At 45.2% G+C, this 144,179-nt stretch overlaps 1 protein-coding gene across 1 annotated transcript; it reads right to left on the minus strand.

The window, feature by feature from the left end:
• Positions 1 to 10,716: 10,716 nt before the first annotated feature.
• CDYL2 (chromodomain Y like 2) lies at positions 10,717 to 81,920 on the minus strand. The gene is made up of 7 exons (XM_044270674.1): positions 81,714 to 81,920; positions 28,397 to 28,967; positions 24,777 to 24,994; positions 15,480 to 15,652; positions 15,103 to 15,313; positions 13,299 to 13,442; positions 10,717 to 11,943 (listed from the first exon to the last, which is right to left on the minus strand). Exons 1-7 carry the CDS (start codon positions 81,735 to 81,737, stop codon positions 11,785 to 11,787), a joined length of 1,500 nt encoding a protein of 499 aa, XP_044126609.1. The 5' UTR covers positions 81,738 to 81,920; the 3' UTR covers positions 10,717 to 11,784.
• Between the last annotated feature and the right edge of the window lie 62,259 nt (positions 81,921 to 144,179).

Genomic DNA, 144,179 nt, shown 5'->3' on the forward strand with positions numbered 1-144,179 from the left:
CCTTGTATTAACTTTCTCTAAATGCCATTTGCTGAAGTGACAAAACTCCTTTTAAGTTATATCTATGCGTCCGTTCTTGCTGCTATCACTTTTTTATAGACAAAAGTCTGCTGCTCTACAGAAGCAACAAGCAAGCAGGACTGCTGCCATTTACGGATCTTATGTTCAGTATTTTTCCATTCCGTTTATGGAATGCACAATGGTTTAGTAATCAGTCACTCGGTCTTACCAGCTCATTAACACACAAAACCTTCTGCAAATCAGTCTAATTAACAGGAATATCTTGACATAAGGTATTCAAAAATCTTCAATCAACAGATGGCCTGCTTGTTGATGGTTTTCACAAGTTTTGTCATACACTACATCAGGGAACAGCAACCTCCAGCTGCTTTGAAACTACAACTCCCAGAATGCTCCATTTTTTTTTTTCTTTAAGAGCTGTGAGAGCAGCAGAGCCGGTGTGTATGCTGGGACTTGTAGTTTCACTTACTAACCCCTGCACTACACACTATCCGCTCGTTTTACTCTGATAGATTACTAAAAAGTTATTTTATTCTTGTTTTTCTTGAATAATTGTAGGTTTGATGCTCTCTGTAGGAATATAAAATAAAATAATTTCAATAGTTTTTTTCCCACCATGTGAAAAGCTGCTTGATGAAATGTCCGATTAATGATTTCTCCATAATCTTTACAGATTTCCTGAGTCTTTTGTGTTTTTTTTTTTAAGATTGAAGATATTAAATAGACGGATGGGGCTGGATGGGTTGGGAGGAATTATGATAAGGACGGTGCTGCATAAACCGGTCTTGTTCTCAAGATGACGTCTTTATGAGGAAATTGATGGATTTGCTACCTAAAATCTTTCTAATTAAGTTTTTTTTTTTTATAAAATGTAATAAGCGCAATATGAATGATCTCCCTGCTCTGAATCTGCAATTATACCGTTATACATGATACACTACCATAATGTGTTATATTGTACGTCTCAAGTGTCTTGTGTCTTCCCACTGCCCCTAGCGCCTTTGTTTTTTCTCAGGATTAAATTAAAAATGATGAAAAATTTATAATAAGCAGGCAAACCACTGGCCGAACCCGCAGGATTAGCGGACGTCTAATGTGGTGGCCTCCGGATGGCTGATGTTGGGGGGGTTGGATTCTGCCTGATCCTTGCTCTCTTCCCAATTCACAACATATTCATACTCGGCATACACACGGAAGGATCGGGAGAGGCAGCGGTCAGCCGGCAGTTACCTCCTGTGTATGGCCACTTAAAGGGGTTGTCCAGGTTCAGAGCTGAACCTGGACATACCTTCATTTTCACCCCGGCAGCCCCCCTGACATGAGCATCGGAGCAGTTCATGCTCCGATGCTCTCCTTTGCCCTGCGCTAAATCGCGCAGGGCAAAGGCATTTTTCTGAGTTCCGGTGACATACCGGGCTCTCTATGGGGCTGACAGGAACCCCGGTGACGTCACCGGCACTGATGGGCGGGATTTGGCTCTGCCCTAGCCAGTAAAACGGCTAGGGCAGAGCTAAAGCCCGCCCCTCAGAGCCGGTGACGTCACCGAACACACTGCTGGGCGGAAGTTACCGCCCGGCAGTGTGTTATTGTAAACACAAGAGCCTGTGCCCTGCGCGATCTAGCGCAGGGCACGGGAGCGCATCGGAGCATGAGATGCTCCGATGCCAGGCTCAGGAGGGCTGCCGGGGTGAAAATAAGGGTATGTCCGGGTTCAGCTCTGAACCCGGACAACCCCTTTAAAGGGCATCTGTCAGCAGTTTTCCCCCTTTGACACTGGCTGACCTGTTACATGTGCACTTGGCAGCTGAAGGCATCTGTGTTGGTCCCATGTTCATATGTGCCCGCAATGCTGAGAAAAATGATGCTTTAAAAAGCAAATGAGCCTCTAGGAGCACCTAAAGGCTCTGCTCTCTCTGCAACTGCTGCGCCCTCTGCACTTTGACAGGGAAAACATGATCACACCAGGCCCTGTCAATCACAGTTCAGAGGGATTTTTAGTTGCAGAGAGAGCAGAGCCTCTAGGTGTAATGGTAACGCCCCCGTTGCTCCTAGAGGCTCATTTGCATATATTAAAACATAATTTTTCTCTGCAATGCGGACACATAGGAACATGGGACCAACACAGATGCCTTCAGCTGCCAAGCGCACATGTAACTGGTCAGCCAGTGTCATAGGTGCAAAACTGCTGACAGATGCCCGTGGGCCAATGAATGATATGCAAGTATTTGTTTAAAGTGCCTTTTGCTTGGCCCGATGCAAACGATGATTATTACAATTGTTTGCCCCCCCCCCTCCCCCGTTCACTTTGCATATTGTCGGCTGGTTATACAGGGCGATGTGCTGCTGACAAACGACTTTTAAAGGGGTTGATCAGGATTAGAAAAACACGCACCGCACCTATCTGCAGGTTGCGTCTGGCATTGCAGCCCGGTGCCAATGAAGCGAATGGGGCTGTGTGCGGGCATGCAGCCTTGTTATTCTAATCCTGGAGAAGCCCTTTAGGCTGGACTTTTCCCTCTGATTGAAGGCATACAGACGGCAATAAAACACAACACTCCATGGACATTGATTGGAAAATATTAATACATTCTGCTTTCAAAATCGTACTCCAAATAAATATATTTTTAACATTGAAACAATGACAGTTGCACAAAACACAACTAATCGGCCGTTTTTGAAAAATATTCTTTTCCCCCCTATTGGTACAACTGAAATGACCAAAGGCCTCTAAAAAGCCTCAAATATCTAATCTAGTTATACACATGGAGCAGACAGACAGGTCGGTCACACGCGATCCGCACCATCTGCAAACCTACCGAAAGTAACAAGATTTCTGAGGTTAAGAGTTTACAATTCTGAAATCAGGAAAAAGAAATTCTGCCACCATGGAGGGCACTACTTTTCCTTCGAAACCCTCCTGGGGTTGTTACTAGACTTTTTGATCTGGAACATGAGCCTCATGTTCGAAAGTTTTTTTTTTTAGCAGTGATTTTTTTTTAAATCACAGCAAAAGCCCCCCAGAAATACGACTGCAATGTGAGAACACAGAGCGTTGTCCTGTTCTATATTAGCCAATCAGAGGCCAGCTTCCATATTCTGAACTGCACTGGGAAGATGAAAGGTGCCCTATGATTGGTTGCTATGAGGCCTTTTATGAATTTAATATACATGGTCCTCATTCATCAAAACAGGACGACTGGCCAATCCCAGTGGAGCTTCCATCTCTTAAACCGCTGTGGAAAAATGAAAGCTGCGCTGTGATTGGTCAACGGTGTTCCTGTCTCCATGCCACAGTATGCAATGTAAAAGATTTGGAGATTTATCAAAACTGGTGTAAAGTAGAACTGGGTTAGTTGCCCATAGCAACCAGAGTCAACCTTTCATTTTTTAAGAGCTCCTTTGGAAAATGAAAGGCAGAATCTGATGGGTTGCTATGGGCAACTAAGCCAGTTCTATTTTACACCAGTTTTGATAAATCTACCCCCTTGATCTGTTTCATAGATTCATTTTAAAGGGGTTGTCCAGAGTAGAAAAGCATGGCTGCATGGTCCATGGGCTGTGTCTGGTATAACAGCTCATTTCTATTGAAGTGAATGGGGCAGAGCCGTAATACCACACACAACCTGTGAACAGGTGTGGTGCTGTTTTTGAAAGAAGGCAGCCATCTTTTTCTAGTCTTGGACAAACCCTTTAATTCCACAGGTACCAAAAAACGACAAGGCTATGATCACACTGTCAGACAAATTGGCCGTTCCTTGTGGGATCTAATGGCGGTCATATTGGTTGTCTTTCAGCTTTTCCACAAACTCTCACATGTAAGGTAAATTGAAGTAGTAAGGTAGGCCAAGCTAAGTACATATTTGGCCATACCTTTCGGCAGATGGGAGATGTAGTCAGGAAAATGCGTAGTTGTCGGGGTAGTCGCCTAGGTAATTGTTCAACACTGGTCTTCTCTCATGCAAAGTAGTTATAGCTGAAAGCATAGGGAAGACTACCCTTACATGGGTTGTCCAAGAGTTTAGTATTGATGTCCTGTCCTCAGGATAGATCACCAATATCTGATCGGTGGGGCTCCGATTCTGGCACTCCCGTCAATTAGCTGTTTGAAGAGGTCACGGAGCTACAGTGAGTGCTATGGGCTATTCCTAGGCCAGTGGCGTCACGTCCATCGGTAAAGTGGCCTAGTAGCAGCTCAGGCCCATTCAAGTGAATGGATCTGATTTGCAATACCAGTCACAGCCACTAAACAATGTACAGCGCTGTGCTTGGTAAGCTGTGAGGAGGCAGCAGCGCTCTCCTCAGCACCATGGCCGCTTCAAACAGCTGATCGGCAGTGATGCGGAGAGTTGGCCCCACAGATCAGATATTGATGATGACCTGTTCTGAGGATAGGTCTTCAATATCAAAATCCTGGACAAACCCTTTAAGCCACTTGACCGAAAAAGAGAAGTCACAAATTTATATTGATAGATCTTCTCATTTGAGAGGAATCGGGAGCCATCCTCTCTGGGCTTCATTCATTCCGTTACTTGTGAAATAACAGCGAGATTAGATAAAACGGCACATGGCACGATGCATATATAGGAAATTAGATCTCCTACCAGGGTCTCCTGAAATAAGGTGACTGTCAGAATAAATAGAATCGGATCAACTACTTCAAAGTGCTTTACTTCAGATTTTGGGAAAAAGTCTGTCCCTGGAACTACCTCATGGTGCCCATGGGGGTAAGCAAGGATTATACAGGTTGGATTTTAAAGGGGTTTTCCGGGAGTAGAATATTCAAACAGCTGATGAGACCCCTGACAATCGGATATGGATGATGTATACTCCTGAGGATAGGCCATCAATATTAAATTTCTGGATAACCCCTATAATTTTCTTGTACATTTCCTTAAAACAACCAAGTAACAAAGATGAATGTGTGCATATAAGCTGCTATACAGATGAATGTATATGAATACACACCACGTCCCATACACCGGTGCTACAGGAGACCCACATGGAGGATGGTGGCAAATTTCGGTGTCCAGTTATAGGAGATTGGATTATGGAAGGAGAACATAGAACTTTGGAAACTGAGTTTCTAAAGAGAATAGATCATGTTATGTATCTTACTATATGGAAAACCTCTAAGAACTGCAGAGATGGTTACTTCAAGACCCCACTTGGTCTGTACCCCCCAAACCTACTGTAGACTGGGAGGAATGTCATCTCATATCTGGAACTGATTAAAGCAGTTTATTGCATAGGAAAGACAAGTGACAACCATTGTAAAACGTTGCTGGGAACCAAAAACACCTACTTGCGTGGTGAAGGCCCTCAGAAAAGGACCTCAACAATGGTCATTCATGGACCTAAAAAAGGATGTAGTCCACTGACCAGCTTCTTCTTAACTACAGTGCAAATTCCCCAGACCAAAAGGTACAGCAACAGGTACGTAAATGGAGTAAAGTTCCTGGCATGTCCACCTTTGTGTTCCTTTCTAATTGAAGACCCATTTTTCTGAAGCAGAGCTCCAAACCTCCTGCATACACAGAATTTGAAGGGGTGGACAGCCATCTGAAATTTTCATAAAAACTGCTCAGACTGCTATAAAATAATAAATGAATTAACACCTTATTGACTCTATAGCTACCGTTCCAACACTTCCCGAGTACCCCACTGGTCCCTGTTCTGCAGTGGTGACATTTTGACACAGACTTGTGACCACTGCAGTCGATCACTGGCCACAGTGGTGACCTTTGTGATGCCGACACGTCACTGCTACAAATAGTGATTGGCAGCAGTGGTCGTGTCCGTGACAACACGCCATCACTGTAGTGGGAAGAACAGAGACTGGATGCGGAAAAAAGAAGCCTCAGAACGGGAGCAGCAATGGATCGGTAAAGTATTACTTGTTTAATAATTCCATAGCATTCTAATAGTTTTTATTTCATTTTAGGATGTTGGACGACCTCTTTAAATAGGGAAAATAATTCTAGCTGCCTGCATACAGTTATACACTGAGCTCAGTAGCTCCCACTAGTGGAAGCTAAAGGAAGTCAGAATTTTGTCATTCATTTAAAGAGATTTTCTAAGTGTTTTTTTTTTATTTTTTTTACCGATTACCTAGCCTCTGGATAGGTCATCAGTATCTGATCTGTCGGGGTCCGACACCCGGGACCCCCACCGATCAGCTGTTAAAAAAGGCAGTGATGCTCGCTGTCTTCTCAGGCTTTTCCTAGGCCATGTGACATCACGTTCATTGGCCACATGGCCTAGGTCAGGGGTAGGCAACCTCCGGCTCCCCAGCTGTTGTGAAACTACAACTCCCAGTATGCATACTTGCTCTGCTCTGCTAAGAACTCTCATAGAAATGAATGGAGCATGCTGTGAATTGTAGTTTCACAACAGCTGAAGAGCCGCAGGTTGCTGATCACTGGCCTAGGTGCAGCTCAGCCCCACTGAAGTGAAAGAGACTGAGCTGCAATACCAAGCACAACCACTATACAATGGATGGCGCTGTGTTAGTAAGCAGAGAGGCTGCTGCGCTACTGCGAGTGCTGCTGCCTTCTCAAACAGCTGATCAGTGGGGGCCCTGGGAATCATACCCCCACCGATCAGACCAGAGGAGAGGTCATTAGTTAAAAACACGTGGAAAACTCCTTTATCTCTGTAGGAGATTTCAAGTTGTCTTTATCGTCGAAGAAGGATGGATCTAAAAAAACCTGCATTGTGTTAAAAAGTTGGAGATCCACTTTAAGGTGGAATTCCCATTTAACCCGGAAGAACTGACAAGAGAACTACTTAAACATGTATTTGTAAAGTGAAAAGGACTCGTCACATCTATTTCAAAGGCAGCTGAATATACATTCCTGACATCACTAGTGCATAGTAGCACAACAGAGCAGAATAAACCTAAGGAATAGGTGTATTTTTCACTTTATTTTTTTTCCTTGTAGGCAAGACACTACAAAAATACAGTACTACAAAATTATACCGTGAGGTCTATTTCTAAATAAATTCTAGCTTGATTGCTTTCTCACAAAAAACTAGAGAATTTCTTCATTGCATCACCATGGTCTATATATCGAAGACAAGACATCAGCTTGTATCACGAGGCCTCTCAATGTAAAACTCTGCCCAGATTGGAGCTCTAGGGTTTAGTCTACATTTTAAAGAGGCAGTAAGGGTATTTTCTCAGGACCACACTTTAATATTACACTCTATCAGTGTATTTATTGATAACCAATAGAAGGGAGGCAGCCATTTTGCATTCTCAAGAAATAAGAGACTTGTGGGTAAAGTTCTGCTCAACTAAATGCCCTCCCAAAGTGCCAGTTAGGGAGTAATAAGAACTGCGCCCTGCCCTCCTGACTCCTCAGAAAAGGAGTCATCATATTTTTAATACTCTGAGCAGGAAAATAGGTCATGCGGTTCCCTCGAATGATGAACGGCCAAGATATCTCACAAGGCTCGAAGAGAGAAGAAGCGCATGAAAGGCAGGACCATCGAAGGACAAGAAGAAACTATGGCAAGAGCTGCTCACTTCCAGTGGTTGTGCTCAGGGCATCGCTGCATATGGGGGTCCGCTGGCTGCTGTGTGCTGCCCTGCCGGATCCAAGGATAGGTTCGGATCGTGAACAATTGGAGTAAGTAGAAAAAGGACTAGAAAGCGGTACTGCTTAGGAGCAAAACTCTGAGTGGAGATGGATGATGAACTCTTTATGAGATGACAATGTTTTTCAGGACCCCAGCAGTCCCTTCATCAGGTCAGTTGCAACTAACCTGATGAAGGGACAGATGCGTCCCAAAAAGTATTATCATACAGCAAAAAAATAAATAAATTGAGGGTTTGCTCCTAAGCAACGCCTATCAAGTCCTTTGTTTACTTACCTCCCTATTTTACAGCCCCTGAATGGCACTTTGGAAATCCTTTTTGATCTAATCAGGCTTTGCAACTCAACATAATTAGGGCATTTTAACATATTAACTTAAAGGCATTTTCCAGAAAAATATTTCTCATTAATAAAGGGGTGTAATGGGTTAAAAAAATAAAATAAAAATCATTCCGATACTGCTCCAGTCCCCGCTACTCTCCACTTCCTGGTCCCGCACTAAAATGGCTTGGACTGCCCACTGCAGCTGGTCATTGACTGAACAGGCGGTCCAAGACATTTTTTACAATATGTGTGGAGTCCGGGACCAGGAAGTGGATAACAGCAGGGATCGGGGCAGCATCAACGGCAGCGGATAGGTAAGGTGAAAAATGACATGTCATTTTAACCCATATGATTATATTAATATTACCCCTTAAAGGACTAATTTTTCAAGTATGCTCTAAAAAAAAGAAAAATAATTTAAAGGCTATGTACACCAACAGGAACACTTTTTTTTTTACAATTGAATTGTACTCATTTTAGGCTAAAAATCATTTATTAAAAATGTTCAGCCATTTCAGAGATACAAGGGTTAACAATCAGTCTGTTTGCAAGCTGTCACAGTCTGTTTTCTTCAAATTTCCTCATCTGAAGGCTCAAGTGCACCTCAAACAATTTAGCCACATTCTTATCATTTGGATAAGAATTGAGCGATAATGAGCGTTTATGAGGTCAAGATATAAGAGCTACACATGGACCTTCAGCTGATGGGATTCAAAGAAAACAGACTGACGGCTTGCAAAAAAAAGATTTTTAACCCTTGTATGTCAGAAACGGCTGAACATTTTTCATAAAGACCAACTGAAAAAATTATTCTTTCCCCAAAATGAGTAAAATGTCCCAAAGGTGTCCATAGGGTTAACCCTTTAAACTCTTGCATTATTAATATTCTGCATCACAAATCTTTAGGAAGTTCTTGCATCTGCCGAAGGGTTTATATAACCCCCAAGTACAAGTTAAATGGCTCAACAGGACAAACAAAGACCACTGCGACAGAGCAAAAAACAGCAAAAATAAACACTTCAAGGATTTTCAAATCCGATCGGCTGCATTCAAAAACTTTGTAAAAAATAAATAAAAATGCTAATGATTTAATAACTAAAAAAATGCTTTTTCTCCAATAATAAAAAAAAATTGATCTCAAACCACATTCCTTCTAGAAAAGTAGAGCAGAGTTGTTGAATTCGAAATTTACTACCATGGGGTTTAAGGGTATGTTCACACACGTTAGATTTGCCTATGGTAAATCCAACATATATTTACAAAGGGATCCAAGGCTGGCACTCTGATATCTGCCGTGGAAGTGCAGTGGCTGTTCTGGCAGATCTGTACAGGGTTTAGTCCCTTTCCATGGGGCAAGTCTGTGGCTTTTCCATGAGAAGAACGTTCTTTTCTCAGTGTTGCAGAATGTTTTCCTTGAGAATGGGGTGGATTGTGATTATTTAGGTGCAGAAACCACACCAAAATCCTCATTAATCCTGAGCATGTGAGCAGATCCTAAGGACGGCTGGTAAGAGGCAGCTTAGATGGCGCCAGCACACTGCGAAGAGCTGAGATGCTGGCAAGATTCCATGGCTACCTGTTCAGATGACAGGAGGGCTGCCACCAAGTTTAAGGTCCACTTTGACAGGACCACCACCTAAAATATTTTACATTGTCTGGAGTTCAGTGTTTTTACAATTCTTCAGATCTGGCGATATGCAGAACACATCTTAAAGTGTAGCTGACATTTTTCTTTTTGTTAAATGTGTAGGTCAAGTGATAATGAACATTTTTTCATGAGCGAGGGACATCAGCTCACTGCCAAATTTCAAACTCAGGGTCCGTTTTTTTCCTAAAAAATGCAAAACCAATAAAGAAAGTATATTGAAAAATTACTACTTGCCCCACCCATTTAAAAAAAAAATATGACAGGAGACCAGGTTGCTTACTTCAGCGGTGTACGCCATTCTGAACCTTGATTGGCCAGACATCTCCTTTCACAATTTGCTCTCTTCACTAGGATGCTGCGCCTTGCTTCCTTCAAGTAGGGGGTGGTGATGTGGTTAAGGGTCCCAATTAATGACAAGTGACAACACAGATGGTTGCACATACAAGCAAGAGAGGGGAGGGCAGTGAGACAGCTAAATTTTTGGGAAAATCATCGGTGAAACATCTAACCTGGTCCATCTCTATTTTACACAAAGGTAAGGGCTGAGACTATCTTATGGCACCAGAGGAGAAGTGGACTGTGGTTGAACTGGTTGGATCACAGAACCATCAAATATGAAACTGGTACTGGACCAAAATTCTTCACAAAATAAACTTACCAGTAGACATGATCATCACATTTAAAGCGGTATTCCCATCTCGGACATTGATGTCATATCTCTAGGATTCCAGATAGGTGTGGGTCCCATCTCTGAGACCCAAATCTATCCCCAGAATTGGACCCCCTCCAAAAATGAGCAGTTGTGCATGTGCACCCACTCTCCATGCACTACTGTGGGACTCCCGAAAATAGCCGAGCAGCTCATCCAGCTATTTTTTGGAACTCCGATAGCCATGAATGGAGAGCACTTTATGGATGTTCGGTGTGCTCTCCCTCACTTTGGGGGGTCCTGTTCTTTAGATAGAAACGGGTCCCTTTCCGACATTGCAATATGCCATCAATGTCCCAGATGGGCCATCCCATTTAATTTTATGTATTGTCATGTGTTTTGGCCAATAAAGCAATTGTAACCTTAAATAAAATCTACAACTTCTTATACAGGGTGTCTTCTTTTTCGTCCAGTACCAGCCTCCCGTTGTATTACCAGATACCACCTGGGAAGGTGATACCATGGAAGGAGATTTAACAGTTTTCTTCTGCTTATCTGCACAACCTTATGTGAAAATTTCTGGCCATAACTTTTCCTCTTCGTGGGACCACCTCCAGCTTGTAGCTCTCCAGCTACAACTTCCAGCATGGAATTTAGAAGCAGCTGGAGAACCACGGGTTGTAGGCTGGTCTGTGGGTACCTTCCGAAGAACAGAAGAGGGCAAAATGTGACTTCACATGCTGGGAAAACAACCTGCCATACTTTCAAAAAAACAACACAGATCCACCAGTAACGTATTCCCTTATTATAACCTAAACATACATCCTTAAGCTTTGGGTGGTGTTCTCCTTTAATAAACACAAAAAAAACACCATTTTGTTTTTCCTCACTACTCAAGTAAAAGGTGACCATGCCACTTCATGTAACATGACTCCCTTTCAGTCCTGTTTTTGGTGGCACAACATAGGTCAATGCGTCTTGCATTATTATCTGTAATATTATTACTTATCAGATGGGCAGAAGTGGCAAAAAAAACTTCCATCTCTACCCGTTCCAAACATAAATTCAATAAATTATCAGGCTACACGACCAAACAGGAAAACAAAGAGAAAACCCAACTATACACACAAATCATCCAATATGTAAGTACAAGGAAGGAATAATTAAAAAACAACCAAAATAGATACAAAGTGCAATTCTCACATTATTACTTCAACTAAGTTTTCGAATGTTTGCGTCATCATCACAGTAAGAAATTCTGCTGAAAAGAAGGTGCTTTGTGGCAGATGGAATGTTACATTTTTTTTTTGCAGGGATGGAAGTTTTTATCATCGAGTACATTGTGTATGGTTTCAACAGCCGATACCACTTAATGTAACGAGAAAAATTAAAGAATCAGGTGGAAGCAGTAGGACAGATTCCGTGGAATACCTCATTGCATAATTCTGGGAACTTTCACAACAGTGTCCCAGACATCATTCAAGGTTACGGCAGGCGCGAAGACGGAAGAAAAAGCTTTTCTCCAGTCCGACTTGCTGCTGGAATCAGACTTCATAGATTTTGTCCTGTAAGTAGCTGAACAAAGAGTCCAGGCCTTTGGGGGAGCTCCAGAGCTGTTTCAACATCTGACACTCTCGCTCGTTCACATCCTCCAGCACGGATTTGAGGAAGCTCCTCACTAGACATTTGGATTCCTCTAATACCTGTAAAATAAAGGGGGGCTCCATTTTTATATAACGTAATGATGTCACTTTTATACTTGAGTAACCTGAGTTTGAGCTTCCTACGAGAGGCCAAGAATTCAGAAGTCCACCTCATTCATGACACAGGCAACCCCTTAGCAGCCCAAAAGCCTATAGTCCAGTCAATGGTGCTTGATGAAACATGTCACTTATATAAGGTGTAGTCTGCTCAGACGGGAACATTTCAAATTGTCACACTCACCTGTCATACTGCCGGCTGCTATTGGAAACAGTCAAGAAGTCTGTTGACGGAGATGTCCCTGTTGATTACTATAGAGCAGGCATGCTCAACCTGCGGCCCTCCAGATGCCCTGCTTTAGGCTGTTCAGGCATGCTGGGAGTTGTATTTTTGCAACAGCTGGAGGGCCGCAGGTTGAGCATGCCTGCTATAGAGTGTATGGTGTAAAGAGAACACTTTCCACAATGCACAATGGCTGAACTAGCTGTACACAGACATTAAGGCCTCTTGCACACAAACGTATTGCTTCCGTTCCGTGCATTGAGGACCGCAATTTGGGGTCCCCAATGCACGGGCAATGTCCGTGCGGCGGCTGGGACGGATCCAGACCCATTCAACTTGAATGGGTCCGTGATCCGTCCGTTCCGCAAAAAGAAAGAACAAGTTCTATTTTTTTGCGGAACGGAAGCACGGAACAGAACCCCACGGGAGCACTCCGTAGTGCTTCAATGGGGTTCTCTTCTGCACCGCATCTCTGGATTTCCGGACCCATTCTCTTGAAGAATGCACATGGCTGGTGACCCGTGTATTGCGGAACCGTAATACAGCCACGGAACAAATACGTTCGTGTCCAAGAGGCCTAAAAAGCACCTTAAAGTCCGTTACAGAGACAGCAGAGCCTCTGGGAGTAATGGTAACTCCCCCGTTGCTCCTAGAGGCTCATTTGCATATATTAACACATAATTTTTCTCAGCAATTCGGAGACATATGAACATGGGATGATACAATCTACAAGGTATGGGGGAAGGACACAGTAGGTGAGGGTAAGTCCTTCTCCCATTCGATCTCACGGGGTGCACACTGAGGCAACACACAGTCAGCTCGGCATACTCCCCGTCTCTCTCCATGTTCAGATTGGGTGGAAGAAGGGACACTTTGATCATCAAGACACACGTGTCTGCAGTGAGGAGAGGGGAATAAGCCGCTACCAGGCCTCTCTGGTAGTGACTTGTTCCCCGAGAGAGCAAAAGACTGGGCATGTTGAACTTCTCCAGCCCCAGCAGTTGGGGAGATGCAAGACGATCCCACAGAAAGATGACTGCTTGGTCCTGCCTGACTTCCGCCGTAACCATCTTACCACAGCACTGCAGGCAGCCATTTCTTTCACTCGGAGCATGACCTCCTGACTGAATGTTGTGGGCCAGAACACCTGGGACACCAGCCCTCTGCTACACGCCTCTTGTGCGGTCAGCTTCCTTCCACAGAACAGCATCTCATTTGCCTGAAGAACAAAACTTTCATGATTAGTCTCTGACGACATGCGTATAACATATGCAAACAAGAGATTACATTCCTCGCTTCCATTAAGATATGGCTGTATCTACATTTCTAATAAACGCCACCAAATTCAAAATCCAGCCAAGTACTGGGATGTGGAGGAGGGGAGGTGACAACTTCTCAGAGCACAAAATATTGTAGGTCAGGTCTAGTGTCAGATTTTTAGCCTTCTCCATGCCTTAACCATTCCCTTTAATAGGGACCCTAAACTTTACCCCCCCCCCCATACTGAACAATATTAACTATGGCTGAGATATTAAATAAAATAAAAAACAGGCTAAAACAAGGAATGCAACAAAACTGTTGTAACATTGTGGGTCTCCAGAGCAATTTTTGGTGATATTTTTAATTTTCCTTGACACTATCTATACTTAAAAGGGTTTTCCAGGATTTTTTAATAGATGATCTTTCCTCTAGATAGGTCATCAGTATCTGATTGGTGGGAGTCCAACACCCAGGACTCCCCCACCCCGCCGATCAGCTGTTTGAGAAGGCACCAGCGCTCCTGTAAGCTCACCAAGCACAGAGCTGTACATGGAATAGCGCTCAGCCCCATTCTCTTCTATGGGGCCGAGCTGCTCCTAGGCCACGTGACAGAGAGAGCAGAGAGAAGGCTGCAGTGCTGACAGGACCGCTGATGCCTTCTCAAACAGCTGATCGGCGGAGGTCCCTGGTGTTGGACCCCCACCAATCAGATACTGATGACCTATCCAGAAGATAGGTCATCAGTTAAAAAATCCTGGAAAACCGTTTTAAGTATAGATGGTGTAAAGGAAAATTAAAAATATCACCAAAAATTGCTCTGGAGACCCACAATGTTAGGTACCAGGCATCATAGGCACCACTTCCTGTTCTGTACAGATCACCTCTCAGCAGTCATCTCATTATCATCACACGCAGGATTAAAATGACAGATGTCACCAATATATTGATAACACAGTATAGACCATTTACAATAATGGATGGAAACAGCGTATCTACTCCCCCTCCTTGTACAATGAGCTCTGCACAGGTCACAGAGCATGTCTAGAAAACTCTAGCAAAAACCGTCCATAGAAGTTAGAAAGTCCTATCCAGACTATTGTGTCTATGGCTCATGTCTATGTTATTAATGGGATATTCCATGATTTTCATATTGATGGACTATTCCACCAATATCTGATCAGTGGGGGTTTGACGCCCAGCACCCCATCGATCAGTTGTTCGTGGAGGCTGCAGCGCTCCGGTGGGCACTGTGGCCTCCTCACAGCTTACCAAGCACAGTGCCGTCCATTGGATAGTGGCTGTGCTTGGTATCCCAGCTCAGCCCCATTTACCTGAGCTGCGCCTAGACCATGTGACCAATGAACGCCTCTATAATCACGTTCAGGAAATAGAATTAAAAAAATCTCCAATCAGAAAAAATAATAATTATGGATTAGAAAAAGGTGTGTGCCACTATCTCATTTTAAAGGTCCGAAAAAATTATAGGCGACATATATAGTTCCCTTTAAGGCTGGGGTTTATTTTTATATATTTTTTGCTAATTGTGAATAACTTTATTATTTTTTTAGTTTCCTCAACTTGTGGTGAAAGCAATTCAGTCTGAGTTATGAGGAACTCACCAGAGCTACGCCAAGTATCTGAGGAAAAGTGTACGAGGAACACCCAGCAGGAGTCAGGCGGATAGTAGCATATGGAGTCTGAAACCAGGCCTTTTCACTCGCCCACACTATATCACATAGAGGTAAGATGGACGCCCCCAGGCCAAGGGCTGGGCCATTGATGGCCACCACTATTGGTTTCTTGAACTGGATGAATGCCTTTACAAAATCCCTGAGAAAACATAAGAAGCGGTAATTAGTTTAAGTAAGACAAGTTAAAACAACAACTCCGTGTATAGCTCATTTTTTGGGGCGTGCCCTCTTTTGGAATCCCTCACAGTTGATGTTCTGGATGGACAGAGGACTAACGGTGAGGGGTCTTGGGACAGAGAAGATACCTTATAGCTTCTGCGATTCTTGAGCTTTCTTTTCTTCTGTCTGTAGATAACTTTCCGATAAGGTAGGAATAATCCAGACCGCTGCAGAAAACACTGCCAACAGCGCTGAGCAGCAGGAGCTTACTGTCGTCAGTTGAAGCATTGCACAAAGCCCGTCGGACCTCTTTCATAATCTGGAGGACACAAACAGAAGGTTACTGCACGCACCTCCAGACTGCAGCCCCCCAAAATAAAGACCAACTAGAAGAACTGACTTCCTAAAGGGGTTTTCTGGTCCCACTGTCACGTTGTAAGGACCATCGCTCCCACTCATTAACACCCTACATACGTACAAAAGGCCACCTCGCCCTACATGGTTGGCAAATATGAGGTGCCGTTCTTGCCAATGTGTTCAGCGCACGTTTTTGAACATGGAAGCAACGCAGTATTGGCGAGTAAGCCCGTGAGTCCTAAGGACTGGTTGTCAGGAAGGCTGAAAAACTCATTTGAAGGGGTTGTCTCATGGCGCATATTCTACAGTTTTCAAACCAGCACCTGTATCTGAACACTACTGTAATTGCATGTAATATGGGCCATGTACTATATGATGTCTGAAACCCCTTTAAGTAATGTCATATACATAGAATGGTCAACTGTGAAGCCAACCCATGTCAACCGCTGGACCATCAAGCGATTTACTGGCAATCTGGTATTGGGATATTTTTTGCTCAAGCCCAAATAACCAAACAACTCGGTACCAGGATAACAAAAACGTTACCGCACATACAGAGTACAAGAAGCCCCATAGTGGAGGGGGTGGGGTATTGTGGTCTCATTTTTGGAGACCACAACCCCCCACAAATTCCCAACATCTACTAAAATGGGATCTAGACCAGCCTGGAATTAACCCTTTAGGGAGAGGGAGAGATTGATCAAAAGTGGCGTAAAGCAGAACTGGCTTAGTTGCCCACAGCAACCAATCAGATTCCACCATTAATTTTTCAGACCTCCTTTGGAAAATGAAAGCTGGAATGTAATTGGTTGCTATGGGCAGCTATGCCAGTTTTCCTTGACACCAGTTTTGATAAATCAGGGCCCTTCACCTCCAATGGTCACCTGTCACCCTCATGGGCAGCCTCTACGGCACACAGGCCCTTGTGTTCATTTCCTCTTCAAAGGAGTCTCTACATGAAGATGTTGATAATCCAGAAACGAAATAATAAAGTAAGGGAAGGACGAGGCTGCTGTACTGTAAACTGCCATGTTGGTGACACCGTAATTACATTAGCAGAGTGATACGAGAGAGAGAGAGGCCGCTGACAGAGCGCTTTACAAACACCACGTTCCTGATCACAAACTCAAAAGATATTCTCATATTATATGGGTGCGAAGGGTCCTTCCTGCAGTGATGCTACACTCCCCATGGCACTTTTATAGCTTAATAGCACAACTTCTTTAACCACTTCAGCCCCGCTAGCTGAAACCCCCTTCATGACCAGAGCACTTTTTACACTTCTGCACTACACTACTTTCACCGTTTATCGCTCGGTCATGCAACTTACCACCCAAATGAATTTTACCTCCTTTTCTTCTCACTAATAGAGCTTTCATTTGGTGGTATTTCATTGCTGCTGACATTTTTACATTTTTTGTTATTAATCGAAATGTAACGATTTTTTTTGCAAAAAAATGACATTTTTCACTTTCAGCTGTAAAATTTTGCAAAAAAACGACATCCATATATAAATTTTTCGCTAAATTTATAGTTCTACATGTCTTTGATAAAAAAAAATGTTTGGGCAAAAAAAAAATGGTTTGGGTAAAAGTTATAGCGTTTACAAACTATGGTACAAAAATGTGAATTTCCGCTTTTTGAAGCAGCTCTGACTTTCTGAGCACCTGTCATGTTTCCTGAGGTTCTACAATGCCCAGACAGTAGAAAAACCCCACAAATGACCCCATTTCGGAAAGTAGACACCCTAAGGTATTCGCTGATGGGCATAGTGAGTTCATAGAACTTTTTATTTTTTGTCACAAGTTAGCGGAAAATGATGATGATTTTTTCTTTTTATTTTTTTCTTACAAAGTCTCATATTCCACTAACTTGCGACAAAAAATAAAAAATTCTAGGAACTCGCCATGCCCCTCACGGAATACCTTGGGGTGTCTTCTTTCCAAAATGGGGTCACTTGTGGGGTAGTTATACTGCCCTGGCAATTTAGGGGCCCAAATGTGTGAGAAAAACTTTGCAATCAAAATGTGTAAAAAATGACCGGTGAAATCCGAAAGGTGCACTTTGGAATATGTGCCCCTTTGCCCACCTAGGCTGCAAAAAAGTGTGACACATCTGGTATCACCGTACTCAGGAGAAGTTGGGGAATGTGTTTTGGGGTGTCATTTTACATATACCCATGCTGGGTGAGAGAAATATCTTGGCAAAAGACAACTTTTCCAATTTTTTTATACAAAGTTGGCATTTGACCAAGATATTTTTCTCACCCAGCATGGGTATATGTAAAATGACACCCCAAAACACATTCCCCAACTTCTCCTGAGTACGGCGATACCAGATGTGTGACACTTTTTTGCAGCCAAGGTGGGCAAAGGGGCACACATTCCAAAGTGCACCTTTCGGATTTCGCAGGCCATTTTTTACACATTTTGATTGCAAAGTTCTTCTCACGCATATGGGCCCCTAAATTGCCAGGGCAGTATAACTACGCCACAAGTGACCCCATTTTGGAAAGAAGACACCCCAAGGTATTCCGTGAGGGGCATGGCGAGTTCCTAGAATTTTTTTTTTTTTGTCGCAAGTTAGTGGAATATGAGACTTTGTAAGGAAAAAAGAAAAAAAAAGAAAAATCATCATTTTCCGCTAACTTGTGACAAAAAATAAAAACTTCTAGGAACTCGCCGTGCCCCTCACGGAATACCTTGGGGTGTCTTCTTTCCAAAATGGGGTCACTTGTGGCGTAGTTATACTGCCCTGGCAATTTAGGGGCCCATATGTGTGAGAAGTACCTTGCAATCAAAATCTGTAAAAAATGGCCTGCGAAATCTGAAAGGTGCACTTTGGAATATGCGCCCCTTTACCCACCTTGGCTGCAAAAAAGTGTCACACATCTGGTATCGCCGTACTCAGGAGAAGTTGGGGAATGTGTTTTGGGGTGTCATTTTACATATACCCATGCTGGGTGAGAGAAATATCTTGGCAAAAGACAACTTTTCAAATTTTTTTATACAAAGTTGGCATTTGACCAAGATATTTTTCTCACCCAGCATGGGTATATGTAAAATGACACCCCAAAACACATTCCCCAACTTCTCCTGAGTACGGCGATACCAGATGTGTGACACTTTTTTGCAGCCTAGATGCGCAAAGGTGCCCAAATTCCTTTTAGGAGGGCATTTTTAGACATTTGGATCCCAGACTTCTTCTCACACTTTCGGGCCCCTAAAAAGCCAGGGCAGTATAAATACCCCACATGTGACCTCACTTTGGAAAGAAGACACCCCAAGGTATTCAATGAGGGGCCTGGCGAGTTCATAGAATTTTTTTTTTTTTTGCATAAGTTAGCGGAAATTGATTTTTTTTTTGTTTTTTTCTCACAAAGTCTCACTTTCCGCTAACTTAGGACAAAAATTTCAATCTTTCATGGACTCAATATGCCCCTCATGGAATACCTTGGGGTGTCTTCTTTCCGAAATGGGGTCACATGTGGGGTATTTATACTGCCCTGGCTTTTTAGGGGCCCTAAAGCGTGAGAAGAAGTCTGGAATATAAATGTCTAAAAATGTTTACGCATTTGGATTCCGTGAGGGGTATGGTGAGTTCATGTGAGATTTTATTTTTTGACACAAGTTAGTGGAATATGAGACTTAGTAAGAAAAAACTAAAACAAAAACACAAAAAATTTCCGCTAACTTGGGCCCAAAAAATGTCTGAATGGAGCCTCACAGGGGGGTGATCAATGACAGGGGGGTGATCACCCATATAGACTCCCTGATCACCCCCCTGTCATTGATCACCCCCCTGGTAAGGCTCCATTCAGACGTCCGTATGATTTTTACGGATCCATGGATCGGATCCGCAAAACACATGCGGACGTCTGAATGGAGCCTTACAGGGGGGTGATCAATGACAGGGGGTGATCAGGGAGTGTATATGGGTGATCACCCCTCTGTCATTGATCACCCCCTGTAAGGCTCCATTCAGACGTCCGCATGATTTTTACGGATACATGGATCGGATCCGCAAAACACATGCGGATGTCTGAATGGAGCCTTACAGGGGGGTGATCAATGACAGGGGGTGATCAGGGAGTGTATATGGGTGATCACCCCTCTGTCATTGATCACCCCCTGTAAGGCTCCATTCAGACGTCCGCATGATTTTTACGGATCCATGGATACATGGATCGGATCCGCAAAACACATGTGGATGTCTGAATGGAGCCCTACAGGGGGGTGATCAATGACAGGGGGTGATCAGGGAGTGTATATGGGTGATCACCCGCCTGTCATTGATCACCCCCCTGTAAGGCTCCATTCAGACGTCCACATGTGTTTTGCGGATCCGATCCATGTATCCATGGATCCGTAAAAATCATACGGACGTCTGAATGGAGCCTTACAGGGGGGTGATCAATGACAGGGGGGTGATCAATGACAGGGGGTGATCAGGGAATCTATATGGGTGATCACCCGCCTGTCATTGATCACCCCCCTGTAAGGCTCCATTCAGACGTCCGCATGTGTTTTGCGGATCCGATCCATGTATCCGTGGATCCGTAAAAATCATACGGACGTCTGAACGGAGCCTGACAGGGGGGTGATCAATGACAGGGGGGTGATCAATGACAGGGGGGTGATCAGGGAGTTTATATGGGGTGATCATGGGTGATAAGGGGTTAATAAGTGACGGGGGGGGTGTAGTGGGGGGGGGGGGGGTGTAGTGTAGTGTGGTGTTTGGTGCGACTTTACAGATCTGCCTGTGTCCTCTGGTGGTCGATCCAAACAAAAGGGACCACCAGAGGACCAGGTAGCAGGTATATTAGACGCTGTTATCAAAACAGCGTCTAATATACCTGTTAGGGGTTAAAAAAATCACATCTCCAGCCTGCCAGCGAACGATCGCCGCTGGCAGGCTGGAGATCCACTCGCTTACCCTCCGTTCCTGTGCGCGCGTTCACAGGAAATCTCGCGTCTCGCGAGATGACGCGCCGATGCGTCCAGGAGGAATAAATCAACCACCTCCCGGACGCATCGGTGCGTTAGGCGGTCGGGAGGTGGTTAAAGGGGTTGTCCCACTAATAATATTCTACATTTTTCAAACCAGCGCCTGGATCTGAATACTTCTGTAATTGCATGTACCGTATTTTTCGCCGTATAAGACGCACCGGCCTATAAGACGCACCTAGGTTTTTGAGGAGGAAAATAAGAAAAAAAATATTTTGAACCAAAAGGTGCACTTTTGGTGGGTTTTGAACTAATTGTGGTCTGTGGGTGACGCACTGTTATGGGGGATCTGTGGGTGACGCACTGTTATGGGGGATCTGTGGGTGACACTTATGGGGGATCTGTGGGTGACGCACTGTTATGGGGGATCTGTGGGTGACACTTATGGGGGATCTGTGGGTGACGCACTGTTATGGGGGATCTGTGGGTGACACTTATGGGGGATCTGTGGGTGACGCACTGTTATGGGGGATCTGTGGGTGACACTTATGGGGGATCTGTGGGTGACGCACTGTTATGGGGGATCTGTGGGTGACACTTATGGGGGATCTGTGGGTGACGCACTGTTATGGGGGATCTGTGGGTGACACTTATGGGGGATCTGTGGGTGACGCACTGTATGGGGGATCTGTGGGTGACACTTATGGGGGATCTGTGGGTGACACTTATGGGGGATCTGTGGGTGACACTTATGGGGGATCTGTGGGTGACACTTATGGGGGATCTGTGGGTGACACTTATGGGGGATCTGTGGGTGACACTTATGGGGGATCTGTGGGTGACACTTATGGGGGATCTGTGGGTGACACTTATGGGGGATCTGTGGGTGACACTTATGGGGATCTGTGGGTGACACTTATGGGGGATCTGTGGGTGACACTTATGGGGGATCTGTGGGTGACACTTATGGGGGATCTGTGGGTGACACTTATGGGGGATCTGTGGGTGACACTTATGGGGGATCTGTGGGTGACACTTATGGGGGATCTGTGGGTGACACTTATGGGGGATCTGTGGGTGACACTTATGGGGGATCTGTGGGTGACACTTATGGGGGATCTGTGGGTGACACTTATGGGGGATCTGTGGGTGACACTTATGGGGGATCTGTGGGTGACACTTATGGGGGATCTGTGGGTGACACTTATGGGGGATCTGTGGGTGACACTTATGGGGGATCTGTGGGTGACACTTATGGGGGATCTGTGGGTGACACTTATGGGGGATCTGTGGGTGACACTTATGGGGGATCTGTGGGTGACACTTATGGGGGATCTGTGGGTGACACTTATGGGGGATCTGTGGGTGACACTTATGGGGGATCTGTGGGTGACACTTATGGGGATCTGTGGGTGACACTTATGGGGGATCTGTGGGTGACACTTATGGGGGATCTGTGGGTGACACTTATGGGGGATCTGTGGGTGACACTTATGGGGGATCTGTGGGTGACACTTATGGGGGATCTGTGGGTGACACTTATGGGGGATCCTCTCTGGATGGCACTGTTATGAGGATGAGGATCTGTGAATGACAGTTATGGGGGGGATCTGTGGATGACACATATATAGCATCTTATGCTGTCATCCACAGATCCCCTCCATAAGTGTCCCTGTAGTGAATGACCCTCAATACAGGGGGTGGGGGTCGCATCTGCTTTAATAATGACAGCGGGGCCCGTGCAGTGACTATTCTACTACACGGGCCCCGCTCACTGTATAATCATATCTCTCTAATAGTTAATTGTTGTATGCATGTAATCGCATAATGAGCGCTAATGAGCGCTGTGTATTACCGTACTTAAAACTAGCAGCGCTCGCCGTTCGGAGCAGAGAGGAGGCAGGAGGCAGGCCAGGAGGACGGGCGCTTGCAACGTGAGTCATACGTCACGCGCCTGCGCCGCCTGCTTCATTCATAAGTGGGCGGTGCAGGCGCGTGACGTATGACTCACGCTGCAAGTGCCCGTCCTCCCGGCCTGCCTCCTGCCTCCTCTCTGCTCCGAACGGCGAGCGCTGCTAGTTTTAAGTACGGTAATACACAGCGCTCATTATGCGATTACATGCATACAACAATTAACTATTAGAGAGATATGATTATACAGTGAGCGGGGCCCGTGTAGTAGAATAGTCACTGCACGGGCCCCGCTGTCATTATTAATGCAGATGCCGCCCCCAGCCCCTCCTCCCTCACAGCTGATACACCCACCGCGCGGCATCGCGGCGGTTGTATCATTGAAAACTGGGCAAAATCTGCTACATTCGCCGTATAAGACGCACTGCTATTTTCCCCCCACTTTTGGGGGGAAAAAAGTGCGTCTTATACGGCGAAAAATACGGTAATTAAACATTTTGTATAGCTACTGAGTTATTCAATGAAATCTCTCTCTATAGCGCCACCTGCTGTTTGCTTTTTTACTAATTTCTGTGTCCTGCTCACTGAGACGGAAGCACATGCTCAGTTCCATCCTTCAACCGCCACTAGCTGAAGCAGACGGGACACGCCCTCCGAGAAAGGACAGAAATATATCTAGCAGAACAATTGGAGCAATGAATGGGGAGATCTCTGGATCCGTGTGAGGTACAGGGCTGGTTCTGGCTTTGTTAGAAAGATGTTTTCATGTACTATATGATGTCTGATTTTCATTTTTTACATTAATCATGGGATAACCCTTTTTAACATTTATATTCCCCAATTAAAGTCTCGAACAGAATCATAATTTAACTTGTCACCATAATGAAAAAGCCAATAATAAACACACATCAAGATCTGCACAGAACATTCAGTCCCACTGGATATAAAAAGATTTTGTTCTATTAGATATAAGCAATCACGAGATAAAATAAGAGGCAAAAAAAAAAAAAAAAAAAACTCAATAAAAGTCAAAATGTTCTAATATAAGAAATATGTTACTGGAGGATTGAACAAGACACTCGGCAGTATGTAAGTCGTAAGAGTGGTCCCATTGTCAGAGCTATGAGGTCAGATATAAAGGGTCAATGGTACAAAGAGGCTGCCCCCGAAGCTACGACAGGTTCCTTAGTAAGCGGGTGTCCATGTCATGGGGAATGGGGGTATACAGGCATATGAACCAGGATCGGGGAAAAGCGAGTAGGGTAGGTTAGTTGGCAGTTTAAATGTCTTATTAAACTCCCTATACGTATCAACTTTACATTAAAGAGCAGACACCACCACATACTGCATTCCTATCATCAAAGGGAGTGTATCTCCTATACTTTATTTTAGTAATTAAAATCTGTTTTTATTTTAGGATTGTAAAATTTTATTTATTTTATCTACATGATTACGGGGGTGGCTATCTTGCCTGAGCTGCTGTTAACAGAATATAGAGATATACAAGTGAAACTAGAAAAATTTGAATATTGTGCAAAAGTCCATTTATTTCTGCATTAATTCAGCTTAAAATTCGAATTTTGTCAAAAGGTTCAATATTCTAGGCTCAAAGTGTCGCACTCTAGTCAGCTAATAAATCCATACCCCCTGAGCAAAGGGAGGGGACCTGAGATTGTGACTTTGGGGTTTTCATAAGCTGTAAGCCATAATCATCCAAATTATAACAAATAACGGCTTGAAATATCTCGCTTTGCCTGTAATGAGTCTCATGTGTTAGTTTCACCTTTTAAGTTGCATTACTGAAATAAATGAACTTTGCACGATATTCACCTGTACTTTACAGCAGCCATACGGACCATAGAAACCTGTAGTCTGGATATGACACACTGGTTCTAAGGGAGCATGCTCTGGGACCTGTGCAGAGGTCATTCTGCAGGGAGGGGGAGTAGATAACCTGTGGCTGCCACGGATTGTGACTGGTGGATTCTGTGTTATCTATACAGAGATGTTATCGGTCATTGTAGCTACCAATGTGTGAGGTGACGCAACGCAACCCAATAGGATACCCTAGTGATATCCCTCTAAAGTTGAAAAATACAAAACTCCTGCATCTAGTTGAACCCCAACTTTCAGTTTCCCAAAATGGACTGTGTCTAATGTGAACGAACCCCATAAAAATCCGAACAACATGTAAATCACACACATAATAAAAATGAATGCGTTTCTTACGTCAGGTGTCAGGGAGTTGTTGTCAGACGTCTGACTGGACAGAAGGATGTGAGTGAAGCCCTCTTCCTTCCTGACGACTATGTCGCGGAATCGGCAGCTACTTTCATTCTGACGGACGCTGTACCTCAGTCTCTTATCAAACATGCAGTCCTTCTCCAAGTCTAGTTTCCTCTTGACCGGGCTGTGCGGGGTCAGTCCTCCATTTGTCAATGTTTCATCTGTAAGTATATTAAAAAATATATTTTGTGAAGATGTAAAAAGATGCCCAATGATTGCTGGCCCCACACAGGGGGGAGCTCTGCGGCTGGCACCGCACAGGGGGGAGCTCTGCGGCTGGCACCGCACAGGGGGGAGCTCTGCGGCTGGCACCGCACAGGGGGGAGCTCTGCGGCTGGCACCGCACAGGGGGGAGCTCTGCGGCTGGCACCGCACAGGGGGGAGCTCTGCGGCTGGCACCGCACAGGGGGGAGCTCTGCGGCTGGCACCGCACAGGGGGGAGCTCTGCGGCTGGCACCTTACATGGGGGGAGCTCTGCGGCTGGCACCTTACATGGGGGGAGCTCTGCGGCTGGCACCTTACATGGGGGGAGCTCTGCGGCTGGCACCTTACATGGGGGGAGCTCTGCGGCTGGCACCTTACATGGGGGGAGCTCTGCGGCTGGCACCTTACATGGGGGGGAGCTCTGCGGCTGGCACCTTACATGGGGGGGAGCTCTGCGGCTGGCACCGCACAGGGGGGAGCTCTGCGGCTGGCACCTTACATGGGGGGAGCTCTGCGGCTGGCACCTTACATGGGGGGAGCTCTGCGGCTGGCACCTTACATGGGGGGAGCTCTGCGGCTGGCACCTTACATGGGGGGAGCTCTGCGGCTGGCACCTTACATGGGGGGAGCTCTGCGGCTGGCACCTTACATGGGGGGAGCTCTGCGGCTGGCACCTTACATGGGGGGAGCTCTGCGGCTGGCAACGCACAGGGGGGAGCTCTGCGGCTGGCAACGCACAGGGGGGAGCTCTGCGGCTGGCACCGCACAGGGGGGAGCTCTGCGGCTGGCACCGCACAGGGGGGAGCTCTGCGGCTGGCAACGCACAGGGGGGAGCTCTGCGGCTGGCAACGCACAGGGGGGAGCTCTGCGGCTGGCACCGCACAGGGGGGAGCTCTGCGGCTGGCACCGCACAGGGGGGAGCTCTGCGGCTGGCACCGCACAGGGGGGAGCTCTGCGGCTGGCACCGCACAGGGGGGAGCTCTGCGGCTGGCACCGCACAGGGGGGAGCTCTGCGGCTGGCACCGCACAGGGGGGAGCTCTGCGGCTGGCACCGTACATGGGGGAGCTCTGCGGCTGGCACCGTACATGGGGGCTCTGCTGCACTGGCTGGTACCTCTTACAGGGATTTTACGGCTGGCACTTTTATGTGGTCTGTGATAAGGGCACTGACCATGGCTGGCAGGTCAGCATGGCTGTGTGCTCGCCAAAGAACCTCACAATATTCTGTGCACCCTACATATCAGGGTCATATATTTACAGGTATTATTTAGTCTTCAGTACTATATGTACCCAGAAAGCATTGCTGGGAATACTGTCTACAAGCTGGATCTCCAAATGCCCCTTCCAGGAGGCACGGAAGCAGTAAGGAATTAAAGCTCTGACACGAGGGCGACATACTGGAAATCAAGATGGAGGAAGCAAACTGATGTTATTTTACAAATTCCCTACACAACCAAACAAGACATCTGCCGTCATTTACCGCCTCATTTCCACATTACTTTACGTCGCCTGGTGTTTTGGCTGTTTGTCCAAATGAATGGCTTGTGAAGTACAAATAAGTAGTGATTATCTCCGAAGCTCCTGAAGCCGCGGCCGCCAGCAGCCTCAGTCATTTTGCATTGATTTTCAGGTATTTTCCGCAGGCAGAAGCAGATTCTCTCGATGGATTCGTTTGCTCTCCTGCTTCAACGGCATAATTAAATCAAAAATGTAATTGTGACCGGGGAAGTCTTTTCTCTCCTTGTGTTTGGTCTGTAAACACCAACGCACAGTCACGTGGCAAGGAATTCCCCCAGCACTTCAATGGATTCTGCAAATGGTAACTGGTTCCTTAAAACCAGATATTTGGCTTTGTAATTGAAAAATAAATGCATTTCCTGGTAAGTAGTGACTAGAGCCGACAGCCGTCATACAGGGCTAGAGAAGCATGTGGGGCGTCTTCAGCTTCTACTGTCCTTTGGCCATAGATGGTGGACAGGTTGGAAACAATATGAATGGTAGGCTTCAGCCAACAAATTATATAGTGCATTACCCAAGCTTTAACTCTTCCAGCCCTGGGCAATTTTCATTTTTTGTGTTTTTATTTTCTCTGAGCCATAACTTTTTTATTTTTCCATTCGCATAGCCAAATTAAGGCTTGTTTTTTTGCTGGACAAGTTGTACTTTCTAATGGAAGCATTCAATATTACATAATACTGTGGAGAGAGAAGTTGCAAAAAGAGATCCAAATGGAACTTGATAAAAAAAAAAAAAAACTGCTATTCTGCCACGGTTTTATGGGTTTTGTTTTTACACAGTTCCCTATGCAGTCAAACTGACCTGTCAGCTTCATTCTGCAAGTGAGTATGATAGCAACGATAGCACAGTAATCACATTTCTCTTTGTGTTTTTATTTCTGAAAATAAATGAAAACTTTGAAAAAAAAATATTTTTTTTGTTTGCATTGCCATATTCTTCTGACCATAACTTTTTATAATCTATGGAACTGTATGAGGGCGCATTTTTGCAGGGTGATCTGTAAGTTTTATTGATATCATTTTTGAGTGTGTTTCAATTTTGTTATCACTTTTTATGTAATTTTTTTGGGGGCAGGTGAAGCAATGAAATTTTTTTTGAAACTGGCCATTTAGAATTTTTTTTCTGTTATGGGGTTCACTATATGGGATGGATACATATATGTGTATTTTATTGATATTTGAAATTAAAAATACAACCATCACCCGAGAACCGGGAACAAAATACATTTATATTTTAATAGTATGGCATTTTCAGAAGTGGCTGTGCAAAAGATACATTTTTTATTTTTATTATGGAAAAGGGGGATGATTTGAATTATTGATTTTTTTAAAGCTTTTTTTCACTTTTTCCTTTTTCAATTTTCCTTCAAAGAGACCAAAGCTATTACAGAAAACGAACGGCTTCCCCAGTCTTGGCGCGGGGGAAGCCGTTCGGGACCCAGAAGTGCAACGCTCCCGGTAAAAGCTGCCGTGGTCGCATTTGACCATGGCATCTGAGGGGTTAAATTTCTGCAATTGGCGTAGGGAATAACTTAGATTCCCACTACATCAGTACAGGGAGCACCTAAGCGGTTACGGAAGCCAGCTGAGGATTCTTATCCCCCACTGTGTAACATAGTAACGATATAAAAGGTAAACAGATGCTAATTTAACATAGAACCAAAATACAGTAAAATGCTTATAATTCAATTATCTAACTATATGCATCCTACAACTACACTGCAACAAAGGGGTTAATATGACATACTGAGCGCAGTTTCTCAATACTTGTGACTGTCCCTATTATTGCAGACACAATTCGGACTATTGCATAGAACATATCATCGCTATAACAATACATACCGATTCCGTTGACTATGGGCGAGTCACAGACCTCCAGGCAGCTTGGCAAAACTTGTTTCCCTTTGTCATCTTCAAGGTAATTTTTTTCTTGCTCAGTGCCATTCTCAAAGTGCTTGCCCTCTGTGTGATTAGTGGGGTTCCCATTCTCCAAGGGGTTGGTCAGTGGCATAATCTGCAGCCCACTAGGAGTAGTTCTGTATGTTAATGTCTTTGTAGACCTGTCCCCGGGAGAATACTTGGGAGAACACACCTTCTTCTGTTTCTGAAATGAATGTATCCTCCTCCTTTTCTGTGATGCCCCCCTGGATCTTCCTGAATCTGTTGATCTGTGTGGCATTTTGTCCACAGTAGTCCCTCGCAAGAGCTTTGATGCCACCGCCTGTTTATTACCCGTTTTGGCTCGTCTGTCTCTGGTTAGGTGGAGTCCATTAAATTCATCAATAAACTCTTCGCAGTGCAGAAGGTGATGCTCCGGCTCCCAGGTGTCTTCACTACTGCCATATCCTTTCCATCGTATCAGGTATTCCCATTTGCCTTTCTTGTTCTTCCTCTTGTCCACAATCCTCTCAACCTGGTAAAGAAAATGACAATTAATATGACATCACGTTAGAAATCTAACAGTCATACTGACTGACATAACCTGTAGGTCACTTGTCACCTTTGCTGTACAGACTGGGAGAGAATGAGCAGAGTAATCACATTATCATTAGAGGGTGGACAGGTTTAAAGGGGTTGTCTCATCTCAGACATTGGTGGCATATGACTAGGATATACCACCAATGTCAGATAGGGGTCCCACCTTTGGAATCCATTACCATCTCCAGAACGGGCCACCCAAAGTGAAGAAAAGTGCACGGCGCAAGCACGGCCATCCTCCATTCAATTCTATGGGAGTTCCGAAAATAGCTGAGCTATTTCCCGCAGTCCGATAGAGGTAGAGAGGTGGCCATGCATGCATGGTGTGCTATCCATTTGCTTGTATAGGAGTTCCTAAAGAGAGATAAGCGAACTCCCTCTATTTCATAGAAACATGGTGGGGGTCTTGACCCTGAGCCAGAATAAAGGGAATGGGCTCAAAAGATAAAATACAGTGACAAATAAACCCAATCCTAACCCAATCCTAAATAAACAAAAAGAAAAACTAAAAAACAAAACCAAAAAACAGAAAGGACAAACTAACACGCAATCTGCAACAAAATTGCAGTCCTGAATCAATGTTCACTAATTGCGCTGCGGTCTTTGCTGTGAGGTGTGCACCTTTCACAATTAACTGAAATCCAAACAAAAAGAGAGACAACCGCTCTGCTCAGAATAGGTATAAGTTGATTATCACAAAAGTCGATGCTATAATCTCCTAGAGAACAGAGGAAATAGCCCGACATAGTGAAGTACTGCCAACTGCGTTTAAATACAAGGATTTATTCTACTTACTAGATCTATAAAACAACAATCATAGAAAACGTGCACGTCCTCTCATCAAACACCCTGCCCGGGTTTCGCCTCCGCTTCGTCAGGGGCACCTGTGGACTCCTCTAGATTGCTCCTTTTTCAAGGTAATGTGGGCGTTACCACAACCTCGATTCTCATGATTATAACATAGCAAAATTCCCCATTCCCCTTATCGGTTATAAAATTCCAATACAAACATATTCACATACATGAAAACACATACTGCATTTAAAAACCATTTTTCTGACATAACTTTAAAATCCATGAAAATACCTGTCTCTTCTTTTAGCCATATGGTTGATTACACCAATTCATCTTCTACTCCATTATTCTCTCCTACACCACAAAAACTTTACCCCCCCCCCCAACCATCATCTCAGCTCCACTTATCCTTCACCAGCGTCAATATGGACCTTAGTTTTTACATTTTGCTACACTTATCCCCTTCTAATAGATATCCAAACATACATAACCCCACATATAATATATAATATACATAACCCCTCAATAAAACAAGATACAAAGAAAGTCATGTAGAAACTACTGCAGGATGAAACCACGTAGATTGAGGAAGGATCCTACCCTGGAATGTAAAAAAACTAATGGATATATTATTGATGAGTATTCTGAATGTAAAAGTTTAAATTTCTTCAGATTAAATACCCAGTTATGCCAGTGATCTACTATCTGCCTAAAGTTTATAAAAATGTTATGGATCCCCCCCCCTAGGCCTATTGTATCTGGGATCAATTCCCCGACTAGCCGGCTAACTGAATAGGTTGATTTTTTTCCTGCAAAACTATGTGAGCAAAACAAATCCCTTCTTATCTTAAAGATACAGGAGAGGTGTTAAAACGTATAAAGGGTTTGGTCCAATATACAGAAGATATGATACTGGCCACTGTGGATGTTGCATCTCTCTATACTGCTATCCCCAAAGACAAGGGTATGAATGCTATTAAAGACTGTCTTGATAAAGATCAAGAAATGACAATTGAACAGGGGACATTTAACATTAGAATGTTTAGAATTTAGTTTATGTCATCATTTTTGGGGGTTTGATGGGGGTTGCTGGTACTTGCAGTGCACCGGGACAGCGATGGGGGCGAAATTCGCCCCCCCAGTTCCGCCAACCTATTTATGGGCTCATGGGAAGAGGAAATTATAAAACCAAGGTTGGGTAAGAAAGATAGAAAAGGAGAATTGGTTATGTGGAAAAGATATATTGATGATTGCCTGCTGATTTGGAAAGGAGATTGTGAAGGACTAGAAGAATTTGTGTGTTATATCAATACGAACGAATGGAACTTGCGGTTTACAGGAAATGTGAGCGGCGAGTGCGCAGATTTTTTGGACCTTACCTTTTTTTGTTGATGAAGGGAGATTAAAAACAAAAACATATTTTAAACCTTCAGACACAAATGCATATATTTCTACGACCAGTTGTCATTACAAACCCTGGATTAAGAATATCCCTAAGGGACAGTTTAAGACAGTATATAGAAAACTGCACTAATCTGCATGACTATGAGGAGCGGAGTAAACTAGCATGATAAAAAAAACAACTGTTTTTTGGAAAAAGGCCATAAGAAGGAAGAACTAGAGAGAATTTCACAGAAGGTGGTTGGGGAAAGGATGCAGCAAATGAATAGAAGGAAGAAGGAAGAAAAAGACTTTCGCTTGAGTTTTATTACACAATTCAACAATAACGCGTGGCAAATAAAGGAAGCAGTGAGAAAGAATTGGTCTGTCCTTAAAAATGACCCCATATTAGGAGATGTTATACCCAAAAAAGCACCTTATCTAAAGAATAGACGTGTACATAGTTTTATAGTCACACAATCTGGTAAAACTAATAAACATCGCTTCACAAGGTGCGGTTTTTGAAAGAAAATAAACCGTGGTTTCTAGGAGCATCGGCACCACTCCTAAAATAATGGGAGAACTTTCATGTGAACATCTGGGCGTTGTCTACATGCTGGAGTGTCCATGTGGCCTCCAGTATGTAGGACGGACTACTAGGAAACAAAGTCAGAATTCAAAATTCGAAATATTCAAAAAAAAGGATTAGATGCACACAGTGTCGCTGCACATTTAAAAAAAATACATAACAAAAACCCAGAAGGTTTGAGGTTTATTGGACTTGAACAGGTCCATAAGAACTGGAGAAGGGGGGGGGGGATACATTGAATAGAATAAATAGAAAAGAAGTAGAATAGATCTATAAATGGGGGACTTTGTGCCCTGATTGTTTGAATGTTGAATTTGATATAAAGGACTGTATAATAGATAGATAAAATATGGGTTTGCCATTGATCTGCAGCACATTGAAGAATTGTAAATCTGTGACTGTAAATATAAACCTTTGGCAACAATACGGGCAAGTTGGTGTGAAATTTTCTCACTTGCAAGATAGATATCATAATGTGCGTTATTTTATGCAATGAAAAAAGAAAATGGGGTTATGTATATTATATGTGGGGTTATGTATATTATATGTGGGGTTATGTATATTATATGTGGGGTTATGTATATTTGAATATCTATTAGAAGGGGATAAATGTAGCAAAATGTAAGAACTAAAGTCCATATTGACGCTGGTGTGGTGAACGATAAGTGGAGCTGAGATGACGGTGGGGGGGGGGGGTGTAGGTTAAATGTTTGTGGTGTAGGAGAGAATAATGGAGTAGAAGATGAATGGGTGTCAACCATATGGCTAAAAGGAGGAGAAGACTGTCACTGCCTGCCCTGTGAGAAATCTGAGAAGATCGGATAGACTTGCAGCACGTGAGTCTATCTGACAGGTCTTTCTGTGTTTCCCTTCTGTTTGTTGTTGTGGGCAGAATACCACCCTCTCCACAGGTTCTGCTCGTTATCTGTCTAAGAGGCTCTATTCAAGTCCTCCTCTTACTGCTGACTTTGCGGTTGATATTTTCCTTCTGGAGTTCTATACTGGTTGTTTGTGGCTCCTCTACTTCCCGGTCGTCTCAAGCCGAGTCCTCCTGTTCTTCCCTTTGTGCGTGTGTTTCTTCTAGGTCTCAGGGAGACAGAGATTGGCTCACTTCAGGTGGATGATGGCTGCATACTGGTCACTCTTGATGTGTACGCCTCTGTGGTCAATAGCAAGAACGCGCGTATGACGTGCGTTACTAAATACAAAAACGCCCCAAAATACGCCCGATAAAAACGCCTGTAAACAGCGCTTATTGGATACGCTCAGGTGTTAACCCAGCCTTATACATCGTTCATACATGAGAAGGGTATTAGAGCAGTCGCGGGTCTCTTAGACACTAGCGTTTATTAAAAAAAAAACGGAGAAAGATTTTTTTCTGAAACTTTTGAGAATTGTACTTGAGCAAAATCATTTTTTGTTTCAGGACTCCTTTTATCAGCAGTGTCGTGGGACCGCGATGGGATCGAACGTCGCACCGCCATACGCAAATACATATATGGTGCAATTTGAGAGCCAGTTCATCTATTCTAATTTACTGTATCAGCAACACTATATTCTGGCGTTGTTTTATCGATGATATTTTTTGCGTGTGGCGAGGTTCGATCCCTCGCGGAGTTCACTACGTATTTGAATTCCATCTGGGAGGAGCTGAAATTTACAGTACACCATGACATGGATACGATTTCATTTTTGGATACCTGGGTGATAAAGGGGACAGATGGTAAGGTGCAGACAGATTTATTCACTAAAACATAACATCAGAGATAAAATAGTTTGGGCTGATGTAAGTAGTAGCAGAACAGAAATAAGACAAAGTACATTGTCTTCTCCTAGACCAGGTACATTTCCCTGCCTCAATTGTGTAAATTGCACTAGTGTCATCAAGGGCTCATGTTTTTCTCACCCACATTCAGGTGAAAAGATTCCGATAAGGGGCACATTTACATGTGATAGAAGATTTGTGATTTACATTCTCAAGTGTCCCAGTGGATTGTTATATTTGGGGGAAACCTCAATGAGAATGAAGGACAGACTGAGTAAACACAAGTCTACTATCAGAAAAGGTAATTTACTACTCCCAGTACCCCCTCCATTTTCACCAACAAAAACACAATATCGCACAACTGTGTTATCAAATTATTGAGGGTGTTTCGTTACCCCGTCGTGGGGGTGACGGAAATAAATTGTTACTAAAGAGAGAGGCCTACTGGATCCATCGTTTGCAAACAATGGAACCCAGGGGCCTCAATCATAAATACAATGTATCTTGTTTTCTTATATACAATTTATAAATGTATTTCCCCTTTTTTTTTCTAGCGGAATTGAATAATTAAATGAATTGGATATGTATACTTTTCATTATATTGCCTATTGTCGTCACTGAGGGGGAGGAGCCTTGCCGATGACGTCAGTTCCTCTGTATTTCATTTGTCGATGTTTGTGCATAGTCTGAAGAAAGCGCATTGGTGCTGAAACGCGTCACTATGACATAATATGTGACCAATAAATGTATTCACTGATTGAAATCTATGCAAAGTGCCGGTCTTCTTGCTACATTGCTCATACTGTCAGCAGTCAGGGAGAGGCTCAGGGAGGTTACCATTCCCTCCTCCCTAGCTTTGGGGCCGTCTGTTTATCTGTTGTTGTTTGTTTACTTGGTGTTCCTCTTGTCCCCACTTGCCGTGACAGAGACATTTTCATGGATTTTAAAGTTATGTCAGAAAAATGTTTTTTAAATGCAGCATGTGTTTTTACGTATGTGAATATGTTTGTATTGGAATTTTATAACGTATATGGGGAATGAGGAATTTTGCTATGTTATAATCATGAGAATCGAGGTTGTGGTAACGCCCACATTACCTTGAAAAATAAGCAATCTAGATGAGTCCACAGGTGCCCCTGACGAAGCAGAGGCGAAACCCGGGCAGGGTGTTTGATGAGAGGACGTGCACGCTTTCTATGATTGTCGTTTTATAGATCTTGTAAGTAGAATAAATCCTTGTATTTAAACGCAGTTGGCAGTACTTCACTATGTCGGGCTATTTCCTCTGTTCTCTAGGAGATTAGAGCATCGACTTTTGTTATAATCCACACAGAGGAATAACATCGCAAAGACACTCCTTTTTTTAACTCCTAATGTAAACTTATACCTTTTTGCTTGTGCTCAAAAGAATTATCCAATGATTAATGTAAAAAATCAAAACATATAGTACATGGCAATCTCTAACAAAGCTAGAACCAGCCCTGCACCTCACGTGGAACCAGAGATGTCCTCATCTCTAGCTTTGCTTAACATGATTAATAATGCTCTGTGCCTCTCTGTGATCTTTTTACTACAAAACCACAGTGAGATACAGTTGTCACCGGGATTTTGTAGTAAAAAGATCACAGAGAGGCACAGAGCATTATTAATCATGTTACTACTCCGTGTCTCTGCTGTCCGGAGCGGGGCTTGGCTCTCTTTCACGCAGCGGTTAAGGCTACTTTCACACTCGCATTTTGTGCGGATCCGTTATCTTTAACATAGCCCAGACAGATCAGTCTTGAACACCATTAAAAGTCAATGGAGGACGGATCCGTTTTCTATTGTGCCAGATTGTGTCAGTGAAAACGGATCCGTCCCCATTGACTTACATTGTGTGTCAGAACAGATCCGTTTGGCTCAGTTTCATCAGACGGACACCAAAACGCTGTGAAAGCCCTGAACGGATCTCACAAACGGAAAGCCAAAACGCCAGTGTGAAAGTAGACTTACCCGCATGACATCCGCTTGTGTGAAAGAGCCATTACAGCCAGTGTTTGGCTGCAGCCGTCAGATGTTGGGCGAGTACATCCCCACTTGAGCATGAAGAACAGAGTCTGTCGGGGGATCGGAGAGCCTCTGTTCACTGCAGAGCAGCAAACAGAAGCAGCTTTCTGCCTGCTTGTTAGAAACCGAGTCTCTTGAGTGGTAGTAGAGGTGAGAAGACTCCTTCTGCAGGGAATGAGAGAAGGGACTATATCATCAGCTGTCAGTGGGGGAAGGAGACTGATGCTGTACAGAACCCTCAGCCAACAGCACAGACCAGCACCAAGGAGGAAACATGGAAGCAAAAAATGATAAAATTTTTATTTTTATACTAGAAGTACTCTAAATGGCTAAAACGGCCATTAATAATATTTCAGTACTTTTAGTATGTAGTAAATGACTCAAATTTAAAACATTCGAAAACTTTTTTACTCACCTGCAAGACTTTCCTCCTTTTCTGCGAGTGAGCTGCAAAGCACCTGCATCTCTCAGGAGGCATTCCGATTAGCTCTTAATTGTAAACCCCTTCCATCCCTGCATACAATATACCCCCAGAGATAACTATGGTATGCAATGCCCCCACATTTTCCATCGCTATATACATCTATGAATTTAGATGTAGGGATGAATGACTGAAAAGGTGTTTGAGCTTCTTCAGTATAAGATCAGTACACCAGCACTGAAAAGAGTAGAAGCTACATGCTAGTGGGCATGTCAGTCTACCACTGAATGCAGGAGAAGATGGACCAGAAGGATAAACAGTAGGGTTCACTACTTGAGAGGAAAATGTAATTTGCATAAATAAAATAAAAAACAATATTTTCATCGCATGTATATTTCAATACTTTTTTTGCATTGTAATACTTTTCGAATTTGTCCGTCAGAATGTGAGCCACGCGTTCCACTCTGGCTCCTCGAGCGGGGAACCTACAGTGATAGAGGTTGTCCTAATGAGACAACGCCAAGCTGCCATAGACATTATATAGCTATTGTCCAAATGATTCGCCCCTAATGTCCTCATTAACATACATCTTTAGTTTGTTTAAGCATCCACACTGTATTAATAGAAATAGTAAGGAGAAGCTCATACCAGATACCTCTGGAACATCTCCTCTCTGTGGAAAACAAAGAGTCTGCCAGATAATAACGCCACCCAGAGGATTCAATTCTCAGATGGCAGATATCTGCCAACTAAAACCTACCGGGGGACAATAATTAAAGGTCATCCCCACTCAAAGATCAACAATCATTTATGCCGACAACTTGATTTTGTAATTCTGCACTATTTCGTCTATATCCACTGTAATCCACCCTAGGTCCTCTCCTTCATTTCCATTAGTTGCATCCACCACTGTGGACCAGCAGAGGTGGCCACTCTCGTGCAGATCGCCTCTGGAGTTCTCTCACTGTTCTTGGCTTGGTCGGGATATGTTTCTCTATTGAAGTGAATAGGACGGCTCCCGGACATGTGCCCTAGCCTGAAAGTCGTCGTATCCGGCTCCTGCCAGGCCATCCCTTCTACACAGAAGTGGACAGGACTGCTCCCTCGCATGCATAGGAAGCTCTGGAGACGTTCTTGCTTGCCTGTCCTCTACTCTGGTGAGCATAACCAGAAAAAGCAGACAAGAGCAGGTGATACAGGGATACAATTTTAAAAGGGAGGGCAAGGTGGGAGACCAGGGAAACAGGGACTATGACTGTCTAGGGCAGTGATGGCTAACCTCCGGCACTCCAGCTGTGGTGAAACTACGACTCCCAGCATGCTCTATTCATTTCTATGAAGTTCTGAGAACAGCCGAGCAAGTGTACATCTTGGAAGTTGTAGTTTTATCACAGCTGGAGTGCCATCACAGGTCTAGGGCCTGCTACTCAAGAGGACACTTGTAATTGCCTACATAGCAGCATCTTGAAGCTTGCTTCTCACACAAGGGAAGGGCATTAGCAAAAATGTTATGGGGCTATATAAAAAATTTATTTTTCAAAAACCCTTGCTCTCCCCCCTATGCCTGGGCTCACTTCACCACAATTTTGATAGGGGGTGCAAACGCCTTGTATTCTAGCAGAGATGTAACTGGTGAGACGAATGAACAAACAATAATAATAACTACACTTAACAAAGCTATCATTGCAATTATTTGGAAATTAACACTGCGGGAGAGAGACATTAAAAATAATTATTGATACAGAGCTAATTATAACATGCAAATTGACGTCATCATACAGAATCTCCCATATTCAACTGGAAAGAAAATATATTCCCAATTGATAATAGTTTATAGGGGGCTGTACGAGTTAGATACCCCATTAGGGTCTGTTTAGGTAGCAGATGAGGGAGGCACATTGCCAGGGCCAAGAAGCTCTCTGCTCTTGGGGACCAGTGGTCTCCAAAGAAATCGATGCATGGCTATTGACCTAGTCTGGCTCTGGTTATAACACGTCATTACTTGTAAGGACGCTTGTCATGGACATTGCGATTCACCTATTGGCCAATGTAGTTCTCTTACATTTAAAGTCTTAAAGGGGTTGTCCCTCGAAACACATTCTACATTTTTCAAACCAGCACCAAGTTTAGTATAGCCATTGAGCAATTCAATAAAACATATCTGTATAGCGTCACCTGCTGTTTGTTCTTTTCCTTATTTCTTGTCCACCTCGCAGAGGTGGTCGCACGTGCTCAATCTTCAACTGCCACCAGCCATATCTTCTGTAAGAAGCTGTGGCAGTTACAGGGAAAGAGCTAGAGGAGAAAGGACTCGCCCCTGAGCTGCCAGGCTGAAGAGGATCTAGCAGATTAGGATGTAGCAGAGTAATTGGAGCAATGAATATGGAGATCTCTGGATCCATGTGAGGTGCAGGGCTGGTTCTAGCTTTGTTCGAAAGAGGTTGTCATGTACTGTATGATGTCTGATTTTTATATTTTACATCAGTAATGGCATAAACACTCCAAGCTTCTCTCAGGAACAATTATTTTTTTCCTGAAGAAGCCTTCTCTCGTTAAGTAAGCCTTGTGTGTTGCGATTTTTAATTAACTGTCTCTATGGTTCTTCAATTCCAAGACTGAAAACAGAAACAAATAAGATGTGTCCTACAACAAGCAGGCAAGTCAATAGGAAATGTGTTCTGTACGTGAGAGGGGAAAGACTGCATTCATCTGTAGAACAGTAAAGGCCTAAAAAAAGCTCCATATAATGCCGAGGTCCTGAAGCCAACAAGATTCCACCAGCAGAAGAGTACTAAGGTGACAGGGACAATGTAGTGAAGCTATTACAGTATCCTATACAAACAATGTTATTGTGCCATCTCCAACAAGCAGAAAAGTGTTGAGTCAGAAATCTGGAGACGTCTTGGGGGTTTAAGAGCTTTATAGAAAGCTGTTGTCTCTTCATACTGAGAAATGGTGGAGGTCTATGCTCAAAGGGCTCCATAAATGCCATCTTCTGACTTGTCTCACAACTTGAATGGAGCTGAGCTGCGGTTTGCTGTATAGGAGGTGATCGGGTGACCGGGGGGGTTATCATGATTTGCTGGGGTTCAGAGGTTGGATCTCTACTGATCATAATGTTTTGGCATATCTTGGTAATACCGATTTACTCCGCTCTGCCCACAAAAGTAAACCTAAGTGCTGACAAAGACTGGGGGCTCTTCCTCCCAGTTGTGGCAGATTCTTTTCCTGTTCAGATACATTTATTCAAATGCAGCTGAACAGGAAAGCAACCTACATATGGTCGGGACCCGAAGCCTGTGTCAATGCAGTGGAGACGGCGGCATTGGCGGAATGAGGGAGGGTAAGTACCATGTAAAATTGGGATGTTGAATGGGGAACACCTTTAAGATGCCCATGTATACTAATGAGTTTACAGGCACAACCCCTTCAGGGGATGCATTGCCTATATTTATTTTGCCAATTTAAACCAGATACTGATACATATTAGTTTTTTATACTACTTTCTGTACATGATTATGGGACAGTCATGTTGCCCCGAACTGCTAACAGAATTTTGAAATGTCCTTCACAGCAGCCACCTTACAAAACAATACTCTGTAGAACAGTAGAGACCTCAATTCATTGTGCGGGGAGGGGGAGTAGATAAGCTGTGGCCATAACCTACTGTAAATTCACATATACAGTATAATACAGATATAAAATATCTGTCATTGTAATTCTGTCCATGCTGCTTATGATATGACTACTGAGTAGTGATCTCTACAGAACAGGAACCGTCAGAAAATTATTAGGCCCAGTGGCCAGCGTGAAAACTGCAAATCAGCAAAAGTGCAGATCTGCGTCGGGTCTGCATACTATTCCATGGTCATGTTGCTATGTGGCACAGCTAAGAGACAACATTTTATTGGTTGTCCAAAGTTTCAAAAAAGATCCACATATAGGTAAAGCAAAGGATTCAATGGCGGTGCATGAAATCAGTGACTGTAGACTGAAGTTTTGGTCCTGTTATTGACCTTGGTCACAGTCACCAAAAGAAAAAAAAGACAAGCCTTTAATGAAAGAAGAACCAGGGCATGACTGATAACCTAGTGCTATGTGGAACCTATGTATATTAGACATGTTCTTAAAAGGGAACCTGTCACCGGGATTTTGTGTGAGATAGAGCTGAGGACATCTCATACCCAGTCCCCATAGCTCTGTGTGCTTTTATTGTGTAAAAAAAAAAAACCACACGATTTGATACATATGAAAATTAGCCTGAGTCCTGTCCCTGTCTCATCTCAGGTTAATTTGCATATGTATCAAATCGTTGTTTTCTTTTTTTACATAAAAAAAAGCACACAGAGCTATGGGGACTGGGTATTGCGGATGTGCTAGCGGCCATCTAGCAACCCAAGTCCTCAGATCTATACACAAAATCCCGGTGACAGGTTCCCTTTAAGTCAATAGCACTCACGGTAATGAACTATGCAGGCATATAAAGTAAACAGAAAAACAAGCACACGATTGCCTCCAGGAGGTAACAAACTGACATTGTAAATAATACGAATAGCATGTAAAAATTAATATGCAAGCCCACAGGACACTGTGCCTAGTATGAATGTCAAACCCAGCAGCACTAGTATATATAAGACACTAATGGGGAGCAACCCATGCATCAGTTAAGGAAAGATAAAAGACAGACACTTAACTAGGTATACAAAAAAAAAAAAAAAAAGAAAAAGTGGGGGTAATGTGGGGCTCCCTGGAGTACGGTGCAAGCATGGCCACCACTGCTGGATTGCAAGGTACTTGTAACCATGGAAGCGAGCAGTGTATAATGTGATGGAAAAATGAATCCAGCAAAGGAAGCAATATGGACAATCCCAATACATTAGTAGGTGCCTTGTAATAACTTTCTCTTCATGATAAATGCCACTTGAGAACTGAGAATACCCCATTAATGCCACCAGATGTGAGGTACAGTAGAGTATTGAGTACAGGGGAGCGTTGCCTGGTCATATAAGACTTCTCACATCGTTTAGGCGCTCTCCATAAGGAGATATAGTATTTAGTATATAGTTAAACCAGTACTTTCTGCTCTGCACTGATGAGGGGCAATCACCACGAAACAGCTGTCTGCAGATGAGGTGCTCGCTTTATTAATATCAGATTCATGTCTCAAGGCCTGTTTAAAAGGTTGAACACTGACTTATAGGCTAGCTGCCTTACATCTGGTGGCATTAGAGGCAGAGCTTGTTAAGAGCTCTATTGCATACCGTCTTCTCATAAAGGTCCCTTAAGATGAGACGATACAGCAGGAGATTGGCGTCCCCCCGCCAACCCTTCCTTTCCCTCTGACCGCCTTTCTCATAGCTTGTTATTCTGCCGAAAACCCACTCCTGCGCACTCTGTCCGTTGGCCGGCGCATGCGCACGGCGATGCCCATTCCTTGTACGGGATCACAGTAACTATTGCGCATGCCCCGCTAACGACGCGAAAACTCAACAAAGGAGGCGGTCTATCGGCGCATGCGCATTAATTACTGTGATGCCGTACAAGGAATGGGCATCGCAGTGCGCATGCACCGACGGACGTAGTGCGCAGGCGCAGGATATCGGCGGAATAACAAGCTATGAGAAAGGCGGTCAGAGGGAAAGGATGGGCGGGCGGAGGGTAGGAAGGGGCGGGGGGACGCAATGAAAAGGCTGGGCAAGCAGGGCACCTAAGAGAGTAACGCCGCCCCTGGGCACTTGCGAGCCCTCATTTGCATATATTATAAAGATCGGTTTTGATGGATTTATAACAGCAGGATTGATGCCAGAGGTAACGTTTTGATTAACTGTAAGCATGCTGGGGAGCTGTGGGAAGGGTTAAAAAAGTGAAATGCTGGTGACAGATTCCCTTTAAAAATGTGAAAAAAATAAAATAAAAATTATATATATATATATATATATATATATATATATATATATATATATATATATATATATATATATATATATATATATAGAAACTGATCTGTTTGTCCGTATGACAAACGGACAGACGGATCTGTTCTTGCAATTCATTTGTGAGACAGATCCCCCTACAAATGCTGTCAGTTTGCATGCAGATTGCGACGGAACTGCTTGCCGGATGACTCTGCCGCAGGTGTGAAAGTACCCTTAGGGTACTTTCACACTTGCGTTGTTTGATTCCAGCACGCAAACTGTATGCAAACGCATGTAATTTTTTCTGACTGATCAGGCATTTTTCAGACTAATCAGGATCCTGATCAGTCAGAAAAATGCATTTCGATACCGGATTCGTGTCATCCGGCAAAACGGATCCGCTATAAATTTCTTTCACATTTTTAAAAGGTCTGCGCAGACCGGAATACCGGATCAGTCAATGCAGCAATTTGAATGCCGGATCCGGCACTAATACATTCCTATAGAGGAAAAATGCCGAATCCGGCATTCAGGCAAGTGTTAATTTTTTTTGGGCCGGAGATAAAACCGCAGCATGCTGCGGTATTATCTCTGTCATGAAAAGTCAAAAAGACTGAACTGAAGACATCCTGAATAGATTGCTCTCCATTCAGAATGCATTAGGATAAAACTGATCAGTTATTTTCCGGTATAGAGCCCCTACGCTAGTGTGAAAGTACCCTAAATCCACCTTAAAGGGATTCTGTTACCTCGTTTTAGGTTATAGAGATGCGGACATGCACAGCTAGATCGCCACTAGCATGTCCGCAATATACCTGTCCTATAGGGCTGTGTGCTTTTATTTAGTTAAAAAAATGATTTTATATATATGTAAATGACCCTGGTAAGGCGCCCAAGGGGCTGTACGAACCTTCTTGGTGCCCATTCACGCCCCCTGTGAAGGAGCCCAGCACCGCCTGCGTCCTCTGAATACAGATGATAAGATCTTCAGCTGAATTTCTGTAGGAATGGAGTTCATGAGCAGATGTGGGTAATGAGCAGCAGCACTTGTATGCAGTCTCCATTACCACAGCCTGTCCTGTCCATCCTTTCTGTACTTCATGTCTCCTCATGAACTCCATTCCCATAAAGATTTAGCTAAATATCTTATTAAACTGTAGTCAGGATCATAATCCCTGACAGTCAGAGCTGGAGGAGAGGAGGATGAGGCAGCTCTTTACCTCAGTGTTGTGAAGTAACTTGTCCTGCTGTGTGATTAGGACAGGTTTTGTGTGCATTAACAGGACGGCGGCCATTTTGTTTCTCCTAATCTTTGCTCCCTAGACAAAACGAGCCATTATAACTAATGAAAGTTATTTGGGAATATATTAATAATAAAGTAATAGTTATGTATTTTAAATTTTCCTAATTCCCGGAGAACCCCTTTAAATCTCTAACAATCCACAAGTAATTTCAAGCTAATGATTTCACAGGTCCTTACGTGCAATCTAATAACCAGTAATAACCGGTCAGCTACTTTTAAGGTGGTAGTGGGCCCTTTAACCATCAGGGCCTCAGTGCAGCTACACAGATTTAAATTTGGCTATGTCTGACCCTGCTTAAAACTTGAGGCCCTCAAGTTAAAAATAAATAAAAAATAATCTACTGCAGAATGAAAGTAATACTCTTGTGATAAGTGTATCAGCAACATCAGTAACAGCCTAACCAGCGCATTTGCATTGGTTTTAACTGACATCCCTCTGACAGACCATGGAAATCCAATGATCTCCGAGACAAAAGCGGAAGGAAAACGGCTAGCTAGCAACATCTGGGATGGCCTGCTGTGACTACTAGGAAGTAAAAAGGAACTGCTGTGACAACTAGGGAAATGGGGAGTTTCTACTAGAGACTGGCCATTTGGATGGTAGCGTGGGGGGACATAATTTTTACTACTAGAGTGAAAGAAGGGGGGGCACAGCTGTAACTTCAAATGATTTGTTCTCTTCTGATTCCTGAAAGGACAAAACCTAAAACCTACTATACACCCTTGAGGGACTTTTTTTTTTAATCATTGCATTGTACTCATTCTGAGCTAAAAATAGGTTTTTTTTTCTATTGGTCGATTTTGAGCCATTTTCTCTGTACAGGCTTTAGATTCTCTAGTCGCCTGCTGTCTGTCTTCACTCTTTTCCATCAGCTGACAGCTCCTGATCTCTGATCTCTAAATTTATCAACACTCATTATAGCTCAATTCTTATCTTACCGATATGAATGTGCCTTAAGGACCCTTTACACTGGCAAAGAATCCGTCAGATAATCGCTAGCGAGCGTTCATAGGAACACTCATAAGTGATTATCTGACGGTCTGAAGGTGCCGCGAATTACCCAATGAATGAGTGAAGCGCTTCCTTCCTCACAATTGCCTGCTAAATTGTCCTGTCTAAAGGGACATTTAAATAAGTGTTTATGGAGGTTTAGTAATTTAGACATAAGGTTTATTAGATGACCGGCACAAAGTGAAAGTACGATTCACATCTAGGCAAACAGTTAACCGTTTGTGATAAAACAGCTGAATATTTTTAATGAAGACCCATTGAAGAAATTATTTTCAGCCCAAAATGAGTAAAACGCAAATCATAAAAAAAAATGTCCCCAAAAGGTGTACATAGCCCTTAAAGGGGCTGTCCCATGAAGAAATGTATCCCCTATCCACAGGATAGGTGGCAAGTGTCTCATTGGCAGTGTGCCCCCACCAATCTCGGGAACGCTCCATGGTTTGAATGCAGCAGTGGTCATGCACATACGCTGCCACTCCATTCAACCCTATGAGACTGCCGGAGATAGCTGAGCGCTGGTACTCCGCTATCTCCAGTTATCCCATAGAATTGAATGGACCTGTGGACACGCATGCGTCAGGAATGCAGAAGAGCATGCATCGGGATCAGAAGAGCCATCAGGGTACGAAAAAGCCCAATGAAGAGAAGAGAACATAGTCAGGAGCGAAGCCAAAAGGTCAGAGCCAAGAGTAGAACAATAGCTACTAGCTGAACAAGCCAAAGGGCAAACCAGGAGTTAAACTCAAGAACAAGAGGAAGTTTGGGGTCAAAAGTCAGAATCAGAAACAATAGCAGGCAAGGCACTGGAGGCCGATTGCCCTTTAAATAGGATACAGAGGCTGAAATCATCGTCAAACACCTAGCAATGCAACGCCACTGTCTAAGGAGAGAAACAGGGAGGACACGACTGAGATCAGGACCCGCAAGGAGGCCACTGACAAAAGCCATGGTAGTCCGCTGGGATGTGTTGCTGGAACCAGATGAGATGAGTATCGCAGACGTTCTAGACTACAGATGCTGAATTAAACTAATCTCAATATATCTTTTAAGTTTTATTTTTTGTAATTTTTTATTGCTTTTTGCTAAAGTTCTATTTAGAATATTCCCATAATTGCTTAAATTTTTCCATCATTTGACTCAAGAATGTTGCATTTTAATGAGCGGATGCATGTTATGTGCTGTTTTTCCCTCTCTTTTACAGTCATTTTAAACTAACACAATCTCAAACCTGCCAAAAGATGAAAAATGCACAGATGTATTTTTAATGTTTCTTGCAATTTTACGTGTGTTTTTTTTTATATAATAAAACCGTAACAACCATAAATACAGCAGAAATTATGGGATTTGAAATCTAGAAAAGATGACATATTAAATGGGTTCTGTACTACTCTAAATCTGTGATACAGTGTGCTAACACATTATAAAATACACTGATCAGCAATAACATCATGCCGACTGCCATCTCCCTCTCAGACACGGCTGCCGGAGCACTCAACTGGTTGCCTGCTCCCCCGGCATCCTGTGCTCACCAGTAAGCATGACTGCTGGGGTAGCACTGCTCCGTCCTCCTCACGCAGGCTGAGGCCTGCTTCATGCCAAGTCTGACTCTCACTGCCTGCAGGGGGCGTTCGTGTACTCTCTCCAGTTTTTAACGGGTCAGCATGTGGACTCCCTCACCTTACAGCCTTTTAGACACTTTCCTCTATAAGAGGATGCCTGAGCAATAGGTTCTAGTACAGCTATGTTGTTTGCCTGTGTACAGACTCCTGACCATTACCTGATCTTCATACTGACCCTGAGCCTTGGGCTGACTATGGATTGTACAAACTCTGCCTGCCCTAACTTCAGGCTTGCCCCTGACTACGGTTAAGCCTGACCCCTCGGTGTTCGCGCCGATGTCTCTTAACCCCCCGTAGGTCAGCGGTCTACTGAACAAAGGTAGCAGCCTGGTGTTTTCCCTGTATACAAGTTAATGGGTAAAGATCTAGGAAAAAGGCTACATATATAACGCCCAAATCAAATTTTTTCAGTAGACAGAGTGGATCCACAGCCGCTTTGTAACAGGGACTTATCCCACCAGTAAATATGACATTTTTTTTTTGTGATCTGTACAATATTATCTATTTACATGTACTAAAAAATGAACCACTATTACAACATTTACTTACATAGTATAGTGCCACCTGGTGTTTAAAGTGTATGTCAATGTGCACGTAAACATAATAGGCCGAGTGCTGGTGGACATGCATGCTTACTATCTCTCCCACCTGCAGGATCCTCATTACTGTTCTCAATGTAATGATCCTCTGTTCTGGGGACCACAGAGGACTGACTTGTGAGCAAGTATGTAGTATTTCTTTTTACTACTCAAGACTCCATGGTACAATTATGATCTAATGATCTGCAGGGAAACTTACTTGGGACTATATTTGTAGCTGCAAGAGGGGGAAGGAGACTGATTAGGGAATTTATTGAGGACTATATTTATAGCTACCAGTGGGGGAAGAAGACGGGTGGTGATGTACAACAGGGAATAGTAAAAGCTATATGCAGTGCATGCAAGAGGTTTTGGGAGTTGCAGGGCGAAAACAGAGAAATAAATACGTCATGCGACACCATCCTGCAGCCTGCCTGCAATAGCACAAATTAACAGGTGTGGTGGGAGGGACACAAAAGGAAATAAAGATGAAAAGACATGTTGGGCGGAAACAATGCAATGTACTTTAAAATAATGGCTAACAGCTTTTTTTATATGAAACTTATTTGTGGGGCAATTTTCAGTAGGTAACCCAATAATCAGGCAGAGCAACTCTCTGTCCTATCCTTATGATAAGTGGAGGGCAGGAATGAAGGCCAAATTTTATGTCCTGCTTCCTCCTGTCAGGGTGAGAGACAAGTCATACTGTGGAACCCTGAGGTGACCATCAAGAAAGTGGGCATAAACCACCGGGGAATAAAAATATAACCCCTTCACTACCCCAGACCAGCATAGCTGGTGACATTTTCTGTTGACTTTGGTGCATTTTATTGTAAAAAAAAAAAAAAAAAAAAAAAAAAAAAAAAAAAACGTGATTAATATAAATTACAAATTAAAATATGTAAAGAAAAAAAAAAGATAGATTTTAATGGAAAGAATACTGGAACAAAGGTTGAGAACCCTGCACAGATTATACATTAACAAACAAATAAAAATTTTATGAGAATAGACAGCAGTTATAAACAGAGAGCGATGATGTCCTGATGTACAACTGTGCGTATGAAAAGTGTTGAGAGTGGAAGCATGGATCGCCAGATCAGCCATCTATGTACAGCGGGTGCGGCGACGCAGTCAGTAATAAAGGAGCCGTGCATCAACGGGTCTGAGGACTGGAAAGCTTGTGAATTTATAAAAGAATGAATCCCCAGATTTCCACAACATTTTTATATTACTTCTTATGTGTTTTTTTTGTTTTATTTTTTGTTGCATTTTTTTTTTTTTAGGTATCAAGATTAAAACACTTGTGTCTTCTTTTAGTTATATATTTCTAAAGCTGGTCATACGTTGTCCAAACCCACCAATTTTGGGAGATCAACCAACTATGCAATAAACAGTTCCGGTAGAGGAACAGCCTGCCAGAGTTCATCATATCAAGCGTTGCCGGGTACTAGGGATCGACCGATATTGATTTTTTAGGGCCGATACCGATAATTTGTGAACTTTCAGGCCGATAATTTATACCAATATTCTGGGAATTTTCATTTTTGAGAAAAAAAATTAAATTCCCACAAATCTGCTGAAAATTAATGTTTATTGTTAATGTGTATTTAATTTTTTTTGTAAATCTTTCTTTTTCATTTATATTTAATATTTTGGTGTTTTTATTTTTGTAACTTTTTTTTTTAACTAACTTTTAGCCCCCTTAGGGTCTAGAACCCTTGTCCTATTCACCCTGATAGAGATCTATCAGGGTGAATAGGAGCTCACGCTGTCCCTGCTGCTCTGTGCTTTGTGCACACAGCAGCATGGAGCTTACCATGGCAGCCAGGGCTTCAATAGCGTCCTGGCTGCCATGGTAACCGATCGGAGCCCCAGCATTACACTGCCACCACTGCTTAATACTGGGGGGGCGCACTGCGCCACCACTGCTTAATACTGGGGGGGCTTGGGGGGGAGGCGCACTGCGCCACCAATGTCTAATACTGGGGGGCTTGGGGGGGCGCACTGCGCCACCAATGAAGCTTAATCTCTAATTTATTCATATACAGGAGGCGGGAGCTGGCTGCAGGATCACATAGCCGGCTCCCGACCTCTATGAGCAGTAGCTGCGATCCGCGGCACCTAAGGAGTTAACTACCGCAGATCGCAGCTACAGCTCAGAGGTCGGGAGCCGGCTATGTGATCCTGCAGCTCCCGCCTCCTGTATATGAATGAATGATAGATTAAGCTTCATTGGTGGCGCAGTGGCCATAGCTCCTCCCCTCCTCTTGTCCCCTGTCCTCTCATTGGCGGCAGCAGCAGCAGCACAGGGGGAGGAGACACTGCTTCCTTCTCCCCTGTGCTGCTGAGGGAACACGGAGAGCGCTGTCAGCAGCGCGATCTGTGTTCCCCATACGCTATCGGAATATCGGCAAAATAAATGCCGATACCGATAGCGTTCAAAATCCTGAATATCGGCCGATAATATCGGTAAATCCGATAATCGGTCGATCCCTACCGGGTACTACCATTCCCTGCCAGAGCCCTTTGACTATAATAGGACCCTGCAGGGATCCGGCATTAGTCCTCTACCGAAACAGCCTGGGGGAACGGTTTAGCGCTAGTATAAACTCAAGTCCCCCAGATGGCAGATGTTGCAGGAACAGACATGTTAGATTTCAGCATGCCTGATCTTTCAGAGGATCAATTGCCGCTAGAGCCATCTGCAGCTGCTGAGAGAGAACACAGGCATGCTCGTGTACACAGGGGAGGCAGGAACAACTTGGCTGAACAAGGCCAACAACAATCTGAGGCTATCTGCACATGGGTGCGGGCTGTGCTCATTTCTGCACCAAATCTGCATGCGTTACCTGCTGAATTTGTTGCGGATTTGATGCAATTTTCATGCAGATCTCACCCTTTCATTAAAAAGGGTGAAATCTGCACAAAAGACATGTCAAAAACAATTCACATGCTATAGATTTAAAAAATCTGCATGGCAGGTCAATTTCCGACACAGAAGAAAAAAAAATGGAAAGTGTACATGAGTTTCATACATTTCGATGGTACCTTATTACGCTGCCATTTTTCCCCTATGAGAATCCGCTCAGAAAAACCGTGCGTAATCCACAGGTTACCGCAGGAGTATGGTCACCTACAAAAATACCCTGAACAAAAATATAAACGCGACACTTTCGGTTTTGCTCCCATTTTACATGAGCTGAACTCAAAGATCTGAAACATTTTCTACAGACACAAAAGACCCATTACCCTCAAATATTGTTCACAAATCTGTGTTAGTGAGCACTTCTCCTTTGCCGAGATAATCCATCCCACCTCACAGGTGTGGCATATCAAGGTGCGGATTAGACAGCATGAATATTGCACAGGTGTGCCTTAGACTTCCCACAATGAAAGGCCACTCTGAAATGTGCAGTTTGATAACACAGCACAATGCCACAGATGTCGCAACGTTTGAGGGAGCGTGCAATTGGCATGCTGACTGCAGGAATGTCTACCAGAGCTGTTGCCCATGCAATGAATGTTCATTTCTCTACCATAAGCTGTCTCCAAAGGAGTTTCAGAGAATTTGGCAGTACATCCTACCGGCCTCAAAACCGCAGACCACGTGTAACCACACCAGCCCAGGACCTCCACATCTAGCATGTTCACCTCCATGATCGTCTGAGACCAGCCACCCGGACAGCTGCAGCAACAATCGGTTTGCATAACCAAATAATTTCTACTCATAACTGTCAGAAACCGTCTCAGGGAAGCTCATCTGCATGCTTGTAGTCCTCATCGGGGTCTGGACCTGACTGCAGTTAGTCTTAATCGACTTGAGTGGGCAAATGCTCACATTCGATGGAGTCTGGCACGTTGGAGAGGCGTTCTGTTCACGGATGAGTCCCGGTTTTCACTGTTCAGGGCAGATGGCAGACAGCGTGTGTGGCGTCGTGTGGGTGAGCGGTTTGCTGACGTCAACGTTGTGGATGGAGTGGCCTATGGTCACGGTGGGGTTATGGTATGGGCAGGCGTATGTTATGGACAACAAACACAGGTGCATTTTATTGATGGCATTTTGAATGCACAGAGATACAGTGACGAGATCCTGAGGCCCATTGTTGTGCCATTTATCCACGACCTCATGTTGCAGCATGATAATGCACGGCCCCATATTGCAAGGATCTGTACACAATTCCTGGAAGCTGAAAACATCCCAGTTCTTGCATGGCCAGCATACTCACCGGACATGTCACCCATTGAGCATGTTTGGGATGCTCTGGATCGGCGTATACGACAGCGTGTTCCAGTACCTGCTAATATTCTGCAACTTCGAGTGGACAAACAACCTGATTAACTGTATATGACGGAGATGTGTTGCACTGCGTGAGGCAAATGGTGGCCACACCAGATACGGACTGGTTTTCTGCCCCCCCCCCCCCACCCAGTAAGGCAAAACGGTGCAGATTTCAGAGTGGCCTTTTATTGTGGGCAGTCTAAGGCACACCTGTGCAATATTCATGCTGTCTAATCTTGATATGCCACACCTGTGAGGTGGGATGGATTATCTCGGCAAAGGAGAAGTGCTCACTAACACAGATTTAGACAGATTTGTGAACAATATTTGAGAGTAATGGGTCTTTTGTGTCTGTAGAAAATGTTTCAGATCTTTGAGTTCAGATCATGCAAAATGGGAGCAAAACCAAAAGTGTTGCGTTTATATTGTTCGGTTTAGGCTACTTTCACACTCGCGTTTGGTGCGGATCAGTTCAGATAATACAACCGTCTGCATACGTTCAGAACGGATCCGTTTGTATTATCTTTAACATAGCCAAGACGGATCCGTCTGAAATACCACTGAAAGTCAATAGAGGACAGATCCGTTTTCTACTGTGCCAGATCCGTTTGCCTCAGTTTTGTCAGACGGACACCAAAATGCTGCAAGCAGCGTTTTGGTGTCTGCCTCCAGAGCGGAATGGTGACTGAACGGAGGCAAACTGATCCTTTTCCATTCAGAATGCATTAGGGCAAAACTGATCCGTTTTGGACCGCGTGTGAAAGCCCTGAAACGGATCTCACAAGTGGAAAGCCAAAACGCCAGTGTGAAAGTAGACTTACATAGTTTCTGAAAAGCTGTGCAACAAAAATTACGACAAAAGTAGTCACCTACAACTGCCCAGATTTCTTGAAGGCATATTTGCCTCCTTACTTAGTGATGGATCTGCCACTTCTATACTGCCATACAGTAGACAGCTAAGCTGGAGGTTCAGCATCCCTGTATTACAGTTATAGCAAATTTTTTGCAGCTTAACAGAAAGCAACTCAATTACTTAAATTTGCAAGTGATGTTAAAGGGGTTGTGTCACTTAAGCAAGTGGCATTTATCATGTACAGAAAGTTAATACAAGGCACTTACTAATGTATTGTGGTTGTCCATATTGCCTCCTTTGCTGGCTGGATTAATTTTTCCATCACATTATACACTGCTCGTTTCCAGGGGTTATGGCCACCGCTGCAGCGCAGGTAAGATCTGACCAGGATGAGAGCTGCTGCGCATGCGCGCTCCCATGGTCCTGGCCACCACAGAGGCTGCAGCTTTTTCCTATCCTGTGCAAGCACGACCACTGCTGCTGGATTGCAGTGTATAATGTGATGGAAAAATGAATCGCGCAAACTTGCTCAGAGATAGCCGAGAGCCTGTAACATTAGTGACTTTAATCAATTTTACAGAATAATCAGATTATTAACGCTACTGATGAAAAGCGACAAGTCTCCCGGCTCTCCCAGGAACAGATAAAAGAATTTCTGACAAATAGACACTAATTATGGAGATAAAAGGAGAAACCAAGGTAGAAGCATGGAGCCGCGCAGACACATGGGCAATGGGCCGCTGCCAGGCTACCTACAGACTGCTGGCAGAAGCAAAGATGATTTAATGTCTTTGCTTTCGTGGACTCTCTTGGAAAGCAGGATGATCACTTACAATCCTAGAACTCGCTCTTATAATCTGGCACAGGATGTAACTGCTCTGATTCCGACAGGATTTGTACCAGCTGCAAGCTTCTCTGCCAAGGCTTCCGGCCAGACTGATTCTTAAACCCAACTTTTCTATTCTCAAAGTGAGATTTACATAATGGGTGACATGAAAGGGCATCTGTCAGCAGTTTTGTCCCTATGACACTGGCCGACCTGTTACATGTGCACTCGGCAGCTGAAGACATCTGTGTTGGTCCCATGTTCATATGTGCCCGCATTACTGAGAAAAAGGAAGTTTAATATATGCAAATGATCCTCTAGGAGCAACGGGGGCGTTGCCTTTACACCTAGAGGCTCTGCTCTCTCTGCAACTGCCGCGCCCTCTCCACTTTAATTGACAGGGCCAGGCAGTGTAAACGTCATTATGCCTGGTCCCGTCAATCAAAGTGCAGAGCGCGCAGCAGTTGCAGAAAAAGCAGAGTCTCTAGGTGTAATGGTAACGCCCCCGTTGCTCCTAGAGGCTCATTTGCATATATTAAAACATAATTTTTCTCAGCAATGCGGGCACATAGAAATGCAAAAACTGAATTTGGGGGGACGACGACGACGAAACATTGTAAGGACCTTTAAACATGAACTGATTAACTTGTATATCATCGACTGGCACGTGTTACTGGCCTGGCAGTGGCGCAATAGTTTTGGTAAGGATACAGTATTCCCTACTGTTAAAGAGGACTGTAACCTCTCCTGAGACGTCTGTTTTAGGCCAGTCTCAGACAGGAGATGGGACTGCAGGAACAAACTCCATGTGGGAGCGTGATTTCCCAGCCTGAATTTTGTTCTTGCATCGGGACCTGGCGGCACTACCATGATTGCTAATGCTGTGTGTCCCTGCCCGACCTCAGCTGTAATAATTTATACTGAGGTCAGTATAATTCATTACAGTGGATGTTGGGCATGAACACACAGCATTATCAATCATTATAATGCCATCAGGTCCCACAGAGTTCAGGCCGGGAAATCACGCTCCCACAAGAAGCGTGTTCCTGCAGTCCCCTCACTTGTCTGAGACTGGCCTTAGTAACTATAAAACTAAATTTTCCCCCAAAAACGGAGGAAAAGAGCATCTTATAGTACAAATGCCAATTACCGTTTCCATTATGGAAGTGGTCATCAGCATGCAGGAGGGACAGGGAGGTCTTCTTCTGGGTCCTGCTGTGCACTGTGTCCTGACCGCACACAGCATCAGAACGTAGTGCATGCAGGCAAGTTTACGTTTTTTGTTTTGTAACATCTGATCTTGGGTCTGATCAGGGCTGAGGGGATCTGATCCAAGTCTGATGGGGGCTGGGGGTTTGATCTGAGGCTACTGGAGGCTTGGGGGTCTGATCTGAGGTCTGATGAAGAATGGGGGTCTGATGAGGATTGGGGGTCTGATCTGAGGTCTGATGAAGAATGAGGATCTGATTTGAGGGTCTGCTCTGAGGCCTAATTGGAAATATTTTTTTCTTATTTTCCTTCTCCAAATACTATCTGTGTCTTATTGTCTGGTGCGTCTTATAGTCTGAAAAATATGGTACTTGCATCCCACAATTCTGGGGCATCTATTCTTATGACTCTCACGATGTGCCATTCTGCCATTCCCCTATTGTTCCTGCTAGAAGTTACAAATGAAATCACTAGCAGTTTGCAATAAAGGTCCAGAAGGCTGTTACCAGTTGGGGGGGGGGGGGGGGGGTTCCTGCACAGTCTGACATTACCGGCACTAATTGGATAGTATCAGACTGTGCAGAGCCACATCCTCAACTGGTAACACCCCACTGGACCATTTGAGTCAATAGAATAGATGCTCCATAATTGTTATCACATGGGGGATTCAAGTAGTTACTGAAACAGACATGTCAGGAGAGGGGACAGCTCTGTGTCCTGTGTTTTGTAGCTTCCATCGCTTCTATGGAGTTTGTGAAAGTGCACATGCTTGTCTCCATGCCAAGGTCATGCAGCTGAGAGCAACAGGGCACCAAGGTTTCCCATTTAATAATCGGTGGGGGTTGCAGCAGTCATACCTCCAGCAATCTATATTACCTATCCAAGGGATAGCTCCCAAAAATCAACACTTCTCTATCCACAGGACTCATTGCTGGGGCTCTCCATGCTGGAGCCCACATCAGTCATGAGAATGTGGGTCCCTGTACCCCATTTTAATAAAGCAGTTGACACCAGATCCTTTTTATCACTGGGGGTACAGTAGAGGGACCCCCCAGTAGAGATCACTTATCACATATTCTGTGGATGGGTGTTAATGGGATGACCCCGTGCTCCTGAATGTGCAGTCTGCTTTCCCTCTGGGAAAGGATAAGGCAGTCTTCACACGGATCCTTTTTCTGATACTTGGTCAAGATCTTACTGCATTCTGCAACCACTGGGAACCATCCCCTTCCCTTCTCTGTAGGTCTCCAGAGATGTATTAGACATCTCATGAAGACAAGCCCCGTCCATATGGCCCAATATGGAAGAGCTGCTCCCATTCTGTTGGACATGGATAGTCATTCATCTACTACATAAGCAACTATTTCATGGGAAAATGACTGGCTGGCCACGAGTGCCCTTGTAAAAGCAATTTTCCTGCTGATCACCATAACACATTTTGAATGATGTCTTCTAGATAAACATTACACTAGTTTATGTTACAATAGAAAAAGAAAATGACCCAAAGTGACAATAATTTGCCTTCCGGTGAAGACATTTCAAGTTAGTGACAATAGAAACATATACTATGTGGACAAAAAGTATTGGGCGACACATCATTGAATTCAGGCGTTTCATTAAGTGCTACTGCCACAGGTGTATAAAATCCATCCCTTCGCTATGCACTCTGCCTTTGCAAACATTTGTGCAAGAGTGGCTCGTTGTAAAAAGCTCAATGAATTCCAGTGTGGTCCTGTGTCCCCACTACCACAAGTCAGTTCAGGACATGTCTTCCCTCCTAGATATGAGTGTTATTACTGCGAAGTATACCAAAATGTTTGGTGAGGGAGGGATATTGATATGGGGTTGTTTTCAGGGTTTGGCCTAGGCTCCTTAGTTCTAGTGGGAAATCTTGGGAGACATTTTGGATGACTGCATGCTTCTAACTTTGTGGGAACAATTTGAGTAAAGCCATTTTCTGTCCCAACATGACTATGCCCCAGTCCACAAAGCAAAGTCCATACAGGCATGGTTGGGCGAGTGTGGTGTATAAGAACTTGACTAGTCCTCACCTCAACCCAATTGAGCATGTTTGGGATGAACTAGAAAGGAGATTGTGAACTAGGTCCTCTCCTCTAACATCAGTGTCCAACCTCACCAACGCTCTTCTCGTTGAATGGGCAAAATTTCCCACAGACACCCTCCAAAGTCTTGTAGAAAGCCTTCCCTGAAGAATGTAAGCTGCTCTTGCTACAAAGGGGAAACCAACTCCATATTAATGCCTATAGGTCATAAATGCTCCTGTAGGGGGGTAATGTGTAGGTGCCCAGATATCATTGTCCATATAGTGTAGATCTCATGTTATACTGTGCTAAATGGCAGCTACACAATTGTGCTTCTTCCTGTCGCACGCCGATTCATTGGATTCCATTTCCATACCTTCATTGTTTTTAAATAAGGCTCAGACCATTCAACCAAGACAGAAAATCAATAAAAGTAGCAGAGGGATGGACGCTTAAACATCATAGACTGCAATTAACAGAATCCAACTGTATGCATCAATGTAGAACATGTAGAAAGACATTTATTAAGTGCTATAGTCAGAACAGAGAGTTCAGCAACATTGATGGGAGGACAGCAGCCAACTAACAAAGCACACCTCTGCTTTTCAGAAGGACTAAAATAGTCCTGCTAGAATATCCCAATTACACCATGGCCCCCATCTGTTAGTTTCTGCAGACAGTCAATGGGTGTAGGTATGGATATGGTATGGTTTTAAACTCTGAAGCCTGAAGAACTATGCATGCCGCTCAGACACCTTAAAGGCTATGTACACCTTTTGGGGCAATTTGTTTTATTATTGCATTGTACTCACTTTGAGCTAAAAATCTTTTTTTCCAATTGGTCTTTAAAAAAATAATTTGGAGCTCTTTTCTCTGTACAGAGCTGAGGTGCTGTAGAAGCAGCCTCTGCATTTTCTCTCTTTTCTGTTAGTTGGGGAACTGACAGGCTCCTTATCTCTGTTCTATGACATTAAAAATATTCATTATACCTCAGTTCTTATCTCCCTGATAAGAATATTGCGTAAATAAGTGTTTATGACCTCTTAGTAGTTTAGAGATAAGGTTTATTAGATGGCTGGCACAAAGTGAAAGTACCAGTCGGAAAAACAGTTTGTGACAGAACAGCTCAATATTTGTAATAAAGGCCAATTGCAAATATGATTTTCTTTTTAGCCAACAATGAGTAAAATGCAATCACAAACCAAAAATGCCTCCAAAAGTGTACATAGCCTTTAAAAGGAAACCTGTCACCATGATTTTGCGCATAGAGCTGGGGACATGGGCTGCTAGATGGCCACTAGCACATCTGCAGTACCCAGGTCCCATAGCTCTCTGCGCTTTTATTGAGTTAAAAAACAGTTTTGAGTGATATGCAAATTACCTGATATGAGTCCTGTAGCCGGAGATGAGTCAAGCGGAAAGGAGCCCAGCACCGCCCCGCGTCCTCCGAATCTCCTCCTTGCTGGCTGACGTCACAGAGCTGGAGCGCCAAAATATCGCGATGCGCGAGCTAGCGCATGCGCAGTGTCGGCATCATGTTCATTCCCTGTGCTGGCATCAGCACAGGGAACGAACTGCGCATGCGCTAGCTCGCGCATCGCGAGATTTCGGCGCTCCAGCTCAGTGACGTCAGCCAGCAAGGAGGAGATTCGGAGGACGCGGGGCGGTGCTGGGATCCTTTCCGCTTGACTCATCTCCGGCTACAGGACTCATATCAGGTAATTTGCATATCACTCAAAACTGTTTTTTAACTCAATAAAAGCGCAGAGAGCTATGGGACCTGGGTACTGCAGATGTGCTAGTGGCCATCTAGCAGCCCATGTCCCCAGCTCTATGCGCAAAATCATGGTGACAGGTTTCCTTTAAACCTTCTACTATCCCTTCACAGTGGTACTTGACATCCACAAACGGTCCAGATATTGTAGCCCTGGACCATTTTGCACAGTGCAAGTGGTTGCATTCCCATGGCGTTCCAAGGACAAAGCCTTCAATGACCAGGAGCAGTCAGTTCCTTTTCATTAAACCAGAGCAGCAAGTTTAGACTACCTCAGAAGCCACCAATCATAGTGAGAAAGCAGTAAACTATCTGACAAACACCTTTGTGGGCATTTTTTTATTTTTATTATTGCATTGTACTAATTGTTTAGCTAAAAATATTTTTTTTTAATGGGTCTTTAGTAAAAATTTTGTGCCCGCTTCTCTGTACAGCCTTGAGATTCTCTAGTAGCAGGCTCTGTATTTTTACTGTTTCCTGTCAGGCAGCTCAGCTAAAGGCTCCTTATCTCTGAGCTTATAAACACTCATTATTGTTCAATTCCTATCTTAGGGTACTTTCACACTAGCGGCAGGGGACTCCAGCAGGTGAACAGCCTGTCGGATCCGTCCTGCCACTAGTTCACGTGTGCCTGCCGCTCCGTACCCATTGACTATAATGCGGGCAGAGTTCTGGTGGCAGCATGGCAGCACAAGCCGAGAGGCAGCCAGACTAAAAGTACTACATGCAGTAGTACTTCCCCGCCCCCATTATACTCAAGTCTGGGGGCACACGTGAACTAGCGGCAGAACGGATCCGACAGGCTGTTCACCCGCCGCAACAGCCTACCGTAGTCTCCTGCCGCTAGTATGAAACTAGCCTTTCTGAAGAATGTGGCTTAAATAAGCATTTATGACCATTTAGTAATTTAGAGGTAAGGTTTATTAGATGACCAGAACAAAGTCAAAGTACCATTCACACTTCTAGACAAACAGTTAACTCTTTGTGACAGAAAAGCTGAATATTTTTAATAAAAACCAATTTAAAAAAAGGTGTACATAGCCTTTAAGATCATCACATCAAGATGTCAAATTATACTCCAGTTGTGTCTTATATATGTCATGTTCTACATACATGTTCTACCTTTTGCAAGTTAGTAGTTCTGGACATTAAAGCCTAATCACTGGGTCTTATTTCAGAAGACCTATTAAAGGGGCATTCCGGTATGAATAATTCATCCACTATCCATGAAAAGAGGGGGGTCACGTGTCTCCCGTCTGAATGGAGCGATGAGTGAGCATGTGCACCACTACTCCATACAAACTCTATGGGACTGCTGGAGACAGTTGGACTCCCACTGACCTAACAGTTACCCCCTTATCCAGTTGAAAGAAGATAAGTTCCTGATACTGGAATACCCAGTAATTTGAATGGGCACCGTGCCATACTACCATGCCCCTGAAGTGACCATCCACAGCTGCTGTCAGGATTTGAGCGGCAGGATCGGCAAGCATCTTGCTTTATAGAAGGAGCTATCCAGATGCCTGGCTAGGCTGGACATACCTCTATATGAGAACGGGGGACAAAAAAATAGTAATAAGATCAATCAGCCCCCTTTTATTTTGAATCAAGCCATTTAAAAGGCACTTTAAACGAGTGCTGATTTACTTGTATATCGCCAATCGTTACTCGTTATTGCCCCAGCATCGGCCCATGTAAGAGGACCTCAAATAGTGTAAGGAAACCGGATGAAACTATTAACATTTTATTTCTTTTCCACACCTGCCGGATGACAGACGAGTATTCCCAAATAGTTATCCTGCAGATTAGCTGCCTCTCCCGATTTACTTTATATCGCCAATCGGCAACCGTTATTGCCCCAGTATCGGCCCTTGTAGGGGGACCTCAAATAGTGTAAGGAAATCCGATGAAACTATAACATTCTTTTCTACACCTGCTGGATGACAGACACTTATTCCCAATAGCTATCCAACAGGTTTGCCATCTAGTCGCCCGATGTATGGGGGCGCCCGGGAGAGGAAACCATAACCATATCACCTGCAGTAGCTCTGGGTGAAATTCTCCATATGAGGAATATCATACACAATGAAACCTCTCCCAATGACTACATTCTTAAGATGATCAATCCAGACTTTGAGATTTCTATGGAGATACCAGTGACATGATGGGGATGTCAACCAGGGCATAGGGTTTGCAATTCCTGGGATTGGCACCACCCTCAGGGCACTTGATGACTAATTTGCATATTAGAATAAAGTTATTTTTCTCTATAATAAAACAGATATGAATGGAAACAAGGTTAAAGGGGTACTCCGGTTGTTTCAAGTTATCCCCTACACGGCCGCTCCATTAATTTCTATTAGAGTTTCAAAGATAGTGACTGGCCTCTCCGTTCATTTCAAGAGGCTGCAGGGGGTACGGTGCCCCGTTCTTGTGATTCGTGGGGGACCCTCACTGATCTAATAGTTATCCTCTATCTACCCCTTTAAGTGTGCATATATTTCTAGGTATCCTACCAAGTGCTGGGAGTTGTCGGGTAAGCATAGACCTTCTGACAGAAGACCTGTCACCTCTCCAGACATGTCTGGTTTAGAACATACTTTTATCCCCCATGTAATACCAATCCTGGAGCATCTCGTTAGAACTCTGCATTGTGCCGTTCCTCTGTTATGTCTCCTGGCATTTTTTGAATGAACTGACCACTAGGCGTTACCATTCTCCTTGTCATAGGGGTGTGCCCCTACACACTGACGTCGTCAGCACTGACTGGACAGTACGAGAGCGCACGGGGGCACAATGCTCAGTTGTCAAGGTATTTTCTGGTGGGAAAAACAGAGGAATGACACATTGCAGAGTTCTGAGAAAAGAGATTCCAGAATAGTTATTGGCTGGAGGAATAATTATTCTTTATTTACTAAATCGAAATGTGAGGTAAGCCAATAGATCCTCTTGGAGCCCGATCACAAGCCCAATGTATTCAAACATTTCCGGGAGGAATGACAGTGTAAAAGCAAAATTCACAGTTCTACAAACAGATAAAACAGATAAGAATTGAAAGAGATCCCGATGGCCAACGTTTTAAGGAAGTTATCCATAAAAGTGCCAAAACCTTAAAAAAACGACAGCCCGTGCCTACCACGGGGGAAGGAATCTGATGTGATGATGTGTGGAGCAGATTCTCTTCATGTGTGACTTAGACTAGTCTCACATTTGCGTCTATCGGATCCAGCAGGCTGGTCAGGCAGAGAATAGCCTGCTGAAGTTCACCAGATCTGGCCTAGCCGGATATTGCTGCTCACTGCTGCACCTCATTGACCGTAATGGGAACTAGGCGGTTTCCGGGTTTGAGCCATACAAAAACCTCTGCATGCACCAGTCTGTCTGGCTGAAACCCGGCTCTCATTCCAGAAACCTTCGGTATCTCCGCCATATCCTATTATTGTCCATGGGTCCAGCGGTGAGCAGCAGTGTCTGGCTAGGCCGGATCTGGTGAACTCCAGCAGGTTGTTCTCTGCCTGTACAGCCTGCCGGATCCAATTAATGCAAATGTAAAACTAGCCTTCTAGGACGATACAAGATTTCTACACTAAATACTACAAGTTATAAATGTATTATTTCTAATCATTGTAAATTTCCTTTATCAGACAGGTATAGGTGTCAGAATTGCCTGGACCCGAGTTTTGCCTGATACGGACTCTCCTCAGTTTGCTTAACCACTTCAGCCCCGCTAGCTAAAACCCCCTTCATGACCAGAGCACTTTTTACACTTCTGCACTACACTACTTTCACCGTTTATCGCTCGGTCATGCAACTTACCACCCAAATGAATTTTACCTCCTTTTCTTCTCACTAATAGAGCTTTCATTTGGTGGTATTTCATTGCTGCTGACATTTTTACTTTTTTTGTTATTAATCGAAATTTTACGATTTTTTTTGCAAAAAAATGAAATTTTTCACTTTCAGCTGTAAAATTTTGCAAAAAAAACAACATCCATATATAAATTTTTCGCTAAATTTATTGTTCTACACATGTCTTTGATAAAAAAAAAATGTTTGGGCAAAAAAAAAAATGGTTTGGGTAAAAGTTATAGCGTTTACAAACTATGGTACAAAAATGTGAATTTCCGCTTTTTGAAGCAGCTCTGACTTTCTGAGCACCTGTCATGTTTCCTGAGGTTCTACAATGCCCAGACAGTAGAAAAACCCCACAAATGACCCAATTTCGGAAAGTAGACACCCTAAGGTATTCGCTGATGGGCATAGTGAGTTCATAGAACTTTTTATTTTTTGTCACAAGTTAGCGGAAAATGATGATTTTATTTAAATTATTTTTTTTTCTTACAAAGTCTCATATTCCACTAACTTGCGACAAAAAATAAAAAATTCTAGGAACTCGCCATGCCCCTCACGGAATACCTTGGGGTGTCTTCTTTCCAAAATGGGGTCACTTGTGGGGTAGTTATACTGCCCTGGCAATTTAGGGGCCCAAATGTGTGAGAAGTAGTTTGCAATCAAAATGTGTAAAAAATGACCGGTGAAATCCGAAAGGTGCTCTTTGGAATATGTGCCCCTTTGCCCACCTTGGCAGCAAAAAAGTGTGACACATCTGGTATCGCCGTACTCAGGAGAAGTTGGGGAATGTGTTTTGGGGTGTCATTTTACATATAACCATGCTGGGTGAGAGAAATATCTTGGCAAAAGATAACTTTTCCCATTTTTTTTATACAAAGTTGGCATTTGACCAAGATATTTTTCTCACCCAGCATGGGTATATGTAAAATGACACCCCAAAACACATTCCCCAACTTCTCCTGAGTACGGCGATACCACATGTGTGACACTTTTTTGCAGCCTAGATGCGCAAAGGTGCCCAAATTCCTTTTAGGAGGGCATTTTTAGACATTTGGATCCCAGACTTCTTCTCACACTTTCGGGCCCCTAAAAAGCCAGGGCAGTATAAATACCCCACATGTGACCCCACTTTGGAAAGAAGACACCCCAAGGTATTCAATGAGGGGCATGGCGAGTTCATAGAAATTTTTTTTTTTTTTGCATAAGTTAGCGGAAATTGATTTTTTTTGTTTTTTTTTCCTCACAAAGTCTCACTTTCCGCTAACTTAGGACAAAAAATTCAATCTTTCATGGACTCAATATGCCCCTCACGGAATACCTTGGGGTGTCTTCTTTCCGAAATGGGGTCACATGTGGGGTATTTATACTGCCCTGGCTTTTTAGGGGCCCTAAAGCGTGAGAAGAAGTCTGGAATATAAATGTCTAAAAATGTTTACGCATTTGGATTCCGTGAGGGGTATGGCGAGTTCATGTGAGATTTTATTTTTTGACACAAGTTAGTGGAATATGAGACTTTGTAAGAAAAAACAAACAAAAAAATATATATATATTTCCGCTAACTTGGGCCAAAAAAATGTCTGAATGGAGCCTTACAGGGGGGTGATCAATGACAGGGGGGTGATCACCCATATAGACTCCCTGATCACCCCCCTGTCATTGATCACCCCCCTGGTAAGGCTCCATTCAGACGTCCGTATGATTTTTACAGATCCATGGATCGGATCCGCAAAACACATGCGGATGTCTGAATGGAGCCTTACAGGGGGGTGATCAATGACAGGGGGTGATCAGGGAGTGTATATGGGTGATCACCCGCCTGTCATTGATCACCCCCCTGTAAGGCTCCATTCAGACGTCCGCATGTGTTTTGCGGATCCGATCCATGTATCCATGGATCCGTAAAAATCATACGGACGTCTGAATGGAGCCTTACAGGGGGGTGATCAATGACAGGGGGTGATCAGGGAGTGTATATGGGTGATCACCCGCCTGTCATTGATCACCCCCCTGTAAGGCTCCATTCAGACGTCCGCATGTGTTTTGCGGATCCGATCCATGTATCCATGGATCCGTAAAAATCATACGGACGTCTGAATGGAGCCTTACAGGGGGGTGATCAATGACAGGGGGTGATCAGGGAGTGTATATGGGTGATCACCCGCCTGTCATTGATCACCCCCCTGTAAGGCTCCATTCAGACGTCCGTATGATTTTTACGGATCCATGGATCGGATCCGCAAAACACATGCGGACGTCTGAATGGAGCCTTACAGGGGGGTGATCAATGACAGGGGGTTGATCAATGATAGGGGGTGATCAGGGAGTGTATATGGGTGATCACCCGCCTGTCATTGGTCACCCCCCTGTAAGGCTCCATTCAGACGTCCGCATGTGTTTTGCGGATCCGATCCATGTATCCGTGGATCCGTAAAAATCATACGGACGTCTGAACGGAGCCTGACAGGGGGGTGATCAATGACAGGGGGGTGATCAGGGAGTTTATATGGGGTGATCATGGGTTCATAAGGGGTTAATAAGGGGTTAATAAGTGACGGGGGGGGGGGGTGTAGTGTAGTGTGGTGTTTGGTGCGACTTTACTGACCTACCTGTGTCCTCTGGTGGTCGATCCTAACAAAAGGGACCACCAGAGGACCAGGTAGCAGGTATATTAGACGCTGTTATCAAAACAGCGTCTAATATACCTGTTAGGGGTTAAAAAAAATCAGATCTCCAGCCTGCCAGCGAGCGATCGCCGCTGGCAGGCTGGAGATCCACTCGCTTACCTTCCGTTCCTGTGAGCGTGCGCGCCTGTGTGCGCGCGTTCACAGGAAATCTCGGCTCTCGCGGGAGGACGCGTATATGCGTCCACCCAGAAGAGCAGGGCCGTCGGCAGGACGCAATCCTGCGTACGGCGGTCCTGAGGAGGTTAAATGGGTTGTCCCACAAACAATATTCTATATTTTTCAAACCAGCATCAGGATCTGAATACTTTTCTAATTGCATGCAATTTAAAATTTAGCATAGCCACTGAGGGGGGGGTGGGGGGGTCACACATACTTAGTTCCATCTTTCAACTGCCACCAGCTGCAGTAGAAAGGACACACCGCCTGAGAAGAAAGTACACACTCCCTAGGATGACAGCTTGAAATAATTCTGGAAGAACAATTGGAGCAATGAATGGAGAGATCTCCGGAGCCATGCGAGGTACAAGGCTGGTTCTAAGTTTGTTAGATCCAGTATCATGTACTATGGGATTTTATTTTTTATGTCAATCATGGGATAATCCTTTTAATGGAAATGAAATGTGTGAACACAATCTGGGTGATGAGCTGGAAGGGTCAGGAAAATATACAATTCTGGATAATACAGTCATGGACGTAAGTGGTGGCGACCCTGAAATGTTTCCAGAAAATGAAGTATTTCTCCCAGAAAATTAGTGCAATTAAACATGTTTTGTTATACACGTTTATTTCCTGTGTGTGTATTGGAACAACACAAAAAAAACTGGAAAAAAAGCCAAAAATTATATCATGTCATGCAAAACTCCAAAAATGGGCCGGACAAATTTACTGCCACCCTCAACTTAATATTTGGTGGAACGCCCTTTGGAAGAAATAACTGAAATCAATTACTGCCTATAACCATTAACACGCTCCTTACAACTTTACACTGGAATTCAGGACCACTCTTCCTTTGCAAACTGCTCTAGGTCTCTCATATTTGAAGGGTGCCTTCTCCCAACAGCAATTTTAAGATCTCTCCACATGTGTTCAATGGGATTTAGATCTGGACTCATTGCTGGCCTTTTTAGAACTCTCCAGTGCTTTGCTCCCATTCATTTCTGGGGCTTCTTAAAGTATGTTCAGGGTCATTGTCCTGCTGGAAGACCCATGACCTAGGAAGCAAAGCCATCGATACTGGGCCCTACATTGCGACCCAAAATCCTTTAGTAATCTTCAGATTTCATGATGCCTTGCACACAGTCAAGGCACCCAGTGCCAGAGGCAGCAAAACAACCCCAAAACATCTTTGAACCTCCACCATATTTCACTGTAGGTACTGTGTTCTTCTCTTTGTAGGCCTCATTCTGTTTTCGGTAAACTGTAGAATGATGTGCTTTATCAAAAAGCTCTATCTTGGTCTGATCTGTGCACAAGACTTTTTCCCAGAAGGATTTTGGCTTACTCATGAACATTTTGGCAAACTACATTCTAGCTTTTTTATGTTTCTGTGTCAGCAGTGGGGTCCTCCCGGGTCTCCTGCCATAGAGTTTCATTTTATTCAAATGTCGATGGATAGTTCATGCTGACACGGTTGCCTGAGCCTACAGGACAGCTTGAATTTCTTTGGAACTTGATTAGGGCTGCTTATCCACCATTCGGACTATCCTGCGTTGCAACCTTTCATCAATTTTTTTCTTACGTCCACGTCCTGGTAGATTAGATACATTGCCATGGGTTGTACACTTCTTGATTTTGTTGCGCAATGTGCACAAAGGAACATTAAGATCTCTGGAGATGGACCTGTAACCTTGAGATGAAAACGTAAGGCAGCTCTCACCTGCAGTAGTAAAATCACCAGAGGGGCACGGATGCCGCTCCTGGATGCGGTATATACAATAAGAAAGAGAAGAAAATCCAGCTCTCTCCGGTGAAAAAATGAAAAACTTTAATCCAGCAGGTTTAAAATCCATACAGGTGTACAAATAGCAGTCAACGCGTTTCAGACCTCAGAGAAATATGGGTCCTTCCTCATGACAAACGTCCTGTAACCTTGAGATTGTTCATATCTTTCCACAATTTGGTTTTCAAGTCTTCAGAAACTTTTCTCCTCTTTCTGTTCTCCATCCTTAGTGTGGCACATACAGACACACAATGCAAAGATTGAGTCAACTTCTACCATTTTTATATTGCCCACACCTGTTACTTGCCACAGGTATCTGTGAACGAGCATCACAAGCTTGAAACAAAGTTGTTTACCCACAATTATGAAAAGGTGGCAACAACTTTGTCCAGCCCATTTTTGGAGTTTTGTGTGAAATTATGTCCAATTTGCCTTTTTTCTCTTTTTAAAATATAACAAAACATGTGTAATTGCAATAATTTTCTGGGGAAAAAAAAAAAAAGTCAGGGGTGCCACCACTTACGGCCATGGCTGTACATATGCATCCAGGACGAATATTTGCCATTCAGTTCTAACTTTTTGGAATGTTTTTCATAGGTGCTGATAGAAGTTCCTTTTTCTGGACCCTGGAAAGGTCCGACTTGCAAGTGAAGCCAACGGTATGTTGCTCCTGGATGACTCGGGATACAGCCACATGGTCAGGATTTCTGACGCAGTTTTAGAATCCAAAACCAGGAGTGAATTAAAAGTCATATCTGTCCTTTATATCCTTTTATGAACCTGACAAGTTGGCCATACCCTAGGGTAAGGCAGTTTTCACACAGTCCATGTTTGATCAGTCACTTCCAGATGCAAAACAAAACCAGAGAACAGGAGCAGAACTTTCCATTTCCCTTACCTCTGTGTAGGCTCTGATCCTGGTTTTGGCTCACAATCACCGATGAAAAAATACTGACCAAAACACTGTGTGAAAGCAGCCCAAGCCTAAATAGGGGTGCGCAATGCACGGGCACCATCCGTGTGGCCACCGTCTGCGGACCCATTCCCTTGAATGGCTGCGCCATTTATTCGCACCACAAAAAAAAGGTCATGCACTATTTGTTTGTGGTGCAGAGGCACGAACAGAAAGCTCACAGAAGCGATCCATAGTGTTTCCATTCCGTGCCTCCGCTCCGCACCATATCTGGCGGATTGCGGACCCATTAAAGTAAATGGGTCCACATCTGTAATACGGAGAGCACACGGCCGATGCCCGATGTGTATAAGGCCTAAGGCTAGCTACACGTTACGGTATATGTGCGGTTTTTCTGCAGGAATTCTCATGCGAAAAATCTGCAACGTAATACAGTACCAGCAAAGTGTATGGGATTTCAAAAATCTCATGGACGCTTTGCTTTTTCCTTCTATGCTGAAATTGACCTGCTGGGCTGATTTTACCATTTGCAACCCAATAGTGAGATCTGCTGCAAAACCACATAGAATCCATAGGTAACGCATGCCGTTTCTGGTGCACAGATTTTCTGTTTCTAAGCCTGCACCAGTGTGAAGATACCCTATGGCTGGTGACTTCTGTAACTGCTTTCTTCTAGAAACAGAACCACACCTAACCATGGGTGGTGTCTGGTAAACAGTTTTTAACAAAGCACCACATTTTTCTAAGGGATCAAACAAACACAAATCAGCAGTGTATAATGTGATGGAAAAATGAATCAAGCCAGCAAAGGAGGCAATATGGACAAGTGCTAATGTATTAACTTTCTCTACATGATAAATGGCATTTACTGAAGTGAGACGACCCCTTTAAGGTTTCTTAACTTTCTATGACTTTGATATGCAACAAACTAAGCATCTATAAAGCTAATTATACAATGCTAATTATATAGTATTTCACATCTTTATGATGGAGTTGGAATGTTTCTAGACTCCACCCAACAATGACTCCACAGTCCTACATTTTAGGAATGTGTTTGCCCCAGAAACGTGCTATGCGAGGACATAAGAGATGGGACATTTATTAAATCACACTCTTCAAAGTGAAGAGTGCTAGATCCACCAACTTCATAGTGCAATCTCAGAAGGTGTGAACAGGTGCTCAAAAGTGATTTTCTCTTCATGACCAGACACCTTGACCTAATTGACAACACAAGTTTGGCAGCAATGACCTCCATCAGCTCAATCTTCCCGTCTAAAAGGTAACACCTACGGTAGCTCTGGAATAGGACCATAGGACCTCTGAGGAAGCGACACGTGTGGGGTGTTTTTGTGTGCCATCCCTTTGGTTTGTATTCATTCTTTACTGTGTTCGGGGCTCTTTTGTACTATTACGTTGCTGACAATATTGATTGGCGTTTTTAGTAAAGTGAACCTGTCATCAGAACTGGCCTACTAAACTAAATTCACCTTTAAAATACCTGACGTCACTGGGGCGTATCTTTGGATGAGGCGCGTCATGGAGTTATCTCCTCTGACCCACCCCACTTGTCCTCACAGACCTCCTCCGGCTTCCCGACGGCAGCTCCTGGCAGTGTGAAATCTTGCGCAGACGCAAAAGACCTTGTTCTGTGGCCGGGATCCTGACCTCAGCTGACAAAAGTCCTAAGCATCTCCTGGGCATGTGGAGTGAAGGCTTGAAGTCAAGGTGCATCCACCTCTGCTCACTGCACGTGTCGGGATCCTGGCAGCGGAGTAGCTTTTGTGTCTATAGAGGAGTAGTACATATGTGTTTTAACATTAATTATTTATTAAAGATGTGTTTTTACCATATTGGCAGTGTGCTTTGTTATAGCTATTTGGTGTTCACATACTTGGGTTTTCACCTGCCCCTTACTATTTGGTGACTGAGCCCTGTTTGAATAGGTGGGTGTGCCTAGCTCTGGAAGCCAAAGTCATAAAAAGCTGATGGGTCAGGTCCAAGTAGTCAACGCTCCTAGAAAATTGCTGCTAGTCCTCAACTTTTTGGGTTGTCGTCTAGATATATAGGTCTAAAATTCCACCTGCTGGGTCTCAAACATTTAAACTGGATCATAACCTTGGCCTTCACTTAGTGGTTGTCAAAACTGGCTGACTGCTATCTCCCACCAATTTCCCCATAAACAGGTTCTCTTGGCCGAGTGTGAACGTTGATGTCAATGTGAAGAGGGAGAACAAAAGATCAGGAATCTTGAAACACAACATACCTGCTCCTCCTTTCTGCCAACAGCTGCTATTTAGGGAATGTTGGGAAGAATTCACCATTCCTTTGGTGCCAGAATTCTGGCACATTCAATTTTTTAGCAAAAATTATTTGGAAAAATGTTGTAATTTTATACCACTCCTGCTGCTATGTTAATTAAGTCACAAAAGGTTGTAATCTTACTATTCTTTCTAAAGATGCAGCAAATTTATCAAACAACGTTCAATGTTTAAGAAATCTGGTGCAAATTATGCCAAAGCAGACTTGGACTTAATAAATTCCCCCATTATGTTATGGTCAGGATCCACCAAGAGAAACGTAATGTGTATGGGCATCTTCATTGGTCCCTAAGATGTAGAATATTTTGCTTTCCCCTATACAAAGGGCTCATTCAGACGGCAGTAGGTGTTTTGCGGTCTGCAAATTGGGGGATCAGCAAAACACAGGTACCGGACCGTGTGCGTTCTGCAAATTGCGGACCTCACATTGCCACCACTCTCATAGAAAATGCCTATTGCGGACAAGAATAGGACATGCTCTATATTTTTTGCGGGGCAGCGGAATGGAGCTGTGAATCTTTTGCGGCTCCACTGAAATGAATGGCTCTGCACCCGTTCCGCAAAATTGGGGAAAACAGGTGGGGACAAGTTAATACGGCCGAGTGAATGGGCCATAATGGTAAGTGAAAGTGTGGTTAGTACCGAGAAGACATTTTTTGTTTTCAAAAGACAAAAACTCATATAAACAAGTAAGGCCCCTTCCGGAGTTCTGGCTGCCTGATCCGGCGCAATTGCCGGCTGGACAAAAAAAAGTTGCAGGCATTTATGCCACAAATCAGACCTCACTGCAGTCAATGGTAATCCAGCAGAGAAGATCCGGCAATGCCAGATCATGTGAGATCCAGCAGGCTTCTATGTGCCGGATCCCCGAGCGGAGATGTGAACGGGGCTTAAAAGGTTAGCAGCAACTAAGTCAAGATATAAAACAGAAACGGCTTGAATTGTTATGTAAAAAGTACTGGTAGAAGAGATAAGGAAGTCTCAAAAATGAAGGAAGTGACAAGACGAATCCACAAACAAGAGGAGAGACCTCTAGATTTGATTATAATTTTCAAGGTTACCGTAAATACACACAAATAGGAAATAAAAAGCATAAAACGGAAAAGAGAATAAGAAAACATAGAAGTCAATGGTCAAAACCTTGAATGTTTTTGCAAAACTTAATTAGTCATCCTCTGGAGAAACATAACCAAGCAAAACCATGACACATATTGTAATGTTACTGTTAATAAATTTTTAGATAGAAATTGGAGGACAAACATGACATTTTCATCATGAAAAAAGCAATTGTAACTTGTTTACACCGTAAATTAACATTGTGTTCCTCTCAAGGTCCGTATTTTTCGAGAACTTCACACTGGTACTCGTCATGTTGTCCAAGATACATATTATGACCAATAAACTACTGAAACCCACAGCGCATACGCGACAGAGACTGGAATATTAAAGGGAACCTGTTACGGTACTTGCTTTGGCGCCATTAAACCTCCAGTATGCCGCAATGCAAGGTTTACCTTGTGGCTTTTGGGATTAGAAAAGAAAGAACAGATTGTAGATGCAGCACTGGCGCATGTGCATTGAAGGAAGGTATACTGTCCTTGGCTTCATATGCGCATGCATCCAATGAAGTTGGACAGGAGTCCTGGTCAGTTATTCATGGCCATTTTTCGTCCACGTGTGCAGGACGAAAAGAAAGACTTTAAAAATATGCTAATTAACCTTTAGGTGCTATTAAGGCGTTGCTTCAGCACCTAGAGGCTCGGTCTACGCACCCTTTGGAACGCCCAGGTCTATTTGATTGACTTTCGAGATCTCCTCAGTGTCCCGTAAATCCCGCGTCTGCGCCGTCCAGTTTAGTACTCGGTGCAGGCGCAAATGAGTGAAGGACCGTCTTCCTTCCTTCAGCGTACGCAGGAAGCCAGCAGCAGGAGCGCGTCCTTCACTCATTGCGCCAAATACTAAATGGGACGGCACAGGCGCGAGATTTACGGGACGATGAAGAGAACTCGAAAGGCAATCAACTGGACCTGGGCGTGCCAAAGGGTGAGTAGACCGTGCCTCTAGGTGCTGAAGCAACGCCCTAATAGCACCTAGAGGCTCATTAGCAAATTTTAAGTCTTTATTTTAAGAGAACGGCGGCAGCAGGGAGTTATAAAGCACACGGTTATGTACTGCTGACAGTAGCACATCGCTAATCTCAGTCAGCTACATAACGTTATTTCTCATGACAGAAAGCCATAATTTGTGACTTCCCCTTCACATATGACTGGTCAAAAATATGAGGGCAGGGTAGTAAGCGGGGAACATCTACATTGTTCAGTACTGTGTTGACAGACAGCTCACTGCCAAAAGCCATATTCAGTGACACTTTTTACATTAATAGATGCAAAATCAATTAAGTAAATGGCAGTTCACTAGTATCGGTTATGCTTCAAGTCCTGTTTAAAAGGTTGAGCATTGACTTAGAACACTACTTTACTGTTGGTGAGCTGAGATACTTAGCTTTCTTTACTTTTTGGAAGGAAAGCTGAACTGCACGTCTCTTTCCAAGCAGAACGTCACGTACATACATTAGTCTCTCAGTCTCTTATTTGCACAAATCAAACCTCAAGAAATCAGAATTTTGGGGGAAATTCAGGAGGACTTCCGATTCAATAGATTTATTTTGCCCATCTCTAACTCCAACGAATCCCACTGAATTATAATGGAGTCCACTGGGTTCCATCATGACATCCATCATTTTACTATGATGGATGCTCTGAGGTGTGTCTTCAAAACAAGAACAGACCGTTCCAAAGTCCGAGAGAACTTTTCACGGACATCATTTTGAGGGGAATTTCTACAACAGCTTTAACCCATTTGTTACCATTGCCGTACATGTATGGCGCTGGAGCGATGTGTAAACATGGCCGGCAGGTTTCTGTTGTTTCAAACAGCAGAAGCCCACAGCTAATAACCGCAAAAGGCAATAACGCCAATCATTACAGCTAGGGACGAGTGAATCGACTTCGGATAAAACATCTGAAGTTGCTTTGCATAAAACTTTGTTAGAATACTGGTACCACTTGGTACTGAAACCGAGTTCGGTAAAAGGTTTTCTACAGTAGAAATTACATTTCTGAAGTTATTAAGTAATAACTTCGGCTCATCGGAGCCAAAACATTCTAATACTGTACGGAGCGCTCACTCTGTACAGTATTCTAACGAAGTTTTATGCGAATCGACTTCGGAAGTTTCATCCGAAGTCGATTCGCTCATCCTAATTACAGCCTTTAAGATGTCGTGATCAAGGCATCTAAAGAGTAAAAAACTTGAAAGCGCACACTTCCGGGTTAATACCGGCATCCCCGTCCGGTGATTGGGGATGCCGGTAATTTATTCTAATAGGCTGATTCTCTCTGAAGAGACCCTGCGTATTAGAGCTGCAATTCCCATGTCGGCCAACAGGTGAGAGGCCAACATAAGAAATAAGAAATTCACATAACACTATGCTGCTATTTGCAGTATGGTTATAATGAACAAAAAAAAATAAAAAAAAGACTGGCTACAAAAACCATAAAAAAAAGTTTAGAAAAAAATATAATTTAAAAAAAAAAATATTTAAATCACCCCCTTTCCTAAGAATATAAAATATTTAATATTTATTATATTTTATAATGTAATAAATACATATATAATATAAAAATAAACATCATGGGCTTCACTATGTCTGAAAACGCCCGTACTATTATATATATATAATTATTTTTTTTCAAAATTTTAATTTATTTTTACAGTATTTAGACATATAAAACCTTTACATATGTGGTATCGCTGTAAATCGTACTGACTCAAAGAATAATAGGCACAGTCAGTTTTGCCGCAAAGGAAACGCCGTAGGGACAAAACCTGTAAAACGTGGAGGAATAGTGTTTTTTTTTTCCAATTCAACCCCATTTGGTATTTTTTTCCCGGCTTCCCACTACATTGTATGCCATATTAATAGTGGCAGTAGAAACTACAACTAGTCTCGCAAAAAACAAACCCTTCTTTGTAAAACGAAAACCTCCGGTATCTAAGGGGTTAAAAGTAAACCATATTTTGACTGGTTTATCAAAATGCACACAGCCGAATGACAAAGCCAGCTCTGCTATTTCTTATACAGACTGAAATCAAAGAAGGATACCTTCAGGAACAGGAGAGATCTACAGAAAGTTCTTGTCCACATCTTAGCTCCACATTGCGCAGAGAAGCAGAGAACTTCCATCCACGAGCCTCTAAACCCGTCCGCCTGGATAAACGACATCTCCAGTAATTTAAGGTATCGCTCTCAGAAGAGCCATAACAACTCGCACATTATTTTATGCCGCTTCTCACAGAAGTGCTAGCCAACGGAATAAACGCTGGCACGTGCCCTCGCAATACAATAATCAGGACGCTTTTCGTGCCTTGGTGTCAGATCTTGAAAGCATAGTTTTTCAGCAACCCAACGTATTTATTGCGGAGGTTGGATGGCTGAGATAAAAAAAAAAAAATAAGGAATTTTTTTATGCACAATATTAATCTTACATGTCAAATCTACATCTGTCAATGTGATTGGGAACTCCAAGTTACGTAATGGCAGACAGCAGAGGGGCGAGAAGAAGCGGAAGACTAGTGCTCTTGACAGTAAGAAAAGCAGGATTAACTCCTTCAGGACCGGCCGATTTTGGGCCTTTAGGATGAAGCCATTTTTTCTATTGTCACTTTCTAAGAACCAGAACACTTTCATTCTTCTGTCTGCATAGCGTAACTAGGGCTTGATTTATTGCGGGAGGAGTTGTATTTTTCAATGCCACAGTTTTGGGGCACACATGACTTCCTGATTAACACCGATTAAAAGCAATAAATAAAAAAAGATATGTATTTAAAAAAATATATAAATATTAAATTATATAAAAATTTATTTTTTGCTTTATAAATGTTACATAATTAACAGGTGACTTTTTATTCTGTGGGATAGTATGATTATGGCAATACCAAATAAATCTAGTTTTTTTTTTTTACTACTTTTGCACAACAGACTTTAAACCATTCCCAACCACCTAACGTGTAATATATATATCTATCTTGAGAAAAAAGAAGGCAGCACTTCAAAAATTCATGAAGAAAGCCAGGCTTGACAAAGGCTCCATACAGAAGAGCTGAAACGTTGCTATCACATGGGTTAATAAATCACCCGCTTTCTTCATGAATTTTTGAAGTGCTGCCTTCTTTTTTCTCAAGATAACTAACAAGACCTTGGTCGTTGGTCTTTTGAAGGATTTTTGCACCTCTATTTTGCTGTTTGTGTGCTGCTCTTCACTTTTTTCTTTTTGATACATATACACACACGTCTGCGGTCGGCACTTTATGTTTAAAAAGCAGACACCTGAAGCTAATGTCCACGACTGGCATTAACGGCGATCGTAGATTATTAAACCTTCAGATCCTGTGGTCAAATGCGACCACGGCATTTGGAGGGGCAAAAGCCCCCGAAGTGGCGAAGATCAGGGAAGCCAGGGTGTGTGTGCAGCAGGTCCTGTGTGACAGGAGGCTGCTGCACATTCGTTTCTATGGAGCCCTGCCTGTGTCAGGGCTCCACAGGAACATAGTGTAATTCTCATATTGAGAAAAGCAATCTAATGATTGCTTGCTAGCTATACTTCCCTAGGGGAACTACAAAAAAAAAGAAAGTTAAAAAAAAACAAAAAAAAAAACAACACACATCAAGGGTATTGCCACATGCAAAAGTACCAGTACTATTAAAATATATAAATATTTACCCTATATGGCAAACGGAAAAAAGTCAAAATGGCCGATTTGCCATTTTTTGGTCGTTTCAGCTTCCACCAAAAATGTAATAAAAAGTGATCAAAAAGTCATACACATCCCAAAACAGTATCAATGGAAAGTACAGATTGCCCTCAAAACATGAGGCATCACACAGCTGTGTACACAAATAATTAAAAAGTTATTGAGGTAAGAATATGGTGATGCAAAGAAAAAAATTAGTTTTTTAAAAGTTTTGGGGTATCGTTATAATCGCACTGACCCAGAGAATGAAAGCAACAGGTGAGTTTTACCACATACAGTAGGAAACTCTGTATAAACAAAAACCCACAAAACTGGCAGAATTGAGTTTTTTGTTTTTAGAATTCTGTCACATTTAGAATTTTTTTCCAGCTTCCCACTACATTGTATGCAAGTGTAAATAATGCCATTAGAAAGTACAACTCGCCCCGTAAAAAACAAGCCCAAATACGGCTATGTGAATGGAAAAATAAAAAAGTTATGGTTTTGGGAAGGCTGGGTGTAAAAAATGAAAAGTTGTCACCATAACCATAACTTTTTACATTTTTCCTTCGGGGGAGCTGTGACAGAGCTTGTTTTTTGCAGGACAACCTGTAGCTTTCATTGGTACCATTTTGGGGTACATACAACTTTTTGATTCCATTTTTTCAAGGTGGGATGAACAAAACCACAATTTGGGCATTTTTTAAAGGCATTCACTTCATGGGCGATAACTTCCTACGTTGGATCGGCACAGAAGCGGTGATACCAAATTTTTAGAGATTTTTTTATTTTTTTTTCCAAAATAAAGACTATTTTATTGATAAAAAAAAGTGTATTTTTTTTTTCACTTTTGCTATGGCACAAAAAAATTATTTATATTCAGCCATCTTTCTATGATCTTGATAGAAGCCCTCAAAGATCAACTGCTATCGCCAGGGAGATCCCTATCTACTAGGAATCGACCGATTATCGGTTTTACCGATATTAATCGGCCGATATTCAGTATTAATCATTGGTGGCGCAGTGCACCCCCCACCCCAGTATTAAAAACATTGGTGGTGCAGTGCGCCCCCCCCCCAGTATTAAAAACATTGGTGGCGCAGTGTGCCCCCCAAGCCCCCCAGTATTAATCATTGGTGGCGCAGTGCACCCCCCACCCCGTATTAAAAACATTGGTGGCGCAGTGCGCCCCCCACCCCAGTATTAAAAACATTGGTGGCGCAGTGCGCCCCCCACCCCAGTATTAAAAACATTGGTGGCGCAGTGCGCCCCCCACCCCCGTATTAAAAACATTGGTGGCGCAGTGCGCCCCCCACCCCAGTATTAAAAACATTGGTGGCGCAGTGCGCCCCCCCCCCAGTATTAAAAACATTGGTGGCGCAGTGCGCCCCCCCCCACCCAAGCCCCCCCAGTTTTAATCATTGGTGGCAGTGGCCACAGGGTCCCCTCCTCCCTACTTCTCCGATCGGAGCCCCAGCAATGTAATCCTGGGGCTCCGATCAGTTACCATGGCAGCCAGGACGCTACTGAAGGCCTGGCTGCCATGGTGAGCTCCCTGCTGCTGTGTGTACTATGCACAGAGCAGCAGGGACAGTGTGAGCTCCTATTCACCCCGATAGATCTCTATCAGGGTGAATATAACAAGGGTTCTAGTCCCTAAGGGGGCTAAAAGTTATTAAAAAAAAAAAAAAACAACGCCAAAATTAAAAATTACACATTAACAATAAAAATATTCATTTTCAGCAGATTTGTGTAGTGCCCACTATGGGGGGGGGGGGGGGGGGAAGTAGTATTACATGGGCAGCCATTCAACCGATTGGACACCGTGTAATAGAAGGATCCACCAGAGCTGCTTTTCGTAACGTCTATAAACTTTGGCTCATAGGGATCGGGGTTGTCACCATGAGACTAGGGATGAAACAATTACTCAAATCAATCGAGTAAAGCCTCATTCACACGTCCGTGCTCAAATCCGTGAGCAGGTGGTCAGTGATGCATCCGTTAAGCTGTCCGTGAAGGATCCGCGTGTCCGTTTTTTGCTGTCCGAACAGCTGAAAAATAATTTTTAAAGCATCTCTTCTTAGTGATCTGGGAAACACGGATGCTACACGGGTGGCATCTGTGTTTTTTTTCACGGACCCATAGAATATAATTGGTGTGATGCATCAGTGAACATGGAATAGAGCATGCATCTGTGCTAAAAACATTAATCCACGGATCAAGCTAAAACACTAAAACAACTGACGTGTGAATGAGGTTTAACTAGACACAAAAAAATCCTCAATACATTTTTTCACAGAGGATTCGTTTGTACCACATGACCATGGAGCGTGAGTGAAGCGCTGACTATTACTCACTCTCCGTGGTCTCCTGCGGGCCGGCACTACACTGCACTGTCCTCCAGACTTCAGGATGTAGTGCACGTAAGCTTGCACTATGATCTGATGCTGTGTGATGGTCAGGTCCCACTGCATTGCATGAAGAAGAGGATGGAAGGGCTGTGGAGGGTCGACGGTCCTAGCAGCAAAGGTAAGTATTTGATTTGACTGGCGCTGCGGCTGGGGACTGATGGCGTTGGGGAGGAACTCGTGCCACTGGCGGGGGGGGGGGGAGGGAGGAAACTCGTGCCACTGGCGGGGGGGGGGGGAGGGAGGAAACTCGTGCCACTGGCGGGGGGGGGGAGGGAGGAAACTCGTGCCACTGGCGGGGGGGGGGGGGAGACTCGTGCCACTGGCGGGGGAGGAGGAACTCGTGCCACTATAGGGAGCTGGTGGAACCGGGCGAGGGGGAACTGATGGCACGGGCGAGGGGGAACTGATGGCACGGGCGAGGGGGAACTGATGGCACGGGCGAGGGGGAACTGATGGCACGGGCGAGGGGGAACTGATGGCACGGGCGAGGGGGAACTGATGGCACGGGCGAGGGGGAACTGATGGCACGGGCGAGGGGGAACTGATGGCACGGGCGAGGGGGAACTGATGGCACGGGCGAGGGGGAACTGATGGCACGGGCGAGGGGGAACTGATGGCACGGGCGAGGGGGAACTGATGGCACAGGCGAGGGGGAACTGATGGCACGGGCGAGGGGGAACTGATGGCACGGGCGAGGGGGAACTGATGGCACAGGGGTCTGATGATGGCATGTGGAGCTGATGAGTTTTTATAGAAAACATTTTTTTAATTAGTTTTTTCTTATTAGAGTCCTCGATTAATCAATGGATTAATCGGTAGAACACTTGATTACTGATATGATCGATAGTTGCAGCCCTATATGAGACAAGGCAGAGGAGATTTACTAAGCTAAACGCCCCAGAATTTGGACACAAATTGTGCCCCAAAAAATGGCGTCCACACCATGCACCAGATATAGGATGCAAAATATTGGTCTAAAATAAACCAACCAAGAAAAAGGTGGTGTAAGCGTCTAACATGTCTTGCGAGATCTATCACACAGCGTGTCACTGTGATAAATTTGGCGCATCTTCTGCCCGTCTGGTCTACTTTTAGGCGGTCTAAATTAAAGGCGATAATAATAAAAGAGACTCCAGATTGGACAGTCCCTACTTCTTAGGCGACGTTCACATCAGCGCTTAGAAATCCGGCAAGCTGTGCCGGCAGAGGAACAGCCTGCTGGAGTTCACCATATCAGGCGTAGCCGGGAACCGCCGGATCCCCACTGAGTACTGTGGCATCCGACAGGGATCCGGACAGACAAAAAGTTGTGCATACAGGACTTATGGCATTATGCCGGAAATCGGCTGGATCCCTGTCGGATGCCACTGTACTCAATAGGGATCTGGCGGTTCCCGGCATTATCCGGCTATGTCGGATATGGTGAACACCAGCAGGATGAACGCTATCTTAGAGCGCCCCCAGAGGAAAAACTAAACATTACACAACTAACAATTAAACATTTAAAACAATGGTTATATGTATAATGCCAGACAGGACAGGTCCTCCCGATTTCTGGAACCTCCTCCATTAAAGGGGTATTCCAGTCATAAGCAATTATCATCTGTCCACCGGATAGGAGATAACTGGGACCCGCACCTGTCACCAGAATGGGACAACTGGTCCCTGATCCCCTCAGCAAAAAGACCGTGAAAGGGAAGTTTGAGTGGAGTAATGGAGTCCATGCTCGACTCCACTCAAGTGACTCATGGCCTTGGACCAGGTTTCCTCTTTCTGGTCAGACCCCTGATCTAGTAGTCACGACCTACCCAGTGGACAGCTGATAATGGCTTATGACCACAATACCCCTTAAAAATTCAGTATTCTCTAATAGGGTATATGACAAGGTGTTTTGTAAAATGGACCTCCCCTTTAAATTAGTCAGCATACTCTGATAACAGATCCCCTTTAATGACATTGCCCTTAGGGGTTGTCACCCTGCTTTCCATGGAAGGTGACCACCGTGATGTATAGTTCCATTCTCTCATTTCCCTCCTTCTGCTCTGCCTGTGTAAGTCCTATTCGCCCCAGCAGTTCTGTCATCCTATACATGAACCTGGAAGATCAGGCAGAGCACAACAAAAGTTCCTCAAAGTACATTTAAAAAGATGAATATTATTATTACACATATCGTGGCTGTAAGGTCATGCTGGGAGGCTAGAGACCCCTGGGGTCTATTCAGCATACGGGACGTCTAGAACGTCATTACATCCACCATGGCAGATATGTACTGGGCACCCTAAGATCTCCATAGGCTTAGCGAATGACCGCAGGACAGTGATGCCTTGGGTGACTCACCTAGGAAGTTCTCGTGAATGAGGTCACCATGGCTGGTCAGATGCCAGGATCTGAGTCAAGGGCTGCTGCGACACCTCATACCGGCCGTCAATCCATAGCCTGCTCGTAGATTAAATATACAATGTGACACACATGGGCATCCTCCCAGCTTCACCAGAGACGGCGTGATCTCTGCCAGGCCATCTGCCATAGTACCATCTGGTAGAACCACTGCAGCCCACCAATGATGGAATCTGGCACCACTGGCATAAGACTGGCCCCTGACTTATAATCGCAAACCACTCATGACCAACCAATGACCCGGTGTCATACAAGACCTCCTACAGCCATGCCAGCCGCCCGCTCCACCCATTGACTAGACCTGGGTGCCCCCTCCTTCCTTCACATGGTTGCTTCAGAAACTCTTTTGCCACTTAAGAAAGAGCATAGCCTAGGCATCACAAAAATAATGGAAAACTCAAGATCAGGGATGAGTCAAGATAATAAACACACGAGAAAAAGCAAGGCATTATAAAGTTAAAAAAATGATTGACAAGAGGTTCTGCAGCAGTCAGACTAGTCTATACTTATGTATACGGGGCCTACTCTGCCTTGTATGTGAATAGACGAGCACTTGGTGCCCAGGGATGCCAGCCATAGCCATAGCAGCCCCAACTTATCCTCCGTTTACCTGGCTGTGTAACCTTCAGCTGTCCACTCTATGACCTGCACTCAGCTGCTGCAGCACCTCTTCCAAGCTGCTATTCAACAAAATGATCTAAGGCAGTGCATCCTGTATAAGTAGAGATTTGGCTGCTGCAGCACCTCTTCCAGGCTGTCCATAAGGCCTCATGCACACGGCCGTTGTTTTGGTCCGCCTCCGAGCAGCAGTTTTGGCGGCTCGGATGCGGACCCATTCACTTCAAAGGGGCCGCAAAAGATGCGGACAGCACTCCGTGCGCTGTCCACATCCGTTGCTCCGTTCCGTTGTCCGCCCCCAAAAATAACCTGTCCTATTCTTGTCCGCGCAAGGATAGGCAGTTATATTAAAGGCTGTCCGTGCCCGTCCGCAAATTGCGGAACTCGCACGGACGCCATCCGTGTTTTGCGGCTCCCCGATTTGCGGACCACAAAACACACAACGGTCGGCATGAGGCCTAAGGCAGTGCACCCTCTCTATACAGTGCACTAGGAAGAGATTCAGCTGCTGCAGCACCTCTTCCATGCTGCCAATCAATAGCATGATCTAAGGCAGTGCATCCCCTCTCTATACAGGGCTTTAGGTGGAGATTCAGCTGCTGCAGCACCTCTTCCATGCTGCCAATCAATAGCATGATCTAAGGCAGTGCATCCCCTCTCTATACAGGGCTTTAGGTGGAGATTCAGCTGCTGCAGCACCTCTTCCAAGCTGTCAATCAATAGCATTCTCTAAGGCAGTGCATTCACTCTATACAGGGCATTAGGTAGAGATTCAGCTGCTGCAGCACCTCTTCTAAACGGTCAATCAATAGCATGATCTAAGGCAGTGCATCCTCTCTATATACAGTGCATTAGGTAGAGATTCAGCTGCTGCAGCACCTCTTCCAAGCTTCCAATCAACAGCATGATCTAAGGCAGTGCATTAGGTAGATTCAGCTGCTGCAGCACCTCTTCCAGGCTGTCATTCATCGTAAGAAAAGATGGAGAGAGCTGAGCACTTTCCAGCCCTGCTATAATATACAGAGACTTTATAAAGTTGGACAGCCAAGAGGTTCTGCAGCAGTCAGCCAGGACTACTTCAGGCACATTCCCACAGGTCTGTCATGCTCATGGCCAGGAGACCACCTGGCACCAGCCATGCCAGCGCCGCAGACCTGCCACCTTCACCTCACCCTGACTTTCCCAGGTTGCGGGAGCCTGAGGACCCCCCGCCAATGACAGAGGTGCCGTCCCCTCCCCAGGCCTGCACATGGAAAGTGCCCCGAGCCCCCCTCCCCCGGCGCAGCTTGCACCCTCCACCCTTCCCACACGAGCCCTGACCGCAGAGCGGAGCGGAGGAGCAGCGCGTACCTCGTACAGGTCCCCAGAAGCCATGCCGGGACCGGGGCGGGCGGTGCGTGCAGCGGCAGAATGACAGGGACTCCGGGGCTCAGTGTGCGCAGAATCAGGCGGCGGCCACAACCTGCACTGGAGCAGAGCGGTCCCAGCTCCTGCCCTGCTCGCTGGTGGACAACGGCCGCCAGAGGGCGCTCCTGCGCAGGGGGCTAACTGGGGAGGTGTCTGTGACATGCAGCGAGGGGCCGTCCATCGGCGGCAGCAGCAGCATCCTGGCAGGGGGCGGGGAGGGGGAGGAGGCAGGCAGTGCTTGTCCTCCTCATACCAGTCCTGTATATAAGACCTGTGAGGAGGAGAAGCTCAGAGCTGTGCGGTGGGGAGGTGGCACCTGTGTCACACTGCAGCTGCCACTTCCCAGACAATTGCCCTGGGAGGTTGCCTGTAGCAATTTTAGACAGTCAGCGGTGAGGTGACGTCTCCACCAGGCGTAAACGCTGCAGCGTTTTGGAGTCAGTGGCGTGCCCAGGGTGTTTGGCACCCGGGGTGGGTCATTTCTCGGGCACCCCCCCCCAATACTTGACCACATACAACATACGTCTTACATCCAGGGATATCTCCTGTCATGTAGACCTTCTCTTTCCTCTTCTCCTCCGTTTGACCCAGACCACCATGAGAAATTCTTTCAGCCGCATCTCTACAGAGTTTGTAACACAGACACGTTAGATTTCTAAATTTTTCCATCAACCTCCCCGTCCTGGTGTCCCCACAGTGTCATCCTGCTGCCACCCCCAATACTTTGCCTGTTGTGCCCCCCAATGCCCGAGGTACTGTACTGCTGACAAAATAGTGACCCTAATAGACATAATTGGGATCCTTTATCAAACTGGTGTAAAGTAGAACTGGATTTCCAAAAGAGCTGTCAAATATGAAAGGTGGAATCTGATTGGTTGCTATGGGCAACTAAGCCAGTTCTACTTTACACCAGTTTGATAAATTACCCCAAATGTCCCTATAGTGTCTACAGCAGCTATAATGTCCCCTAGAGACCCCTAGTAATAATAACACCCTGTATTGTGCTCCAGGCAATAATCCCTGTATAGTGTCCCTAAAAATAATAGAATAGCCCCTACAGTGCCTCCCCAATAGAAAGGCCCCCATGCTGCCCCCACACAGTAGTGTCCCCCACGCTGCCCCCACACAGTAGTGTCCCCCACACAGTAGTGTCCCCCACGCTGCCCCCACACAGTAGTGTCCCCCACACAGTAGTGTCCCCCACGCTGCCCCTACACAGTAGTGTCCCCACGCTGCCCCCCACACAGTAGTGTCCCCCACGCTGCCCCTACACAGTAGTGTCCCCACGCTGCCCCCACACAGTAGTGTCCCCCACACTGCCCCCACACAGTAGTGTCCCTCACACTGCCCCCACACAGTAGTGTCCCCCACACAGTAGTGTCCCCACGCTGCCCCCACACAGTAGTGTCCCCCACACTGCCCCCACACAGTAGTGTCCCCCACACTGCCCCCACACAGTAGTGTCCCCCACACAGTAGTGTCCCCCACACTGCCCCCACACAGTAGTGTCCCCCACACAGTAGTGTCCCCCACACTGCCCCCACACAGTAGTGTCCCCCACACAGTAGTGTCCCCCATGCTGCCCCCACACAGTAGTCCCCCCACACAGTAGTGTCCCCCACACTGCCCCTCACACAGTAGTGTCTCCCACACTGCCCCCCACACAGTAGTGTCCCCCACGCTGCCCCCCACACAGTAGTGTCCCCCACGCTGCCCCCACACAGTAGTGTCCCCCACACTGCCCCCACACAGTAGTGTCCCCCACGCTGCCCCCACACAGTAGTGTCCCCCACGCTGCCCCCCACACAGTAGTGTCCCCCACACTGCCCCCACACAGTAGTGTCCCCCACACTGCCCCCACACAGTAGTGTCCCCCACACAGTAGTGTCCCCCATGCTGCCCCCACACAGTAGTGTCCCCCACACAGTAGTCCCCCCACACAGTAGTGTCCCCCACACTGCCCCTCACACAGTAGTGTCCCCCACACTGCCCCTCACACAGTAGTGTCCCCCACACTGCCCCCCACACAGTAGTGTCCCCCATGCTGCCCCCCACACTGCCCCCACACAGTAGTGTCCCCCACACTGCCCCCACACAGTAGTGTCCCCCACGCTGCCCCCCACACAGTAGTGTCCCCCACACTGCCCCCACACAGTAGTGTCCCCCACACTGCCCCCACACAGTAGTGTCCCCCACACTGCCCCCACACAGTAGTGTCCCCCACGCTGCCCCCCACACAGTAGTGTCCCCCACACTGCCCCCACACAGTAGTGTCCCCCACACAGTAGTGTCCCCCACGCTGCCCCCCACACAGTAGTGTCCCCCACGCTGCCCCACACACAGTAGTGTCCCCCACACAGTTGTGTCCCCCCACACTGCCCCCCACACAGTAGTGTCCCCCACACAACTTTCTTTCGGCCATACAGCTGGCACCCAAAAATGTCAATGTGGTCATCAAAGCGTTTGTAGTGCTGCACAACTACATACGTACCTATGAGGGATAGTTAGGGACTCGCAAGATAATGAGGACCCTTGACGTGGGTTGCGATCTTACATATTTTGCTTACATATATTGTTTCGAACAGGGTATGTGAAATATGTACTAATACCTCATTCACAGACAGTTTAAAAATGCCACAAAAAATGTACGCATGTTTTCCGATCATCATTAATAAAGTTGTAGTTGGCCTCATTCTGATGTAATAAAAACTATCATTACATGTGTCATGGCGCTTAACTCCATCTGTATTGTGTTTACTATTGTGTGCTCAAGGGTCCAGTCACACATCCGTGTGTGTTTTGCGGACACCAGCAATGTGCATTCTGCATTTTGCGGACCGCACATCGCCGGCACTAATAGAATATGCCTATTCTTGTCCGCAATTGCGGACAAGAATAGGACATGTTCTATTTTTTTCGGGAGCAGAAATGCGCACCCGAATGGGTCCACAATTCCGTTTCGCAAAATGCAGAACAGAATTGCGGACGTGTGATAACATGTGTAAGGCCGATTCATTGGCCTGGATTTGTGGGAGGGGCTGGCCTGCCTACTTCAACGGCTAGCGCCCCTCCCACTTTGTACGTCGTTCAGCGTTCCTGGTTGAGCACGTACCTGGCATCGATCCTGCAGGCGACGGTAAGGAGCATTCGGGTCCGGTCAGCACGGTCGGCCCCTTGGTGAGTGGGGACCCCGTGCTCCGGACAGTCTTGTTACCGGAGGGGAGCTCTTCTCCTCCCCCCCTCGGAGTGCCGGTGAGACCGCTTGCAGCCGGGGGCGGTGCACGCCGGGGAGCTCTCCGCTCCGGTAATGTGTCAGGAGGCCGCGCTGACTCCCCACGCGGCGGAGCGCACAGCCGGCGGCGGGCCAGCCCCTTAGGCGAAGGGGGGCTCCCCCGCACTGTGCGCTCTGCTTGGGAGCAGGGCGGCCTCCCACGTGGCATGCTCGTTTGTCCGGCGGGGGGCGGAGTCAGGATGTTTCGGGCCTCCCCCTGCCCGGCTATGTGTCAGGGGGTTGCGCTGGGTCCCCACGTGGTGGAGCGCCTAGCCGGCGGAGGGTCAGCCCCTTAGGCAATGGGGGTCCCCCGCTCTGGGCGCTCTGCCTGGGAGCAGTGCTGCCCCCCTCGTGGCACGCTTATTTTCCGGTGGGGGGCGGGGCTTTGATGTTTAGAGCCTCCCCCTGCCCGGCTCTATGTCAGGGGGTTGCGCCGTGTCCCCACGTGGTAGGGTGTCCAGCCGGCGGAGGGTCAGCCCCTCAGGCTATGGGGGGCTCCCCCGCACTGGGCGCTCTGCCAGGGAACGGTGCGGCCCCCCACGTGGCAACATTTCACTGACCGGTGGGGGCGGGGCCCACGTTAGTCTGGGCTCCCCCCCTTACCGGTTCATGCCAGGGAGCAGCGCTGCTCCCCACGTGATAGAAGCGCCCGGCCGGCAGGTGGGTCGGCCCATGGACATCGAAGGGCTCCCCCGCACCGGGCGCTCTATCAGGGAGTCGCGCGTGCTCCCCACGTGGCTCACGAATGGCGTTCGTGTGGGGCGAAGGCCACCGAGCAGAGAGAATTCCCCCGCGCCGTCCCACGATGCCAGTGAGTTTCGCGCTCCCCACGTGGTTATCGTTGGGGGGCGTGGGCGGCGCGGTGGCCCCGCCCCTCACCTGCATTAAAGTCTGGCACGGGCCGCCGTGCTGCATAGATAGGCAGGGATCCGTGATTACACTAAGGTCGGTCAGGGGGAACGGGTGTTAGCCGTCGGCTGGCCTCCTCCTACCGGCTGCTCTCTAGGTTCACTACCACGTCTTCATGTCTTACTTTCGCTTGGTTGTTTGCTACGCGTGCACGTCCAGAGTTGATGCTTATTGTTTTGCTTCTAGGTCCTAGTCTGTCTTACTTACATCCTGAGGTTGTGGCCTGTCGGTAAGGTAGTAGGGGTACAGGCGGGGGTAGGGGGTGAAGAGGCCGTACTAGCGGGGTCGTGTCTCATGCTCTGTCTCACGTTCAGGTTGCATTTCTGTAGTTTTCCAAGCCGGTAAGTATATCATGTTCTCTCTGCATGGTACTTATGGGTGTCGGTTACGGTCCACTTCCTCACGATCCTTCTGGTGTCAATGTGTGGAGCTACACGGGGGCGGGTCACCTTTCTATACACGGCTGGGCTGGTCACTGGTGCCGGCGGTCGTCCAGTGTAGCCGGTCATTTACGTTACTGTTTCCACAGCTGTGATGTCGCACGCATCGGACATTGTCGAGGCGTCTGTGGATGAGAATGTGGCAGGAGTGTCTGAAGGGGGCAGTTTACCATCTCTGAGAGCTTGGACTATCCCTAGGCTTATGTCGGAACTGACAAAGAAGGGTATTCCCTTCCCGGCTGCCGCCAGGAAGGCGGAATTATATCGGTTATGGAAAGACTCTGTGGCGTCCAGTCAAGATGTACTCCCCATGTCCACGGTGCAAACATCGCTCGCGCAGCTACATGTCATGCTGAACGGCCTTACGGCAGCTGTAACTTCCTTACAAGCAAGGTTGGAGTCAGTTGAGTCTCGCGACTCGGTCGTTCCTGCCCCCCCCCCATGAGGTTCTGGTAGCCACTACCTCTGCTCTAGGGGAAACCCGTACTACCCTGGCTGTTCCCAATGTGGCTCCCTCTCATTTTGTCCCGACCAACGTCAGGAAAGACATCCTAGAGGGTAGGGATGTTAACCTTGCATCTTTACTGATAGCTTCCAGGGATCTGTCCGATAATAAGGTTATAGCTTGCGGGGAAGTCTCAGTGGTACTGAGAGGCCGCGACCACAGGCTTAACCGCAAATTAACCATTCCCGAATTTGTCATGGCATTTAGCCTTTTCAGAGATGTTATATGTTCTGCTAGGCCGGATAGGAGGGAGGAACTTGATCTGTACCTTTTTCGTGTGACGGAGTTGGGTCACAAGTACGGAGGGGTTTCGTTTTATGATTACCATTGTTCTTTTTCGGCCAAGGCAGCTGCGGCTTTTACTCAGTTTGGTTATGTTACAGATTGGTCCAACTTGGATACTGAATTATTTTGCCGGCATTTCGCAGGTCTTAAAGCTCCCTCCTGTTCGGCCTGTCAGTCCATCTTCCACTCTACCGAGTGGTACCACAAATCAGCCAGCAGTGCTCAGTCTTTCCCTTCTGGCTCGTCGGCTGGGCCTCTCGATGTGTTCAGACCTCCCAGCTCAGTCGACAAGTTAGGCCGGCCCATCGTGCAGTTGGGTAGGTCACAGATTTGTAATAATTTTAATTTCGGGTCTTGTAATTTTGGTCAATGCCGTCTGCTACATATCTGTACCAATTGCTTTAGGGCCCACCCCAGAGCTGCATGCTCATTAAAATCAGTTAAAGCCTACATGAGTGTGGTCAGTACCGATTGTTTACTAAAGCTTTTGCAGGGACACCATAATCCAGGGTTCGTGCAGTTTCTAGTTGCTGGATTCTGCAAGGGCTTTCATACGGGGTTGATCACGACACCCGAATACACGTATGAGTGCAAGAATCTCCAGTCTGCCGACAGGAACCCCGTGTCTGTTGACAAACTAATAGAGTCCGAGCTGGGTAAGAGTTTCTTGATTGGTCCTTTCGAGGTGCCCCCCTTTCAGCGGTGGAGAGTCAGTCCTGTGGGGGTAGTCACGGGCAAATTTAGTAAGAAGGAGAGACTCATCATCGACCTGTCAGCCCCACATGGTTCCCATGTCCCTAGTCTTAACTCCCTTATCCCTTCTGAGGAAGTGGGCATGAGGTATTCTTCCATCGATCAGGCCATCGCCATTATTTTACAGTTAGGGCCCGGAGCGATGTTGTCCAAGGCTGATATTTCGGACGCCTTTAAGTTACTTCCCATTATGCCAGCACTCTGGCAGTGGCACGGCATTAAGTCGAAGGACCGATATTATTTCTCCACCAAGCTTACCTTCGGTTCTAAGAGCAGCCCCTGGCTCTTTGATCAGCTGGCTCAGGCCCTTCATTGGATTTTAGAACAAAAGGTCCGCTGCGAGTTTGTCATCCATTATCTAGATGACTTCCTGCTGATTGAGAGGCCAGGGGAAGCTCCCCTAGGCTTGGGGAAGTTACTGAGGTGTTTTTCCCAGCTAGGTGTACCAGTCTCCCCCAAGAAAGTCGAAGGCCCGTCCACAGTCATCACCTTCCTGGGCATTGAGCTTGACTCACAGGACATGTTAGCCAGGTTGCCGTCAGACAAGTTAGCTAGGGTTAGGGAAGTCATCCACAGGTTTTCTGTCACAACGGTGGTCACCAAGGCGGACTTACAGTCGCTACTGGGCATGTTGAATTTCGCCATGCGCATCATTCCGCAGGGCAGGTCATTCATCTCCCGGTTGCTGGTGCTCCTTGCCACGGCCCCGGAACAAGACAGCTCAGTGCGTCTGGACAGTCAGGCCTTGGCAGACCTTCACATGTGGGACCACTTTCTTTGCCAGTGGAATGGGGTGTCTTTGTTTATCCCTGAGTTGTCTAGCCAATCCCCGGTAGTGTTCTCTGATGCGGCTGCTAGCTCAGGGTTTGCTGCTATTTTTGGCACCCACTGGGTCGCAGACGAATGGCCGGCTGAAGTGAGACAGATCCCAGGTTTCCTACATTCCTCAGCACTGTTCGAACTGTACCCCATCGTGGTAGCCGCCCATGTGTGGGGCAGTAACTGGGTAAATCGCTCTGTCTTGTTTGTTACTGATAACGCTGCGGTGGTTGACGTTTTGAATAGTGGGTTGTCTAAATCCTTGCATGTCATGTGTCTATTGAGACGTTTAGTTCAACTCTCCCTTCATTATCATTTCCGTGTCTGTAGCACGCATGTACCAGGCTCACAAAACGTGGCTGCTGACGCCTTATCTAGGGCTAATTTCTCCCTTTTCTTGCAGGTCATGCCAGAGGCAGATGTCGTGGGCGCCACCGTCCCTCCCCACGAGTCATTAATACTAATGTGACCAGACATCTAGAGACGGCCCACGCCTTAATAGCCAAGTCCCTTTCACAAAATACGACCAGGGCGTATAACACCGGGTGGAGGGTATTTTGTAGGTTTCAGCAGGAGTGTCCTCAGGGGGAGTCCAGTTTCGTGGAGTATATCCTTGCTTTCATTGGCTACTGCCACGCAGAGCTTAGGCTATCCCATAACACAGTGAAGACATACTTGTCGGGGGTGCAGCATTTCCTTTCGGTCAGTCATCCCGAACGGGCATCGGTTTTTTCCATACATGCCGTCAAAGCTGCATTGAGGGGTCTGGGCAGATGTGAATCTGGAGGCCAAGTGCGCAGACAAGCTGTCACTGGGCTCCTTTTCCGCAACTTGTCCGACATCCTGGATAGGAGCCCTTTCGGGGCCTTGCCTAGCCTGGTGCTTAAGTCCGCCATTTATTTAGCCTTCTATGGTTTCTTAAGACCTGGGGAGTTCACTTGTTCTTCTGGTAGTGGCAGGTTTCTCACGGTCAGCCAGTTGGTTCAGTGCACCGAGGGTTTCGTGCTACTACTCAGGACGTCCAAAACCTCGCAGACGGGTCCCCCAGTTCCGGTGTCCTTTTTCCCCACGACTCATCAGTGGTGCCCCATTGCAGTCTTCCGTCAGTTGCAGTCAGCGTTAACTGGGCACGGGCCGGATAGTTCTTCACTGCCATTCGGAGTGATGCCACTCACTACTCATCAGTTCGTGTCCCATGTACGCTCCTTAGTGGCCAGTCTGGGCGGTGATCCAGCTGCGATCTCAGGACACTCATTTCGCATAGGTGCCGCGTCCGCGGCCTCTAAGAATCAGGTGCCAGCGCATGTCATCCAGAAGTTAGGGCGTTGGCGCTCCGCGTGTTTCAGCCGATATGTACCTCATCCCAAAACTGAGATGTCTATGGCTTTTCAAAGTTTGGTTTTGTGAGTTATGTTGTAATAAATTATTCCTGCTAACCAGTGTGTCTTTTGCCCTCTTTCAGGCGTCCCCACTACGGCGCGGTTGCGGCACAACTCTAACCGCTGAGGGAACAGGGTAGTTAGGTAGGGCAGGGACGCTCCCCTGGTTGCCACGACCACAAGTTATGCATACATGTATAATAAATAAAAAATATGTTGAATAAAGTTTCAAAATGTTTAGATATTGGTTAAAACCACATTAATATTAGTGTGTGTAAGTGATAGAGAAAACAAGTTTATATAGTTAAAGCGTAACTGTCATATTTTTTTTTTATGTAATTGGATTGGTCTGACTACGTTTACCTTAGTTCCCTAGTTAATACTTTTGTATAGGTATTGAATTACCTAGTAATTGCAGCATGTTCTTTCCTCCACCAGGCATTTCAGGGGTGCAGCTAAAACAGCTGTCCTCCGTCTCTTATCTTCTATATACAGAAGACGGAGGACGTAGTAATGGGCAGTCCCGAACGCTGCGGACTGGGATAGTGCCGATATTCGCGATTAGAATATTCGTGATCAACACTACTCAGGAGAAAGAGGGCGTGTTTAAGTCTGGAGAAAGCCGATTGGTTGGGGTGAGGCTGCTCGTTCCCGAGATGAGCCGAATGAATTCTGGGTAGTTAGGGAGGGAGGTCTTAGCCTCAGGGTAAGGGCATCGGCGGCCATCTTGAGAAGATAGTCAGAAAGAAGTCTTGTGAGGAGCGGTTGCTATGGACGGAATCTTATTAAACAAGTGGTATGAGAGCACAATAATTAGTGATTATGGATTATCACCACAGCAGCAACAACATATATGAAAATAGAATTTTGAGTGAAAGTTATCCTTTAAGTGTATTTGGGTGATATTAATGTATAGTAAAAGTGTACTATTATTACTGTGGTGTATGTGTTGGTGCTACATTAATATCATTATGCACTGTATATAATAAACAGAAGTAACGATAAAAATCAGGAAAATAAAACAGTTTATTTTAACAGACAAAATAGTCAACTCGACTTTATTTTATTTTCACAAAACAACATAAATAAAGCATAAAATAAATAAATCACAAATTAAAAAAAACGCCTAGATGGCGAGGGGGGGGGGGGGGGAGCAGAAGCTGCGGGCCATGGTAGGCTGGTTGGGAAGGGGGGCCGAGTACTGCGATGGGCCAGCTTGTGGGGAGGTGGGGGCGGGCTGCCCTTATGAGGATTCCCTCTGATATTGTGGCCCATAATGATCCCTTGGAGGAGGAAACTGTGGTGGAGGTTGTGAACCCTGGGAAACTGGCATTGCCCGGGGGCCAAACATGTGCCCATGGAGGTGCCAATTTTCCAGGGCCACAAACATCTCCGTAGGGTCGTTGGGGGGAGTGGCTGCATCCAGAACGATTCCGAGAGCCGATTTGGTTCTCAGTAATCGTTCTGGAGGCAGCCGGCGCAAATAATGGGCCAAACTCCGGGCAAATAGGTCAAAATGATCCTCCTGCTGGGCTCTAGATAAATACTCCAGAACCTGGGTATTTATTAGAGATTCGGCAGGAGGCATGGCCCATCTTCTGGCCCAGCTGGGTAAAGCCAAAGGAGGGGAGGGGAACCACCTCCGGAAGCAGCTGGAGGCCTGGATGGTGCCGTGCTGGGTCCTGGGGCACTCTCGGGCTGCGCTGGCCCAGAGGGAGTGTCCTCCTCACAGGCACTTGACGCTGCGGAGCCGACTCATCCCCTTCCTCCTCTAGGTTGTCCTCCGTTCTTAAAAATAAATAAATAGTACATTACTATATGAACAATATTTTATATTAAAAATATTCTCGGCACATATTACTATCATCAGCAAAATACATTTACTGCATAGTACTACATGAACTAACCAACATATAACATATGGGGTCATTTAGCAACATTGGGGAAATTAGAAGTGTCATAGCTGCCCATAGAAACAAATCCTAACCCACTTGTCATGTTGTTCACCTACTTTTGCTAATGAAAAGAGGAATCGGAATGGTTGCTATTGGCAACTATGACATTTTTAATTTACCAATTGTTGCCAATCACATTACCTACATAGTCTACATACAGTGAGTATGGATAAACATGTAGGGGTCAGTGTCTATACTTAACTTACGGACGCAGCTCCATGACCTCACGCAGGAACATTAGTTTCTACGCCCCTGGTGCTGCATCTCTTTGCAGAACTGGTCTCTGCAGCTCCGCCAACGATTCTTGACCTCATCGACTTGTACTAAAAAGAGAAGGAGGAAAGGAAAATGTAGCCAAATATACAATCCTACAGAGGATTACGTATCATATGTGCTATACTAGGGAGGATAACGTATCACACAGGGGCGTAGCTATAGGGGAAGCAGGGGAAGCTGCAGCTTTGGGGCCCTGACCCAGAAGGGGGTCCATCCAGGAGGAGGAGGACTAAAAGATTTTGTCTCAACAGTATTATGCAATGAAATTATATACAGTGACAGTATAGACAGTGTAGAAAACGGATGTGACAGCTGCCGGGCCTGGTCTGAGAGAGCGATTTTTACTAGCCACAGGAATAGGGGCAGCATGAAAGGAAGGGGTTGCGAAAAAATTACTGGGGGAGGGGGGCCCCATTCGAAAATTTGCTGTGGGGCCCAGTCATTTCTAGCTACAACACTGGTATCACATGTACTATACTAGGGAGGATAACCTATGACATGTGCTATACTAGGGAGGATTACATATCACATGTGCTATACTAGGGAGGATAACCTATGACATGTGCTATACTAGGGAGGATAACCTATGACGTGCTATACTAGGGAGGATAACCTATAGCATGTGCTATACTAGGGAGGATAACCTATGACATGTGCTATACTAGGGAGGATAACCTATGACGTGCTATACTAGGGAGGATAACCTATGACATGTGCTATACTAGGGAGGATAACCTATGACGTGCTATACTAGGGAGGATAACCTATAGCATGTGCTATACTAGGGAGGATTATGTATCACATGTTCTTTACTAGGGAGGATAACCTATGACATGTGCTATACTAGGGAGGATAAGCCAGGGCCGATGCAAGGATTTTTGCCGCCCTAGGCAAGATAAAACTTGCCACCCCCCCTTATCAGATGATTTGCCCATATCATGACATCACATATGTTCCACCCCTTTCTCAGCATTTAAATTAAAAGAGAGTTATATGTTGCAATAAAGCCCCCTATTAAGAATAGTGGAGAATAACTACCATAACTTAAGCCATAGCTAAAGAAACAAGCCTGGGGCGAAAAACAATAAGGCCCCCCCCCCCTCATGACACTTGATGACTTTTACAGAAGAAACTGTATATTGTGGGGCACCGTGTACGCTATATGTCTATAACAAACATATTTCATATGAAAACTTACAGTTACTTGGCTTGGGCCTTGGGGGTCTCGGACGCCACTTCTACACTTTGGCCGGGGGCTCGGCAGAGCTGATGTTGTGTTTTATCCTAATGAGAAAGATTTCATAATAAGGATTTGGAGAAGGGGCAGAGGGATAGCAGAGCAGGGAGAGGCTGGTGCTGCTACTAGGGGGTCATACCATGGGGGAGTAATAAAGCCCACCATAATGCCCCCCCCCCCCGTAGAAATAATTCTCCTTATAATGTGACAGTGCAAAAAATACCCCCTTGTAAAGCCCCCAGTTGAGCTCATGTCCCCATAGTGCCCCCATAATGTGCCAGTATAAAATACCCCTATATAGTGCCCCCAGTAAATGCCCCCATAGTGCTCCTCTCCCCCCTCCCTCCTAGTGCCGCCCATAATGTACCAGTATAAAATGCCCCATATATAGTGCCCCAGTAGATGCCCTCAGTGTCCCCCATAATTTGTAAGTATAAAATGCCCCTTCTCAGTGCCCCCGTAGATGACACCATAGTACTCCTCTCCCACCTTCCCCATAGTACCCACCATAATGTGTGCCAGTATAAAATGCCCAAATACAAAGTCCCCATATAAAATAGCCGTTCTTTGTGGCCTCAGTAGATGCCCCTATAGTGCCCACCAATAATGTGCCAGTAATAAGTGCCCCCAATGTGCCAGTAATAAGTGCCCCCATAGATGTCCCCCAATAATGTGCCAGTAAAAAGTGCCCTCATAGATGCCCCCAATCATGTGCCAGTAATAAGAGCCCCCCCACCATCATGTGTCAGTAACAAGAGCTCCCCCATATCATGTGCCAGTAGCCAGACCCCTCCTATATCATGTGCCAGTAGCCAGAGCCCCCCCTATATCATGTGCCAGTAGCCAGAGCCCCCCTATATCATGTGCCAGTAGACAGAGCCCCCCTATATATTGTTGCCAGTAGCCAGAGCCCCCCCTATATCATGTGCCAGTAGCCAGAGCCGCCCCTATATCATGTGCCAGTAGCCAGAGCCCCCCTATATCATGTGCCAGTAGCCAGAGCCCCTCCTATCATGTGCCAGTAGCCTGAGCCCCCCTATCATGTGCCAGAAGCCTGAGCCCCCCCATCAACATGTGCCAGTAGCCATAGGCCCCCCCGATCATGTGCCAGTAGCCAGAGCCCCCTATCATGTGCCAGCCCAGTAGCCACCAGTATTGACAACAACAAAAAAAAAAAAACACTTATACTTACCTCCATGTCAGCACCTCTTCCGGCCTGTGTCCCGCGCTGTACAGCTCAGGGCTCAGGCGGCGCGATGACGTCATTGCGCCGCCTGCGCCAGCCTCTGATAGGCTGCCGGCCTAGTGCCTGCAGCCTATAAGAGGAAGGGGAAGGGGCACACCTCTCCCTCCCCTACTGCACAGCCATCTGTATCTCTGTCCTGAGGACGGCGATACAGATGACTGGAGATGAGCGCTTCCACAATAGAAGCGCTCATCTCCGTGTGACATGTGTCCACAGTCCTGCCTATAGTTAGTTGCAGGCAGGCACGCCAGCCCTGTTTACTAGAGCAGCGGCGCAGCATGAGGGGCGCCGCCAGCCACTTAACAAACGTTTTATTTTTTTAAACCTGACGGTTCCTGCGCCACCTGCTAAATTGCGCCCTAGGCGGCTGCCTAAGTCGCCTTACAGGTGGTGCCGGCCCTGGGATAACCTATGACATGTGCTATACTAGGGAGGATAACCTATGACATGTGCTATACTAGGGAGGATAACCTATGACATGTGCTATACTAGGGAGGATAACCTATGACATGTGCTATACTAGGGAGGATTACAAATCACATATGCTATACTAGGGAGGATAACCTATGACATGGCCTATGCTAGGGAGGACAGCAAGGATCACACATGTATACATTGGCTACTTACCCAAATTCTGTCGACTGTGCCCTTTGGTTTTCTCCCAGATGGTGGAAAAAAGCTTCTGGGTTATCTCCACCCAGGTCGCATCTGTTTTATACCTGTCGTGATAGTCCCTCGACCGCAGTATCCCAAATGCAGGGCCTCTCCTGGACGAGGACAATGAGCCTCTCCACATCCATTGCCCGTGGTGTCTTTGGCATGCTGGAAAAAGTTCCTGCAAGGGCTGGAAACTTCAGCAGCAAACTCCTGCCTCATGTGCTGCCTGGAGCCAGACGCTGAGAAGCTCAACTTCCTGTCTAAAATACCTTCACAGTTGCTAAGTTGCTTGCGTTAAAAACGCAAAGCATTGCATCCGGATAGAAGTGAATGGGGCCAGCACTGAGTGAAAATTGCAGAATATAGAACATGCAGCGATTTTCACGCAACGCACAAGTGATGCGTGAAAAACAACGCCCATGTGCACAGCCCATTGAAATGAATGGGTCCGGATACAGTGCGGGCGAAATGCATTCGCATCACGCATTGCACCCACGTGGAAAACTCGCTTTGTGTGAAAGGGGCCTAATACTTGCAACACAGAAGTATTGCAGAGTATTATACCCGGGATCAGAACATCAGATGTTCAAATCTCCTAGTGCAATTACAAGAGAAGAGAGAAAAAAGAAGAATTTTGAAAAAATGTCATCCTTGTCCCGGGTGCTGGAAAACCTAGCTACACCTCTGGTTTATGACCAGCTAACCAACCCAATAATGATGTAAAAAGAAATAAAAAAGTAATATCTACCAAAAATACTAACTACCAGCCATTCCACAAAAAACAAGCCCTCACACAGCTGCCTCACTGGAAAAATAAAAAATATCACAGGTCAGGGGTTTTCTGGCAACACAAAACTAAATGATTTTAAAAAAAATTTAAAGTGATTTTATGATATAAAATATTCAAAACAAAACTGTATGAATTTGGTATTATTGTAATCATATCAACCTGCAGAATAAAATTAACATGTAATTTATACTGCAGGACGAGGCCCATAAGAAGGGAGAGAATTGCTATAATTCATCTCCCAAAAATTGGATTAAAAATTGCTCAAAATATCATATGTTCCCCAAAGTGGCACCAATGGAAGCTACAAATTAACTTGTATTTTATACATTTAAATTCCTGCTCATTCTGGGCTTTTAGGTCCAGGAGGAGGTCCTATCAGTGATTGACAGCTGTCTCTGTATACACAGTCACAGAGGGAAGGCTGTCAATCAATGATAGCTCCGCCTCCTGGACTTCTAAGCCAAGAATGAGCAGAAATTTAATTGAGTAAAATACAAGTTTTACTGAATCTTTTCCCAGAAAACTATATATCAATCTTCTCAGCTCCTCCTGCTCGATAACATGCCACCTGCATCTGCAGACATCATGATCAACATGACAGGTTCAATTTAAAATGCAAAATGTCAAAAGCAACTCGTCTCCCCTAAGCCAATCAATCAAAATCCGTGCTCCAAAAGTCAAAGGTGGTCTTCCATTTACATCTACATTTATGTCATTTATGTACCCAATTGGACCCGCCTATCAATTTGAGCGGTGTCTCCCACTGATGGCACAAGAGGGGCACAAATATTTGGCACTGAAATTTCATGTGTGTGGAGAAATTGCACCCATTGAATCTACTGCTGCACATTAATATCTACAAAACACCCGCGGGGTCAAATCCACTTAATTAATGCTTTATGGGATGTTATTTCCCAAATCAGGTCACTTCTCTGGTATTCCATTTATTATGTCACCCCAGAACCTCGGCAATTGTCAGCCTATGTTCCAGGCTGTTATTATGGGACATCAGTGAACACGATAGGAAGAGAAGTATAACAGGGGTAACTACAAGTTCCATCATGTCCAGGCAGTTTATTATAGCCTATTTTAGGACATTACATTCAGTGTGTAAAACAGGAGAACTATAACTCTAGAGAATTTCTAGGATTTTGTTATGGGCTATCAGAATATATTATTGGGAGTGGGTATAAGGAAAGAACTATAACTCCCAGTATTTCCCAGGCTACCAAATCTCACACAACTGCTGACAATCTATAGTAGAAAATACTAATCCATTATCTTTCGTCTCCTCCATACACAGCCACCACTTAACGTCTCCATTGCTGAGCTCTGTCACAATGCTATCCTCCATACAGCCGGAGATAGAACATTTATAAACTAGATCGGAAGTGAGATCTGCAGGTCTTGTTTTAAAGCTTAAATTCTTAGCTTTAAAACATGGCTTTTATATCTAGTGGGCACACAATGTTAGATATAGCAAATTGAAGTAAATGTACTGTACTGAGTTCAGTTGTGTTGCTGAAATGATGTACTGAGCTTGGTTCTGGTGCTGGTATTGGTGCTGTATTTATATACTGAGCTTGGTTCTTTTGCTGTATTTATGTTATGACCTTGGTTCTGATACTACATTTATGTTATGAGCTAAGACATGTCGTAGTTTTTTTTCCGGCTGCCCCTCGGCATGTTTGCTGCCGCTAATGTGGAATTAGCCTTTTAAGCTTGTTTGTGGTGCTGTATTTATACACTGGGCTTAGTTCTGGTGCTGTATTTTTGTTATGAGTTTGGTACTTGTGCTGTATTTATATTAGGAACTTGATTCTGTTGCTGCGTTTTTCACACTTGCGTTTTTCTTTTCCGGCGCTGAGTTCCGTCCTAGGGGCTCTATACCGGAAAATAACTGATCAGTTTTATCTCCATGCATTCTGAATGGAGAGCAATCCGTTCAGTTTGCATCAAGATGTCTTCAGTTCAGTCGTTTTGACTGATCAGGCAAAAGAGAAAACCGCAGCATGCTACGGTTTTATCTCCGGCGAAAAAACTGAAGACTTGCCTGAATGCTGGATCCGGCATTTTTTCCCATAGGAATGTGTTAGTGCCGGATCCGGCATTCAGAATACTGGAATGCCGGATCCGTCCTTCCGTTCTACGCATGCGCAGACTGAAAATAAGGTGAAAAAGATAAATGCCGTATCCGTTTTGCCAAATGACACCGGAAAGACGGATTCGGCATTTCAATGCATTTTTTCGACTGATCAGACATTTTTAAGACTGATCAGGATCCTGATCAGTCTTACTAATGCCATCAGTTAGCATACGTTTTGCCTGATCCGGCAGGCAGTTCCGGCGACGGAACTGCTTGCCATATCTCTCTGCCGCAAGTGTGAAAGTAGCCTAAGCTTGGTTTTGGCGCTATATTCATGTATTGAGCTTGGTTTAGGAGCCGTATATATGTACTGAGCTTGTTGTTGTGCTGCATTTATGTTATGAGCTTGGTTCTGATGCTGTATTTATATGGGGAGCTTGGTTCTGGTGCTGTATTCATGTTATGTGCTTGGTTCCTGTGCTGTATTTATATGGGGAGCTTGGTTCTGGTGCTGTATTTATGTAGTGAGCTTGTTTTATTGGAACAAATGTCATTCTTTATTTTCACGGCCCAGTGTAAAACACCTTTGGAGTCAAAACGGTCACAGCACCCCTAGATAAATTCCTTAAGGGTGTAGTTTCCAAAATTGAGTCTTTTAAATGGGTGTTTCTTATGTTTTGGCAACCCAAGGCCTCTGAAACACCTAAAAATATCCTAATAAAATTGAGGCCCAAAAATCTATAAGATGCTTCTTCCCCTTCTGGTGACGGTGTTGGAGATGAGTGCACACTAGGGTCACATATGACCGATTTTTACAAACTGCAGAATCAGGGTGATGCTGACGTTTATTTTACTGTTAACTTTTGATGTGTTACATGAAAAAACTGATTAAAATGGGAATTTTTTAAAACTTCACCTCCATTTGCGTTAATTCCTGTGGGACACCTACACCTAAATGGTTAATAGAGCTCCTAAGTGCAGTTCGGGATAGTTTGAGGGATGTCATTTCTAAAAAATGTATTGTATAGACTCCTCAAAATCACTTCAGAACTCAATTAGTCCCTAAAATGTAGGTTTTAAACATTTTCTTGAAAATGTAAAAAAAAATAAAAAATGACTGATAAAGTTATAAGCCTTTTAACATTCTACAAAATGTGAAAACATTATGTAAACATAAAGTACAGTAGATGTATGGTAAATGTTACTATTTAATGTGGTATGACCATCTGGGGGCATTTATTGTCCTGAAAATCATTTTACCAATTGGTCTTTATTAAACATTTTGGACACTATTCATCTACAGCTTTAAAGGGGTTGTCTCCTCTCAGACAATGGGGGCATATCGCTAGAATATGCCCTTATTGTCTTATAGGTGCGTAATATCGAGAACGGAGCCCTGAAAGTGGTGGAGGGCGCACTTCACATGCGCAGCTGCCCTCCATTCATTTTCTATGGGGCCACTAAAAACTGCTGAGCTCTGGCTTGGCTAATTCCATCAGGCTCATAGAAGTGAATGGGAGTGGTGGCCAGTCATGCGCGATGCGCTCCCATTCACTTCTGTGGGGTGAGCGCTTGGTGGTGACCGTCCAGCCACCACTTTGCGGGGTTCTATTCCCGATATAGTTGCGGGTCCCAGTGGTGGGACCAGCACCTATAAGACAATGGGGGCATATCCTAGCGATGAGTCAACCCATTTAAGTTTCACTGCATCTGCAGACTTTTGCTTCTTCTTCTCAGTGAGTCTGTCAAAGAGTTTCCCTGATGGCTTGATCTGTGAACCTACTTTTTTACATCACTTTTGTACCTGATAAATCCCTCACCACACGTTACTACTCAAGAGGAGGGGGATTTAACTGGTAAGTATAGCATTTTTTATTTATTATTTATCTCTTTCCTTCCCTTTTTCAGAAAATCTCTTTCAATAGATCTCTTTGACCTGATGAGGCTGGTGTACTTACTTGTAAAATCCATGTCAGAATGGCTGAATAAACTTTTTGAAAGGAAGCCTTGAGCCTGATTGAGCAACAGTTTGTGAGTGTGAGAAATGTAACTCAATCTCCACTCACCTTGCCTTACAAGCTCCTGTCAGTATACCTCCTCACTGTCACGATAGGTAGGTAAGCGGGGAAATAACCAAACACAGGAAAACAAACAGAACAAATGACTTGGCCCAAAAAGTAAGGGAGAAAGGGGGCACCTCCTAGCAATCCCTAAAAGTTTTCCCTAAACTGCTGTGCCCTTAGGGTGGATATGCACATGCCCTCGTGCCTAAACCTATACACCCTGGTTAAATCCTAAGCAAAAGGGAAGAGGCAACCTGCTTCCTCAAACCCGGAGGAAGCAAGCGTCTCCCTAGAGGCCTAGATGAAACACACAAAGGGAAATAACAGAGAGGACTTATCTTAGAGCAGAGCTGGAGAAGACAATCCACCACACATCCAGAGCTCACAAAAAAGAACTATAACCCGCACAGGCCACTGGGGGAAGGAGGGATAAATAGCCTCACTAACAATCACACCCAGTACACCTGAGGGAAGGTAGATCCAGCTCAAACCCAAACAAACAGAGAAGTCAGACATGTGCAGCCAGTCTGACAGACCTCCGCACAGTCACAGGGCAAGGCGTGACACTCACTTTCTGTGGCTGAAATCTCATACTTCCCAGTTTAGGCTACTGCAGTCTTTGAGCAGCAGTTTCAGTGTGAAATTGCATTTTACTGTAGACGCAGGGACACTGCAACTTATATACAGCAGAGTGAGATTTCAGCTGGAGCAGGGGAGGAGGTACACTGAAAGGGGCTTGTCAATTAGGCTCTAGCTGTGTGGAGATTTTGTTTAGCTCATGAATGCATAGGACTGTTGCTCTCTCTACAGGATTTATGAGCTCTCACACTCACTTGTTACACTCATAAAATGCCCATTGTAAAATCAGGTGGAAGAAAAAGGGTTATATGTTCTGACATAGACTGTAAAAGTAAGTGCGCCAGCCTCATCAGGTCTAATCGATCTATTTAATAATATATGCAGTTTGCAATGTGAAATACGGGAACAGATCATCTTTAAAATTGACATCTTCTAGCATGAAATGATAACTTAGTCCAATAACAAGTAGTGTTGATCCTCTTCCTTCTAACATTTACACATGTCCAATGGGTTTTCTGTACTGATATTGATATATACTTAGGATAGGTCAGCAAACTTTAAAGGCAAATGAAATGTATCATGTAGAGAAAGTTAATACAAGGCACTTACTAATGTATTGTGATTGTCCATATTGCCTCCTTTGCTGGCTTGATTCACTTTTTCACAGCACTGTACACTGTTCATATCCAGGGATTATGACCACCACTGCAGCACAGATACGAGGTAGAGGGGACGGGAGTTGCGGCGCATGTATACCTACAGTACAGACCAAAAGTTTGGACACACCTTCTCATTCAAAGAGTTTTCTTTATTTTCATGACTATGAAAATTGTAGATTCACACTGAAGGCATCAAAACTATGAATTAACACATGTGGAATAATATACATAACAAAAAAGTGTGAAACAACTGAAAATATGTCATATTCTAGGTTCTTCAAAGTAGACACCTTTTGCTTTGATTACTGCTTTGCACACTCTTGGCATTCTCTTGATGAGCTTCAAGAGGTAGTCACCTGAAATGGTCTTCCAACAGTCTTGAAGTAGTTCCCAGAGATGCTTAGCACTTGTTGGCCCATTTGCCTTCACTCTGCGGTCCAGCTCACCCCAAACCATCTCGATTGGGTTCAGGTCCGGTGACTGTGGAGGCCAGGTCATCTGGCGCAGCACCCCATCACTGTCCTTCATGGTCAAATAGCCCTTACACGGCCTGGAGGTGTGTTTGGGGTCATTGTCCTGTTGAAAAATAAATGATGGTCCAACTAAACGCAAACCGGATGGAATAGCATGCCGCTGCAAGATGCTGTGGTAGCCATGCTGGTTCAGTATGCCTTCAATTTTGAATAAATCCCCAACAGTGTCACCAGCAAAGCACCCCCACACCATCACACCTCCTCCATGCTTCACGGTGGGAACCAGGCATGTAGAGTCCATCCGTTCACCTTTTCTGCGTCGCACAAAGACACGGTGGTTGGAACCAATGATCTCAAATTTGGACTCATCGGACCAAAGCACAGATTTCCACTGGTCTAATGTCCATTCCTTGTGTTCTTTAGCCCAAACAAGTCTCTTCTGTTTGTTGCCTGTCCTTAGCAGTGGTTTCCTAGCAGATATTCTACCATGAAGGCCTGTTTTACACAGTCTCCTCTTAACAGTTGTTCTAGAGATGTGTCTGCTGCTAGAACTCTGTGTGGCATTGACCTGGTCTCTAATCTGAGCTGCTGTTAACCTGCGATATCTGAGGCTGGTGACTCAGATGAACTTATCCTCCACAGCAGAGGTGACTCTTGGTCTTCCTTTCCTGGGGCGGTCCGCATGTGACCCAGTTTCTTTGTAGCGCTTGATGGTTTTTGTGACTGCACTTGGGGACACTTTCAGTTTTCCCAATTTTTCGGACTGACTGACCTTCATTTCTTAAAGTAATGATGGCCACTCGTTTTTCTTTACTTAGCTGCTTTTTTCTTGCCATAATACAAATTCTAACAGTCTATTCAGTAGGACTATCAGCTGTGTATCCGCCTGACTTCTCCACAACGCAACTGATGGTCCCAACCCCATTTATAAGGCAAGAAATCCCACTTATTAAACCTGACAGGGCACACCTGTGAAGTGAAAACCATTTCAGGTGACTACCTCTTGAAGCTCATCAAGAGAATGCCAAGAGTGTGCAAAGCAGTAATCAAAGCAAAGGCTACTTTGAAGAACCTAGAATATGACATATTTTCAGTTGTTTCACACTTTTTTGTTATGTATATAATTCCACATGTGTTAATTCATAGTTTTGATGCCTTCAGTGTGAATCTACAATTTTCATAGTCATAAAAATAAAGAAAACTTTTTGAATGAGAAGGTGTGCCCAAACTTTTGGTCTGTACTGTATGTGCACTCCCATGGTCCCGGCCACCAGAGAGGCCAGCGCCTTTTTCTTTAGTGTGAATCACGACCACTACTGCTGGATTGCAGGTTTTACTGTTTACTGGATTGCAGGTACTCTGCCTGCCCTGACCTCGGTATGTCACTATATTTTTGGCTGATCCCTTGGTGATCCATCGGTTCTCTAACCCTCTGTCCGACTGTCAACCAAACAGAAACTATTCCAGAAGGTAGTATCTGCTGGCTCTCCTGCAGCAAAGTTAAAATCCCAGTATTGGGGGTCAATACCAGGGAGCAGTCAACCAGACAGAAACTATTACATAAGGTAGCACCTGGTGGTTCTCCTGCAGCATAGTCCAAAAGCCAGTATAGGGGACTGCCAGGATTACGCCCCCTTAGGTTTAGCCCTAAGCCAAATTTGTTGGCTTACTTAGTGGTTCCACACCCTCTGCCGTAACAAGTTAGGAGGTTGAATAGGAGAGTTTTCCAAATAGATTAAGGTAGTGGTAACATAATTGACTAACAGAGCCTGGCAAGCTTTGATGGCACTAGTCCAAATGGCACAAATATGACTAGGATGTTTGTAGTATTCAGAGGAGTGTCACATTTTGCTGGGTTGACAGAATTAGTAGCACTATGTTTTTCATGTCCTTTTGCTTGAATCTCTGTGCATTCTTTTAGTGCCCTTCACCAGGGGTATATACTGTAGGAAGTGTTCTGGACACGACTTCAAGGCGTTTTCCTAGAAGGCATCTAATAGTTTGCTGCTGTTTTGCTCAGTGCTCATAAAGGTGTACTCAAGGAAGAAAGTAGATAGTTCAATTTGATTACGAATGATTTTGCCAGAACATTTGCTTGGGATCAATCATTCTCATTTCTTCTCTACCTCTTCTAATTACTATCTACATTTCTGCAATTTTCTTCTACTTCCTTTCATAGAAGCAGTCTTTGTTAATGTGTCTATTGGTCTTCCTTTAGATAGTGTAGTAGATGTTAAATAATTTAACAGGGTCCTCTAACTATCACATGTGATGCATAGTGCTGGCCTTGTCATAATTATGTCCTATTTCTTGTCCATTTGCACTGTTATTGCACTTTTTTTCCACTGCACTGTGAAAAGGGTTAATGCACAGCCAGTTAATAATGAGAGACTTTAGGACTTTCCAGACTGTGTACTGAGAAGCAAGTAATTTCCCACTATTAGCTTAAAGGGATCCTGTCATCAACTTTATGCTGACCGTACTGAGGGCAGTATAAAGTAGTGATAGAAATGCTGATCTCAGCGGTGTGTCACACATCAGCTAACAGTAAGTGGTTGCCGAGAACCAGCATCATAACCATTGCAGCCCAGGCCTTAAAAAGAGTCAAATCTACCTGAGAAGAGTCCTGGTTATACATAATCTCCTGCTCTCTCGCCCACCTGCTGATGACTGGCAGTTCTCTCCTAGAGAGAAGGGAGAAAACTAGGTAGAAGGCTGTCAGTCATCAGCAGGTGGGTAGGGAGAGCAGGAATTCATGAATAACCAGGACTCTTCTCAGGTGGCCATGACTCTTTTCAAGGGCTGTGCTGCAATGATTATGATGCTGGTTCTCGGCAACCATTTACTTTTAGCTGATGTGTGACACACTGCTGAAATCAGCATTTCTGTCACTACATTATACTGCCCTCAGTACAGTCAGCATAAAGTTGATGACAGGTTCCCTTTAAGAGAATATTAAGAACTGAATTCTGGAGGGAAATAACAGACACAGTAAACCTTTGGCCATCATGTCTAGCTCTGTCAAATGGCTGTTTATATCTGGAAGCTGCTTAGTTATTCTATTGACTTTTATTGAGGTACAATAGGAGTTCATGGCAGCTGTGAGCTGCAACATTGTTTCTGTTCGACTGTGCTTCTCCAGCTACACCCCCTCACTAGAAGGTTCTAGATTAGTTAGATTAGATATAAAAGAAGAGCAGTAAGAGTGACTGCACATAGAGACCAGTGTTTAGTAGGAGAGACTCTGCGACAGAGATCTCCTAAAGGACAACTGAGCTGCAAACTCAGGGTGACCGCGCCGTTGGCCAGGGTATCAGCCTTCTAAGAGAGAGAGAGAGAGGGACAGCTGGCTCAGACTTTTCCTCAGAAAGGAACCATCTTCTGCCAGGGAGGAGACTGGAGAATCCAGCTTAGTGCCTTGTCTATATTGTTCTGCACTTGAGTTCCTCCTGTAAATAAGTACACTGGTTTAACCCTGACTCTCTGGACTTATATCCGATTGGAGTGCACTTTGCCTTACCCCCCCCCTCCAGAGAGCAGCAACACATGTTGACACCTCAAAGGGGATTCAGAGGATTCAGCGAAGTTTTGGTGCCACCTCAAACTAGGTCACTGCATCACCACATGGGGAGACTGGTAGATAGCTGCTGTCAGCTCAACACAGTCACTTCTATAGCACAAAACAAACCATTAATCATTTTCTATATCTCATTTAATTTATGCTGATGGTCCTTTCATAGGCAAGAGGGGAGAAGAATATGTCACATCTACTGATTGAAAACCATCAGTATTATTATGCCTCTGGGGCAGGTCTGGTGAGGGCTTCCCATAATTTAATTTTTTTAAGGTAAATGTAGCTGAAATAAAAAAATAGATAATTTACAAATCTTTGTTTATAGAGGTTAATCTGTATAGAAATATATTTGTTGGTTGTCCACCATTCTACATTTCCTACATCTTAGCACATGTTATGGTTTCTATAGGGACTAGTTTGTGTATATGCATTTGCACAGACTATGTAGAGTATGGTACATGTGGGGAGAATGCTGCTGCCAGTGGAGGAGTAGTGGGGAAAATGCTGCTGCCAGTGGGGGAGTAGTGGGGAGAATGCTGCTGCCAGTGGGGGAGTAGCAGGGAGCATGCTGCTGCTAGTTTGCAAATAGTGAGGAGAATGCTGCAGTCAGTGTCACCAGCTTTGCTTTCAGGATGTTGAGACTGAGTTAAAAGCCAAGCTGGGCTTGTTTTAGTGGAGATCCCTACTTCACCAAGTGGAGGCCCTAGCTGTGCGCCTGAGTGTCACCGCCAGTTCTGTGAGAAGGTCTGACAGACGTCCTTCTCTACCTCTTGCATGATGTTCTTTGTTTTGGTTTCACTTTCTCATCTCATTTCCTTCTCCCAGGTGTCACCTATTTAGACTAATCCTCTTTCCTTTATATTCCCTCCCATACTTCCTCACTTTGTGGTTTATACTAGTGTTATGAAGTCTTAACTGCTGGAGGCTTCTGCTTGTTCAGATAAGTCCTTTCATGTATTGTGTTTCCTTGCTGGCTTGATTCTAGGTGACCCTGACTCCCTCCGTATGAAGTGCAGGGAGGCGGTGGTCGCGTCCCTTCACTATTATAGGGTTTTCAGGTGTCACACAGTCTTAGGTATGTGGGCATACAATCGTCTACCTTTGAGACCCTTGTATGTGCTTAGCAGTCAGGGTAAGCTCTTAGGGTTTTTTTAAGGGTCACTTATATGCTTCTTAGTTTGGGATCAAGGCAGTCGGACGTTTATTCATAAACTTCCAGCTATCTGCAACATCATCCATGACATTATAAACCGCCCTTTACCGTCTTAAGCATGGATCCGGTTTCAGCCTTGATTGACCGCATGCAAGGTCTTTCACTGGAGGTAGCAGATCTCCGTTAAACTGTGTCTCAGTTTCAGGTGACCGGTTCTGCTTGCATTCATGGAGTTAGTTCCGAGCCTAAGATCTCACTTCTGGATACGTTCTCCAGGGGTAGTGAGAATTTTGTTCGCTTTAGAGAGGCTTGCAAACTCCATTTTCGCCTACTTCCCCATTCCTCTGGTGATGAAGAGCAGACGGTGGGGATCATCATCTCGCTGCTCAGGGATAACGCTCAGTCTTGGGCCTTTTCGCTGCCAGTGGGGGCACGGCCCCTCCGATCAGTGGATGAATTTTTTGTAGCCCTGGGGCAGATATATGATGACCCGGATCGTATTGCTCTGGCTGAATCTAAACTGCGTCTTTTATGCCAGGGTAAACAGTCCGCAGAGATATAATGTTCAGAATTTCGGAGATGGGCAGCTGATACTGGTTGGAACGATGCTGCGCTCCGAAGTCAATTTTGCCATGGTCTTTCGGAGGGATTGAAAGATGCATTTGCTTTTCATGAGAGACCTGCCTCGTTGGAGTCTGCCATGTCTCAGGCTGTTCGTATTGACAGGCGTCTTAGAGAGAGAGGAGAGACCACTCCTTCCTGTCATATTCAGCCCAAGGACAGTGGGGCTGTCTCATTCAGTACACAGGGGTCTCAGTCTCTCTCAATTCCATCTGAGCAGGAGGCCATGCAGCTGGGTTTGCTTGTCTCTGATAGTAGAGGATTCAGCTCTCAGAGGAGGGTTTATAACGTTTCAAATGACCCTCTGAACCCAGGAGGTCAAATTTGGTATTTCAATAGTCGACGACTATAAATTCCTGTTTCTGGTCTTATCATTTAAAATATAACTTTTATTCTTTGCTTTATTAAACAATATATTACCACGAAAACATAAAGTGAAATTGTTAAAAATACATATGGAGGGCTACTATATTTGGGACTGAGGGTGCAATGTCTCTACTTACGGTGAGTCAGAGGGATATTTCTCCATATCTCGCTGAAGCTGCGTGCAGGCTAATTAAAGATGTAACCTATATCACTATACTTTGATGTCTGCAATGTCGGCCGACACCAGGCATTCTATCATCTAGACCGCACTCTGTTGGCTAATCACCCTATAGAGATTGCTTCTCTGATTTGTATATAATGCCCCTTTCTATAAGTCTCTCGGTGGCTGTACAAATTGTACTTTTCTATCTACACTGCACCTCAGATGCATTCGGCATCTGCAGATCACCTTATTCCTATTCCCTTTTTTACCCTGCCATAATTTTTAAAAAAGTGTTAAAGACGCAGCTCCCCCGACATGTTTCACCGCAGATGTGGCGTCTTCAGGGGAAAGGGAGCTACTATCATTATGTAGCTCCGTTGGCGCAAGCGTTTGTTGATCACATCGTTAAATTGCATGGCATTCCTTCAGACATTGTTTCTGATAGGGGCACGCAATTTGTTTCCAGATTCTGGAAGGCCTTCTGTTCTCGCTTGGGGATTCAGTTGTCATTTTTTTCTGCTTTTCACCCGCAGTCAAATGGTCAGACCGAACGCGTCAATCAGAATATGGAGATATATCTGCGCTGTTTTGTGGCGGAGAATCAGGAGGATTGGTATTCTTTTTTGTCCCTTGCTGAGTTTGCTTTAAATAACCGTCGCCAGAACTCCTCTGATAAGTCACCATTTTTTGGTGCATATGTGTTCCATCCACAGTTTGGGACATTCTCTGGAGAGGGGTCTTCTGGTTTACCTGATGAGGAGAGATTTTCCTCGTCTTTATTATTTGGCAAAAGATTCAGGGTAATCTGAAGAGGATGAGTGAGAGATATAAGCGTGTGGCGGATAGGAGACGTGTGCCTGGTCCGGACCAGGGTGGGTGATCTGGTGTGGTTGTCTACAAAGAATATCAAACTGAAGGTTCCCTCCTGGAAGTTGGGTCCTAAGTTTATTGGGCCTTACAAGATCTTGTCCATCATCAATCATGTTGCCTTCCGTCTTGATCTTCCTCAGACTTGGAAGATCCATAATGTTTTTCACAGGTCCCTATTAAAACCTTATGACCAACCCACTGTACCCTCCTCTTTGCCTCCTCCTCTGATTTTTGTTTCAGGTCTCTAGGATTGTGGATTCTCGCATTTTCCGCGGTTCTCTCCAATACCTTGTTCATTGGGAGGGTTATGGTCCTGAGGAGAGGATGTGGGTCCCAGTGGCAGACATTAAGGCCACTCGTCTCATCAAAGCTTTCCATAGTTCTTATCCTGAGAAGGTGGGTTCTGAGTGTCCGGAGTCCACCTGTAGAGGGAGGGGTACTGTCACCACCAGTTCTGTGAGAAGGTCTGACAGACGTCCTTCTCTACCTCTTGCATGATGTTCTTTGTTTTGGTTTCACTTTCTCATCTCATTTCCTTCTCCCAGGTGTCACCTATTTAGACTAATCCTCTTTTCTTTATATTTCCTCCCATACTGCCTCACTTTGCGGTTTATACTACTTCCTGGATTGAAGTGTTCACTGCTGGAGGCTTCTGCTGCTGCTTGTTCAGATAAGTCCTTTCATGTATTGTGTTTCCTTGCTGGCTTGATTCTAGGGGACCCTGACTCCCTCCGTATGAAGTGCAGGGAGGCGGTGGTCGTGTCCCCTCACTATTATAGGGTTTTCAGGTGTCACACAGTCTTAGGTACGTGGGCATACAATCGTCTACCTTTGAGACCCTTGTATGTGCTTAGCAGTCAGGGTGAGCTCTTAGGGTTTTATAGGGGTCACCTATATGCTCCTTAGTTTGGAATCAAGCCAGTCGGACGTTTATTCATAAACTTCCAGCTATCTGCAACATCATCCGTGACACTGAGCTATAATCCTATCCTGACCGCCTGTGCATTGAGCCACTTTCATGTTACATCCCGGATTATAGATACAATTTGGCCTTTACCACCTGATCAGATGTTTAAGATGGGACTGTATTGACTTATCGTTGAATTAGTTCAGTGATGATGTTTGTAGCCATGGTCAACTAGGTCAACTGTAATATTCCCTTTAGAAGTATTATTAGTCTTTACATATAGTATAAGCAGATAATTGATAAGAACATTCACCCTATGATGCACCCAGTGTTTTTAACAGGGCAGAATCAGGAGTTAAAGCTAAACCAGTAATGAATGACAAAAGTAAGCAGAAGACAATCATGCTTGCAATATTTGGTAGCCTGACAAGTCTTATCAAGTCGTATAGAAATCCTACAGAAAACACAGGGGTTACTTTCCTCCTGATCTTACTGGGTGGGGTGGGGTGGGGGGATGTGGTAAGGCTTAGTTGAGGGGTGAGGCTTAGTATTCTTTGTGTCCTATTGTAGATGATGCATGGGGAGAGGCTCCTGCTGCAGTCAGCTGTTGTATAGACAGAAGCTGAGGCATAGCTAGAACTGACTGGGCCCCACAGCAAATTTTTGTATAGCCCCACCACCTCCACTTCTTCGCAAGCCCTTCCTGCTGTGCAAACCCGACTCATATGGCTATTTTGTGAGTCTTTATTTATTTATTTTACTGTCATTTTAAGCATGACTTTATTGTTTTTTTTTTAAACATTTACACCTGCTGACGGAGTTTATATTTAACTCAACCCCTTTAGGGGTCCATCCACACGTCCGTAGTGTATTGGGGATCCGCAATACATCCGGCCGGCACCTCCATAGAACTGCCTATTCTTGTTCTATTTTTTTTCCGGAGCCGCGGACTAGAAGATCAGGGCCGTGCTCCGGAAATGCAGATGCGGAGAGCACATAGTATGCTCTCTGCATCCATTCAGTCCCCATAGAGAATGAATGGGTCCGCATGGATGCGGACCGATTCTACGGACGTGTGAATGGACCCTAAACCTGTACTGTAATTACAATAGACATGTCTGATTTACCTCTACATAACCACAAGTATTTTAGCCTCTGTACATTTCATACTGCAGCCACAGGTGCCCTCTACAGTTCTGTCATGGACACACATACATGCATTCACCACGTACATGAAGGCAGTCATACACGCACTCACCACATACATGGAGGCATTCATACACGCACTCACCACTTACATAGAGGCACTCATACACGCACTCACCACTTACTTTGAGACACTCATATATGCACTCACCACATACATGGAGGCACTCATACACGCACTCACCACATACATAGAGGCACTCATACACGCACTGACCACTTACATGGAGGCACTCATACACGCACTCACCACATACATGGAGGCAATAATACATGCACTCACTATATACATGGGCACACTCATACACAGTCAAGTGAAAATATGAAGAAGCCCGGGAACGGTAGATCAACCATAATGCCGTGCAGCCAGCCAATTTGCAAATAGCCATCTCCTATGATGTCACAGCCCTTTAAAAACTGTGAGCTGAGCATCGGAAGAGATGTGGCATGCGATGTTGTGCTAGGCATAGTCGTGCTGATGATCTGTAGATTTTTTTTTTTTTGTATTGCCAGTGTGAAAGGGACAGTGCAGGGACTGTAATCTGAAGTTGCAGGGATCCATAGGAGACAGCACAGTTTGAATCAATCATGGTGTGGGGTGCAGAGCTATCTAATTGAATGGTGTCCACAGTGATTACTAGACAAAACAATTCTAATGGGCCCTCATTCCCAAATTGGGGTGAATAACCCGTCTTGTTCTACTGTTATTGGGGTGTCCATAGCAGCTGCAGCAACTGGCCAGAGTTGCCACTGTCATCCAGCGGTCATGTTTGGACGACCAATCCCACTGTCCTGGAATGGTTGACTTGGTCTTTAACATCATCTCAACTAACATCAGACACACACAGCCAGGAGTCGGTGGGTTCCTCTGACACCACACTTATCATGGCCCAGGAACAAGCACTGTGCCCTCACCTGTCCTGAACCTGCCTCTTTCCTTTGCTGCTCCTTCTGCCAGGCAAGTCATGTATGCCACCGACTCTTCTCCACTTTTCAGCGAGGACGAGTTTATTGAGGACAGTCAGCAGCAACAGGCCCTGCATATGTACGTACAGCAGAAGGTGGGCCAGTCCTTGAGCCTGTTGGTGTCTGGTACAGTTTACGGCAGTGCCGACGTGTGGAGCTCTATGTTCAAGGACAATATATGTCCATTACGGCCCACTGGGTAAATGAGGTTCTGGCTCAGGCATACCAGCAACTTGGCCAGGTGATGGCAATGCTGCTTCCGCGTTCTCATGCTGTGATTACGGTGGCAACATCCTCCTTTGCCTTCACATGCTCCACCTTGTCCTCAGTCTCCACTGTAGGCACAGTTCAGAATGGGCCTCCAGCATACCACCAGTGCAAAGCATGGAGGTGTCATGCTGTTCTGCACCTGGCCAGCCTGGGCGAATGGAGTCACACCTTCACCAAGAATTTGAATCCTGGCTGTCTCCTCGCCTACTAAAGATCGGAACCATGGTCACCGATAATTGGAAGAACGATCTGTCGGCGTTTCCTCAAGGAGGGCTGACCTTTACACCATGCATGGCGCACATCTTTGAACTGGCTGTAACCCAGTTCCTGAAGTCTTCCACCCAACAGAAAGACGTCTTGAACATGGCCAGGAAACTGTGCATGCACTCTTACCATCAAAAACATGCCCTCCTTTACCTGCAATGGCAGAATGGTGATCCCCTCTGGCAGAGGGATGACTACTGGCTCTCCTCCATTTTAAACCCTCACTATCGGGCCAAAATGGGGACCTTTTTTACACCTTCTGAGACGAATGAAAAACCCAACTACTATAGGAAAATCCTATGTAGTTCGTTGCTGCTTACGTGTGCCATCGCCCAAGCTCACAAAGGTCTGACTGGGGGGACCCTTGCGCTCCTGCTCCACTGCTATGACTGCTGGAGACGGGGGGGGGGGGGAGCAGGAGCAGCACCAGCTCCATGAGCAACAACTTGAGTCTTTAGTCTCTGATGAGCACTTTTTTTCACCCGCCTATTGAAGAAACCACCCAGCAGCAGCAGCAGGACATGGAGCAGAACCTGAATCAGCAGGTGGTGGCATTCTTTGACTGCACCCTGTCACCCCAGATCCACGATCCCCTAAACTACTGGGCAGCCAAACTAGATTTCTGGCCAGAACTGGCACAAAGAGCGGGTGTTAAGTGCGGCGGGGAGCATAGTTACCCCAAAGAGAACTCGCCTTTCAACACAAAATGTTGAGAGGTTAACCTTTATGAAGATGAATCAAGCCTGAATCAACACGGATTTCAATACACCGGTGCCTGATACAACAGACTAGATTAATTCTGTCTGGCAGTAATGTTCTGCGAGCATTGTACTGCCACACCCGAACATTGTGAAAAATGGCCCGTGCATTTTATTGATGGCATTTTGAATGCACAGAGATACTGTGACTAGATCCTGAGGCCCATTGTTGTGCCATTCATCCACGACCATCACCTTATGTTGCAGGATGATAATGCACGGCCCCATATTGCAAGGATCTGTACACAATTCCTGGAAGCTGAAAACATCCCAGTTCTTGCATGGCCAGCATACTCCTCGGGCATGTCACCCATTGAGCATGTTTGGGATGCTCTGGATCGGCGTATACGACAGTGTGTTCCAGTTCCTGCCAATATTCTGCAACTTCGAACAGCTATTGAAGAGGAGTGGACCAACATTCCACAGGCCACAACCTGATCAACTCTATGCGACGGAGATGTGTTGCACTGCGTGAGGTAAATGGTGGCCACACCAGATACTGACTGGTTTTCTGCCCCACCCAGTAAGGCAAAACTGTGCACATTTCAGAGTGTCCTTTTATTGTGGGCAGTCTAAGGCACACCTGTGCAATATTCATGCTGTCTAATCAGCACCTTGATATGCCACACCTGTGAGGTGGGAAGGATTATCTTGGCAAATGAGAAGTGCTCACTAACAGATTTAGACAGATTTGTAAACAATATTTGAGAGTAATGGGTTTTTGGGTATGTAGAAAATGTTTCAGATCTTTAAGTTCAGCTTATGCAAAATGAGAGCAAAACCGAAAGGGTTGCGTTTATATTTTTGGTCAGTGTATATATATATAGTGGGGATTCGCTCTGCTAGACAGGATAAGTGGACGCAGTATAGAGGCACCAACCAGTTCTTAAATCAAACAGTTCAGTGTTTATTCACACTCTTGGCAAGTTCATAAACAAAAAGGCAACTATAGGCCAGTAAGCCTGACATCAATAGTGAGGAAATTAATGGAAACCATACTAAAGGAGAGGATTGTGGAACATCTAAAATCCCATGGATTGAAAGATGAAAAACATCATGGGTTTACTTCAGGGAGATCATGTCAAACTAATCTTATAGATTTTTTTGATTGGGTGACTAAAATAAGAGATGGCGGAGGTGCAGTAGACATCGCTTATCTAGACTTTAGTAAGGCTTTCAATACTGTCCCACATAGAAGGCTCATCAATAAATTGCAGTCTTTGTGCTTGGACTCCCATATTGTTGAATGGATTAGGCAGTGGCTAAGGGACAGACAACAGAGGGTTGTAGTCAATGGAGTATATTCAGACCATTGTCTTGTTACCAGTGGGGTACCTCAGGGATCTGTTCTGGGACCCATATTGTATAATATCTTTATCAGCGAAATTGGAGAAGGCCTCGATGGTAAGGTGTGTCTTTTTGCTGATGACACAAAGATTTGTAACAGGGTTGATGTTCCTGGAGGGATACACCAAATGGAAAAGGATTTAGGAAAACTAGAGGAATGATCAAAAATCTGGCAACTGAAATTTAATGTTGATAAGTGCAAGATAATGCACCTGGGATGTAAAAACCCAAGAGCAGAATATAAAATCAGTGATACAGTCCTAACCTCAGTATCTGAGGAAAGGGATTTAGGGATCATTATTTCAGAAGACTTAAAGGTAGGCAGACAATGTAATAGAGCAGCAGGAAATGCTAGCAGAATGCTTGGGTGTATAGGGAGAGGAATTACTAGTAGAAAGAGGGAGGCGCTCATGCCGCTCTACAGAGCACTAGTGAGACCTCATTTGGAGTATTGTGCTCAGTACTGGAGACCATATCTCCAGAAGGATATTGATACTTTGGAGAGAGTTCAGAGAAGAGCTACTAAACTGGTACATGGATTGCAGGATAAAACTTACCAGGAAAGATCAAAGGACCTTAACATGTATAGCTTGGAAGAAAGACGAGACAGAGGGGATATGATAGAAACTGCTAAATACATAAAGGGAATCAACAAGGTAAAAGAGGAGAGAATATTTAAAAGAAGAAAAAACTGCTACAAGAGGAAATAGTTTTAAATTAGAGGGGCAAAGATTTAAAAGTAATATCGGGAAGTATTACTTTACTGAGAGAGTAGTGGATGCATGGAATAGCCTTCCTGCAGAAGTGGTAGCTGCAAATACAGTGGAGGAGTTTAAGCATGTATGGGATAGGCATAAGGCCATCCTTCATATAAGATAGGGCCAGGGGCTTTTCATAGTATTCAGTATATTGGGCAGACTAGATGGGCCAAATGGTTCTTATCTGCCAACACATTCTATGTTTCTATATGTTTACATTCAACACAAAAAGTCACCTTGTGGTTTTGGTGTTAGTTCACATCCTGCTGTTCTGTAGTTCTGCCTCAAAGTGTCCATAAGTAGGCTTTAGGTGGCCTGTTTCCCCACACACGGGTCTCAGCCCTCCAAGCCCGGCACAAGCCTCAGATCCCAATACAGAGATATCCTCTGCTGAACCCAGCTGTCTTTTAAAGGCAGGTAGGTGTTGCCAAAACCCGGACTGGCACATGAGATCCAGTCCGGTGTTTGAACCCACTTGGCCGCTAATCAGTCCAGCAGCACACACTGGGAGGAAAATACCTGCCTTCCCATACAAATCCCTTTACTGTGTCACATACCTCCCTTTGTTCAACCTTGAGGGGGTGAACACATGCCATACTGTATACCCAGGACAGGGCATCCGCGTTTCCCTGCAACCGGCCTGCTCTGTGTTCTACCGAGATAAGAACCATCTGGTGACCCGGGCATGTCTCTCTTTGGCCTGGCTCATCCACTTGAGAGGGGAGTGGTCAGTCACCAGGTGGAACTTTCTCCCAAATAGTAGCGGAGAGACTCAAGTGCCCACTTGATAGCCAGGCACTCTCTCTCCATTATACTATACCTGGTTTCGGCTGGGGTGAGCTTGCGGCTTAGGAAGACAATGGGATGCTCCTCCTCGTTGACTTCCTGAGACAGTACAGCACCGAGGCCTACTTTGGAGGCATGCCTCTGTACCACAAACTCCCTCTTGAAGTCAGGCATCACCAAAACCGGTGACCCACACAGAGCCGACTTCAAAGCGGAAAAAGCCTCTTCCGCCCGATCATCCCAGCGAACCATCACTGATTTTTGTCGCTTCAAGAGTTCTGTCAATGGTGTGGCTAGAGTAGCAAAGTGGGGGACAAACCTCATGTAATAGCCCACCATTCCAAGGAATGACTTTACTTGCCTAGTGAAACAAGGCTGTAGAGCAGCACCTACGTGTCTCAGCGACCAAACCTGGAATGCACCAGCCAAACCGCGACCGCAGATCCTCAGCAGTCCACAGAACAGCCAACAAAAAGAAGGTTACGGCAGCATCTCCAGTTGTTCCTTTATTACGTATTGCTATGAGTGTGTACACAAAAAGCCAAACAGCAACGTTTCGGCTACATGGTAGCCTTTATCAAGCATATAAACAAGTGATATTCTCAACAATAAATAGTGAAAACTAACTCCTCCTACCACAGAGAGGGACCAAACAAAGAGATGTCACAACCGCCAATTGTATAATACACCAATCCAAGGTGAACCTCAATTAGGTGCTACATTAATAACATATGTGCATGATTAAAACATCTGTGTTTACCTTATGCAGGACGGTAATGTTCATAACAGCAGAAACCTGGATTCCATGTCGGCGTCTCCTGATTCCTATTGCGCATGTCAGTGATGTCATCACTATACTACCAAGTACGGGGGAGCGCGCACTAGCGCATTAGTCAACCCAGTCACATGGAAGTCATGTGATGGTCACATGGTCGCAATGTATTCACCACCTCCTCTGGCTAAAATAGTCCATAACGGAGCGTCATCCTCACCATGGGAACGCGCTCACCATATGAGACCAACAATAGTCACTCTGCAAGTGTGCACAGCTCCGATATGTGCAGTGCGGGGAATCAAAATAACATATCATGAAGCCGGCCCCGTATCACACCAGTGACAACTGGTCATCCAATATTTATCTATATGAAAATCAACTAGATCAAGGAAACTTGTACACATACATAAAGTCCCTACCGCATATGTAGTAAAAAAAAGAGAATCAAGGTGACTTGTTGGTCCCTCTCTGTGGTAGGAGGAGTTAGTTTTCACTATTTATTGTTGAGAATATCACTTGTTTATATGCTTGATAAAGGCTACCATGTAGCCGAAACGTTGCTGTTTGGCTTTTTGTGTACACACTCATAGCAATACGTAATAAAGGAACAACTGGAGATGCTGCCGTAACCTTCTTTTTGTTGGCTGTTCTGTGGACTGCTGAGGATCTGCGGTCGCGGTTTGGCTGGTGCATTCCAGGTTTGGTCGCTGAGGCCCGTGGGTGCTGCTCTACAGCCTTGTTTCACTTTGTTGGCTTTACTTGCCTAGTGGTGACAGGTCGGGCCAGTTCTGTATCGCCTCTATTTTGTTCAATTGGGGTTTGATGACTCCCCGCCCAATGACATACCCCAGGTATTTAGTCTCCTCTAACCCTATCGCACATTTTTTTGGGTTAGCGGTTAGTCCAGCCATCCGAAGGGAGTCCACTACGGTCTGCACCTTGGGCAGGTGACTCTCCCAGTCAGTACTGTGAATAACAATATCGTCCAGGTAAGCCGAGGCATACCTACGACGGGGACGAAGCACAATGTCCATTAGTCGCTGAAACGTGGAGGGGGCGCCATGAAGGCCAAAGGGTAACACCTTATACTGATACAGCCCCTCAGGGGTGATGAAGGCAGTTTTTTTCTTTGTCCGTTTCCATTAAGGGCACTTGCCAGTACCCTTTTGTGAGGTCCAAGACAGAGAAATAGCTTGCCTGTCCTAACTGCTCGATTAGCTCATCCACCCGGGGCCTGGGATACGCATAAAATTTAGAAATCTCATTTAATTTACTAAAATCTTTACAGAACAGTAATGTCCGGTCTGGCTTGGGTATTAGAACCAGGGGCGTTGCTAGGGTCTCAAAAGATCCGGGGCCCAAGCCCCAATGAATATGGCCCAGTTCTCTAAGTTGTCCCCCTTCCCCCCACACACCGCATTTTGATGTACTTGCTATACAGCAGCACATACCTGTCACATCCAGGGCCTCCCAGGTGACGTCTCCTCGGATGTAGATCTTCTCTGTCATCATCTTCTCCATTCGGTCCGGACACTACTCTCAGCCGCTTCGTCTCTGCAGAGTGTGACACACAGACATCTTAGGTTCCTCACATTTCTATCATCATCCCCCAACCTGGAGTCCCAACAGTGTTATCCTGCTGCTCGCTGTGCCCCCAATATCCCAAGATACTATCCTGAAGAAAAATTTGTGCCCCCATAGTAATACTGCCCCCTACAGTGCCCCCAACCGTGATAATGCTCCCTAAGAGTGCCCCCATTAGTAGAAGAGCCCTCCAGTATTAATAATACCCTCACAGAGCCCCAGTACAAATAACACCCCCCTATTGTTCCCCCAGTGGTAATAAAGCTCTCTACAGACCCCTCAGTAGTAAGGTCCCCTATAGTGCTCTTAGTAGAAATAAGGCGGATCTATAAGTATTGTCAAGTATAGCAGACACTCCTCATCTGGATCTATAAGTAATAATAAGAATGCCTATAATGTCCCCTGGATTTGCAGTGCCCCCTGTTGTTATATTCCCACCTCCACCATACAGTCCCAAGTAAAAAACATCACTCCCCTCCCTTCACCCCCTCCAACATACAGTCCCATTTAAATAACACTATTTCCCTTCCTCCGCCATACAGTCCCACACACCATCTCTACAGCCCCCTCCAATATACAGTCCCATGTATATAACATCCCTCTCTATCTACAGCCCCCTCCAATATACAGTCCCATGTAAATAACATCACCTCCTCCCCAGCCGCATTCAACATACAGTCCCAAGTAAATACCACCCCCTCCCCAGACGCCTTCAACATACATTTCCTATGTAAACATCACCCCCTCAACATTCAGTCCCATGTAAATAACATCATTCCCCCCACCAGCCACCTTCAACATACAGTCCCACGTAAATAACATCACCCCCTGAACATTCAGTCCTATGTAAATAACATCACTCCCTCAGACCCCTGTAACATTTAGTCCCATGTAAATAACATCACTCCCTCCCACAGCCGCCATCAGCATACAGTCCCAGGTAAATAACATCACTGCCTCCCCCAGCCTCCACGACATACAGTTTTATGTAAATACCATCACTCCCTCCCACAGCCGCCTCCAGCATACAGTCCCATGTAAATAACATCCCCCTGCCCCAGCCCCCTCCAACATACAGTCCCATGTAAATAACATAATACCCTATCACAGCCACCTTCAACATGAAGTCCCATGTAAATAACATTACCCTGCCCCAGGCCCCTCCAACATACAGTCCTATGTAAATAACATCACTCCCTCCTACAGCCACTATCAACATACAGTCCAATGTAAATAACATCCCTCCCTTCAGCCCCAACATACAGTTCCAGTTAAATAACCACAACTCCCAACATTGCTCTGTCTCTCCCTTCACTTACCTCTCCTGATGTAGCAGACATCACCTCAGCTTCTTTCTCTCTTCACTGCCGCCTTCTCCTGCACTGGTCACATGATGGTGACATATACACAGGTCCTTCTCAACCACTGACTGGTCATATGACCTGTGATGCCACCACAGGTCTTTCAGCTCTTCCACCGCATTAGATTCAATTGTATTACCGTCCTGTGGATGGCAATACAGTTGCAACTAGCAGGCAGGCAGGACATTTGCGGCCTGGGACAAAACATCAGGGGCCCAGGCACCGAATGTTTTAGCCTAGCAACACCCCTGATTAGAACTATTGGACTGGCCCCACTTTTAGACTCCTCGATAACATCCAGCCGCAGCATTAGCTGCACTTCCTCCGAGATGGCTTTTCGCCAAGCCTCGGGCACCCGGTACGGCTTAACCGGACTTTTGCCTGGCACTCGGTGACAATATCATGCTGGATTATAGAAGTGCGTCCAGGGAGTTCCGAGAACACATCCGTGTTCCAACTAACGAACTCCCTGGCTTCCTGAGCTGGTTTAGAAGAAAGGCTGTCAGAAATTCTTATTGTGGCAACCTCTTCCCCTGCAGCAGACAGAGGGGCCGAAACCTCTTCCCCTAGACAAACCGATCGCGGTCTGTCCTCAGCGCAGGTCTCCCTATCCTTCCAAGGTTTTAGTAGATTAACATGGTAGACCTGCTCCGGCTTTCGCCGCCCTGGCTGGTGTACCTTGTAATTTACTAATTTACTAATCTCCAACTTTCTCTATTACCTCAGAGGGCCCCTGCCACCTAGCCAAGAACTTACTGTCCACTGTCGGTACCAGAACCAAAACCCTATCACCCGGGTTAAAACTCCGGACTCGAGCCAGCCAGTTCAACTCTGGGCTCGCTGAGTTGCCTCCATATGTCCCCGAACCAGAGGCAACACGGTCTCTATCCGTTCTTGTATCTGGGTGACATATTCAATAACACTTTTATACGGGCTGTTGTTCCCATGCCTCCTTGGCTATGTCCAAAAGCCCGCGAGGATGTCTGCCATATAGCAGTTCGAAGGGCAAGAACCCAGAAGAGGTCTGGGGCACCTCTCGCACTGCGAACATGAGATAGGGCAGGAGGAGGTCCCAGTCCCTTCCTTCTTTGGACACCACTCTTTTTAACATATTTTTTAAAGGTTCAGTTAAACCTTTCTACCAGCCCGTCCATTTGCGGATGGTAACTGTTTGTAACTGTTTTATGTGCAGCAATTGGCACAGTTCCCTCATGAACGGGGTCCCTTGGTCCGTCAAAACCTCTTTGGGTAGTCCTATGTGGGAAAACATCTCCATTAACTCTTTAGCTATGAGTTTGGCCGATGTATGTCGCAGTGGCACCACCTCCGGGTACCAGGTAGTGTAGTCTAGGATGACTAAAATGTGTTGGGGCCCTCTAGCGGATTTTGGTACTGGTCCTATGAGATCCATAGCGAATCTTTCAAACGGGACCTCCATGATCGGGAGAGGTACTAAGGGACTGCGGAAATGGGACTAGGGGCTAGTTATCTGGCAAGTCAGGCAAGACTTACAAAACTCTTCCACCTCTCTAAACACACTGGGCCAGTAAAACCGCTGTAGTATATGGTCCTGTGTTTTCTGCAATCCCAGATGACCCCCGAGAACATGTTGGTGCGCTAGATCTAGTACCAGTTTGCGATAAGCCTTGGGCACTCTCCAACTGTCCAACATTCTCACCCCGTAGTTGGTTGACCCGATACAACAAATCATGGAGAACCACAAAACGTGGAAATATCGACTCGACCCCCGGTTGTTGTGGTTCTCTATCGATCATTAACACATTCACCCAGGCTCGGGATAATGTCGGGTCCCGGTGTTGTGCTGTACCGAAATTATCACCGGAGACATTCAAGTCAGCCAATTCAGGGCCCGGCGGCAAATCCTCCACCTCCCCATCCATCACATTCAGCGGGGTTGTTACCCCCTCATCCACCAAAGTGGCGGTCACCCCTACCACTGGCCCTTCGGCCTCGGGTTCCCAGGGTTCTGGCCTCCCACCTGAGCAAGTCCAATGCACTGGGGTTATCCCTGACTCTTGGGGACCGGTAAGTCTCATAGCTGGCCACAGTTTCGGGAAGCACAGGAAGTCTCTTCCTATTATTAGTTCATAGTGTAGATTTGTGGTGAAGCCAACTTCATGAATCCTCCTGCTGGCAACCGTGGTTAAAGATACCAGAGCGGTGGGGTAGTCTTTTAAGTCACCATGTATGCACATTACTTCGACTTTCCGGACAGTAAATTCAGCAGGTCGCACCAGGGTAGCCCTTACCAGGGTCACCAGACTCCCCTAGTCCAGCAGAGCCACCGCTGGGGTGTCTCCCGCTTCCACCTGGCACAGGTGATTATTATCTAGAGACTCACTGGTACCGATTGCACACAGCTTCCTTGCATATAGCAACCGACGGTAGCCATAGTTAGTGTCCATGGGCTCAACCATATGTGGACAGACAGCTCTTACATTGCCAGGCTCCTGACGCCGCCAACAGATCATCGGAGCCAGGTCTGCAGTGGTTACCTCTCCCGGTCTGGGGTGGGGATTGTCAGGGTTTAAATGCCCCCTTCCCGAAAGAGCCCCCCTTTAGTTTCCTGGTGGCCCCATATCGTTCAACTAGGTCCACCATCTGAAGGACATTAATAGGAGACGCCTGGCCAATCCACTGCTGAAGAGAGTATGGCAAAGCCCTCCAGAACATATTAGCTAAAATACGGTCCAGAATAGCAGTGGGACTCCGGTTGTAGCCATTTTTGCAAAAGGTGAAATAAAGCATAATACCGTGGTCTCGTGGGCTCAGCAGGGTTAAACTCCCACTGATGCACCCTTGACTTTCTGGTAATGGTCCGCTTGCTTGTCCGGTAAGTCGAAATACACCAGCTGTGACTCGGATGCCAGGGACAGAGCAACGACCTCAGCCCACTGGTCTCGGGGTAGATGCTCCCTCATGGCCACTTTCTCAAATACTGCTAGGTAGGTTTCGACATTATCCGTGGGTGCAATCTTGGGGATCGCCGTTCAAACCGCTTTCCGGGCCTTGTGAACGCTCGGGGATGCTCCTGCCATCTATAGAGCCATCATGTGTATCTTGCTGCTGCTTATTAGCCTCCCGCTGTTGCAGGTTAGCCTCCAAGAGGGCCTTCATTACAGCTTCCATTTTGCCGAGTGACATGGGTTGACATTTAGCTGGTTTAATCCAGGACATACATCCGTGCCCGGAGATTTTTTTTTTATATATTTCGTCCTTTACGCCAGCCTCACTGCGTATGCACGCATCCTCCACCAACTGTGGGGATTCGCTCTGGTAGACAGGATAAGCGGAAGCAGTATAGAGGCACCAACCAGTTTTTAAATCCCAAATTATATATTTTTTTAAACTCTAGGAAAGTTTATAAACTAAAAGTCACATCAACACAAAAAATTACCGTGTGGTTTTGGTGTTAGTTCACACCCTGCTGACAGTTCTGCCTCAAAGAGTCAATGAGTAGGCTTTAGGCGGCCTGTTTCCCCTCACACGGGTCTCAGCCCTCCAAGCCCGGCACAAGCCTCAGATCCCAATACAGAGATATGCTCTGCTGAACCCACCTGTCTTTGAAAGGCAGCTAGGTGTTGTCAACACCCGGAATGGCACATGAGATCCAGTCCGGTGTTTGACCTTACCTGGCCTCTAACTGGGAGGAAAATACCTGCCTCCCCATACTGTGTCATAATATATCTAATCAATTACCTGTTTTATTATATGTCTATGGTGACCTCTAAGAATTTTCTGTTTAACATATGCAGATCTGAGCACCATTTTTGCTTTTCATACAATATGTTTATTGACAGTGAAGTGATGAGCAGATGCCAGACATCTCCAGCACTGCTTGTCCCTGTGGAGAATGTAAGAGTAACAAAGTCCCAAATTTCTGATCCTCTGTTGTCCTGAGATTGTCATCAGATCTGTCAACAGCTGCCATCAAGACCTCTATGTATACAGTATATATACTATATAATGTTATTGTCATTAGACCTATCCTCCCTACAGTAGGATATTTCATGGGGGCCTGATCCAAGGAGGAAGATCCAGAACATCTGTAGACTCACTTGTAGTAATATTTGCAATTAGAGTTTTACTTTGCATAGAATATTAAAAGTTTTGCAAAAATAATATCAGTTCATTTGACGTTACAGATCTGTGACAGCAAGGGTGAAAAGGGGTAAGAGCACGTGATTTTCCCAGGGCATGCTGCTGCCGACTGTGCTTCATAGTGACACTGCGTTCTCATGGCCACGACTGACTCATAACTGTGTGCATTGTGTGAGAGAAGGAGATGTACAGGCTAAGAGGCGGCTCCAGCAAATAACATGGAAGTGATGACTCACTAGCTGATCCCACTGAACACCCTGATATCAGTGAATCTACACTTGACAGGGATGATGCACAATAGCTTAAAACGAAACATAGTATCGGTAATTTTTTATTTGGCGAAACGCATTCATATTTAAAGGACAAATGATATGACGTCATCAAAAACAACATGAATTGCATCGGATGCCAAGCAAGAACTCTATATAGCGATTGCTTGTAGTATACAAAGAAGTCTGGCTAAGAAAAACCTATGTCTGTGAAGGTTCTCATTTATCCAGGTCATGGTATATATCTGCAAAGAATAAATCAAGGCAACTGGACGTACTGTAGATTTCTTGAAAACGTTTCACTCGTTCTTCCAACGAGCTTTCTAAATTCTGGACAGAATTGAGAAAGCTCGTTGGAAGAACGAGTGAAACGTTTTCAAGAAATCTACAGTACGTCCAGTTGCCTTGATTTATTCTTTACAGATATAAGAAAAACCTATGGTCAATTTATTCAATAACATTAAATATAAATATACACTGATGAGCCAAACTTTTTGAACCTTTGACTTTCAGGCTCCATATCTCACCATCCACTACAGCTTCGAACATCAGACTACCAGCCAGTGGCGTACATAGAGAAGTAAGGGCCCCATAGCAAGGATCAAACCAGGCCCCCCACACCGGACAGAAGGGTTTCTGCCTAAACCCTTTTCAATGACCCTTGGGCCATTTTTTTCCACTGCCTCATTTGCTAAAAGTTGTTTTATTTAGAGGGTAGAGTCCTGACCAAGTTTTCACCCCAAGTAGAAGAGGAGATAATCCCAACTGTCCCCTTTCTTGCCCTGGGCTCCATAGCAGCCGCATGGTCTGCCGCTATGGTAGTTACGCCCCTGCTACCAGCATTGTATAGACAATCATCTTGGCTATCTCAAACCTAAATTGGACTTGCAGCTATCTAGCATATGATTAGTTCTGCAGATTCTTGTCATGTAACTGCATTGTTACTGTTTTCCTCCTGGGCGGTGGAACAATCTTTTTCTTCTTGTATACTACAAATCACTACCTGTTCTCACATTCTCTAATAGCTCAGTGTGTTATTACCAGTAGGTTGATTCCCAAGCAAAAGGTCACTGGTTCAAATCGGAAGAGCAGCCATGAAGAAGATTTCCCAAGAAAAGAGAAACGGCATCATCCAGCTCATCGACAGCAGTATCTCGGCCAAGAAAATGGCCAAACTGCATCATGTGAGGGCCATGACAGTTGGAAGCATCCAAAATGACCCTGGACACTGAAAGTCAGATGTTCAAAACATTGTTACCCTTTTCCTTGTCAGTGTAAACTAAAAGGGTTGTCAAACATTAGGAAAATTTGTGGCACAGACAGCGGATGGTATTACATAACAAAATAAGCATTACCTACCTGATGAATTGGTTGTCATTCCAGCATTGCCGTTCTGGTCCTCCCTTCTCCCTATTGATAAACTGTCATGAAACGCAACGGAGTGAAAGGTGGGGGGAGATATTTATAACTCGGATCTTCTCAAGATGTATCTGTCCTTGTTAAAATGTTGCAGTTATTAATTAGTTAACCCTTTAAAGCGAACCTTTCACTAGGATTTCACATAATAAACTATTACCAGTACCTTAGAGATTATCCTCATTGTGTTTCAATGCATTCTTGTGCCGCTTTCCTGGGATGGATATTCATGAATAAAACAACTTATAAAGTCCTCTTCTCCAGCTCCTGAAGTCACGCTAGAAGTCAAGAGGGTAGCCCTTCCCTCACTCCGGGCTGTAACTGCCCTGCCCTAACCCCGCCTCTAAGTAGTGTAACTGACACCCGGCTCAGTCGCCAGAACCGCGCTTGTACAGGCGGCGCATGCACCGTCGGACTCGAGCGCGATCCTGTAACTTAATCGCGCATGCGCCATCCCCGATGCCTGCCTGTCTTCTCTTCCTCACCCGCGATTCAGATTTAGTTTTTTCCTGTTACGCTGTTCGCCATATGGGATAAATACATTTATATTGAATAGTATGGGCGTTTTGGTACATTGTGATACCTATGCTTTTTTTATTATTATTTTTTTTATTTTGAGATGGAGAAAAGGGTGAAATTAGAATTTTTCTAGTTTTTTTTTTAATATATATCTTTTTTTTTTTTTTTTACTTTTTCAACATTTTTTTTCCCCCCTGCCTAGGGACATGTGATTGTTTGATCACTTCTCCCATATACTGCAATGATTTAACATTGCAGCCTATGGGTGACTGATTATGTTCCTCTGAAGCCCTGCCACGTAGGAACATTGCTGTGGCAGGCCTCGGAGCATTCAGAAGGCCCAAGCAAGTAAACAACTCCCTCAATGTCCCCACAGGGGAACTGTTCAAGCCCTGGGAGTGCAGAGGTCCAGGGAAAAGACCTCTGAAATGCCGTAGTGGCAATTGACCTCGGCATCTAAAGGGGTTTAATGTCCATGATCAGTATTATTGCCGATCATGGACATTGCTTCCAGGTATCTGCTGTGTAAAACAACAGACACCTGGCAGTTATGGGGCCTGTTCATCCTCTGAGCAGGCACCATGTTTAAATGCCAGAATTCCACCATATATGTATGGTGCAAGTTGTTAAGTGGTTAATGATTTTTTTTTCCCTTAATGTTTGGGGAAGCAACATTATACAGACACATACACTTATTTCCTCTATTGCCTGTATAGTCAGTACAGCAGGGTGTGTGCTTCATGGCAGCTATAATAAATGGGAGGTAATTGACAGAGAAATATCAACAAATTATTACAGTCTCCTGACAGTAATGAAGTACCAGAGACCAGGAAGAGCCTTCATTAACTTAGCTGCCTATTAATGATAATGTGATGACTCTGCTCATTCAGTCCCATCTAAACAGCAAAGCTGACAAGTGAGTCACAGAACACAGGAAGCATCAGCCTATTGTAAATGCTCTAGTGGTCAGTTTAAAATGTGTAAAGTTTTTTTTTTTAAGATGGTCGTCTAAAATCAAATTTGTAAAAAAAAAAAATATATTGTTTTGAGGATACATTCCCTTTAATGGCCTTGGTTGCATGCTATAAGATTGCAGGTACTATAGAAAAATAATTTTAGCTTACATAGACCAAGGTTCTAGAGATGATTGCTTTCATGAATCATAGTGGAATAAACAGGTGGATGCTGCAGGCAATATTTACAGATCTACTTCCCAAGATACTCATGTACTGACAGGCTTACCAAATTATGTCTGATGTCTTAATTCTATTAGAGTGGAAACATTATAAGTGCATTCATTTAAGGAAACTGTCAAAGCAAGTAGTCCTTTATTAAAATGTAATACATATACAGTATAGAATCCTCACCTTTGAAATTGAGACACCAAGAAGGACAAACCGTAAGGTTAAAGGATGACTGTCATCAGTGGCGTGCCCAGGGTGTTTGGCACCCGGGGCAGGTCATTTCTCTGCCCCCCCCCCCCCAATACTTGACCACATACCTCTTACATCCAGGGACGTCTCCTGTCATGTAGACCTTCTCTTTCCTCTTCTCCTCTGTTAGACCGCCATGAGAAATTCTTTCAGCTGCATCTCGTCTCTACAGAGTTTGTAACACAGACACGTTAGATTTCTAAATTTTTCCATCAACCTCCTCACCCTGGTGTCCCCACAGTGTCATCCTGCTGCCACCCCCAATACTGTGCCCATTGTGCCCCCCATGCCCGAGGTACTGTACTGCTGAAAAAATAGTGACCCTAAGGGTCCATTCACACGTCCGTTGTTTCTTTCCTGATCTGTTCCGTTTTTTGCAGAACAGATCTGGACCAGTTGCGTACCCATTCATTTTCAATAGGTCCTGAAAAAAAATCAGACAGCACAATGTCCGATTTTTTTCAGGACCCATTGAAAATGAATGGGTACGCAACTGGTCCAGATCTGTTCCGCAAAAAACGGAACAGATCAGGAAAGAAACAACGGACGTGTGAATGGACCCTAATAGACATAATTGGGGTCCTTTATCAAACTGGTGTAAAGTAGAACTCCATTTCCAAAAGAGCTGTCAAATATGAAAGGTGGAATCTGATTGGTTGCTATGGGCAACTAAGCCAGTTCTACTTTACACCAGTTTGATAAATGACCCCATATGTTCCTATAGTGTCTACAGCAGCTATAATGTCCCCTAGAGACCCCCAGTAATAATAACACCCTATATTGTGCTCCAGGTAATAATCCCTGTATAGTGTCCCCAGAAATAATCGACTAGCCTCTACAGTGCCTCCCCAATAGAAAGGCCCACATGCTGCCCCCCACACAGTAATTTCCCCCACACTGCCCCCATACAGTAGTGTCCCCCACACTGCCCCCATACAGTAGTGTCCCCCACACTGCCCCCACACAGTAGTGTCCCCCACGCTGCCCCCCACACAGTAGTGTCCCCCACGCTGCCCCCCACACAGTAGTGTCCCCACGCTTCCCCCCACACAGGAGTGTCCCCCACGCTGCCCCCCACACAGTAGTGTCCCCCATGCAGTAGTGTCCCCCACACAGTAGTGTCCCTCACACAGTAGTGTCCCCCACGCTGCCCCCACACAGTAGTGTCCCCCACACATTAGTGTCCCCCACACAGTAGTGTCCCCCACGCTGACCCCCACACAGTAGTGTCCCTCACGATGCCCCCCACACAGTAGTGTCCCCCATGCTGCCCCCCACACAGTGGTGTCCCCCACACAGTAATTTCCCCCACACTGCCCCCCACACAGTAGTGTCCCCCACGCTGCCCCCCACACAGTAGTGTCCCCCACACAGTAGTGTCCCCCACACTGCCCCCATACAGTAGTGTCCCCTACACTGGGTTCAACAAGGCAGTCTATCCTCTTCAGCGATGAGGCCTGATGCATACTTCGCTCAACGAAGCCGCTGCCAGGAGTCCGCATGGGCGCATCAGGCTGAGCCTAGTGTGCAGGTGCGGGATCTGGCAGAGGGACGGGGAGGATTGTGGAGGCGGCACTGAGCTGTAGAAGGCGGCGCTGAAGACAGGGAAGGCGGCGCTGAAGACAGGGAAGGCGGCGCTGGGCACCGGACGGCGAGGGGTGCGGCCGGGTACCCTGTATTAACGGACCTCCCCTTGGGCACCTTAAGTAAGTGATTGAGAGGTTATAAAAACCTGTGTTTTGGGCAAATAGAGCCACATCAGGTTTAATAAGGCCAGCTTAGGATTCTTCTTATTAGTCTGGACATGAGCATATGTTTAGGTTAGAGGGTTAAATCTGAAGACAGAATCCCTTTAACAACAAGACTAACCGAAAAGAGCAACAAATTCACCCAAAGGGGATACCCACCGCAACTCACTAGATATGACATTTCAGAGACTCGAGCAACCAACAGTACCAAAACTGACATCCCACAAATTCCGTGTATTACTACCTATCATCCAATTATGCCCAAAATCCACCAAATTATACAAAATAGCTGGTCAATCTTACAACCTATCCTCACATACGGGAATTCCAGAGTCCCCCTTTGACCTGGTATAAACGTAGTCATAATATCAGGGACAAACTTGTCCATGCTGACATAGGACTAGTTTCCGTTTTACCACGACAACGTTTTCTACAAAATCCAATATTCGGTACCTTTCCATGCCTTCATTGTGCACAGTGCTCGAACATCATCAGAGGTAATTACATCACTGGTCCTCACACAGGACAGAAATTCCCCATAAAAGATTATTACACCTGCGATTCCTCCTCATACGTCGTATATATCTTATTAAATGCCCATGTGGCCTAGCATATGTGGGGGAGACCACTCAACATATCCGGGACCGGATATGTAAACCTAAATCCACGATTAGAACAAAACAATTACTTTTGCCAATACCAGCACATTTCCATCAACACAAACGCCAAATCTCGCAGCTACGTTTCCAGGTTATTGAGCGGGTACCATCTTTACTGCGAGGAGGAAATCGGATTTTACAATTACAACGGAGAGAATTATATTGGATTCAAAAATTGGACACTCTAGCGCCTAATGGACTAAACAGAGAATGTGACTTTCTATTTTTATCGTGATGATAATGTAATTTTTCTGTCTTTATTTCAGACACGTTGGGATTAGGCGACCATGGGTGAGAACTAACCCTCCGCTCCCCCCTGTCTCCCTTTTCCCCCACTTCCATGATTGCAGTTTCTCTTACTAATGTTCCTACCTTATTGCTGCCTAATTACTTTTTGGTCACTAATTATTTGTTCATGTTTTTCTATGCTTCTTGTTTTTTTTTTGGTGCTTTTCATAATTTATCTGTTCATTGTCGCATATAACTACTTTGCCTCTTAATTTTCCTCTATGCCGTTACATCACCATATCTAATTCAAAATATTGGATGTTCTTTCCTTTCTCTTTTATTATTTTAATTTTTTTGCTCATCTTTTTCAACTGATTCATACTGTCAATTGAGACTGTTGATCTCCCCTCCATGTCTCTCTTCTAGCAGACATCTCATTTCAGCTGTATATCTTCTCTCCCTGTCTTCCTTAGGCCTCATGCACACGACAGTATTTTTTCACGGTCTGCAAAATGGGGTTCCGTTGTTCCGTGATCCGTGTCCGTTTTTTCTTCCGTGTGTCTTCCTTGATTTTTGGAGGATCACCAGACCAGAAAAGTGAAAAAAAAAAATCTAAGTCAAGTTTGCCTTGAAAATGATAGGAAAAAAACTGACACGGACGCGCATGACAATCTTGTGTGCCTCCGTGTTTTTTCACAGACCCATTGACTTGAATGGGTCCGCGAACCGTTGTCCGTCAAAAAAATAGGACAGGTCTTATTTTTTTGACGGACAGGAAACAGGGATCACGGACGCGGATGACAAACGGTGCATTTTCTGAGTTTTCAACGGACCTATTGAAAGTCAATGGGTCCGCAGAAAATCACGGAAAACAGAACAACGGACATGGATGCACACAACGGTCGTGTGCATGAGGCCTAACACACACGCATCTCTCTCTATCCCTGCCCATACTGCCAGTTTCTCACCACGCACATTTCTTCTACTTGCCATGCGCGCTTCTCCTACACATAGTTGTATTATACCGAGCGCCTGGCATCTATTGCGCATGTGCACGCACGCTCCACCTCAGCGTGATGACGTCACTAACCGCTGACGTAACCCGCCGATGCTACCTACAATCGGCCATTTATAGAACCCCCTAGACAGACGAGCATTACATCCAGGATTGCCCTTGCCCTCCTGCCACCAATAAGTTAAGGGTCCATTTACACGTCTGCAATTTCGTTCCGCATTTTGCGCAACGGAATTGCGGACCCATTGCGGAATTACGGACCCATTAATTTCCATATCCGGAATTGTGGACCCGCAATTCTGTTCCCGAAAAAAATATAACATGTCCTATTCTTGTCTGCGCTTTGAGGACGCCATCCGTGTTTTGAGTATCCGCGATTTGCGGACCGCAAAACACACCACGGTCGTGTGCATGAGGACTTATACTTATCTACCCTTTTTTACATCTTCTTTACTCCACACCATGACAGTACTCTACTTATATTCCACTTAGGCTCCATTCACACGTCCGCAAAATGGGTCTGCATCTGTTCTGCAATTTTGCGGAACGGGTGCGGACCCATTCATTCTCTATGGGGACAGTGTGCTGTCTGCATCCGCAATTGCGGAGCGCGGCCCCGATCTTCGGGTCCGCAGCTCCGCAAAAGATAGAACATGTCCTATTCTTGTCCGCAGCTGCGGACAAGAATAGGCATTTCTATATGGGTGTCGGGCGGGTGTATTGTGGATCCGCAATTTGCGGGTCCGCAACACACCACGGACGTGTGAATGGAGCCTAATCCTCGCCTTTACAACTAAACCTGAAAAACAAATTCCTTCAGAGACGTATGAGCCTTAACCCTTTGCTTCTGGACTCTCACATTTATTGTTCTCCATTTTCTTTTCCTCCTATTTTTCCGTACATTGTATACCAGTTCAAACCTAAGATGCTATGTGTTAATTACAGATCCCTATGAAAAAGGTCTAAATATAGACCGAAACGTCCGGGGAACACAATGTGGCTGATGTATTTTCTCTACTCCTGGATATAAACAACACTGTATGGAAAACTAAGTGATATAAACAATTTTATGTTTCTTTTGACCATTAAAAATAATTGCATATACTTGAACTGGAGCGAGTTCCTAAACTCACATCTCTGTTTTGAATTTAACATGGCCCTGATTTCTCAAGACCGCCATGTGTTGCGCCAGTCCTTATGGGCCGTGCGGCACCGGTGGATGCGCTTAATTTAGGATGAGGAGCAGGCTTCGTCATAAATGAAGAGCTTCCTCTGGCAGTCCGTGCGCCTGACTGACGCTTACTCCATCTGCGAGCTGGCCTAGATTTCAATCATCATTTAGCCCAGTTTCCGGCATAAATGATTAGTTCATTGTCTAATGACCCCGCACACGCACCACCCCTGCCATGTCCCTTTTTTATAAATATTCCAGTTGCAAGTAAATTTAGTTGCAATGGAGTTTAAAAAGTCGCAAAATCTGGTGTTGCAACTTTTTAAAACCTAAACATTGGCGTAAGGAGAAGATAAAGCTCCTCTGATATTTTTATTTATTTAGCGCCCCCCTCAGACTCCTGTGGTTGAGCACCACAACGGTTAAAGGGCACCTGTCAGCAGATTTGTACCTGGCACATATGGACATGGGACCTACACAGATGCCCTCAGCTGCCAAGTGCACATGTAACAGGTCAGTCGGTGTCATGGGTACAAATCTGCTGACAGATGCCCTTTAATGATAATTAGTGCGAATCCAAGTGGACTTCGATCCACATTTCAGGGAAAATTCGATTCACCGCACAGCCGAATTTCCTAGTGCTTCGTGGGAACTAATCTATTTTTCCTGAAATGGGGAAAAAAAAATAATCATACTCACCTCATCCATTTGTACGTGAAGTTGTCACCACGGCCATCTTGATTGACGATCCCACACGAATTCTCGCGCACGGTGACGCATGCCCCGTCGTCACGTCAATGTGCGAAATTTGGCATGGTGTCACGAAGTCTTCAATCAAGATGGCAGCGGCAAGGTGAGCATTTTTTATTCCACCCCCTGTCCTTGATTAACCCCTGAAAGCCCTCAATGTTTATCTCAGATGCTGCGATCAGTGATGAATGTGGCATCTGAGGGGTTCACTGACCGGGGGTGGCGCACTCACTTTTCCCCGTCACTGCGCCTGCTAATTACAAAGAAATGCTCTTTGTGATGAAATAATTAGTCTCGAAGCGAGTTTCTTTGTGAAATTCGGCAAAGCAGCCAAATCGAACTTTTGATAAATTCGCTCCTCACTGATAATGATGATGACCGGACGGATTTTGTATTCCTTATGCAGATCCTGTGTTACCAACATGTAGTGATCCTACTACCTTGTTCACCTGTCTTGTAGTCGTGGAAGAGATAAAATAGGCAAAAACCCTTTTTTTTATAGCAGAAGGTTTATTTATAAATTTTATTAATTATAATTTGTATTCTTAAAGGGGATGACCACTTTCTGGCCACCTGTGGCTAATGTGTATATAAGATGACTATATAGCACGTCTTTGTTGATATTCTGGGCCCTTAGCTATTGTTCATAAGCCAAATCTTCTGTGCTGTCCATTACAGAGGTCCTGTCCATAAGATGGCTGCTGATGGAGGATCATGTGACCCAGCAAATCACTTCCATGTGATGTCTCCTCCGTTCTAACACACTGCGCCAGTACAGATGTTATGTGCAATGTATTTGAATGGAGGAGACATCACATGGAGGTGATTTACCTGGTTACATGACCCTCCATCTGGACTTCACAAAAGACTTGGCAAACAAGGGGGCATATCTTATAAAATACAGAAAAGGCTATATTAGTACAGACGTGGACAAAATTGTTGGTACCCTTTGGTCAATGAAAGAAAAAGTCACAATGGTCACAGAAATAACTTTAATCTGACAAAAGTAATAATAAATTAAAATTCTATAAATGTTAACCAATGAAAGTCAGACATTGTTTTTCAACCATGCTTCAACAGAATTATGTAAAAAAATAAACTCATGAAACAGGCATGGACAAAAATGATGGTACCCCTAGAAAACACAGAACATAATGTGACCAAAGGGACATGTTAATTCAAGGTGTGTCCACTAATTAGCATCACAGGTGTCTACAACCTTGTAATCAGCCATTGGGCCTATATATATGGCTCCAGGTAATCACTGTGTTGTTTGGTGATATGGTGTGTACCACACTCGACATGGACCAGAGGAAGCAAAGGAAAGAGCTGTCTCAAGAGATCAGAAAGAAAATTATAGACAAGCATGTTAAAGGTAAAGGCTATAAGACCATCTCCAAGCAACTAGATGTTCCTGTGAGTACAGTTGCACATATTATTCATAAGTTTAAGATCCATGGGACTGTAGCCAACCTCCCTGGACGTGGCCGCAGGAGGAAAATTGATGACAAATCTAAGAGACGGATAATCCGAATGGTAACAAAAGAGCCTAGAAAGACTTCTAAAGAGATTTAAGGTGAACTTCATGCTCAAGGAACATCAGTGTCAGATCGCACCATCCGTCGTTGTTTGAGCCAAAGTGGACTACATGGGAGACGACCAAGGAGGACACCATTGTTGAAAACGAATCATAAAAAAGCAAGACTGGAATATGCCAAACTACATGTTGACAAGCCACAAAGCTTCTGGGAGAATGTCCTGTGGACAGATGAGACAAAAATCGAAGTTTTTGCCAAGGCACATCAGCTGTATGTTCACAGACGAAAAAATGAAGCATATCAAGAAAAGAACACTGTCCCTACTGTGAAACATGGAGGAGGCTCTGTTATGTTCTGGGGCTGCTTTGCTGCGTCTGGCACAGGGTGTCTTGAATCTGTGCAGGGTACAATGAAATCTCAAGACTATCAAGGAATTCTAGAGAGAAATGTACTAGCCAGTGTCAGAAAGCTTGGTCTCAGTCGCAGGTCATGGGTCTTGCAACAGGACAATGACCCAAAACACACCGCTAAAAACACCCAAGAATGGCTAAGAGGAAAAAATTGGACTATTCTAAAGTGGCCTTCTATGAGCCCTGACCTCAATCCTATTGAGCATCTTTGGAAGGAGCTGAAACATGCAGTCTGGAAAAGGCACCCTTCAAACCGGACACAACTGGAGCAGTTTGCTCATGAGGAGTGGGCCAAAATACCTGCTGAGAGGTGCAGATGTCTCATTGACAGTTACAGGAAGCGTTTGATTGCAGTGATTGCCTCAAAAGGTTGCGCAACAAAATATTAAGTTAGGGGTACCATCATTTTTGTCCATGCCTGTTTCATGAGTTTATTTTTTTACATAATTCTGTTGAAGCATGGTTGAAAAACAATGTCTGACTTTCATTGGTTAACATTTATAGAATTTTAATTTATTATTACTTTTGTCAGATTAAAGTTATTTCTGTGACCATTGTGACTTTTTCTTTCATTGACCAAAGGGTACCAACAATTTTGTCCACGTCTGTAAGTGCCATAACCAAAACACAACTTTTTGACCACCCTCATTTTTTTGAAAAACAAAGTCAACAAATTTGACACGCCCTAGTGCCATATAATCATCTTACATACACATTGGTCAACAGTAACCAGAACGTGACCAATCCCTTTCATTTATATCATGCATTACAGATGTATAGATATACGCATACAGTTCATTTTATATTTTTACATATTTATATATTTTTTCTCTTTGTTGCTATTGTTTTATACTAAACACTTACCACTTGTACAATTCTGTAAGACGTATAGTCCTGATGAAGACACCTGTAGAGTCTCATTGTGCATTCAGGTAATTCCACCAAATAAAGCCCATTTAGGTCAATATTCTGGATTTATTGGAATATTTCATGAAACAATTTTTTTTGTTTGTTCATAGGCAAGGGTATGGTAACACTCATTTGTCAATTTATGCATACATTTCCAGGAAGGGTAACAGAGGCGCAGCATAATTCAGAGATCTAAGAAAAAGTGCTCAAGACTTGTTATTTTACGGCGGAGGATAAGGGGTTTTCTGGGAGAACAATACTGATGACCCATCCTCAGGATAGGTCAATTTCTGATCGGTAGGGGTCCGACTCCCGTCACTCCCGCTGATCAGCTGTTTAACAGCGCCTCTTCCTAAGCCAGTGACATCATGTTCTTCAGTCACATGGCCTAATGCAGTGTTTCCCAACCAGCGTGCCTCCAGGTGTTGCAAAACTACAACTCCCAGCATGCCTGCACAGCCAAAGGCTGTCCGGGCATGCTGGGAGTTGTAGTTTTGCAACAGCTGGAGGCACGCTGGTTGGGAAACACTGGCCTAATGGACCTGGGCTGCAATACCAAACACAGCCACTACAGAATGTACGGCGCTGTTTTTGTTATGTTACTAGAAGGCCGCAACGTGTAATGTGAAATGTGTCAAATCTAACCTATCATATACAAGAAAAAAACCTACACAGACGACCTATGAGGGTCACATATATTGATTAAATCACAACCTATACCACTATGTGTATACCCAGATCACCAAAGAAAAAGCGACCATATGTAAGCAAAAATATATATACTTTATTAATTAACAGTAGTGCCTCAGGTAGACCAGGAACCACATATAATAGCTCATTCAATTATAACCAAACGTATTAACGGTCACATCACCCATCCAGTGTCCCTCACTTACCCTACGCGTTTCGACAAATGGCTTCGTCAGGGGAAGTCACTTCCCCTGACGAAGCCATTTGGCGAAACGCGTAGGTTAGTGAGGGACACTGGATGGCCGTACCCTAGATGTTCAAAATTGATGTTCAAAATATATGTTCAGAATTTAGGCCCTGGATTCCACATTGAAAACCTTGCCATAAAATATATTGCAGTTTAATATTCACATTTAGGGGAAAAAGTATGTACTACGGTATATTCAGGGCACACTGCGAATTTATTTTATTTATTTTTTATGTTGGTTAATTGCAACGCATCCTCGCTACAGTTTTCATCCTGTGCAATAAAATTTTTTTAATCTGCAACAAATCTGCTGAAAAATCCTTCCCAAAAATCCACAAATTTTATAAAATGCATATGTAATATGTTCAGGGTACAACCTGTGGCATGCGGCGACTCCGTAGAGTAACTGCAGTGTTATTTTTTTTGCCACGTCTCACTCTGACAAGGAAGTGTCGTAACCAGAATTGATTTCCCTGAATTTACAGTAGATACAAAACAGTAGTTAAATGTTTTATGACAATGTCCGTTCCTGTCGTCTGTGATGTCAGCTCCTGTAATCTCCAGCTCACAGACACTTTGCAGATATAAATCAAACTGAACCTGGAAGCCTTCCAACATAATAAAAAAAACCAGCACAAATTGTCAGGAAAAACTGCATGCAAGTGATCGCAGCCACGTCCACGTGGGACAACTAAACTCCAGCCCATAAAAGCTGCCTCTGTCCAATCTTAGTTACTATACGTTAAAATGTGGCCAAATTATGAAAGCTCTTGTTTCCACGCTTGACTTTCTCTTTCTGTGACCCTTATCATTTACATTTAAACTTCCTCCCACGGTCTTCAAGTGCATCTGTCAGCAGATTTGTAGCTATGAAACTGGCTGACCTGTTACATGTGCGCTTATCTGTGTTAGTTCCATGTTCATATGTGTCCACATTGCTGAGAAAAATGATGGTTTAATATATGCAATTTATCCTTTAGGAGCAAGAGGCTCTGCACTCTCTGCAACTGCCGCACCCCCTGCACTTTTATTGTCAGAGCCAGGTGTGATCATATTTACACTGCCTGGTCCTGTCAATAAAAGTGCAGAGGGTGGTGGCAGTTGAGAGAGCAGAGCCTCTAGGTGTAATGGTAACGCCCCCGTTGCTCCTAGAGGCTCATTTGCATATAATTAAACATCATTTTTCTCAGCAATGTGGACACATATGAACGTGGGACCAACACAGATGTCTTCAGCTGCCAAGTGCACATGTAACAGGTCAGCCAGTGTCATAGATGCAAAACTGCTGACAGATGAACTTTAAGGGAGCAAGTGGTGGATAAAAAACTTGTTAAATAATTACACATGTATGGTATTGCAAAAATAGTAAAGTCCTGTCTAATAAAAGCAACATGTTATGTAAATCACGCAGTGAACAGCTTGAAAAAAACAAAACAAAAAAACCCCAAAAACATTGGTGGAATAGGAGACATAAAAAAACTCCTATACATATTTGGTATCGCCGTATTCGCACAGTCCGGTAGAAGAATATAATGGTAAATAACAATGAGTTTAGATCTTGGCAGCAAAATCAATAAGGAGGAATATTTTTGACATATACCAAAAATATCTGACAAATTAGGTCCCAAATTTGGGTCCCATGACCCTCATTTTGCTGCACCAAAACCAGTCATGGTGACTGTAACATAGATGAGAAGCCACACCACACATGCATGTGTTCTTTCAGTGAAGGTCTATGGGATTTACAGACCTAGTCAGGGATCAGAATACTCCTAATTTTAGGATAAAAAATATATAGAACTTTTCCATACCAAAAATACTGCGAACAGTTATTTACGGTAAGGGCTCCTCAAAAACTCTTCAAAATGAAAGAGAACCAAACACTGTAAATTTGCGGATGTCATATCACTTCACACATGGTACCCACCTTATCAATCAATTGCAATATAACCGGGAACCTGGCAGCAAGTGATTAATTTCCCTACAGCACCCCCATAGGGGAAAGGAAGTATTGCACAATTTGTATTTAAATCAGTTCACTCTGGATGCAATGCATGGCCATGTTCTTTTCTGCTGCTCTCTGCAATGGTTATTACACGATGGTCTTTAAATGGCTTGTCCAGGATACCGATGTGCTACAGTATGTCAGTATTCTATATTTATATTTATCCAGCATCTGGATCTAGATACTTTTTTAATTGCATGTAATTGTATATTTAGTATAGCCACTGAGTTATTCAATGAAATCTATTTGTGTAGCGCCACTGTCACGAATACAGGGGAGGGGAGGGACACAGAACTACGCCTCAAGGCTAGGGAGAGGGAAAAGGTCACCTCCTAGGAAGCCCCTAAACCTGGCCCTGACTCCTGTCAGTATGTATAGACGCTGAAGGTGGGAAAATACATACGCCGGAACCTAGACAGTGGCAGGATATGAGACTACTGGTTCCTTCCCAGGTGAACGAACCAGCGTCTCCCTGAGGCCTAGAAACAACAAGTACAGGGGAACAACCAAATACAAAGAGCAGTACAACTTATTTCATAGAGAATGGATGAGCAGGAACACAGGTAAGGTCCACACACCAACTCTTCCAAATCCAAGCAGAGAATATCAACTGCATGGTATGAAGTGTGAGACCAAACTAAGAGGTGTGGTCATTACCAAGGGATCCCTTAAAAGTTTAAAGTCCCCCTCAAAGCCTGCTCCTCCTCCTCCTCCTCCCCCAGGCACTATCTTCCTCTGACTCCTCTTCAGACTCCTGCTGACTTGTCTCAGATGGAGTAGCCCCCCCTGGGAATTCATTCAGCATTGCAACTTTCTCATCTTCCAGCTCCTGCTCCTCGACGGCTTGATCAATGACACGACGCAATGCACGCTCCAGAAAGAAGGTGTAAGGTACGATGTCACTGATGGTGCTCTGGTTGTGACTGACTAGTTTGGTGATCTCATCAAATGGCCACAGGAGTCTGCATGCATCGCTCATGAGCATCCACTGGCGCGGTGAAAAGAAACCAAGCTCCCCAGAACCTGTCCTGCCGCAGAGTTCGTACAGGTAGTCATTAACGGCACGTTGCTGCTGGAGCAGCATACCAAGCATATACAAGGTGGAGTTCCAGCGCGTCGGGCTGTCACAAATCAGACGTCTGACGGGCAGGTGGTGTCGCTGCTGAACGTCAGCAAGGCGAGCCATGGCCGTGTAAGTTCTTCTAAAATGGCCAGAGATTTTCCTGGCCTGCTGCAAGACGTCCTGGACCCCGGGGTATTTGGCAACAAATCGCTGCACGACTAAGTTCAGGACGTGTGCTATGCAGAGCACATGTGTCATTTTGCCCTGTTTTAGCGCGCTCAGCAGGTTGGCACCGTTGTCGCACACCACTTTACCAACTGTCAAATTGAGCGGGTTTAGCCAATGACCGGCCTGTGACCGCAGAGCTAAAAGGAGTGCAGGACCAGTGTGGCTCTTGGCTTCCAGGCACAACAGCCGCAGCACAGCATAGCAACGTCTCACCTGGGATGTCAAATAGGTTCTGGTGAGCTTGGGGCGTGCAGCGGAAGAGGCGGTAGCAGTAGAAAAGGAGGAGTCAGCCGAGGAGGAGACGGAGGATGGAGTGGGACGAGGAGAAGAAGAGGCAGGCTTGCATGCAATCCGTGGCGGTAACACCAAATCCACACGGGTGCCACGGGTTACATGCTTGACGGCCGTCAGAAGGTTCACCCAGTGGGCAGTAAAAGTTATATACCTTCCCTGCCCGTGTCTGCTAGACCACGTGTCTGTAGTCAGATGTATCTTGGCACTGACACTGTGTGCCAGAGATATATATTCAATTGCCGCTGAACGTGGCCAAATAGCTCTAGGATGCCCTTCTGGGAGAAATATTTCCTTCCAGGGACCTTCTATTGCGGTGTGCCGATGGCCACAAATTTTCTAAAGGCCTCCGAGTCCACCAGTTTATATGGCAGTAGTTGGCGGGCTAGCAGTTCCGACAAGCTATCGGTCAGCCGTTGGGCAAGAGGGTTATCCGGCATCATCAACTTTTTACGCTCGAACATTAAGGCCATGGAAGCCTGCCTTGAGCCAGATGAACACGACAACGGCACGGTGGAAGCTGGAGTGGAGGACAAATGGGAGGAGAGGAGAAGGAGAAGAGGCAGGATGTGGAGCTCCGGGAGTGTGGCTTTGTGGGTTCGGACGGCGTTGTTCCCACTGGGCTCAGTGATGGGAGGCCAGATGCCTTCTTAAGGCAGTTGTCCCTAGATGAGTGTTGGGCTTACCCCGATTTATGCGCTGACAGCACAGGCTGCAGATGGCAACACTATTGTCAGCAGCTGACATGTTAAAAAAAAAACACACTGCAGAGCAATGTGCCGGCGTCCTGGGAGCACAAGATGTGACCATGCATGTTGGATGGCTCGCTCCAGACACATTTGCAGTTTACTTTTTGCCTTCTGTGCACTGCGAGTTCTACCTGCTTCTTCTCCTACTCCTCCCTATCTGCTGCTCCATCTCTCCCTCCCTCTGAACTCCCCTCCTCTTCCTCTCTTGTGGGCACCGACGTGACGTCCATTGACACGTCATCATCATCACCTTCACCACCACTGACATTAGAGATCTCGGAGTAGGCAGCGCTTTACAGACATTATCATCCAACTGTCCCTAATGGGGCTCACAACCTAAGGTCCCTATCAGTATGTCTTTGGAGTGTGGGAGGAAACCGGAGTACCCGGAGGAAACCCACGCAAACACGGGGAGAACATACAAACTCCATGCAGATGTTGCCCTTGGTCGGATTTGAACCTAGGACCCCAGCGCTGCAAGGCACAAGTGCTAACCACTGAGCCACCGTGCTGCCCAATAATGGCTGCAGATACAGAGGATGAGGAGGGTGCAAAAGCGGAAGGCTGAGTGAGCCACTCAACCAACTCTGGTGCGTCCTTTGACGTAATCGCACGCACCTTCTCCAACTTCCCACTTAGGCTCTGTCCTGGTTCACCTGCCCGACCCCTACCACCCCTGCTGAATGGCCTGCCTCTTCCTTTGCCTGTCAGTTTCAAAATGACCCTGTGCCAAAGTCCCTAGTGAAGAGCAGTATTTGTGGAAGCAGGTATATCGCAGGCCTCAATAAGTATTTGGTGGAAGCTGGTATATCGCACCCCTTAATAAGTATTTTATGGAAGCAGGTATATTAAACCCCTTAGTCAGTATTTTGTAGAAGCAGGTATATCGCACCCCTTAATAAGTATTTTGTGAAAACAGGTATATAGAACCCCTGAATCAATATTTGGTGGAAGCAGGTATATCGCACCCCTCAATCAGTATTTTGTGGAAGCAGGTATATCAAACCCCTCAATCAGTATTTTGTGGAAACAGGTATATAGAACCCCTTAATCAGTATTTTGTAGAAGCAGGTATATCCCACCCCTCAATCATCATTTTGTGGAAACAGGTATATAGAACACCTGAATCAATATTTGATGGATGCAGGTATATTGCACCCCTCAATCAGTATTTTGTGGAAGCCGGTTTATGGCAGGCCTCAATCAATATTTGGTGGAAGCAGGTATATCGCACCCCTTAATCAGTATTTTGTGGAAGCAGGTATATCATACCCCTCAATCAGTATTTTGTGAAAACAGGTATAAAGAACCCCTGAATCAATATTTGGTGGAAGCAGGTATATCAAACCCCTTAATCAGTATTTTGTGGAAACAGGTATATCGCACCCCTCAATCAGTATTTTGTGGAAGCAGGTATATCAAACCCCTTAATCATTATTTTGTGGAAGCAGGTATATCGCACCCCTCAATCAGTATTTTGTGAAAGCAGGTATATAGAACCCCTGAATCAATATTTGGTGGAAGCAGGTATATCGCACCCCTCAATCAGTATTTTGTGGAAGCAGGTATATAGAACCCCTGAATCAATATTTGGTGGAAGTAGGTATATCGCACCCCTCAATCAGTATTTTGTGGAAGCCGGTGTATCGCAGGCCCCAATCAATATTTGGTGGAAGCAGGTAATATCGCACCCATCAATTAGTAATTTGTGGAAACAGGTATATAGAACCCCTGAATTAATATTTGATGGAAACAGGTATACCGTACCCCTCAATCGTTAAATTGGGAAGCAGGTATATCAAACCCCTTAATCAGTATTTTGTGGAAGCAGGTATATCGCACCCCTCAATCCGTTTTTTTTTTGGGACAACAGGTATATCACACCCATTGCAAATAGGTGTTCCAATAACGCTTGTCCCTCTATATACCTGCTGCAGCAGAAGAACCGCACACAACTGCTACACAATACAAATGCACTATAATATACTTTCTATGTTAGAAAGTATATTATAAGGGGGCGGAGTCTGACTGCCAACCTGGTCAGTCGCATGTAGGAGAGCTCCTCACACAGCAACCCTGCAACCTGGTTAATTTTGCACTTTAACCCAGCAAAGTATGGGGAAAGTCGGCAGATATATCCCTAAAGACAAGACAGACTCCCCGAAGCTGGATAGAGGGGTCTCAGACATGGAGCGTTACCTAAACAAGAAGCCCTCCGGCAATACGAGCTGTGCGGCCAAAATGGCGCCGCTTGCAACGGAAGACTGGTCACTGGAATCAGAAGGGGCTACAGGAGGGCTCCCTGACCTGGATGATGGGGCACCGCTTTCAGGTTCTGCTCTAATATCGAGGAAATTCCTCCAACAAGCCCTCTCCTCGGCCATCGCGCCAGTGCTCCAAGATTTGCAAGAGATCAAATCCGATGTTAAACAGATCAGACACCGAGTGGAGACGCTGGAAGGCAATCAAGCTGCTATTCTAACATATGCCCATACCTTGGGTGTCAATGCCACAGCTTGTATGGACTCGCTGGATTCCGCTTTCTCCTTAATTGAGATCCAGGAGAACCGCAGCAGGCGGAAAAACATACGTCTGCGCGGCCTACCTGAACAGATACCTCATGAGGAATTACCAGAAGCGGCGGCCGCCATCTTTAGCAGCCTCCTGGGAACAGAGAGCGCTGCGGATATCGAAATTGAGCGCATTCACCGGTCACTTAGGCCGAAACCGAAAGATACTGAGAATCCCAGGGACGTGGTTTGCGGCTTATTGAAATATACAGATACAGCGGCGTTAGTAAGAGCAGCAAGGGAGCAGAAGGAGCTTACTTACCACGGG

Source organism: Bufo gargarizans, chromosome 10 (genome assembly GCF_014858855.1).
Source record: "Bufo gargarizans isolate SCDJY-AF-19 chromosome 10, ASM1485885v1, whole genome shotgun sequence".
Lineage (NCBI taxonomy): Eukaryota > Metazoa > Chordata > Amphibia > Anura > Bufonidae > Bufo > Bufo gargarizans.

What these genes read in the sequence shown, in the direction of transcription:
- CDYL2 (XM_044270674.1), bottom strand. Translation starts at nt 81,737, where the DNA reads ATGGCTTCTGGGGACCTGTACGAG. An exon ending in CTTCTGGGGACCTGTACGAG is followed by an intron (nt 28,968 to 81,713) that starts GTACGCGCTGCT and finishes TTTCTTTACCAG; the next exon opens with GTTGAGAGGATTGTGGACAA. An exon ending in ACAACTCCCTGACACCTGAC is followed by an intron (nt 15,653 to 24,776) that starts GTAAGAAACGCA and finishes TGTGTCCTCCAG; the next exon opens with ATTATGAAAGAGGTCCGACG.